The 125,034-nt window shown below is 41.9% G+C and overlaps 1 protein-coding gene and 1 long non-coding RNA gene across 2 annotated transcripts; both read left to right on the forward strand.

The window, feature by feature from the left end:
• Window positions 1–33,118: 33,118 nt before the first annotated feature.
• MRPL12 (mitochondrial ribosomal protein L12) lies at window positions 33,119–57,789 on the forward strand. Its single transcript, XM_069752528.1, has 5 exons — window positions 33,119–33,298; window positions 46,979–47,156; window positions 53,004–53,087; window positions 53,181–53,318; window positions 57,380–57,789. The coding sequence occupies exons 1-5, from the start codon at window positions 33,237–33,239 to the stop codon at window positions 57,494–57,496; spliced, it is 579 nt and encodes a 192-aa protein (XP_069608629.1). The 5' UTR covers window positions 33,119–33,236; the 3' UTR covers window positions 57,497–57,789.
• A 22,113-nt stretch (window positions 57,790–79,902) lies between these two features.
• On the forward strand, window positions 79,903–108,941 carry LOC138667638 (uncharacterized). The gene is made up of 2 exons (XR_011318871.1): window positions 79,903–79,972; window positions 107,883–108,941. It is a non-coding gene; the product is annotated as an uncharacterized lncRNA (long non-coding RNA).
• Window positions 108,942–125,034: the final 16,093 nt, after the last annotated feature.

A 125,034-nucleotide genomic window follows, 5' to 3' on the forward strand; every position in this document is an offset into this window, starting at 1 on the left:
TGGGGATTATGGGTGAAATATCACAAATACACATGCCCAGGAACATACTTCATCTACATCTCATAGGAATATGGGTATAACTATTGTTCTGTATGGGGATTATGGGTGAAATATCACACATACACATGCCCAGGAACATACTTCATCTACTTCTTATAGGAATATGAGTATAACTATTGTTCTGTATGGGGATTATGGGTGAAATATCACAAATACACATGCTCAGGAACATACTTCATCTACTTCTGATAGGAACATGGGTATAACTATTGTTCTGTATGGGGATTATGGGTGAAATATCACAAATACTCATGCCCAGGAACATACTTCATCTACTTCTGATAGGAATATGGGTATATCTATTGCTCTGTATGGGGATTATGGGTGAAATATCACAAATACACATGCTCAGGAACATACTGCATCTACTTCTGATAGGAATATGGGTATAATTATTGTTCTGTATGGGGATTATGGGTGAAATATCACAAATACACATGCCCAGGAACATACTTCATCTACATCTGATAGGAATATGAGTATAACTATTGTTCTGTATGGGGATTATGGGTGAAATATCACAAATACACATACTCAGGAACATACTTCATCTACTTCTGATAGGAATATGGGTATATCTATTGTTCTGTATGGGGATTATGGGTGAAATATCACAAATACACATGTCCAGGAACATACTTCATCTACTTCTGATAGGAATATGGGTATAACTATTGTTCTGTATGGGGATTATGGGTGAAATATCACAAATACACATGCTCAGGAACATACTGCATCTACTTCTGATAGGAATATGAGTATAACTATTGTTCTGTATGGGGATTATGGGTGAAATATCACAAATACACATGCCCAGGAACATACTTCATCTACTTCTGATAGGAATATGGGTATAACTATTGTTCTGTATGGGGATTATGGGTGAAATATCACAAATACACATGCCCAGGAACACACTTCATCTACTTCTGATAGGAATATGGGTATAACTATTGTTCTGTATGGGGATTATGGGTGAAATATCACAAATACACATGCTCAGGAACATACTGCATCTACTTCTGATAGGAATATGGGTATAATTATTGTTCTGTATGGGGATTATGGGTGAAATATCACAAATACACATGCCCAGGAACATATTTCATCTACTTCTGATAGGAATATGGGTATAATTATTGTTCTGTATGGGGATTATGGGTGAAATATCACAAATACACATGCCCAGGAACATACTTCATCTACATCTCATAGGAATATGGGTATAACTATTGTTCTGTATGGGGATTATGGGTGAAATATCACAAATACACATGCCCAGGAACATACTTCATCTACTTCTGATAGGAATATGAGTATAACTATTGTTCTGTATGGGGATTATGGGTGAAATATCACAAATACACATGCTCAGGAACATACTTCATCTACTTCTGATAGGAATATGGGTATATCTATTGTTCTGTATGGGGATTATGGGTGAAATATCACAAATACACATGCCCAGGAACATACTTCATCTACTTCTGATATGAATATGGGTATAATTATTGTTCTATATGGGGATTATGGGTGAAATATCACAAATACACATGCCCAGGAACATACTTCATCTACTTCTGATAGGAATATGAGTATAACTATTGTTCTGTATGGGGATTATGGGTGAAATATCACAAATACACATGCTCAGGAACATACTTCATCTACTTCTGATAGGAATATGGGTATATCTATTGATCTGTATGGGGATTATGGGTGAAATATCACAAATACACATGCCCAGGAACATACTTCATCTACTTCTGATAGGAATATGGGTATAACTATTGTTCTGTATGGGGATTATGGGTGAAATATCACAAATACACATGCCCAGGAACATACTTCATCTACTTCTGATAGGAATAAGGGTATAACTATTGTTCTGTATGGGGATTATGGGTGAAATATCACAAATACACATGCCCAGGAACATACTTCATCTACTTCTGATAGGAATATGGGTATATCTATTGATCTGTATGGGGATTATGGGTGAAATATCACAAATACACATGCCCAGGAACATATTTCATCTACTTCTGATAGGAATATGGGTATAATTATTGTTCTGTTTGGGGATTATGGGTGAAATATCACAAATACACATGCTCAGGAACATACTGCATCTACTTCTGATAGGAATATGGGTATAATTATTGTTCTGTATGGGGATTATGGGTGAAATATCACATATACACATGCCCAGGAACATACTTCATCTACATCTCATAGGAATATGGGTATAACTATTGTTCTGTATGGGGATTATGGGTGAAATATCACAAATACACATGCCCAGGAACATACTTCATCTACTTCTGATAGGAATATGAGTATAACTATTGTTCTGTATGGGGATTATGGGTGAAATATCACAAATACACATGCTCAGGAACATACTTCATCTACTTCTGATAGGAATATGGGTATATCTATTGTTCTGTATGGGGATTATGGGTGAAATATCACAAATACACATGCCCAGGAACATACTTCATCTACTTCTGATAGGAATATGGGTATAATTATTGTTCTGTATGGGGATTATGGGTGAAATATCACAAATACACATGCCCAGGAACATACTTCATCTACATCTGATAGGAATATGGGTATATCTATTGTTCTGTATGGGGATTATGGGTGAAATATCACAAATACACATGTCCAGGAACATACTTCATCTACTTTTGATAGGAATATGGGTATAACTATTGTTCTGTATGGGGATTATGGGTGAAATATCACAAATACACATGCCCAGGAACATACTTCATCTACTTCTGATAGGAATATGGGTATAACTATTGTTCTGTATGGGGATTATGGGTGAAATATCACAAATACACATGCCCAGGAACATACTTCATCTACTTCTGATAGGAATATGGGTATAACTATTGTTCTGTATGGGGATTATGGGTGAAATATCACAAATACACATGCCCAGGAACATACTTCATCTACTTCTGATAGGAATATGGGTATATCTATTGATCTGTATGGGGATTATGGGTGAAATATCACAAATACACATGCACAGGAACATATTTCATCTACTTCTGATAGGAATATGGGTATAATTATTGTTCTGTTTGGGGATTATGGGTGAAATATCACAAATACACATGCTCAGGAACATACTAACATACTGCATCTACTTCTGATAGGAATATGGGTATAATTATTGTTCTGTATGGGGATTATGGGTGAAATATCACAAATACACATGCCCAGGAACATTCTTCATCTACTTCTGATAGGAATATGGGTATATCTATTGTTCTCTATGGGGATTATGGGTGAAATATCACAAATACACATGCCCAGGAACATACTTCATCTACTTCTGATAGGAATATGGGTATAATTATTGTTCTGTATGGGGATTATGGGTGAAATATCACAAATACACATGCCCAGGAACATACTTCATCTACTTCTGATAGGAATATGAGTATAACTATTGTTCTGAATGGGGATTATGGGTGAAATATCACAAATACACATGCTCAGGAACATACTTCATCTACTTCTGATAGGAATATGGGTATATCTATTGTTCTGTATGGGGATTATGGGTGAAATATCACAAATACACATGCCCAGGAACATACTTCATCTACTTCTGATAGGAATGTGGGTATAATTATTGTTCTGTATGAAGATTATGGGTGAAATATCACAAATACACATGCCCAGGAACATACTTCATCTACATCTGATAGGAATATGGGTATATCTATTGTTCTGTATGGAGATTATGGGTGAAATATCACAAATACACATGTCCAGGAACATACTTCATCTACTTCTGATAGGAATATGGGTATAACTATTGTTCTGTATGGGGATTATGGGTGAAATATCACAAATACACATGCTCAGGAACATACTTCATCTACTTCTGATAGGAATATGGGTATATCTATTGTTCTGTATGGGGATTATGGGTGAAATATCACAAATACACATGCCCAGGAACATACTTCATCTACTTCTGATAGGAATATGGGTATATCTATTGTTCTCTATGGGGATTATGGGTGAAATATCACAAATACACATGCCCAGGAACATACTTCATCTACTTCTGATAGGAATATGGGTATAATTATTGTTCTGTATGGGGATTATGGGTGAAATATCACAAATACACATGCCCAGGAACATACTTCATCTACTTCTGATAGGAATATGGGTATAACTATTGTTCTGTATGGGGATTATGGGTGAAATATCACAAATACACATGCCCAGGAACATACTTCATCTACTTCTGATAGGAATATGGGTATAACTATTGTTCTGTATGGGGATTATGGGTGAAATATCACAAATACACATGCCCAGGAACATACTTCATCTACTTCTGATAGGAATATGGGTATATCTATTGATCTGTATGGGGATTATGGGTGAAATATCACAAATACACATGCCCAGGAACATACTTCATCTACTTCTGATAGGAATATGGGTATAATTATTGTTCTGTTTGGGGATTATGGGTGAAATATCACAAATACACATGCTCAGGAACATACTGCATCTACTTCTGATAGGAATATGGGTATAATTATTGTTCTGTATGGGGATTATGGGTGAAATATCACAAATACACATGCCCAGGAACATACTTCATCTACATCTCATAGGAATATGGGTATAACTATTGTTCTGTATGGGGATTATGGGTGAAATATCACACATACACATGCCCAGGAACATACTTCATCTACTTCTTATAGGAATATGAGTATAACTATTGTTCTGTATGGGGATTATGGGTGAAATATCACAAATACACATGCTCAGGAACATACTTCATCTACTTCTGATAGGAACATGGGTATAACTATTGTTCTGTATGGGGATTATGGGTGAAATATCACAAATACTCATGCCCAGGAACATACTTCATCTACTTCTGATAGGAATATGGGTATATCTATTGCTCTGTATGGGGATTATGGGTGAAATATCACAAATACACATGCTCAGGAACATACTGCATCTACTTCTGATAGGAATATGGGTATAATTATTGTTCTGTATGGGGATTATGGGTGAAATATCACAAATACACATGCCCAGGAACATACTTCATCTACATCTGATAGGAATATGAGTATAACTATTGTTCTGTATGGGGATTATGGGTGAAATATCACAAATACACATACTCAGGAACATACTTCATCTACTTCTGATAGGAATATGGGTATATCTATTGTTCTGTATGGGGATTATGGGTGAAATATCACAAATACACATGTCCAGGAACATACTTCATCTACTTCTGATAGGAATATGGGTATAACTATTGTTCTGTATGGGGATTATGGGTGAAATATCACAAATACACATGCTCAGGAACATACTGCATCTACTTCTGATAGGAATATGAGTATAACTATTGTTCTGTATGGGGATTATGGGTGAAATATCACAAATACACATGCCCAGGAACATACTTCATCTACTTCTGATAGGAATATGGGTATAACTATTGTTCTGTATGGGGATTATGGGTGAAATATCACAAATACACATGCCCAGGAACATACTTCATCTACTTCTGATAGGAATATGGGTATAACTATTGTTCTGTATGGGGATTATGGGTGAAATATCACAAATACACATGCTCAGGAACATACTGCATCTACTTCTGATAGGAATATGGGTATAATTATTGTTCTGTATGGGGATTATGGGTGAAATATCACAAATACACATGCCCAGGAACATATTTCATCTACTTCTGATAGGAATATGGGTATAATTATTGTTCTGTATGGGGATTATGGGTGAAATATCACAAATACACATGCCCAGGAACATACTTCATCTACATCTCATAGGAATATGGGTATAACTATTGTTCTGTATGGGGATTATGGGTGAAATATCACAAATACACATGCCCAGGAACATACTTCATCTACTTCTGATAGGAATATGAGTATAACTATTGTTCTGTATGGGGATTATGGGTGAAATATCACAAATACACATGCTCAGGAACATACTTCATCTACTTCTGATAGGAATATGGGTATATCTATTGTTCTGTATGGGGATTATGGGTGAAATATCACAAATACACATGCCCAGGAACATACTTCATCTACTTCTGATAGGAATATGGGTATAATTATTGTTCTATATGGGGATTATGGGTGAAATATCACAAATACACATGCCCAGGAACATACTTCATCTACTTCTGATAGGAATATGAGTATAACTATTGTTCTGTATGGGGATTATGGGTGAAATATCACAAATACACATGCTCAGGAACATACTTCATCTACTTCTGATAGGAATATGGGTATATCTATTGATCTGTATGGGGATTATGGGTGAAATATCACAAATACACATGCCCAGGAACATACTTCATCTACTTCTGATAGGAATATGGGTATAACTATTGTTCTGTATGGGGATTATGGGTGAAATATCACAAATACACATGCCCAGGAACATACTTCATCTACTTCTGATAGGAATATGGGTATAACTATTGTTCTGTATGGGGATTATGGGTGAAATATCACAAATACACATGCCCAGGAACATACTTCATCTACTTCTGATAGGAATATGGGTATATCTATTGATCTGTATGGGGATTATGGGTGAAATATCACAAATACACATGCCCAGGAACATATTTCATCTACTTCTGATAGGAATATGGGTATAATTATTGTTCTGTTTGGGGATTATGGGTGAAATATCACAAATACACATGCTCAGGAACATACTGCATCTACTTCTGATAGGAATATGGGTATAATTATTGTTCTGTATGGGGATTATGGGTGAAATATCACATATACACATGCCCAGGAACATACTTCATCTACATCTCATAGGAATATGGGTATAACTATTGTTCTGTATGGGGATTATGGGTGAAATATCACAAATACACATGCTCAGGAACATACTTCATCTACTTCTGATAGGAATATGGGTATATCTATTGTTCTGTATGGGGATTATGGGTGAAATATCACAAATACACATGCCCAGGAACATACTTCATCTACTTCTGATAGGAATATGGGTATAATTATTGTTCTGTATGGGGATTATGGGTGAAATATCACAAATACACATGCCCAGGAACATACTTCATCTACATCTGATAGGAATATGGGTATATCTATTGTTCTGTATGGGGATTATGGGTGAAATATCACAAATACACATGTCCAGGAACATACTTCATCTACTTTTGATAGGAATATGGGTATAACTATTGTTCTGTATGGGGATTATGGGTGAAATATCACAAATACACATGCCCAGGAACATACTTCATCTACTTCTGATAGGAATATGGGTATAACTATTGTTCTGTATGGGGATTATGGGTGAAATATCACAAATACACATGCCCAGGAACATACTTCATCTACTTCTGATAGGAATATGGGTATAACTATTGTTCTGTATGGGGATTATGGGTGAAATATCACAAATACACATGCCCAGGAACATACTTCATCTACTTCTGATAGGAATATGGGTATATCTATTGATCTGTATGGGGATTATGGGTGAAATATCACAAATACACATGCACAGGAACATATTTCATCTACTTCTGATAGGAATATGGGTATAATTATTGTTCTGTTTGGGGATTATGGGTGAAATATCACAAATACACATGCTCAGGAACATACTAACATACTGCATCTACTTCTGATAGGAATATGGGTATAATTATTGTTCTGTATGGGGATTATGGGTGAAATATCACAAATACACATGCCCAGGAACATTCTTCATCTACTTCTGATAGGAATATGGGTATATCTATTGTTCTCTATGGGAATTATGGGTGAAATATCACAAATACACATGCCCAGGAACATACTTCATCTACTTCTGATAGGAATATGGGTATAATTATTGTTCTGTATGGGGATTATGGGTGAAATATCACAAATACACATGCCCAGGAACATACTTCATCTACTTCTGATAGGAATATGAGTATAACTATTGTTCTGAATGGGGATTATGGGTGAAATATCACAAATACACATGCTCAGGAACATACTTCATCTACTTCTGATAGGAATATGGGTATATCTATTGTTCTGTATGGGGATTATGGGTGAAATATCACAAATACACATGCCCAGGAACATACTTCATCTACTTCTGATAGGAATGTGGGTATAATTATTGTTCTGTATGAAGATTATGGGTGAAATATCACAAATACACATGCCCAGGAACATACTTCATCTACATCTGATAGGAATATGGGTATATCTATTGTTCTGTATGGAGATTATGGGTGAAATATCACAAATACACATGTCCAGGAACATACTTCATCTACTTCTGATAGGAATATGGGTATAACTATTGTTCTGTATGGGGATTATGGGTGAAATATCACAAATACACATGCTCAGGAACATACTTCATCTACTTCTGATAGGAATATGGGTATATCTATTGTTCTGTATGGGGATTATGGGTGAAATATCACAAATACACATGCCCAGGAACATACTTCATCTACTTCTGATAGGAATATGGGTATATCTATTGTTCTCTATGGGGATTATGGGTGAAATATCACAAATACACATGCCCAGGAACATACTTCATCTACTTCTGATAGGAATATGGGTATAATTATTGTTCTGTATGGGGATTATGGGTGAAATATCACAAATACACATGCCCAGGAACATACTTCATCTACTTCTGATAGGAATATGGGTATAACTATTGTTCTGTATGGGGATTATGGGTGAAATATCACAAATACACATGCCCAGGAACATACTTCATCTACTTCTGATAGGAATATGGGTATAACTATTATTCTGTATGGGGATTATGGGTGAAATATCACAAATACACATGCCCAGGAACATACTTCATCTACTTCTGATAGGAATATGGGTATATCTATTGATCTGTATGGGGATTATGGGTGAAATATCACAAATACACATGCCCAGGAACATACTTCATCTACTTCTGATAGGAATATGGGTATAATTATTGTTCTGTTTGGGGATTATGGGTGAAATATCACAAATACACATGCTCAGGAACATACTGCATCTACTTCTGATAGGAATATGGGTATAATTATTGTTCTGTATGGGGATTATGGGTGACATATCACAAATACACATGCCCAGGAACATATTTCATCTACTTCTGATAGGAATATGGGTATAATTATTGTTCTGTATGGGGATTATGGGTGAAATATCACAAATACACATGCCCAGGAACATACTTCATCTACATCTCATAGGAATATGGGTATAACTATTGTTCTGTATGGGGATTATGGGTGAAATATCACAAATACACATGCCCAGGAACATACTTCATCTACTTCTGATAGGAATATGAGTATAACTATTGTTCTGTATGGGGATTATGGGTGAAATATCACAAATACACATGCTCAGGAACATACTTCATCTACTTCTGATAGGAATATGGGTATATCTATTGTTCTGTATGGGGATTATGGGTGAAATATCACAAATACACATGCCCAGGAACATACTTCATCTACTTCTGATAGGAATATGGGTATAATTATTGTTCTGTATGGGGATTATGGGTGAAATATCACAAATACACATGCCCAGGAACATACTTCATCTACATCTGATAGGAATATGGGTATATCTATTGTTCTGTATGGGGATTATGGGTGAAATATCACAAATACACATGTCCAGGAACATACTTCATCTACTTCTGATAGGAATATGGGTATAACTATTGTTCTGTATGGGGATTATGGGTGAAATATCACAAATACACATGCTCAGGAACATACTTCATCTACTTCTGATAGGAATATGGGTATAATTATTGTTCTGTATGGGGATTATGGGTGAAATATCACAAATACACATGCCCAGGAACATACTTCATCTACTTCTGATAGGAATATGAGTATAACTATTGTTCTGTATGGGGATTATGGGTGAAATATCACAAATACACATGCTCAGGAACATACTTCATCTACTTCTGATAGGAATATGGGTATATCTATTGTTCTGTATGGGGATTATGGGTGAAATATCACAAATACACATGCCCAGGAACATACTTCATCTACTTCTGATAGGAATATGGGTATAATTATTGTTCTGTATGGGGATTATGGGTGAAATATCACAAATACACATGTCCAGGAACATACTTCATCTACTTCTGATAGGAATATGGGTATATCTAATGTTCTGTATGGGGATTATGGGTGAAATATCACAAATACACATGCCCAGGAACATACTTCATCTACTTCTGATAGGAATATGGGTATAACTATTGTTCTGTATGGGGATTATGGGTGAAATATCACAAATACACATGCCCAGGAACATACTTCATCTACTTCTGATAGGAATATGGGTATAACTATTGTTCTGTATGGGGATTATGGGTGAAATATCACAAATACACATGCTCAGGAACATACTGCATCTACTTCTGATAGGAATATGGGTATAATTATTGTTCTGTATGGGGATTATGGGTGAAATATCACAAATACACATGCCCAGGAACATATTTCATCTACTTCTGATAGGAATATGGGTATAATTATTGTTCTGTATGGGGATTATGGGTGAAATATCACAAATACACATGCCCAGGAACATACTTCATCTACATCTCATAGGAATATGGGTATAACTATTGTTCTGTATGGGGATTATGGGTGAAATATCACAAATACACATGCCCAGGAACATACTTCATCTACTTCTGATAGGAATATGAGTATAACTATTGTTCTGTATGGGGATTATGGGTGAAATATCACAAATACACATGCTCAGGAACATACTTCATCTACTTCTGATAGGAATATGGGTATATCTATTGTTCTGTATGGGGATTATGGGTGAAATATCACAAATACACATGCCCAGGAACATACTTCATCTTCTTCTGATAGGAATGTGGGTATAATTATTGTTCTGTATGAAGATTATGGGTGAAATATCACAAATACACATGCCCAGGAACATACTTCATCTACATCTGATAGGAATATGGGTATATCTATTGTTCTGTATGGGGATTATGGGTGAAATATCACAAATACACATGTCCAGGAACATACTTCATCTACTTCTGATAGGAATATGGGTATAACTATTGTTCTGTATGGGGATTATGGGTGAAATATCACAAATACACATGCTCAGGAACATACTGCATCTACTTCTGATAGGAATATGAGTATAACTATTGTTCTGTATGGGGATTATGGGTGAAATATCACAAATACACATGCCCAGGAACATACTTCATCTACTTCTGATAGGAATATGGGTATAACTATTGTTCTGTATGGGGATTATGGGTGAAATATCACAAATACACATGCCCAGGAACATACTTCATCTACTTCTGATAGGAATATGGGTATAACTATTGTTCTGTATGGGGATTATGGGTGAAATATCACAAATACACATGCTCAGGAACATACTGCATCTACTTCTGATAGGAATATGGGTATAATTATTGTTCTGTATGGGGATTATGGGTGAAATATCACAAATACACATGCCCAGGAACATATTTCATCTACTTCTGATAGGAATATGGGTATATCTATTGTTCTGTATGGGTATTATGGGTGAAATATCACAAATACACATGCCCAGGAACATACTTCATCTACTTCTGATAGGAATATGAGTATAACTATTGTTCTCTATGGGGATTATGGGTAAAATATCACAAATACACATGCCCAGGAACATACTTCATCTACTTCTGATAGGAATATGGGTATATCTATTGTTCTGTATGGGGATTATGGGTGAAATATCACAAATACACATGTCCAGGAACATATTTCATCTACTTCTGATAGGAATATGAGTATAACTATTGTTCTGTATGGGGATTATGGGTGAAATATCACAAATACACATGCTCAGGAACATATCTCATCTACTTCTGATAGGAATATGGGTATATCTATTGTTCTGTATGGGGATTATGGGTGAAATATCACAAATACACATGCCCAGGAACATACTTCATCTACTTCTGATAGGAATATGGGTATATCTATTGATCTGTATGGGGATTATGGGTGAAATATCACAAATACACATGCCCAGGAACATACTTCATCTACTTCTGATAGGAATATGGGTATATCTATTGATCTGTATGGGGATTATGGGTGAAATATCACAAATACACATGCCCAGGAACATGCTTCATCTACTTCTGATAGGAATATGAGTATAATTATTGATCTGTATGGGGATTATGGGTGAAATATCACAAATACACATGCTCAGGAACATACTTCATCTACTTCTGATAGGAATATGGGTATATCTATTGATCTGTATGGGGATTATGGGTGAAATATCACAAATACACATGCCCAGGAACATACTTCATCTACTTCTGATAGGAATATGGGTATATCTATTGATCTGTATGGGGATTATGGGTGAAATATCACAAATACACATGCCCAGGAACATACTTCATCTACTTCTGATAGGAATATGGGTATATCTATTGATCTGTATGGGGATTATGGGTGAAATATCACAAATACACATGCCCAGGAACATACTTCATCTACTTCTGATAGGAATATGAGTATAATTATTGTTCTGTATGGGGATTATGGGTGAAATATCACAAATACACATGCCCAGGAACATACTTCATCTACTTCTGATAGGAATATGAGTATAATTATTGTTCTGTATGGGGATTATGGGTGAAATATCACAAATACACATGCCCAATAACATACTTCATCTACTTCTGATAGGAATATGGGTATATCTATTGATCTGTATGGGGATTATGGGTGAAATATCACAAATACACATGCCCAGGAACATATTTTATCATTATTTTAAAAACATATATATTTATCCCAAATAGTCATGCCCAGTACCACATTTGATGAATTTCCCATAATAATATGAATAGAATTATTCACCACCATGGTAATTCAATGTGAAATATTATATTTACAGAGGTCAAATAATTTTGCAGCTTTGTTTGAAAAAATATCTTTAAAAACTTGTGGGCACCTAAGCTCCATAATAAATGAATACCTATATGTACATTTATATTACAGCGTCAAATAGGCTAAGTAATTTCCTTTTACAGCTTGGTAATTCTGCATTCAATAGCGCTGTAATAAGTCAGTATAGGCTGTTTATTGTCTCTATATGACAGCTTTTCATTAATATAGCGATAACAGTTTGAACTATTATTTTGAAAATATCTGCATTGATTTCCTGGACATATGCAGTGTTTATACGCTCAAAGATGCTGAAACTGGCCTGGAAAGACGGGTTTAACAAAGTTTTTGCTTTTTTTTTTTTTCTTCAAGATTGTGAAAACTGTCTGAAGCATTGACTTGAAAATAGCTTTTGTGACTTTATTGATATATTTTGTGGTTGGACGTCAAGGTTGCTGAAATAAGTAAATAAAGGCTGATTTAAGAGACTTTTAACTGCTTATCTTCAGTACTGAAAAAAGGCTTAAAGCTGACCTGTCATCACATTCAATGACACCAAGCTGCAGCTATGGTGGCATAGCTGACAGGTCCAGCAGTGTGGACAGCCCCGTATCCGCCTCCCTGGTGCCTCCGCACTAAAATATTACACTTTATTCCTCTCGACGGGCACCACTGGAAGCATGAAGTGTCTGTATCGGTCCGATGGAGTGTGAACAAATCTGCCCTATCTACAATGCACTGTGTCATCAGTTGCTGGGCAGGAATTTTTTTACTGCCCAGCGACTGATGACGCGGCACAGCGCAGGGCTCAAGCACTGATTGGTTCACACTCCAAAACACCAACAGGACCACTTCTTGATTCCCGTTACGCGCGCCAAGGGGGCAATAAAGTTTAGTATTTCAATTAGGAGGCACCCAGGGAGGTGGACAAAGGTCTCTCCACACAGCTGGACCTGTCAGCTATGCCACCATAGCTGCGGCTTGGTGGCATTGAATGTGATGACAGGTCAGCTTTAAGCCTTTTTTTCAGTACTGAAGATAAGCAGTTAAAAGTCTCTTAAATCAGCCTTTATTTACTTATTTCAGCAACCTTGACGTCCAACCACAAAATATATCAATAAAGTCACAAAAGCCATTTTCAAGTCAATGCTTCAGACAGTTTTCACAATCTTGAAGAAAAAAAAAAAAAGCAAAAACTTTGTTAAACCCGTCTTTCCAGGCCTGTTTCAGCATCTTTGAGAGTATAAACACTGCATATGTCCAGGAAATCAATGCAGATATTTTCAAATTAATAGTTCAAACTGTTACCGCTATATTAATGAAAAGCCGTCGTATAGAGACAATAAACAGCCTATACTGACTTATTACAGCGCTATTGAATGCAGAATTACCAAGCTGTAAAAGGAAATTACTTAGCCTATTTGACGCTGTAATATAAATGTACATATAGGTATTCATTTATTATGGAGCTTAGGTGCCCACAAGTTTTTAAAGATATTTTTTCAAACAAAGCTGCAAAATTATTTGGCCTCTGTAAATATAATATTTCACATTGAATTACCATGGAGGTGAATAATTCTATTCATATTATTATGGGAAATTCATCAAATGTGGTACTGGGCATGACTATTTGGGATAAATATATATGTTCTTAAAATAATGATAAAATATGTTCGTAGGCATGTGTATTTGTGATATTTCACCCATAATCCTCATACAGATCAATAGATATACCCATATTCCTATCAGAAGTAGATGAAGTATGTTCCTGGGCATGTGTATTTGTGATATTTCACCCATAATCCCCATACAGATCAATAGATATACCCATATTCCTATCAGAAGTAGATGAAATATGTTCCTGGGCATGTGTATTTGTGATATTTCACCCATAATCCCCATACAGAACAATAGATATACCCATATTCCTATCAGAAGTAGATGAAGTATGTTCCTGGGCATGTGTATTTGTGATATTTCACCCATAATCCCCATACAGAACAATAGTTATACCCATATTCCTATGAGATGTAGATGAATTATGTTCCTGGGCATGTGTATTTGTGATATTTCACCCATAATCCCCATACAGAACAATAGATATACCCATATTCCTATCAGAAGTAGATGAAGTATGTTCCTGGGCATGTGTATTTGTGATATTTCACCCATAATCCCCATACAGAACAATAGATATACCCATATTCCTATCAGAAGTAGATGAAATATGTTCCTGGGCATGTGTATTTGTGATATTTCACCCATAATCCCCATACAGAACAATAGATATACCCATATTCCTATCAGAAGTAGATGAAGTATGTTCCTGAGCATGTGTATTTGTGATATTTCACCCATAATCCCCATACAGAACAATAGATATACCCATATTCCTATCAGAAGTAGATGAAGTATGTTCCTGGGCATGTGTATTTGTGATATTTCACCCATAATCCCCATACAGAACAATAGTTATACCCATATTCCTATGAGATGTAGATGAATTATGTTCCTGGGCATGTGTATTTGTGATATTTCACCCATAATCCCCATACAGAACAATAGATATACCCATATTCCTATCAGAAGTAGATGAAGTATGTTCCTGGGCATGTGTATTTGTGATATTTCACCCATAATCCCCATACAGAACAATAGTTATACCCATATTCCTATGAGATGTAGATGAAGTATGTTCCTGAGCATGTGTATTTGTGATATTTCACCCATAATCCCCATACAGATCAATAATTATACCCATATTCCTATCAGAAGTAGATGAAGTATGTTCCTGGGCATGTGTATTTGTGATATTTCACCCATAATCCCCATACAGATCAATAGATATACCCATATTCCTATCAGAAGTAGATGAAGTATGTTCCTGGGCATGTGTATTTGTGATATTTCACCCATAATCCCCATACAGAACAATAGTTATACTCATATTCCTATCAGAAGTAGATGAAGTATGTTCCTGGGCATGTGTATTTGTGATATTTCACCCATAATCCCCATACAGAACAATAATTATACCCATATTCCTATCAGAAGTAGATGAAGTATGTTCCTGGGCATGTGTATTTGTGATATTTCACCCATAATCCCCATACAGAACAATAGATATACCCATATTCCTATCAGAAGTAGATGAAGTATGTTCCTGGGCATGTGTATTTGTGATATTTCACCCATAATCCCCATAAAGAACAATAATTATACCCATATTCCTATCAGAAGTAGATAAAGTATGTTCCTGGGCATGTGTATTTGTGATATTTCACCCATAATCCCCATACAGAACAATAGATATACCCATATTCCTATCAGAAGTAGATGAAGTATGTTCCTGGGCATGTGTATTTGTGATATTTCACCCATAATCCCCATACAGAACAATAATTATACCCATATTCCTATCAGAAGTAGATGAAGTATGTTCCTGGGCATGTGTATTTGTGATATTTCACCCATAATCCCCATACAGAACAATAGATATACCCATATTCCTATCAGAAGTAGATGAAGTATGTTCCTGAGCATGTGTATTTGTGATATTTCACCCATAATCCCCATACAGAACAATAATTATACCCATATTCCTATCAGAAGTAGATGAAGTATGTTCCTGGGCATGTGTATTTGTGATATTTCACCCATAATCCCCATACAGAACAATAGTTATACCCATATTCCTATCAGAAGTAGATGAAATATGTTCCTGGGCATGTGTATTTGTGATATTTCACCCATAATCCCCATACAGAACAATAGATATACCCATATTCCTATCAGAAGTAGATGAAATATGTTCCTGGGCATGTGTATTTGTGATATTTCACCCATAATCCCCATACAGAACAATAGATATACCCATATTCCTATCAGAAGTAGATGAAGTATGTTCCTGAGCATGTGTATTTGTGATATTTCACCCATAATCCCCATACAGAACAATAGATATACCCATATTCCTATCAGAAGTAGATGAAGTATGTTCCTGGGCATGTGTATTTGTGATATTTCACCCATAATCCCCATACAGAACAATAGTTATACCCATATTCCTATGAGATGTAGATGAATTATGTTCCTGGGCATGTGTATTTGTGATATTTCACCCATAATCCCCATACAGAACAATAGATATACCCATATTCCTATCAGAAGTAGATGAAGTATGTTCCTGAGCATGTGTAGTTGTGATATTTCACCCATAATCCCCATACAGAACAATAGTTATACTCATATTCCTATCAGAAGTAGATGAAGTATGTTCCTGGGCATGTGTATTTGTGATATTTCACCCATAATCCCCATACAGAACAATAGATATACCCATATTCCTATCAGAAGTAGATGAAGTATGTTCCTGGGCATGTGTATTTGTGATATTTCACCCATAATCCCCATACAGAACAATAATTATACCCATATTCCTATCAGAAGTAGATGAAATATGTTCCTGGGCATGTGTATTTGTGATATTTCACCCATAATCCCCATACAGAACAATAATTATACCCATATTCCTATCAGAAGTAGATGAAGTATGTTCCTGGGCATGTGTATTTGTGATATTTCACCCATAATCCCCATACAGAACAATAGTTATACCCATATTCCTATCAGAAGTAGATAAAGTATGTTCCTGGGCATGTGTATTTGTGATATTTCACCCATAATCCCCATACAGAACAATAATTATACCCATATTCCTATCAGAAGTAGATGAAGTATGTTCCTGGGCATGTGTATTTGTGATATTTCACCCATAATCCCCATACAGAACAATAGATATACCCATATTCCTATCAGAAGTAGATAAAGTATGTTCCTGGGCATGTGTATTTGTGATATTTCACCCATAATCCCCATACAGAACAATAGATATACCCATATTCCTATCAGAAGTAGATGAAGTATGTTCCTGAGCATGTGTATTTGTGATATTTCATCCATAATCCCCATACAGATCAATAGATATACCCATACTCCTATCAGAAGTAGATGAAGTATGTTCCTGGGCATGTGTATTTGTGATATTTCACCCATAATCCCCATACAGATCAATAGATATACCCATATTCCTATCAGAAGTAGATGAAGTATGTTCCTGGGCATGTGTATTTGTGATATTTCACCCATAATCCCCATACAGAACAATAATTATACCCATATTCCTATCAGAAGTAGATGAAGTATGTTCCTGGGCATGTGTATTTGTGATATTTCACCCATAATCCCCATACAGAACAATAATTATACCCATATTCCTATCAGAAGTAGATGAAATATGTTCCTGGCCATGTGTATTTGTGATATTTCACCCATAATCCCCATACAGAACAATAGATATACCCATTTTCCTATCAGAAGTAGATGAAATATATTCCTGGGCATGTGTATTTGTGATATTTCACCCATAATCCCCATACAGAACAATAGATATACCCATATTCCTATCAGATGTAGATGAAATATGTTCCTGGGCATGTGTATTTGTGATATTTCACCCATAATCCCCATACAGAACAATATATAGACCCATATTCCTATCAGATGTAGATGAAATATGTTCCTGGGCATGTGTATTTGTGATATTTCACCCATAATCCCCATACAGAACAATAGATATACCCATATTCCTATCAGAAGTAGATGAAGTATGTTCCTGGGCATGTGTATTTGTGATATTTCACCCATAATCCCCATACAGATCAATAATTATACTCATATTCCTATCAGAAGTAGATGAAGTATGTTCCTGGGCATGTGTATTTGTGATATTTCACCCATAATCCCCATACAGATCAATAGATATACCCATATTCCTATCAGATGTAGATGAAGTATGTTCCTGAGCATGTGTATTTGTGATATTTCACCCATAATCCCCATACAGAACAATAGATATACCCATATTCCTATCAGAAGTAGATGAAATATATTCCTGGGCATGTGTATTTGTGATATTTCACCCATAATCCCCATACAGAACAATAGATATACCCATATTCCTATCAGATGTAGATGAAATATGTTCCTGGGCATGTGTATTTGTGATATTTCACCCATAATCCCCATACAGAACAATAGATATACCCATATTCCTATCAGAAGTAGATGAAGTATGTTCCTGGGCATGTGTATTTGTGATATTTCACCCATAATCCCCATACAGAACAATAGTTATACCCATATTCCTATCAGAAGTAGATGAAATATGTTCCTGGGCATGTGTATTTGTGATATTTCACCCATAATCCCCATACAGAACAATAGATATACCCATATTCCTATCAGAAGTAGATGAAATATGTTCCTGGGCATGTGTATTTGTGATATTTCACCCATAATCCCCATACAGAACAATAGATATACCCATATTCCTATCAGAAGTAGATGAAATATGTTCCTGGGCATGTGTATTTGTGATATTTCACCCATAATCCCCATACAGAACAATAATTATACCCATATTCCTATCAGAAGTAGATGAAGTATGTTCCTGGGCATGTGTATTTGTGATATTTCACCCATAATCCCCATAGAGAACAATAGTTATACCCATATTCCTATCAGAAGTAGATGAAGTATGTTCCTGAGCATGTGTATTTGTGATATTTCACCCATAATCCCCATACAGAACAATAGATATACCCATATTCCTATCAGATGTAGATGAAGTATGTTCCTGGGCATGTGTATTTGTGATATTTCACCCATAATCCCCATACAGAACAATAATTATACCCATATTCCTATCAGAAGTAGATGAAGTATGTTCCTGGGCATGTGTATTTGTGATATTTCACCCATAATCCCCATACAGAACAATAGATATACCCATATTCCTATCAGAAGTAGATGAAGTATGTTCCTGAGCATGTGTATTTGTGATATTTCACCCATAATCCCCATACAGAACAATAGATATACCCATATTCCTATCAGAAGTAGATGAAGTATGTTCCTGAGCATGTGTATTTGTGATATTTCACCCATAATCCCCATACAGAACAATAGATATACCCATATTCCTATCAGAAGTAGATGAAGTATGTTCCTGGGCATGTGTATTTGTGATATTTCACCCATAATCCCCATACAGAACAATAGATATACCCATATTCCTATCAGAAGTAGATGAAATATATTCCTGGGCATGTGTATTTGTGATATTTCACCCATAATCCCCATACAGAACAATAGATATACCCATATTCCTATCAGATGTAGATGAAATATGTTCCTGGGCATGTGTATTTGTGATATTTCACCCATAGTCCCCATACAGAACAATAGATATACCCATATTCCTATCAGAAGTAGATGAAGTATGTTCCTGGGCATGTGTATTTGTGATATTTCACCCATAATCCCCATACAGAACAATAGATATACCCATATTCCTATCAGATGTAGATGAAATATGTTCCTGGGCATGTGTATTTGTGATATTTCACCCATAATCCCCATACAGAACAATAATTATACCCATATTCCTATCAGAAGTAGATGAAGTATGTTCCTGGGCATGTGTATTTGTGATATTTCACCCATAATCCCCATACAGAACAATAGATATACCCATATTCCTATCAGAAGTAGATGAAGTATGTTCCTGAGCATGTGTATTTGTGATATTTCACCCATAATCCCCATACAGAACAATAATTATACCCATATTCCTATCAGAAGTAGATGAAGTATGTTCCTGGGCATGTGTATTTGTGATATTTCACCCATAATCCCCATACAGAACAATAGATATACCCATATTCCAAGCAGAAGTAGATGAAATATATTCCTGGGCATGTGTATTTGTGATATTTCACCCATAATCCCCATACAGAACAATAGATATACCCATATTCCTATCAGATGTAGATGAAATATGTTCCTGGGCATGTGTATTTGTGATATTTCACCCATAATCCCCATACAGAACAATAATTATACCCATATTCCTATCAGAAGTAGATGAAGTATGTTCCTGGGCATGTGTATTTGTGATATTTCACCCATAATCCCCATACAGAACAATAGATATACCCATATTCCTATCAGAAGTAGATGAAATATGTTCCTGGGCATGTGTATTTGTGATATTTCACCCATAATCCCCATACAGAACAATAATTATACCCATATTCCTATCAGAAGTAGATGAAATATGTTCCTGGACATGTGTATTTGTGATATTTCACCCATAATCCCCATAAAGAACAATAACTATACTCATATTCCTATCAGAAGTAGATGAAGTATGTTCCTGAGCATGTGTATTTGTGATATTTCACCCATAATCCCCATACAGAACAATAGATATACCCATATTCCTATCAGAAGTAGATGAAGTATGTTCCTAAGCATGTGTATTTGTGATATTTCACCCATAATCCCCATACAGAACAATAATTATACTCATATTCCTATCAGAAGTAGATGAAGTATGTTCCTGAGCATGTGTATTTGTGATATTTCACCCATAATCCCCATACAGAACAATAGATAGACCCATATTCCTATCAGAAGTAGATGAAGTATGTTCCTGGGCATGTGTATTTGTGATATTTCACCCATAATCCCCATACAGAACATTAGATATACCCATATTCCTATCAGAAGTAGATGAAGTATGTTCCTGAGCATGTGTATTTGTGATATTTCACCCATAATCCCCATACAGAACAATAGATATACCCATATTCCTATCAGAAGTAGATGAAGTATGTTCCTGGGCATGTGTATTTGTGATATTTCACCCATAATCCCCATACAGAACAATAGATATACCCATATTCCTATCAGAAGTAGATGAAGTATGTTCCTGAGCATGTGTATTTGTGATATTTCACCCATAATCCCCATACAGAACAATAATTATACTCATATTCCTATCAGAAGTAGATGAAGTATGTTCCTGAGCATGTGTATTTGTGATATTTCACCCATAATCCCCATACAGAACAATAGATATACCCATATTCCTATCAGAAGTAGATGAAGTATGTTCCTGGGCATGTGTATTTGTGATATTTCACCCATAATCCCCATACAGAACATTAGATATACCCATATTCCTATCAGAAGTAGATGAAGTATGTTCCTGAGCATGTGTATTTGTGATATTTCACCCATAATCCCCATACAGAACAATAGATATACCCATATTCCTATCAGAAGTAGATGAAGTATGTTCCTGGGCATGTGTATTTGTGATATTTCACCCATAATCCCCATACAGAACAATAGATATACCCATATTCCTATCAGAAGTAGATGAAGTATGTTCCTGAGCATGTGTATTTGTGATATTTCACCCATAATCCCCATAGAGAACAATAATTATACTCATATTCCTATCAGAAGTAGATGAAGTATGTTCCTGAGCATGTGTATTTGTGATATTTCACCCATAATCCCCATACAGAACAATAGATATACCCATATTCCTATCAGAAGTAGATGAAGTATGTTCCTGAGCATGTGTATTTGTGATATTTCACCCATAATCCCCATACAGAACAATAGATATACCCATATTCCTATCAGAAGTAGATGAAGTATGTTCCTGAGCATGTGTACTTGTGATATTTCACCCATAATCCCCATACAGAACAATAATTATACTCATATTCCTATCAGAAGTAGATGAAGTATGTTCCTGAGCATGTGTATTTGTGATATTTCACCCATAATCCCCATACAGAACAATAATTATACTCATATTCCTATCAGAAGTAGATGAAGTATGTTCCTGAGCATGTGTATTTGTGATATTTCACCCATAATCCCCATACAGAACAATAGATATACCCATATTCCTATCAGAAGTAGATGAAGTATGTTCCTGGGCATGTGTATTTGTGATATTTCACCCATAATCCCCATACAGAACAATAATTATACTCATATTCCTATCAGAAGTAGATGAAGTATGTTCCTGAGCATGTGTATTTGTGATATTTCACCCATAATCCCCATACAGAACAATAGATATACCCATATTCCTATCAGAAGTAGATGAAGTATGTTCCTGGGCATGTGTATTTGTGATATTTCACCCATAATCCCCATACAGAACATTAGATATACCCATATTCCTATCAGAAGTAGATGAAGTATGTTCCTGAGCATGTGTATTTGTGATATTTCACCCATAATCCCCATACAGAACAATAGATATACCCATATTCCTATCAGAAGTAGATGAAGTATGTTCCTGAGCATGTGTATTTGTGATATTTCACCCATAATCCCCATACAGAACAATAGATATACCCATATTCCTATCATAAGTAGATGAAGTATGTTCCTGAGCATGTGTATTTGTGATATTTCACCCATAATCCCCATACAGAACAATAATTATACTCATATTCCTATCAGAAGTAGATGAAGTATGTTCCTGAGCATGTGTATTTGTGATATTTCACCCATAATCCCCATACAGAACAATAATTATACTCATATTCCTATCAGAAGTAGATGAAGTATGTTCCTGAGCATGTGTATTTGTGATATTTCACCCATAATCCCCATACAGAACAATAGATATACCCATATTCCTATCAGAAGTAGATGAAGTATGTTCCTGGGCATGTGTATTTGTGATATTTCACCCATAATCCCCATACAGAACATTAGATATACCCATATTCCTATCAGAAGTAGATGAAGTATGTTCCTGAGCATGTGTATTTGTGATATTTCACCCATAATCCCCATACAGAACAATAATTATACTCATATTCCTATCAGAAGTAGATGAAGTATGTTCCTGAGCATGTGTATTTGTGATATTTCACCCATAATCCCCATACAGATCAATAGATATACCCATATTCCTATCAGAAGTAGATGAAGTATGTTCCTGGGCATGTGTATTTGTGATATTTCACCCATAATCCCCATACAGAACAATAGATATACCCATATTCCTATCAGAAGTAGATGAAGTATGTTCCTGGGCATGTGTATTTGTGATATTTCACCCATAATCCCCATATAGAACATTAGATATACCCATATTCCTATCAGAAGTACGATACGATACGATACGATACGATACACTTTATTGATCCCGTGGGAAATTATGGTATCACAGCAGCACAACTTAAATCATAAAAATCATAAAGGAATTCCATAGTTGACATGACAGTTTGTTGACAGAACATTATACATTAGAATAGGACATACACAACGAGTGAACTGAATGTAGAGAAATAAGTAGACATTCACCTTGGTGGTTTAACCCTAATGTTATTGTTGTACATTCCCATAGCAGTTGGCACAAACGATTTCCTATATTTTTCCTTCTTACACCTTAGAAGTATTAGCCGGTTACTGAAGGTGCTCTTCTGTCTCATGAATAGCTCATATAATGGATGTGCATTATTGTTCATAATTGCCATACACTTTTTCAGAGTTCTTCTCTCCACTACCTCCCCAAAAGAGTCCAGATTGCAGCCCACAGCAGAACTTGCCTTCTTAATAATCTTATTCAGCTTATTAGCATCAGAGGCCCGCACACTACTACCCCAGCACGTGATTGCAAAAAAGATGGCACTTGCCACCACAGATTGGTAGAACATTTCTAACATTTTGCTACACACATTAAAAGACCTCAGTTTCCTTAGGAAATACAGTCCGCTCATCCCCTTCTTGTAGACAAACTCTGAGTGGCATCTCCAGTCCAGTTTGCTATCCAAATGGACCCCCAAATATTTGTAACTCTCCACCTGCTCTACCTCCTGACCAGCAATAGTGATCGGTAAGCATTCCAACTTAATCCTGCTATAGTTGGCCACCAACTCCTTGGTTTTCTTAACATTTAGCTGCAGATAGTTACCATTGCACCAATCCACGAAATTCGACACCACCCTTCTATATTCCTCATCCCCCTGATCTCCCCTAATGCATCCCACAACCACAGAGTCATCCGAAAATTTTTGAAGATGGCAAAGTTCAGATTTATACTGAAAGTCTGAAGTATACAGTGTGAATAGAAAGGGCGCAAGCACCGTTCCCTGGGGGGCACCTACACTGCTCAATAATCTGCTTGACACCACTGCTCCCATCTGTACAAACTGTGGCCGATCTGATAGGTAGTCAGTTATCCAATTTCTCATCCCCTCCTCCACCTTCATATCAGTCATCTTTTTGTGTAGTAAAAGTGGCTGCAGGGAGTTAAATGCACTCGAGAAATCGAAGAACATCGCTCGCACCGTGGCTCCGTCATTCTCCAGAAATGAATGTACCCTATGTAACAGAGAAAGAATAGCATCATCCACCCCCAATCTATGTCGGTAAGCAAACTGAAGGGGATCGATAAAAGCATTGACCCTCGGTCTTAAGTGAGCAAGCACTAATCTTTCCAAGGCCTTCATAGCATGAGATGTTAAGGCTACAGGACGATAGTCATTTAGGGTTGCAGGAGAAGAAGTCTTGGGTACCGGCACCAGACAGGAAGTTTTCCATAACACCGGTACCCTCTGTGTTTGTATACTTCCATTAAATAGGCGTGTAAAGACAGTACACAGCTGGTCTGCACAAAATTTAAGGACACGTGAGCTGAGTCCATCAGGTCCTGCAGCTTTACCAATGTTAAGTGACTTAAACTGCCTCCTCACATCATTTTCGGATACTCTAAAATTGGTCTGCTCATCCTCCAATATCGATGTTGCAGAATTTGCACCCAGGTCCCCTCCACTATCAGTTGGCACATGTACACATGTACTGCTGAACCTGTTGAAATACTCATTCATCTCATTAGCCTTGTCCATTGTTCCTGGATCATTTTCAAGCCTCAGCTTAAGCCCAGTCAGTAATTTCATTCCTGCCCAAACCTCTCTGGTATTATTGTGGGACAGTTTCTTTTCAAGTTTAATTCTGAAGGCTTCCTGGGCCTCCTTTATTTTATGTTTCAATTCATGCTGTATCATTTTAATTTCCTCTTTGTCACCCAGTTTAAATGCCTTTTTTTTCCTGTTGAGCAAATGCTTCAATTCCTTTGTTATCCATGGCTTGTTGTTTGCAAAACACCTAATCTTTTTAGTCGGCACCAACATATCAGTGCAGAAGTTAATGTAGTCAGTCACTCTACCAACCACTTCATTAACATTTGTATACTCGTCCATTGTCCCAAGCAGCACATCCCAGTCTGTAAGATGAAAGCAATCCTGTAAAGCCTGTTCATTTGTTGGATTCCACATTCTAACTGATTTAATCTTAGGAGGCTGTGTACTAACAACAGGTTGGTAGACTGGTGACAATAGTACAAGATTGTGATCAGATTTCCCCAAGGGCGGCAGGGTAGTAGATGAAGTATGTTCCTGGGCATGTGTATTTGTGATATTTCACCCATAATCCCCATACAGAACAATAGATATACCCATATTCCTATCAGAAGTAGATGAAGTATGTTCCTGGGCATGTGTATTTGTGATATTTCACCCATAATCCCCATACAGAACAATAGATATACCCATATTCCTATCAGAAGTAGATGAAATATGTTCCTGGGCATGTGTATTTGTGATATTTCACCCATAATCCCCATACAGAACAATAATTATACCCATATTCCTATCAGAAGTAGATGAAATATGTTCCTGGGCATGTGTATTTGTGATATTTCACCCATAATCCCCATACAGAACAATAGATATACCCATATTCCTATCAGAAGTAGATGAAGTATGTTCCTGAGCATGTGTATTTGTGATATTTCACCCATAATCCCCATACAGATCAATAATTATACTCATATTCCTATCAGAAGTAGATGAAATATGTTCCTGGGCATGTGTATTTGTGATATTTCACCCATAATCCCCATATAGAACAATAGATATACCCATATTCCTATCAGAAGTAGATGCAGTATGTTCCTGGGCATGTGTATATGTGATATTTCACCCATAATCCCCATACAGAACATTAGATATACCCATATTCCTATCAGAAGTAGATGAAGTATGTTCCTGGGCATGTGTATTTGTGATATTTCACCCATAATCCCCATACAGAACAATAATTATACCCATATTCCTATCAGAAGTAGATGAAATATGTTCCTCGGCATGTGTATTTGTGATATTTCACCCATAATCCCCATACAGATCAATAATTATACTCATATTCCTATCAGAAGTAGATGAAATATGTTCCTGGGCATGTGTATTTGTGATATTTCACCCATAATCCCCATACAGAACAATAGATATACCCATATTCCTATCAGAAGTAGATGAAGTATGTTCCTGGGCATGTGTATATGTGATATTTCACCCATAATCCCCATACAGAACATTAGATATACCCATATTCCTATCAGAAGTAGATGAAGTATGTTCCTGGGCATGTGTATTTGTGATATTTCACCCATAATCCCCATACAGAACAATAATTATACCCATATTCCTATCAGAAGTAGATGAAGTATGTTCCTGGGCATGTGTATTTGTGATATTTCACCCATAATCCCCATACAGAACAATAGATATACCCATATTCCTATCAGAAGTAGATGAAGTATGTTCCTGGGCATGTGTATTTGTGATATTTCACCCATAATCCCCATACAGAACAATAATTATACCCATATTCCTATCAGAAGTAGATGAAGTATGTTCCTGGGCATGTGTATTTGTGATATTTCACCCATAATCCCCATACAGAACAATAATTATACCCATATTCCTATCAGAAGTAGATGAAGTATGTTCCTGGGCATGTGTATTTGTGATATTTCACCCATAATCCCCATACAGAACAATAATTATACCCATATTCCTATCAGAAGTAGATGAAATATGTTCCTGGGCATGTGTATATGTGATATTTCACCCATAATCCCCATACAGAACAATAGATATACCCATATTCCTATCAGAAGTAGATGAAATATGTTCCTGGGCATGTGTATTTGTGATATTTCACCCATAATCCCCATACAGAACAATAGATATACCCATATTCCTATCAGAAGTAGATGAAGTATGTTCCTGGGCATGTGTATATGTGATATTTCACCCATAATCCCCATACAGAACAATAGATATACCCATATTCCTATCAGAAGTAGATGAAGTATGTTCCTGGGCATGTGTATTTGTGATATTTCACCCATAATCCCCATACAGAACAATAATTATACCCATATTCCTATCAGAAGTAGATGAAGTATGTTCCTGGGCATGAGTATTTGTGATATTTCACCCATAATCCCCATACAGAACAATAGATATACCCATATTCCTATCAGAAGTAGATGAAGTATGTTCCTGGGCATGTGTATTTGTGATATTTCACCCATAATCCCCATACAGAACAATAGTTATACCCATATTCCTATCAGAAGTAGATGAAGTATGTTCCTGGACATGTGTATTTGTGATATTTCACCCATAATCCCCATACAGAACAATAGATATACCCATATTCCTATCAGAAGTAGATGAAGTATGTTCCTGGGCATGTGTATTTGTGATATTTCACCCATAATCCCCATACAGAACAATAATTATACCCATATTCCTATCAGAAGTAGATGAAGTATGTTCCTGAGCATGTGTATTTGTGATATTTCACCCATAATCCCCATACAGAACAATAATTATACCCATATTCCTATCAGAAGTAGATGAAGTATGTTCCTGGACATGTGTATTTGTGATATTTCACCCATAATCCCCATACAGAACATTAGATATACCCATAGTCCTATCAGAAGTAGATGAAGTATGTTCCTGGGCATGTGTATTTGTGATATTTCACCCATAATCCCCATACAGAACAATAATTATACCCATATTCCTATCAGAAGTAGATGAAGTATGTTCCTGAGCATGTGTATTTGTGATATTTCACCCATAATCCCCATACAGAACAATAGTTATACCCATATTCCTATCAGAAGTAGATGAAGTATGTTCCTGAGCATGTGTATTTGTGATATTTCACCCATAATCCCCATACAGAACAATAGATATACCCATATTCCTATCAGAAGTAGATGAAGTATGTTCCTGGGCATGTGTATTTGTGATATTTCACCCATAATCCCCATACAGAACAATAATTATACCCATATTCCTATCAGAAGTAGATGAAGTATGTTCCTGGACATGTGTATTTGTGATATTTCACCCATAATCCCCATACAGAACAATAGATATACCCATATTCCTATCAGAAGTAGATGAAGTATGTTCCTGGGCATGTGTATTTGTGCTATTTCACCCATAATCCCCATACAGAACAATAATTATACCCATATTCCTATCAGAAGTAGATGAAGTATGTTCCTGGGCATGTGTATTTGTGATATTTCACCCATAATCCCCATACAGAACAATAGATATACCCATATTCCTATCAGAAGTAGATGAAGTATGTTCCTGGGCATGTGTATTTGTGATATTTCACCCATAATCCCCATACAGAACAATAATTATACCCATATTCCTATCAGAAGTAGATGAAGTATGTTCCTGAGCATGTGTATTTGTGATATTTCACCCATAATCCCCATACAGAACAATAGTTATACCCATATTCCTATCAGAAGTAGATGAAATATGTTCCTGGGCATGTGTATTTGTGATATTTCACCCATAATCCCCATACAGAACAATAGTTATACCCATATTCCTATCAGAAGTAGATGAAGTATGTTCCTGGACATGTGTATTTGTGATATTTCACCCATAATCCCCATACAGAACATTAGATATACCCATAGTCCTATCAGAAGTAGATGAAGTATGTTCCTGGGCATGTGTATTTGTGATATTTCACCCATAATCCCCATACAGAACAATAATTATACCCATATTCCTATCAGAAGTAGATGAAGTATGTTCCTGAGCATGTGTATTTGTGATATTTCACCCATAATCCCCATACAGAACAATAGTTATACCCATATTCCTATCAGAAGTAGATGAAGTATGTTCCTGAGCATGTGTATTTGTGATATTTCACCCATAATCCCCATACAGAACAATAGATATACCCATATTCCTATCAGAAGTAGATGAAGTATGTTCCTGGGCATGTGTATTTGTGATATTTCACCCATAATCCCCATACAGAACAATAATTATACCCATATTCCTATCAGAAGTAGATGAAGTATGTTCCTGGACATGTGTATTTGTGATATTTCACCCATAATCCCCATACAGAACAATAGATATACCCATATTCCTATCAGAAGTAGATGAAGTATGTTCCTGGGCATGTGTATTTGTGCTATTTCACCCATAATCCCCATACAGAACAATAATTATACCCATATTCCTATCAGAAGTAGATGAAGTATGTTCCTGGGCATGTGTATTTGTGATATTTCACCCATAATCCCCATACAGAACAATAGATATACCCATATTCCTATCAGAAGTAGATGAAGTATGTTCCTGGGCATGTGTATTTGTGATATTTCACCCATAATCCCCATACAGAACAATAATTATACCCATATTCCTATCAGAAGTAGATGAAGTATGTTCCTGAGCATGTGTATTTGTGATATTTCACCCATAATCCCCATACAGAACAATAGTTATACCCATATTCCTATCAGAAGTAGATGAAGTATGTTCCTGGACATGTGTATTTGTGATATTTCACCCATAATCCCCATACAGAACAATAGTTATACCCATATTCCTATCAGAAGTAGATGAAGTATGTTCCTGGGCATGTGTATTTGTGATATTTCACCCATAATCCCCATACAGAACATTAGATATACCCATAGTCCTATCAGAAGTAGATGAAGTATGTTCCTGGGCATGTGTATTTGTGATATTTCACCCATAATCCCCATACAGAACAATAATTATACCCATATTCCTATCAGAAGTAGATGAAGTATGTTCCTGAGCATGTGTATTTGTGATATTTCACCCATAATCCCCATACAGAACAATAGTTATACCCATATTCCTATCAGAAGTAGATGAAATATGTTCCTGGGCATGTGTATTTGTGCTATTTCACCCATAATCCCCATACAGAACAATAATTATACCCATATTCCTATCAGAAGTAGATGAAGTATGTTCCTGGGCATGTGTATTTGTGATATTTCACCCATAATCCCCATACAGAACAATAGATATACCCATATTCCTATCAGAAGTAGATGAAGTATGTTCCTGGGCATGTGTATTTGTGATATTTCACCCATAATCCCCATACAGATCAATAATTATACCCATATTCCTATCAGAAGTAGATGAAGTATGTTCCTGGGCATGTGTATTTGTGATATTTCACCCATAATCCCCATACAGATCAATAATTATACTCATATTCCTATCAGAAGTAGATGAAGTATGTTCCTGGGCATGTGTATTTGTGATATTTCACCCATAATCCCCATACAGAACAATAGATATACCCATATTCCTATCAGAAGTAGATGAAGTATGTTCCTGGGCATGTGTATTTGTGATATTTCACCCATAATCCCCATACAGATCAATAATTATACCCATATTCCTATCAGAAGTAGATGAAGTATGTTCCTGGGCATGTGTATTTGTGATATTTCACCCATAATCCCCATACAGATCAATAATTATACTCATATTCCTATCAGAAGTAGATGAAGTATGTTCCTGGGCATGTGTATTTGTGATATTTCACCCATAATCCCCATACAGATCAATAGTTATACCCATATTCCTATTAGAAGTAGATGAAATATGTTCCTGGGCATGTGTATTTGTGATATTTCACCCATAATCCCCATACAGAACAATAGATATACCCATATTCCTATCAGAAGTAGATGGAGTATGTTCCTGGGCATGTGTATTTGTGATATTTCACCCATAATCCCCATACAGAACAATAGATATACCCATATTCCTATCAGAAGTAGATGAAGTATGTTCCTGGGCATGTGTATTTGTGATATTTCACCCATAATCCCCATACAGAACAATAGATATACCCATATTCCTATCAGAAGTAGATGGAGTATGTTCCTGGGCATGTGTATTTGTGATATTTCACCCATAATCCCCATACAGATCAATAATTATACCCATATTCCTATCAGAAGTAGATGAAGTATGTTCCTGGGCATGTGTATTTGTGATATTTCACCCATAATCCCCATACAGATCAATAATTATACTCATATTCCTATCAGAAGTAGATGAAGTATGTTCCTGGGCATGTGTATTTGTGATATTTCACCCATAATCCCCATACAGATCAATAATTATACCCATATTCCTATCAGAAGTAGATGAAATATGTTCCTGAGCATGTGTATTTGTGATATTTCACCCATAATCCCCATACAGATCAATAATTATACTCATATTCCTATCAGAAGTAGATGAAGTATGTTCCTGAGCATGTGTATTTGTGATATGTCACCCATAATCCCCATACAGATCAATAATTATACTCATATTCACTTCTTGCTATATTACAAGAAGTCATTTCCTGGGCTGCATTTGTAAAATGTGCTGCCATCTAGTGGTGGAGTCTAGTATTGCAGCCCATCATCCCATCCTCCCAATATGCAGTTTAGTCCATCCCAAAAAAGGGCGAATGTCACTGATCAGGACTCGCCCTATGATCTGCAGAGATGACTGGGAACTACTACTCCCAGCATGTCCTCCCCATTCTTCAGCTCATACTAGGTGCTGTAGATACGTTTCTCTGCCCTGTCGCCCTCTTGTTCCCAGATATCTTCGGCCCTCCTGTCACTATTTGGGGTAGGTACAACTCCTACCGTGCCCTGACAGCTGCAGACCCTTGAAGGCATGCTGAGAGTAGTAGTGTTTCGCCCTCTACCTATTCTCCGGAAGTTGGGAGATATGGAGAACACGAATCACTAGGTCACAGCGGTGATGGCTTCATCTCGCCCTGCCTTTGCTCTTCCACTAGAGCTCCGCTGCATGTGACGTCTATTGTTCGCGACGTTGGGAACAATAAAGTTTTCCTTGTCGGGCCGCCGGCGCCGTGCATTGTGGGTAGGTCACAGTGTGGAGGACTCCATGTGTTGCAGCCGGTGACAGCGGGAGCAGTGTGTGGAGCCGTGGTGTCCCGGTAGTGTGCCGCTCAGCCTGTAGCCATGTTTCCCGCCGCCCGCTGCTGCTGGAGACTGCGGAGCGCCGCGTCCTCCTCCCTGTGCAGGTAACGGTGGGATGAATGGCTGCATGGACCGGGGGCGTATACCGGGGGGAGTCCGGGGCTATAGGAGGACTGAAGTGTATGGGGAGAGTGAGCATGGTGTGCTGGTGGAGAACGGGTTACCGGAGGAGCCCGGGAGTAAAGGAAGGAGCACTAAGACATGGAGCTGTTTAAAAAAAAAAAAAAAAATCAGGGCTAATAAGCTTCTTTATTGTGAAATATATTCAAAACATACCAAGACATGACTATATTTCACTATGAAAATGCTTTTTAGCCCTGTCTTTAAAAAAAGCTCCATCTCTCTTAGTGTTCATTTCTGATACGCCTTTTTTGGGCCATGTGATATGGGATTGAGGATATTGGTGTAGTGATAAAATAAAACATCTACTATATAATTGTCTAAAGGTCACTTCCGTCTTTCTGTCCTTCTGTCTGTCACGGATATTCATTGGTCGCGGCCTCTGTCTGTCAAGGAAATCCAAGTCGCTGATTGGTCGCGGAAAAAAAGCCACGACCAATCAGCGACGGGCACTGTTCGGAAGAAAATGGCCGCTCCTTACTCCCTGCAGTCACTGCCCGCACCGTACTCCCCTCCCGGTCACCGCTCACACAGGGTTAATGCTGGCGGTAACCGACCGCGTTATGCCGCGGGTAACGCACTCAGTAACCGCTGCTATTAACCCTGTGTGTCCTCAACTGTTTACTATTGATGCTGCCTATGCAACATCAATAGTAAAAAATCTAATGTTAAAATTAATTTAAAAAAAAACAAAAAACCTGCTATACTCACCCTCCATAGTCCGCCGAGCCGCTCGCGCCTGCCGCCATCTTCTGTTCCCAGAGATGCATTGCGAAATTACCCGGAAGACTTAGCGGCCTCGCGAGACCGCTAAGTCATCTGGGTAATTTCGCAATGCATCCTGGGAACGGAAGATGGTGGCAGCCGCGCGCTCATGCTGTACAATATACTACGTAGCTGAGCAATATACTACGTGGCAGGGCAATATACTACGTGGGCATGCATATTCTAGAATACCCGATGCATCTAGTATATTATATTTCCTGAGCCTGATAGGTGGGGAATGAACATAATATACATGTAGATAATAGAGGAATGAACACATATCCCATATAAACAGGTGTATATTATATTCCCTGAGCCTGATAGGTGGGGAATGAACATGAAATATATGTAGATAATAGGAGAATGAACACATATCCCATATAAACAGGTGTATATTATATTCCCTGAGCCTGATAGGTAGGGAATGAACATGGAATATATGTAGATAATAGAGGAATGAACACATATCCCATATAAACAGGTGTATATTATATTCCCTGAGCCTGATAGGTGGGGAATGAACATGAAATATATGTAGAGAATAGAGGAATGAACACATATCCCATATAAACAGGTGTATATTATATTCCCTGAGCCTGATAGGTGGGGAATGAACATGGAATATATGTAGATAATAGAGGAATGAACACATATCCCATATAAACAGGTGTATATTATATTCCCTGAGCCTGATAGGTGGGGAATGAACATGAAATATATGTAGAGAATAGAGGAATGAACACATATCCCATATAAACAGGTGTATATTATATTCCCTGAGCCTGATAGGTGGGGAATGAACATGAAATATGTGTAGATAATAGAGGAATGAACACATATCCCATATAAACAGGTGTATATTATATTCCCTGAGCTTTATAGGTGGGGAATGAACATGAAATATATGTAGAGAATAGAGGAATGAACACATATCCCATATAAACAGGTGTATATTATATTCCCTGAGCTTTATAGGTGGGGAATGAACATGAAATATGTGTAGGTAATAGAGGAATGAACACATATCCCATATAAACAGGTGTATATTATATTCCCTGAGCCTGATAGGTGGGGAATGAACATGAAATATATGTAGAGAATAGAGGAATGAACACATATCCCATATAAACAGGTGTATATTATATTCCCTGAGCTTTATAGGTGGGGAATAAACATGAAATATATGTAGATAATAGGAGAATGAACACATATCCCATATAAACAGGTGTATAATATATTCCCTGAGCCTGATAGGTGGGGAATGAACATGGAATATATGTAGAGAATAGAGGAATGAACACATATCCCATATAAACAGGTGTATATTATATTCCCTGAGCTTTATAGGTGGGGAATGAACATGAAATATGTGTAGGTAATAGAGGAATGAACACATATCCCATATAAACAGGTGTATATTATATTCCCTGAGCCTGATAGGTGGGGAATGAACATGAAATATATGTAGAGAATAGAGGAATGGACACATATCCCATATAAACAGGTGTATATTATATTCCCCGTTCCTGATAGGTGGGGAATGAACATGAAATATGTGTAGGTAATAGCAGAATGAACACATATCCCATATAAACAGGTGTATATTATATTCCCTGAGCCTGATAGGTGGGGAATGAACATGAAATATATGTAGAGAATAGAGGAATGGACACATATCCCATATAAACAGGTGTATACTATATTCCCCGTTCCTGATAGGTGGGGAATGAACATGAAATATATGTAGATAATAGAGGAATGAACATATATCCCATATAAACAGGTGTATATTATATTCCCTGTGCCTGATAGGTGGGGAATGAACATGGAATATATGTAGATAATAGGGGAATGAACACATATCCCATATAAACAGGTGTATATTATATTCCCTGTGCCTGATAGGTGGGGAATGAACATGGAATATATGTAGATAATAGGGGAATGAACACATATCACATATAAACAGGTGTATATTATATTCCCTGAGCCTGATAGGTGGGGAATGAAGATGGAATATATGTAGATGATAGGAGAATGAACACATATCCCATATAAACAGGTGTATATTATATTCCCTGAGCCTGATAGGTGGGGAATGAACATGAAATATGTGTAGGTAATAGCAGAATGAACACATATCCCATATAAACAGGTGTATACTATATTCCCCGTTCCTGATAGGTGGGGAATGAACATGAAATATATGTAGAGAATAGAGGAATGAACACATATCCCATATAAACAGGTGTATATTATATTCCCTGTGCCTGATAGGTGGGGAATGAACATGAAATATATGTAGAGAATAGGAGAATGAACACATATCCCATATAAACAGGTGTATACTATATTCCCCGTTCCTGATAGGTGGGGAATGAACATGGAATATATGTAGAGAATAGAGGAATGAACACATATCCCATATAAACAGGTGTATACTATATTCCCCGTTCCTGATAGGTGGGGAATGAACATGAAATATGTGTAGGTAATAGCAGAATGAACACATATCCCATATAAACAGGTGTATATTATATTCCCCGTTCCTGATAGGTGGGGAATGAACATGAAATATATGTAGATAATAGAGGTATGAACACATATCCCATATAAACAGGTGTATATTATATTCCCTGAGCCTGATAGGTGGGGAATGAACATGGAATATATGTAGATAATAGGGGAATGAACACATATCACATATAAACAGGTGTATAATATATTCCCTGAGCCTGATAGGTGGGGAATGAACATGAAATATATGTAGAGAATAGGAGAATGAACACATATCCCATATAAACAGGTGTATACTATATTCCCCGTTCCTGATAGGTGGGGAATGAACATGGAATATATGTAGAGAATAGAGGAATGAACACATATCCCATATAAACAGGTGTATATTATATTCCCTGAGCCTGATAGGTGGGGAATGAACATAATATACATGTAGATAATAGGAGAATGAACACATATCCCATATAAACAGGTGTATATTATATTCCCTGAGCCTGATAGGTGGGGAATGAACATGAAATATATGTAGATAATAGGGGAATGAACACATATCCCATATAAACAGGTGTATACTATATTCCCCGTTCCTGATAGGTGGGGAATGAACATGGAATATATGTAGATAATAGGAGAATGAACACACATCCCATATAAACAGGTGTACACGTCCTTCTCCAAAAATTAGCATATAGTGTTAAATTTCATTATTTACCATAATGTAATGATTACAATTAAACTTTCATATATTATAGATTCATTATCCACCAACTGAAATTTGTCAGGTCTTTTATTGTTTTAATACTGATGATTTTGGCATACAACTCCTGATAACCCAAAAAACCTGTCTCAATAAATTAGCATATTTCACCCATCCAATCAAATAAAAGTGTTTTTTAATAACAAACAAAAGAACCATCAAATAATAATGTTCAGTTATGCACTCAATACTTGGTCGGGAATCCTTTGGCAGAAATGACTGCTTCAATGCGGCGTGGCATGGAGGCAATCAGCCTGTGACACTGCTGAGATGTTATGGAGGCCCAGGATGCTTCAATAGCGGCCTTAAGCTCATCCAGAGTGTTGGGTCTTGCGTCTCTCAACTTTCTCTTCACAATATCCCACAGATTCTCTATGGGGTTCAGGTCAGGAGAGTTGGCAGGCCAATTGAGCACAGTAATACCATGGTCAGTAAACCATTTACCAGTGGTTTTGGCACTGTGAGCAGGTGCCAGGTCGTGCTGAAAATTGAAATCTTCATCTCCATAAAGCATTTCAGCCGATGGAAGCATGAAGTGCTCCAAAATCTCCTGATAGCTAGCTGCATTGACCCTGCCCTTGATGAAACACAGTGGACCAACACCAGCAGCTGACATGGCACCCCACACCATCACTGACTGTGGGTACTTGACACTGGACTTCAGGCATTTTGGCATTTCCTTCTCCCCAGTCTTCCTCCAGACTCTGGCACCTTGATTTCCGAATGACATGCAAAATTTGCTTTCATCAGAAAAAAGTACTTGGGACCACTTAGCAACAGTCCAGTGCTGCTTCTCTGTAGCCCAGGTCAGGCGCCTCTGCCCCTGTTTATGGTTCAAAAGTGGCTTTACCTGGGGAATGCGGCACCTGTAGCCCATTTCCTGCACACGCCTGTGCACGGTGGCTCTGGATGTTTCCACTTCTCCACAATCTTCCTCAGGGTCCGGCCTCCTCTTCTCGTTGTACAGCGTTTTCTGCCACATTGTTTCCTTCCAACAGACTTGCCATTGAGGTGCCTTGATACAGCACTCTGGGAACAGCCTATTTGTTGAGAAATTTCTTTCTGGGTCTTACCCTCTTGCTTGAGGGTGTCAATGATGGCCTTCTTGACATCTGTCAGGTCGCTAGTCTTACCCATGATGGGGGTTTTGAGTAATGAACCAGGCAGGGAGTTTATAAAAGCCTTAGGTATCTTTTGCATGTGTTTAGAGTTAATTAGTTGATTCAGAAGATTAGGGTAATAGGTCGTTTAGAGAACCTTTTCTTGATATGCTAATTTATTGAGACAGGTTTTTTGGGTTATCAGGAGTTGTATGCCAAAATCATCAGTATTAAAACAATAAAATACCTGACAAATTTCAGTTGGTGGATAATGAATCTATAATATATGAAAGTTTAATTGTAATCATTACATTATGGTAAATAATGAAATTTAACACTATATGCTAATTTTTTGAGAAGGACCTGTATACTATATTCCCTGAGCCTGATATGTGGGGAATGAACATGAAATATATGTAGAGAATAGAGGAATGAACACATATCCCATATAAACAGGTGTATATGCTATTCCCTGAGCCTGATAGGTGAGGAATGAACATAATATATATGTAGATAATAGTGGAATGAACACAGTCATATCCCATATAAACAGGGGTATATTATATTCCCTGAGCTTTATAGGTGGGGAATGAACATGAAATATATGTAGAGAATAGGAGAATTAACACATATCCCATATAAACAGGTGTATACTATATTCCCCGTTCCTGATAGGTGGGGAATGAACATGGAATATATGTAGATAATAGGAGAATGAAGACATATTCCATATAAACAGGTGTATATTATATTCCCTGTGCTTTATAGATGGGGAATGAACATGACATATACTGTCTGTAGATAATAGGGCAGTGTTTCTCAACTCCAGTCCTCAAGAGCCACCAACAGGTCAAGTTTTCAGGATATCCTTAGTATTGCACAGGTGATAATTTCATCACCTGCTCAAGCGTTAATTCCATCACCTACGCAATACTAAAGAAAGCCTGAAAACATGACCTGTTGGTGAGTCTTGAGGACTGAAGTTGAGAAAGACTGTAATAGGGGAATGAACACATATCCCATATAAACAGGTGTATATTATATTCCCTGAGCCTGATAGGTGGGGAATGAACATGAAATATGTGTAGATAATAGAGGAATGAACACATATCCCATATAAACAGGTGTATATTATATTCCCTGAGCCTGATAGGTGGGGAATGAACATGAAATATATGTAGAGAATAGGAGAATGAACACATATCCCATATAAACAGGTGTATATTATATTCCCAGAGCCTGATATGTGGGGAATGAACATGGGATATATGTAGAGAATAGAGGAATGAACACATATCCCATATAAACAGGTGTATATTATATTCCCTGTGCCTGATAGGTGGGGAATGAACATGAAATATATGTAGAGAATAGGAGAATGAACACATATCCCATATAAACAGGTGTATACTATATTCCCCGTTCCTGATAGGTGGGGAATGAACATGGAATATATGTAGAGAATAGAGGAATGAACACATATCCCATATAAACAGGTGTATACTATATTCCCCGTTCCTGATAGGTGGGGAATGAACATGAAATATGTGTAGGTAATAGCAGAATGAACACATATCCCATATAAACAGGTGTATATTATATTCCCCGTTCCTGATAGGTGGGGAATGAACATGAAATATATGTAGATAATAGAGGTATGAACACATATCCCATATAAACAGGTGTATATTATATTCCCTGAGCCTGATAGGTGGGGAATGAACATGGAATATATGTAGATAATAGGGGAATGAACACATATCACATATAAACAGGTGTATAATATATTCCCTGAGCCTGATAGGTGGGGAATGAACATGAAATATATGTAGAGAATAGGAGAATGAACACATATCCCATATAAACAGGTGTATACTATATTCCCCGTTCCTGATAGGTGGGGAATGAACATGGAATATATGTAGAGAATAGAGGAATGAACACATATCCCATATAAACAGGTGTATATTATATTCCCTGAGCCTGATAGGTGGGGAATGAACATAATATACATGTAGATAATAGGAGAATGAACACATATCCCATATAAACAGGTGTATATTATATTCCCTGAGCCTGATAGGTGGGGAATGAACATGAAATATATGTAGATAATAGGGGAATGAACACATATCCCATATAAACAGGTGTATACTATATTCCCCGTTCCTGATAGGTGGGGAATGAACATGGAATATATGTAGATAATAGGAGAATGAACACACATCCCATATAAACAGGTGTACACGTCCTTCTCCAAAAATTAGCATATAGTGTTAAATTTCATTATTTACCATAATGTAATGATTACAATTAAACTTTCATATATTATAGATTCATTATCCACCAACTGAAATTTGTCAGGTCTTTTATTGTTTTAATACTGATGATTTTGGCATACAACTCCTGATAACCCAAAAAACCTGTCTCAATAAATTAGCATATTTCACCCATCCAATCAAATAAAAGTGTTTTTTAATAACAAACAAAAGAACCATCAAATAATAATGTTCAGTTATGCACTCAATACTTGGTCGGGAATCCTTTGGCAGAAATGACTGCTTCAATGCGGCGTGGCATGGAGGCAATCAGCCTGTGACACTGCTGAGATGTTATGGAGGCCCAGGATGCTTCAATATCGGCCTTAAGCTCATCCAGAGTGTTGGGTCTTGCGTCTCTCAACTTTCTCTTCACAATATCCCACAGATTCTCTATGGGGTTCAGGTCAGGAGAGTTGGCAGGCCAATTGAGCACAGTAATACCATGGTCAGTAAACCATTTACCAGTGGTTTTGGCACTGTGAGCAGGTGCCAGGTCGTGCTGAAAATTGAAATCTTCATCTCCATAAAGCATTTCAGCCGATGGAAGCATGAAGTGCTCCAAAATCTCCTGATAGCTAGCTGCATTGACCCTGCCCTTGATGAAACACAGTGGACCAACACCAGCAGCTGACATGGCACCCCACACCATCACTGACTGTGGGTACTTGACACTGGACTTCAGGCATTTTGGCATTTCCTTCTCCCCAGTCTTCCTCCAGACTCTGGCACCTTGATTTCCGAATGACATGCAAAATTTGCTTTCATCAGAAAAAAGTACTTGGGACCACTTAGCAACAGTCCAGTGCTGCTTCTCTGTAGCCCAGGTCAGGCGCCTCTGCCGCTGTTTATGGTTCAAAAGTGGCTTTACCTGGGGAATGCGGCACCTGTAGCCCATTTCCTGCACACGCCTGTGCACGGTGGCTCTGGATGTTTCCACACCAGACTCAGTCCACTGCTTCCTCAGGTTCCCCAAGGTCTGGAATCGGTCCTTCTCCACAATCTTCCTCAGGGTCCGGCCTCCTCTTCTCGTTGTACAGCGTTTTCTGCCACATTGTTTCCTTCCAACAGACTTGCCATTGAGGTGCCTTGATACAGCACTCTGGGAACAGCCTATTTGTTGAGAAATTTCTTTCTGGGTCTTACCCTCTTGCTTGAGGGTGTCAATGATGGCCTTCTTGACATCTGTCAGGTCGCTAGTCTTACCCATGATGGGGGTTTTGAGTAATGAACCAGGCAGGGAGTTTATAAAAGCCTTAGGTATCTTTTGCATGTGTTTAGAGTTAATTAGTTGATTCAGAAGATTAGGGTAATAGGTCGTTTAGAGAACCTTTTCTTGATATGCTAATTTATTGAGACAGGTTTTTTGGGTTATCAGGAGTTGTATGCCAAAATCATCAGTATTAAAACAATAAAAGACCTGACAAATTTCAGTTGGTGGATAATGAATCTATAATATATGAAAGTTTAATTGTAATCATTACATTATGGTAAATAATGAAATTTAACACTATATGCTAATTTTTTGAGAAGGACCTGTATACTATATTCCCTGAGCCTGATATGTGGGGAATGAACATGAAATATATGTAGAGAATAGAGGAATGAACACATATCCCATATAAACAGGTGTATATGCTATTCCCTGAGCCTGATAGGTGAGGAATGAACATAATATATATGTAGATAATAGTGGAATGAACACAGTCATATCCCATATAAACAGGTGTATATTATATTCCCTGAGCTTTATAGGTGGGGAATGAACATGAAATATATGTAGAGAATAGGAGAATTAACACATATCCCATATAAACAGGTGTATACTATATTCCCCGTTCCTGATAGGTGGGGAATGAACATGGAATATATGTAGATAATAGGAGAATGAAGACATATTCCATATAAACAGGTGTATATTATATTCCCTGTGCTTTATAGATGGGGAATGAACATGACATATACTGTCTGTAGATAATAGGGCAGTGTTTCTCAACTCCAGTCCTCAAGAGCCACCAACAGGTCAAGTTTTCAGGATATCCTTAGTATTGCACAGGTGATAATTTCATCACCTGCTCAAGCGTTAATTCCATCACCTACGCAATACTAAAGAAAGCCTGAAAACATGACCTGTTGGTGAGTCTTGAGGACTGAAGTTGAGAAAGACTGTAATAGGGGAATGAACACATATCCCATATAAACAGGTGTATATTATATTCCCTGAGCCTGATAGGTGGGGAATGAACATGAAATATGTGTAGATAATAGAGGAATGAACACATATCCCATATAAACAGGTGTATATTATATTCCCTGAGCCTGATAGGTGGGGAATGAACATGAAATATATGTAGAGAATAGGAGAATGAACACATATCCCATATAAACAGGTGTATATTATATTCCCAGAGCCTGATATGTGGGGAATGAACATGGGATATATGTAGAGAATAGAGGAATGAACACATATCCCATATAAACAGGTGTATACAGTGGGGCAAAAAAGTATTTAGTCAGTCAGCAATAGTGCAAGTTCCACCACTTAAAAAGATGAGAGGCGTCTGTAATTTACATCATAGGTAGACCTCAACTATGGGAGACAAACTGAGAAAAAAAATCCAGAAAATCACATTGTCTGTTTTTTTAACATTTTATTTGCATATTATGGTGGAAAATAAGTATTTGGTCAGAAACAATCAATCAAGATTTCTGGCTCTCAGAGACCTGTAACTTCTTCTTTAAGAGTCTCCTCTTTCCTCCACTCATTACCTGTAGTAATGGCACCTGTTTAAACTTGTTATCAGTATAAAAAGACACCTGTGCACACCCTCAAACAGTCTGACTCCAAACTCCACTATGGTGAAGACCAAAGAGCTGTCAAAGGACACCAGAAACAAAATTGTAGCCCTGCACCAGGCTGGGAAGACTGAATCTGCAATAGCCAACCAGCTTGGAGTGAAGAAATCAACAGTGGGAGCAATAATTAGAAAATGTAAGACATACAAGACCACTGATAATCTCCCTCGATCTGGGGCTACACGCAAAATCCCACCCCGTGGGGTCAGAATGATCACAAGAACGGTGAGCAAAAATCCCAGAACCATGCGGGGGGACCTAGTGAATGAACTGCAGAGAGCTGGGACCAATGTAACAATGCCTACCATAAGTAACACACTACGCCACCATGGACTCAGATCCTGCAGTGCCAGACGTGTCCCACTGCTTAAGCCAGTACATGTCCGGGCCCGTCTGAAGTTTGCTAGAGAGCATTTGAATGATCCAGAGGAGTTTTGGGAGAATGTCCTATGGTCTGATGAAACCAAACTGGAACTGTTTGGTAGAAACACAACTTGTCATGTTTGGAGGAAAAAGAATACTGAGTTGCATCCATCAAACACCATACCTACTGTAAAGCATGGTGGTGGAAACATCATGCTTTGGGGCTGTTTCTCTGCAAAGGGGCCAGGACGACTGATCCGGGTACATGAAAGAATGAATGGGGCCATGTATCGTGAGATTTTGAGGGCAAACCTCCTTCCATCAGCAAGGGCATTGAAGATGAAACGTGGCTGGGTCTTTCAATATGACAATGATCCAAAGCATACCGCCAGGGCAACGAAGGAGTGGCTTCGTAAGAAGCATTTCAAGGTCCTGGAGTGGCCTAGCCAGTCTCCAGATCTCAACCCTATAGAAAACCTTTGGAGGGAGTTGAAAGTCCGTGTTGCCAAGCGAAAAGCCAAAAACATCACTGCTCTAGAGGAGATCTGCATGGAGGAATGGACCAACATACCAACAACAGTGTGTGGCAACCTTGTGAAGACTTACAGAAAACGTTTGACCTCTGTCATTGCCAACAAAGGATATATTACAAAGTATTGAGATGAAATTTTGTTTCTGACCAAATACTTATTTTCCACCATAATATGCAAATAAATTGTTAAAAAAGCAGACAATGTGATTTTTCTGGATTTTTTTTTCTCAGTTTGTCTCCCATAGTTGAGGTCTACCTATGATGTAAATTACAGACGCCTCTCATCTTTTTAAGTGGTGGAACTTGCACTATTGCTGACTGACTAAATACTTTTTTGCCCCACTGTATTATATTCCCTGAGCCTGATAGGTGGGGAATGAAGATGAAATATATGTAGAGAATAGAGGAATGAACACATATCCCATATAAACAGGGGTATATTATATTCCCTGTGCCTGATAGGTGGGGAATGAACATGGAATATATGTAGAGAATAGAGGAATGAACACATATCCCATATAAACAGGGGTATATTATATTCCCTGAGCTTTATAGGTGGGGAATAAACATGAAATATATGTAGATACTAGGAGAATGAACACATATCCCATATAAACAGGTGTATATTATATTCCCTGAGCCTGATAGGTGGGGAATAAACATGAAATATATGTAGATAATAGGGGAATGAACACATATCCCATATAAACAGGTGTATATTATATTCCCTGTGCTTGATAGGTGGGGAATGAACATGGAATATATGTATATAATAGAGGAATGAACACATATCCCATATAAACAGGTGTATATTATATTCCCTGAGCTTTATAGGTGGAGAATGAACATGAAATATATGTAGATAATAGAGGAATGAACACATATCCCATATAAACAGGTGTATATTATATTCCCTGAGCCTGATAGGTGGGGAATGAACATGAAATATATGTAGAGAATAGGAGAATGAACACATATCCCATATAAACAGGTGTATATTATATTCCCTGTGCCTGATAGGTGGGGAATGAACATGGAATACATGTAAATAATAGAGGAATGAACACATATCCCATATAAACAGGTGTATACTATATTCCCTGTGCTTGGTAGGTGGGGAACAAACATAGAATATATGCAGATTATAAAGGACTGAGCACACATCCCATAAAACTGCTTTTTCTTGTTTAGATAGGGAATGGACACGGAAAAAGTACAATCTGTAGTAAAATAAGCACATATCCCATATAAACAGATGTATACTGAATTCTTGTGCTTGTTAGGGGGAATGAACATGGAACACGCGCAGCCCTAATACTACTAAATAGAACACATGCACAGTGCCACCAGATGCAGTGGTGCTGAATCGCCTCTTTTAAAAGATAAGGATTTTTTCTTACATTAGTTGTCGAAATGTTGCTCTACACAGGAGACAGGATAGATACAAAGGCAAACATTCAGCACCTGATGGGTTTCATGCACGTGTCTTATACATTGGGTACATGAGATGGGTAAAGCGCTGTCACACATGGAGTATAGCAGCATTTCCCACGCCCAGTGTCAGATTGGGGAGGAATTAGCTCTTTTTTAATTATCGTTTATAGCTGACATCTACCAAAATATTCAAAAAATTAAATCAATTATTGAAAAGTGTAAATGATATGGAATGTGTTCTTTCTTCCATACTTATTCCATATTCATGCCTCACATAACAAAAGTCCATATGCCGCACATCTGTTTAGATGGGGAGTGTGTTCTTTTTACTACAATCTGCATGTACTCCATGTCAAGGAAACCTATTAGATCTTTATTTTGGTACCTATAAGTTATGTTTATTCTTTTTATCAATTTATTTGAGTACATCCCCATTGCAGCAGCTCTTATCCTGTGCTGCGCTCTGTTACATACTAAATGACATAGTGAACTGTAACACAGGCATTGTAGTCACAGCATGTAATACCTGCTAATCATTTAGATAATGGTGTCTGATAAATGCCAACCTGTGGCTGCTCGGCTGAGAGGTTGGCTTCTTCAAGCCAATTCAGTGGAAGTGAGTTAAAGGGGTAGTCAGGTCTGTAGGATAAGTCGATCAATATCAGATAGGGGGGATGACACCCAACACTTTAATTGATCAGCTGTCATTAGTTTTGGCGGAGTTCAAATGTAAACATTGAATGGAACTGCTCAGCATAGCTCTGGTCAGTGCATAATGATCGCTGTCAAGTACTGTACCCCCATTCTATGAAATGGATATCAGCGGAGATGTGGGGGTTCTGGGTGTCGGACCCTGTGCTGCTCCCAGATGGGGTAGCAAAAACCTGGTGACAGATTCCTTAAGCAGTTCTAATATCTGAAATATCTGGTGCTGATAACTGGTTCTTGTTGTTGGATAGGCTACAGTTATCCACAAGGCGGTATCTACGGACGTCAAGCGCACTTCACAATGAGCCTTTACCCAGCCCGGCTTTGGACAATGCACCCAAAGTATACCCTCCAAAAATTCAACAGCTGGTAGACCAAATAGCGAGCCTCACTCTGCTGGAAGTTTGTGACCTCAATGAACTACTTAAGGTGGGTACAACATATTACCGTATGTATAGAGTTACATAATGCCAATGTATTCCATGACCCGTATAGAAGTGTTCATTGGCACATGATGGTAGGGAGTGGACCTTTCTACTTCTATGATAAGAACATACTTGGCCGTATATTAAAAGCCAAGATGCTTCAAATAGAAATTGAATCAGTTCTGCCTCTGGTTAAAGGGAATCTGTCGCCACATTTGACCATCTAAACTATTAATATGGGCATGCAAGTTATATATATGTCTTTTACTTATGAGTGGTTTCCACTCGTTTCCTTTGTTTTCACTTGGGGTATTTTAATATATTTTATTAGATATCTATATACAGACCTAATTTGCTTTTTATTACCCTATTTTAAGTGTTTACAATTTTTCTCGCATACAAGTTATAGACAGGTGAAAACAGTCCTCCCTATGTGTCTCATATCAGATGTGTTGTTGCTGAGAAATCATCTTTTATCACTTTTTATAAATGACCTCTTCCATGCTCTAGGGAGGGCACTGCCTGGAAGATAACTCTGCCCCCATAGATTTTTACATGGAGGAGGAGTTCCCAGTGTGAGACAAGTAACTAACACAGGACAGGAAAAGTGAAATTTTTTGCTTCTCTCTGAGCTCTACTGTATTGCAACACTATTGCACCCTGTCTGCCTGTGAGCTGGAAGCTGAAGCTGAGAGGAAGCTGCAGATGTGTCAGGTCAGGTATAACCACACACAACTCTGCAGTGAGATCAGGAGAGCAGAGAGCTGCCATTGCACATCACACTGGTAACCATTACATATCACACTGGTAGCATTGGTAACCATTACATAGCACACTGGTAGCATTGGTAACCATTACATAGCACACTGGTAACCATTACATATCACACTGGTAGCATTGGTAACCATTACATAGCACACTGGTAACCATTACATATCACACTGGTAGCATTGGTAACCATTACATAGCACACTGGTAGCATTGCTAACCATTACATAGCACACTGGTAACCATTACATAGCACACTGGTAGCATTGGTAACCATTACATAGCACACTGGTAACCATTACATTGCACACTGGTAATGCTGGTAACCATTACATATCACACTGGTAACCATTACATATCACACTGGTAATGCAGGTAACCATTACACATCATGCTGGCAACCATTACACATCATGCTGGCAACCAGTACACATCATGCTGGCAAGCAGATAACCAGTACACAATATGCTGGTAACACAGGTAACCATTACACATCACGCTGGTAACCATTACACATCACGCTGGTAACCATTACACATCATGCTGGTAACGCAGGTAGCCATTACACATCACGCTGGTAACGCAGTTGACCATTACACATCACGCTGGTAACGCAAGTGACCATTACAGATCACGCTGGTAAGGCAGGTAGCAATTACACATCATGCTGGTAACCATTACACATCACGCTGGTAACGCAGGTGACCATTACACATCACGCTGGTAACGCAGGTGACCATTACAGATCACGCTGGTAAGGCAGGTAGCAATTACACATCATGCTGGTAACCATTACACATTACGCTGGTAACGCAGGTGACCATTACACATCACGCTGGTAACGCAGGTGACCATTACAGATCACGCTGGTAAGGCAGGTAGCAATTACACATCATGCTGGTAACCATTACACATCACGCTGGTAACGCAGGTAGTCATTACACATCATGCTGGTAACGCAGGTGACCTTTACACATCACGCTGGTAACCATTACACATCACGCTGATAATGCAGGTAGCCATTACACATCATGCTGGTAACGCAGGTGACCATTACACATATGCTGGTAACCATTACACATCACGCTGGTAATGCAGGTGACCATTACAGATCATTCTGGTAATGCAGGTAACCTATATCACATTGGTAACCATTATACATCACGCTGGTAACGCAGGTAACTAGTACACATCATGCCGGTAACCTTTACACATCACGCTGGTAACACAGGTAACCATTACACATCACCCTGGAAATGCAGGTGACCATTACACATCACGCTGGTAAGGCAGGTAGCAATTACACATCATGCTGGTAACCATTACACATCACGCTGATAACGCAGCTGACCATTACACATCACGCTGGTAACGCAAGTGACCATTTCACATCATGCTGGTAACCATTACACATCACCCTGGAAATGCAGGTGACCATTACACATCACACTGGTAACGCAGGTAGCCATTACACATCATGCTGGTAACACAGGTAATCATTACCCATCATGCTGGTAACCATTACACATCACGCTGGTAACGCAGGTGACCATTACAGATCATTCTGGTAATGCAGGTGACCATTACACATCACACTGGTAACGCAGGTAACTAGTACACATCATGCCGGTAATGCAGGTGACCATTAGACATCACGCTGGTAACCATTACACATCACGCTGGTAATGCAGGTAACTAGTACACATCACACTGGTAATGCAGGTAACTTGTATATATCATGCCGGTAACCATTACACATCACGCAGGTAATTGAGGTAACTAGAACACATCACACTGGTAACGCAGGTAACTAGTACACATCATGCTGGTAACCATTACACATCACACTGGTAATGCAGGTGACCATTAGACATCACGCTGGTAACCATTATACATCACGCTGGTAACCATTATACATCACGCTGGTAATGCAGGTAACTAGTACACCTCACACTGGTAACGCAGGTAACTAGTACACATCATGCCAGTAACAATTACAGATGACGCTGGTAACCATTAAGCATCACGCTGGTAACACAGGTGACCATTACACATCATGCCAGTAAATCCACCTAAGGCTATGTGCACACGTTGCTGAATTGCCGCTGAAATTTCCGCGGCAATTCCGCAACTCCCTGCCGTGAGTATAACGAATACTGAATTGGCATGCGTATTCCCGCTAAACACTAGGGTTTTACAAGCATAATTAGCTTGCAGAATGCTAGCGTTTTCCAAGCGATCTGTAGCATCTCTTGGAAAACTGATTGCAGCATCAATAGTAAAAAGATAGAACGTTAAAAATAATAAAAAATCATGATATTCTCACCTTCCAGTGTCCTCAGCAGCCTTCCCGCTCCTCTTGATGCTCCCGTTCCCAGTGATGCCTTGCGCCAATGACCTGTGAATGACGTAGCATCACGCGAGACCGCTACACCATCACAGGTGATTGTCGCAAGGCATCACTGGGAACGGGAGCTGCCGGAAGCATTGCTAAGGTCTGGGCTGGATCCGGGGGCCGCCAGAAGGTGAGTATATAACTATTTTTTATTTTAATTCTTTTTTTTAACGGGGATATAGTACCCAGGGCCTGGAAGAGAGTCTCCTCTCCTCCACCCCCGGGTACCATCCGCACATGAACCGCTTACTTTGCGCATGGTGGGCATAGCCCCATTTGGAAAGTCAGTGGATCAATGCATTCCTATGTGTGTGGAATCACCGCGATTCCGCACAAAGAATGAGCATGATGCGTATTTTTTCGCGATGCGATTACGCCGCGGAAAAATAAGCAGCATTAGCACAGCATTGCAGAATCCCATGGAATTCAATGGGCTGTGTTGTGTATGTGTTTTCGCCGCGAAAAACCGCAGCAAAAACTCATACAAATCGCAACGTGTGCACATTGCCTGCAGAGCTTATTATACATTTAGGCTGAGTTATCTTCCAGGCAGCATCTCCCCAGAGCCTGGAAGAGGTCATTTATATAAAGTGATAACAGATGATTTCTCAGCAACAACACAGCTGACATGAGACACACAGGGAGGACTGTTTTCAGCATTCTATAACCTGTATGGCCATATTAATGATTAGATAGGTCACATGTGGTGACACATTCCCTTTAATCCCATAATCTCCCCACGTTCTCCATGTCCAGGAAGCTGAGATACATGGAGTTGTTAGATGAGCTCTGCAGCCTGAGCTGCTTGTCAATGTGCCACTTTGCTTTTACAGTGTTAACATCTATGTTAGTGGATCCATTGCAGATTGCCATATTTGCCCTGGAAGCATGCACCCACTAAATGGCTCTGATCTAGTAGAGATGGGCGGACACCTGGATGTTCGGGTCCGGCGGGTTCAGCCAGTTACAAAACGTTACCAGAACAGTACCCTGACCCCATGCACTTGAATGGGGGACCTGAACATCCAGTGTTTGCTGCTCTGTCATGTACATGACAGTGCAGCAAACACCGCTTTTGATCATCGCGAAATCATCCCATGCTGTCAAAAGACAGCGTGCTTGCTCAGCTGTGATCAGAGATATAAAGTTTACCTCCGGTCACTGGTGTCAGCTGATGGGGCAACTGCTCCCATCATCCAACACTTGCTGCCGCTAATAACAGTGAGAACAGGAGCAATGGATAGGAGTATTCATCAGCCGCTCCTGTGCTGTAAATAAATAATAATAAAAAAAAAAAAAAAAAAAAACAGCGTGGGTTCCTCTGTATTTTTATTGACCAGCCAGGCAAAGCTCACAGCTGGGGCTGTAACCCTCAGCTGACAGCTAATGAATGAGCTGCTCCAAGCGCAGCCTCAGTGACTGCCGGTGATGTCATCAAGGTTACCTTCGGTCACTGAGGCTGCGATCCAAACTGGGCTGAACTGCCGAGACATACCCGCATTCCTCGAGGGCTGCAAACAGGTCATGTTTTCAGGATTTCCTTGCATTGCACAGGTGATAACTTAATCACCTGCAGAGAATGATTCCAGCACCTTGTGCAATGCTAAGGAAGTCTTGAAAACACGCATGGTTTGAGGCCCTCGAGGAATGCAGTTTGACACCCCTGCGCTAGCACCATGAGAAAAAGCTCCATTGTTTTTGATACCTGGTATTTGGCTTTGACAAAACTTTATTGATACAATCATGTGTGAATTGCATGCGTTTCCAAGGCGGAAATCCGCTAAAAACGTACATGCGTTTTTTACCTGCAGATTTTCTGCATGTAATGAAAGTCTATGGGAAAAATCTGCATATAAAACTCAGCGTGCCTGCAAGAGACATTGATATGTTGTGGATGTGAAGCACGCACCGCAGGTCTGTTTATGCTGACAAACTTTCTACATTCTGTAATGAATGTGGACATGTATTTACGGAAAACATATCAAGGGAAAAAATCCCATCTCTACCTCCTCTACCCTGCCTAATATCTGAGTGTAAAGGTTCATGGAAGGAACACAACATTACATGCAACAGGAAATATTTGCAGGTTTTTGTGTGTCCAAATGTTGCGGATTCAGTACAGATTTCACAGTTTGCGGTGCAGAAGCCATATTTCTTACACACGGATTTTACTTGGGTCATGTTCACACGTACAGGATACTTTTAGGATTTAGATGCAGATTCTGAGGCTGAATCCTGGCAGAAATGCTCACATTCTGCAGGTAAAGCATGTGAATGAGATATTTTACGCTCTCATGGCCTTGGTACAAAAGAAAAGTGCAAAATAATGAATAACCTTGATAAATATAAAATCCAAGTGTTCATAACTTTCTGCGGATGGACACAAGTTTCATTCCATTATAGTAAGGACATATTTGCATACAATCTATGGCAGTCATCAGATTTCAGGTGCAGATTGTCAGTTAATCAGTGCTGTGGAAGCATGACTTTTCGTCCTAATTGTGTAGTACAGGACATAACCTGTAGAGGTCACTGTGACTCGTGACATCCAAGGCTTGTTTTCTTTTTTGAAAAGCTGTAGCTTATTGACTGATGCCCGTTAAAGCGCCAAGTTTCCTCTTCACCAGTGAGCCATATAGGATTGCTGGCTTGTTTACAGAGTTATGATTTTTTATTTTTGTCCTCTAGAAAACGCTGAAGATTCAGGATGTTGGTATGATGCCAATGGGGACAATGATGCCAGGTGCAGTTGGTGCATCAGCACCTGCACAGGTAATTATGCACTGAAGAATACATTTAAGATCTGGTAAGTAGTCTGATGATAAGGATATGAATATTTTGAATGTTGTCTTGGGGTTAATGCAGGCGACAGATGAAGAGGAAGCGCCAGTAAAGAAAGAGAAGACGCATTTTACTGTAAAATTAGTAGAGGTGAATGCTACAGATAAAGTCAAGCTCATCAAGGAAGTGAAGAACTGCGTGCAGGGCGTAAATCTGGTTCAGGTAAGAATTGGGCCATGGTTGGGGTCATTTGCTTGGCTTTTATGTTCCTTGTGTATTTTATGACAAGTTAAAATAGGCTGACTGCTTTAGGTAAAAACAAGTAAAAATTGTAGCGATCTTTACAAAAAGAGAACGAGGTCGTGGATATGTGGGTGCATAAGGATGAGTAGAGGGGGTCATGTTCTGAGGAATAAAGTACAATTGGGATAGGAGAGGGATCAGAGAATGTGACAGGCTGCCTAAACATGTATTTGTATGACGTACTGGATGGGAAGCTGTTAGCGGAACAGGACCTTTCTCGGGATAACTTTTTTGATATAGTCATGGGCAACTCTCATGCGCTTATGATGTGTTTCCACCGTGAAAACACACACTAAAAATGCATGTGCGTTTTTTACTAGTACTAGGTCTTAGGACAGGGCCATGTATATGGAGCAGGCTCAGGAGCTGAGCCTGCCTCCATACAGGCATCTGCCTAACTACAACTGCTGGAGCGCGGGCCAGTCGCTGTAGTTTAACTACTTAAATGCTTCTTCTGTAAATCTAAATGGCAGTGAAATGACACCAGTGTAGTAAACATTTCCACATGACACGATTGCGGAGGAATGTGTTGCAATGGCACCTGGGTGCCTACTGAAGGCGCAGCTGCCACCATTTTTGGTCCTCCTGTGAAGCCTTTGCTTGGTTGGAACGGTGTTAAATAATGCTTTTATGGTAAATTTCTTTTTGTTTTCCCACTAGCACAATCCTATTAAATAGAAATGCTGTAATTTTCACACTGGCCGCTCCAGCATTTTTAGACTTGGTCCTTTTCTTCCTCTTTCCCGACACAACGAGCAGCTTCATCTTTTCTACTACATCATCTAATGAGCCCTTGCAATATTCCTTGTGAGCTGGGCCCGATGTGAGACCACCTATTGTGATGGGTGGACCTGCTTTGCTAAGGATTCTTGATGGATACTGTCTGAAAGGCCAGGAGTTGGGCTAAGCTCCCACTATTAGTATTGGGTGCGTTTCTGATGTTACAGCTTTTCCCTGGCATTTCCGCACCTATGAGCTAAGTTAGGTTACTTTTTTCCATGCATTTGCATCTCGTTTTTATTCTGCTGAAGTTTTTCTCTGGCATCTTTTAAATAAAACTGCTTTGTGTTGGACACTTCCTGTTACTTAGCTTTGATAACTTTTTTGATAGTCGTGTATTATTTATTTTTAGTGCCACTGATTCTTTAGTGCTGTACATGTAAAAATTGGTTACATATAAACTATGAATATACAATACAATGAACAACATAACCATGATAAATTGGTACAGACAAGAGTGGGCCCTACTCTGGTGGGCGTACAGGTTTACCATCATTTCTAGTGTGGAAAAGTACTAAAAATGCATATTCAGATTTCCATCATCTGATTTAAGTCTATGGGTAAAATCCACAAATAAGACACAGATTTGCTGAAAATAAAATGCACTGTTATGGATTTCAAAAACACAGCGCAGGTCAGATTACGTTGTGTTTTTAACATGCACACTGGGGCTGTAGGATTTACATAGGCCTTCTTCACATTGTTGGAGCCGTAATATACTGTGTGTTTTGCACAATGAAAATGCAGTGTTAAAAACTCACCAAATACTCATCATGGGACTGCCGCCCCAGGGCCAGTGTGAAAATTGCAAAACTACCAATTTATTTTTTTAGTAAAGTTTTTGATAGGAAAAAAAATTAGACAAAATTATTAGGAAAATACACGTAACACAAAAACTTGATTTAAAAGGAACCTGTAACAAAGAAAATGCAGCTGGTGGTGCTGCAGGCCTGACGATATAGAGCAAATTGACAGCTGTCTTTGTAGAAGAGTACATGTATAGAGACCTGTCCATCACTGATGGGACAAAAAATCCGAGAATGAGCAGAGGATTAAAGGATGAAAACCCAGGTCATTCTGAATCTTTTCTCAGAATACTATGTCCACTTATTCTGCTCCCTCTTCTCATAACATCATGTCAGCAGATTGGTCTGCATTTACATTGTTCTCTCTAAGCAAGAATGAAACAATAGATCATTTTCTGATGATCGCTTCCCTTTAATACTGGGTGTTAGGAGCTTATTTGAATGATCGAGGTATCTATATCTTTAAAGGGTCAGTGGTGGTGCAACACCTTGCACCACCAGTGTCAGCGGTGACTAGATGTGATCAGATGCAAAGGTGCATAGAACAGCTGTCAACAATATAGTGGCCAAAGCTGGGTACTACACATCCACTTAAACCAGCTCATTAATTTCTTCTTGCTCTGTTAGCACACACACGGTGTTCACAACTGAACACTGAAGGGCATGCAATGAAAGATTACCTCCTGACACCAGTGCAAGAGTCAGGATTTACCTTGTGGGCGGAGTTTGTACGGCCCCCGAAGGATGGTATAAATATCCAAATGGCCCTTGGCAGAAAAAAAGATTCCCCACCCCTGACCTATAGTCATTGAATCACATCTGGCTGCCGCCAGCACCAGGGACAGCTGATTGGCAGGGGTTGCCAGGTGTCACACCCCCACCAACCTGGTATTGATCACCTGTCCTAAGAATAGACCGTCAATATAAAAGTACTGGACATCCCCTTTAAAGAAGACTTTTCACCAAATTTTTCATGTTGAACTGCACACATAATGTAATAGTGGCTGCAGAGCGAAATAAAACGTTTTTTGTTTTTTAATTTTGCCTCTCTGTTGCTGAGATAGTGACAATCAAGTATTTGACACCAAAGGTGGATTTAAAGGGGTTGTCCACTACTAGGACAACCCCTTCTCTTTCTGAAGGTTTGCTCCCGCTAAATTAAGAGCACTTATACTCGCCTCCGGTGTATGTGAGATTTATGGCATGTGAGCCCTGCCCCAATCAGCACTGGCGTTGGTGTCTTCACTTTCGGACATGTATGTAATCAAGAAGGAAGTGAGAGCTACAGCTCGCCGCTCACTTATACGTCCAAAGGTGGGGACAGCGACACCAGCTCTGATTGGGTGCGGGACTCTCTTAACAGGTACACGAGTGCTGACACTATTGTAACTGCGCTGGCACAGGAATTGTGTATGAGTTTTTCTTTTAACGGGGGCAAACATTCTGATCAAGAAGGGGTTGTCTTATTAGTGTTCTCAAATAGTTTTCACTGGAGGCATGTACTTCTTCCTGTATGATGCTGAACAATCATAAACAGGCAGCAATACTCAAAAGTAAGAGGAACGTGCCCCCATCACAGCTTAGAGGAGATTTCTCCATGTGTGAGACGGAGAATGACTGCCCTGATATCCTGGTCTAACCTCCTGTATGAGTCAGTGTGGAGAAAGGGACAGTGCAGCTCAGCTTAGCTGTGTCACATTACAAACCCCTCTTATAAGCTCTTCTGATAACGGAGTGTGCCAATAATCACACTTATTTCTGCTGTGCTTAAGCAAGCTGTAATCCCTTTTCAGTGAGAACAGAAGAGTAACTTGCCTGTTCCTGGACTACTCCTGAATTAAACTATGACCGCCTGCTCTGATCTCACTGCAGGGCCACTACAAGTTGAGCACAACAGACGCAAGTGAGATACTGAGCCTTTTGAGCTCTTATCTCTGGATAGACAGGGGCAGTACAGCGGAGCTGACGGTGCTTGGAGAGGAGGAGAACTGATAGAAGGATTTGTAATGTGACACAGCTAAACTCCGCTTACTATATATTTTTTTGGTTTTTTTTTCCATCTATTTTCAATGTGAGCATGGGACACAAGGCCATTTTAAAGGAATTCTTTCAAAAGCCAGCTTCTTCCAGGTGATCATAAGAAGTCCCTGGAGCGTGACAACCACCCACACCAGAATGGTGTCAGACTTGGCAGCACAACTCCCACAGATTACACATTAATGGCATGGCTGTAAAATCTAAGGTTAAATAATTCTGAAACCCCTCACCCTGCTCACCGGAGACATTGTTACGTATGAGCAGTAGAGTGTGACTTTTACGGTACAGGATCCCATGTTACACTGTATACACAGCTTGCACTGTCTAAGAAAAAAGTTTCTTGTTTCATCTAAACAGGCCAAGAAGATGGTGGAGTCTCTTCCGCAGGAAATCAAGGTGAACGTGGCTAAAGAGGAAGCGGAGAAGATGAAGTCTGCCCTGGAGGCTGCAGGGGGGAAGGTAGTGCTCGAGTGAAGCACTTGGACTCTTTAAGACATTTACTATCGGTCATTATCTCGGGTTTACGTCCTCACTCCTCGGCCTCCAAAGACCCTGATGTGGCTCACCAAGGACATAGGCAGAATGTGTGTTCTTGTGGCCAACACCTGAAATTATGGGAAAGCTGCTGTAAGGTCTTCCATCAAGGTTAATCATGGGAACAGCGTTACTGTATATGGTCAGGATGGGGTACATTTAGAGCATTTCATCAATAATCAATTGTTTAAAGCTTATCTAATCTTGTTTTATACATTAAACTCTTACCTTGAGGCCGCTCCCTTTTTCTTCTTATTGCATTGCTCCTTTTAGGTATCTGCTATATGTGTGTACATTGGACTAAGCACTTAAAGGCAAAATCCACTCTAAATACTGTAAGCCATGGCAAAAGCTACATTCAGAATGGTACTGGTTTCTGCCACCACTATAATTTCATTGCGCTTTCCCCCCTTTTTCATATGACATTTTACCATCATGAATGGTGTCATTCATAACTTACAAAAATAACACTCCTTTATGTATGAAAAATAGTCATGACTCTTTGCAAAAGGGAAAGAGATAAAGTGGCAGAAAGGGGATTAGAAAAATTCCAATTTCAGGAATAGGAGGGTGAATACTGCCAGTCATTGTTAGGCACCAGCCTTCCGCATTCCTGGTCACACAGCCTCTTACAGATTTATTCTAATTTCTTGCTGCAGAAATAGTTGCATGAAATCCCAGATTTTGTGAAAAGTTCTGCATATGCGTCTTAAAAAAAAAAAAAAAAGTAGCGCACGGCGGTGTCTACACATCTGCCATGATTACATCCTCCTATAAGCTGAGACGCTATTATCTGCCAGCTGTGCCGAATGACCCACTTGTTACTATCGCCTTTCCCATGCTGCATCACACGAAACTAGGTTACATAAACAATACAGGGAGCCAATTAAGTCTTGAGCCTAGCCTGTGAGTGAACTTCAGAAAATACTATATACTAATATTTTTTTTTTTCACTATATACTAATATATAAAAATTTTGTTTTTTACAAACTTCTAACCACTATAGTTTTTTTTTTTTTTTTATAGAAGTTTATCACTGTAATAATAATTTTTTTCTGAAAAATCGCATTGCCCGGTCATTTTTGCAGCACAATGAGCACAGTAATAACAAAACCCAAAAAAAACAAACATTTTTGTGCACAATTCCACCACACTTGGAATTTTGGAAATTATAAAATGAAGGGTGCCAGTGAAAACAACTCATCCCACAAAAAATAAGCCCTCATATATGGCTATATCAATGTAAATAAAAAAGATACGACCCTGGAAAGAAGGGGGGAAAAAAAGAAAGCACAAAAATGGAAAATCACTGTCGCGAAGGGGTTAAACTGGTTGTATTCAAGCCGGTATGATGGTTGTGGTGCTGCTGCTGGTGGTGTCTGATATTTATTAGGAAGATTAAGCATGCATGTTTTTTGCAGAAATGGGGAAATTTACAGCATTTTTTTTCTGGGATAAAAACAAATTCGGAAATGCTGTGGTTTTAATTCTGAAGTCTTACCCTAACTGCATTCATATCTTTCTACAGGAGGCTTGGAAAACCCTTCTGTCCAGTTCTTGCTTTTAGTGGTGATCCCTGATGTGGGACCACACCATAGCATAAGAGTGGTGATACAAATTACACTGTTCAAAAAATAAAATAAAGGGAACAGTTAAACAACACATTGTAACTCCAAGTCAATTACACTTCTGTGAAATCAACCTGTCCAGTTATGAAGCAACACCGATTGTGAATCAATTTCTCCTGCTGCTGTGCGAATGGAACAGAAAACGGCAGTGGCGTAACCACAAAGTGAGGGGCCCCGGTGCGAACTTTCAAATGCCCCCCCGCGCCAAAATATTTCCCACCAAATTCATATTTTCCCTATTCATTTCGTACACTATAGTTTTGTTGCAATGTTGTATAGTCTGACCTAATACTGTCCTGTAATCGCTGAGAAAAATGATTTTATAACTAACATGTCCCTATACTAATTAGAGCGATGTCTTCGGAAGTGCAGACTCTGGGCGTTCATGTCCTCCCTCTCTCTAATTCCAAGCGCACTCCTGGCGTTTGCAATCTGTGTGCTGTTTCTTCCTGGTATGACGCTGCAGTGCGTCATTTCCGGACCTGTGCAGTGTGGGGGTGTATTGGGTTTACTGGATGGCTCCGGAGCATACGCACTGCACATTCGGAGCACCCAATACTCCCCCACAGTGCACATGCTGGGCTCTGCTCACAGCCGTGCACCATTCTTCCCGACTCAGAAATTTACAGCCTGTACACACGTGGCTTCGCTCCGTGAACCCCGTACACACGCGGCTCTGCTCCTTACACCCGCGGATCTGCTCCGTACACCTCATACACACGTGGATCCGCTCCGTACACCTCACACACACAGCTCCGCTTCGTACACTCCATACACACGCGGCTCCGCTTCGTACACTCCATACACACGCGGCTCCGCTTTGTACACCTCGTAAACACGCAGCACCACTCCATATACCCCATACATTCACGACTCCGCTCACCTCTTTCACACTCAGCTCGGCTGTGTACACACCTGACTCCGCTCCGTACACCTCGTACACATTGCTCCACTACACACATACACGGCTCTGCTCTGTACACCTTGTACACACACAGCTCTGCTACATCCACACTGTAAACCCCACCTTACCCCACACATAAACTTCCCCTCATTCAGTACCATGACCATCAGCACAGCAGAGTCCTGCATAGACTGAGGCCACTGATCATGTGACCCCTGACTCCTCCCCTCCTGCGACCTCATCACAGGTCTTGTCCGCACAGAACAGGTATGTGTGTGTGTGTGTGGTGTGCAGCTCTGCGGGTGGAGGTAGGTGAATGACAGGTCTAAACAGCACCCTGGCCGCACATCAGCACTTTACAGCTACGACTGCACTTGACTCACCAGCTGCTGCCTTCGCGCCTCACCCGGACTCTGTGACAGCTGCTGCAGGCTCCTCAGCTTTGTTGTTTCCCCCTCCATCTCAGTCAGGCTTCAGTGACACGCCCAGCCCTTATGCTAGGTTAGATGTCCTTCACGGACACGCCCACTCGCCTTACACCGCTGGAAGTCTGGGGAAGCGTGGCCAGCAGGGTGCGTGACTTGTCTGCTGAGTTTCCCGGCTAGTGCTACTTGTTTGCTGGACTGAGCAGGCCCCTAAGCACTCCGGGCCCAGTTGCAGCTGCGACCGCAGTTGTTACGCCCCTGGGAGGTAGAGATTATAGGCAATTATCAAGACGACCTCTATAAAGGAGTGGTTCTGCAGGGGGTGACCGCAGACCAGTTTACTGTTCTCATCCTTTTTTACTATTTTTTTTTCCAGTCACACTTGCATTTTGTCATTGATCTCACTTCCTACATGTACAGTAAAATAAGGAGGTGTCTACAACCCACAGAAGTTGCTCAGGTAGTGCAGCTCATAAAGGATGGCACATCAATGCAAGCTGTGGCAAGAAGGGTAGCTGTGTCTGTCAGCACAGTGGCCAGAGCATGGAGTAGAGACCAGGAGACATGGAGCGGGCCATAGGAGGGCAACAACTCATCAGCAGGACCGCTAATTCCTTTGTGCAAGGAGCTAGAACCCTGCAAAAAGACCACCAACAGGACACAAACATCCAGGTGTCTGCTTAAACTGTCAGTAACAGATTTCATGAGGGCCCAACACCGTACAGGGTGATTGGCATTTGCCAGAGAAGACCACGATTGGCAGATTCGACATTGGTGCCCTGTGCTTTTAACGAATGAGAGCAGGTTCACATTGAGCACATGTGACAGAGTTTGGAGATGCCATGGAGAACATTCTGCTGCCTGCAACATACTCCAACATGACAGGTTTGGCAGTGGGTCAGTAATAGTGTGGGGAGGAATTTCTTTGGAGGGCCGCACAGTCCTCCATGTGCTCGCCAGAGGTACCCTGACTGCCGTTAGGTACTGCCATTAGACATGAAAATCATTCAGCTGAGGTGAGGAAAACTAAATCTCCGAGTACTAAAAAATATTCGGAGGACACCCGAGCATGCTCGGGAAATCTCGAGTAATGAGTATATTCGCTCATCACTAATGATAATGCTAGGCCTCATGTGGATGAAGTGTCAGCAGTTCCTGCATGATGAAAGCATTGATGCTTGTTCCACAGACCTGAAGCCAACCAAGCACATCTGAGACATATCTCATTCCATCCACCAACACCACATTGCACCACAGACTGTCCAAGAGTTGACTGATAATTTAATCCAGGTCTGGGAGGAGATCCCTCAGGAGAACATCTGCCACCTCACCAGCAGCAGGTCCAGGCGTTGTAGGGAGGAAATACAGGTATGTGGAGGCCACACAGTCTGAGCATCACTTCCTTATCTTGAGGCATTTCCACTGAAGTTGGATCAGCCTGTAATTAAAGTGGAAAATCCGAGTATTATTCCAAATCCAGACCTCTGTGGGATATTAATTTTCATTTACATGAATCATTTCTATGTTTTATTGTTCTCAACACGTTCCACTATGTAATGAATAAAGATTTGCAACTGGAATATTTAATTAAGAGATACCTAGGTTGTGGTATTTTATTGTTCCTTTTACTGTTTTGAGCTGTGTATAAGAATTGTGAAGAATAAATGATTGTGTATTTTTGGACCTGGACTGTCCAAAAATACATGTGATTAATTTGTGGCCACATCACTGGGGCTGACTCAATAAGCAGTACAATCTGTATTAACCCCTTTCTGCCATTAGACGTACTATTCCGTCCATGTGGGGTGGGCTTTACTTCCCACGGACGGAATAGTACGTCATAGGCGATCGGCCGCGCTCACGGGGGGAGCGCCGCCGATCGCGGCCGGGTGTCAGCTGCTTGTCGCAGCTGACATCCGGCACTATGTGCCAGGAGCGGTCACGGACCGCCCCCGGCACATTAACCCCCGGCACACCGCGATCAAACATGATCGCGATGTGCCGGCGGTGCAGGGAAGCATCGCGCAGGGAGGGGGCTCCCTGCGGGCTTCCCTGAGACCCCCGCAGCAACGTGATGTGATCGCGTTGCTCCGGGGGTCTCCTACCTCCCTCCCTGCAGAAAGTCCCGGATCCAAGATGGCCGCGGATCCGGGTCCTGCAGGGAGGGAGGTGGCTCAGAGCAGGCACTTGGTAACGCTGCACTGCTCTCAGACAGATCGGTGATCTGTCAGAGTGCTGTGCAAACTGGCAGATCACCGATCTGTGATGTCCCCCCCTGGGCCAAAGTAAAAAAGTTAAAAAAATTTTTTTACAAGTGTGTAAAAAAACCTAAATAATGAAAAAAAATAAAATAAATATTATTCCCATAAATACATTTCTTTATCTAAATAAAAAAAAACAATAAAAGTACACATATTTAGTATCGCCGCGTCCGTAACGACCCGACCTATAAAACTGTCCCACTAGTTAACCCCTTCAGTAAACACCGTAAGAAAAAAAAAAAAAGAGACAAAAAACAATGCTTTATTATCATACCGCCGAACAAAAAGTGGAATAACACGCGATCAAAAAGACAGATATAAATAACCATGGTACCGCTGAAAGCGTCATCTTGTCCCGCAAAAAACGAGCCGCCATACAGCAACATCAGCAAAAAAATAAAAAAGTTATAGTCCTCAGAATAAAGCGATGCAAAAATAATTATTTTTTCTATAAAATAGTTTTTATCGTATAAAAGCGCCAAAACATTAAAAAAAATGATATAAATGAGGTGTCGCTGTAATCGTACGGACCCGAAGAATAAAACTGCTTTATCAATTTTACCAAACGCGGAACTGTATAAACGCCTCCCCCAAAAGAAATTCATGAATAGCTGGTTTTTGGTAATTCTGCCTCACAAAAATCGGAATAAAAAGCGATCAAAAAATGTCACGTGCCCGAAAATGTTACCAATAAAAACGTCAACTCGTCCCGCAAAAAACAAGACCTCACATGATTCTGTGGACTCAAATATGGAAAAATTATAGCTCTCAAAATGTGGTAACGCAAAAAATATTTTTTGCAATATAAAGCGTCTTTCAGTGTGTGACGGCTGCTAATCATAAAAATCTGCTAAAAAACCCGCTATAAAAGTAAATCAAACCCCCCTTAGTTAGGGAAAAATAAAAAAAATTAAAAAAATGTATTTATTTCCATTTTCCCATTAGGGTTAGGGCTAGGGTTAAGGCTACAGTTAGGGTTAAGGTTACAGTTAGGGTTGGGGCTAAAGTTAGGGCTAGGGTTTAGATTACATTTACAGTTGGGAATAGGGTTGGGATTAGGGTTAGGGGTGTGTCTGGGTTAGAGGTGTGGTTAGGGTTACCGTTGGAATTAGGGTTAGGGGTGTGTTTGTATTAGGGTTTCAGTTATAATTTGGGGGTTTCCACTGTTTAGACACATCAGGGGCTCTCCAAACGGGACATGGCGTCCGATCTCAATTCCAGCCAATTCTGCGTTGAAAAAGTAAAACAGTGCTCCTTCCCTTCCGAGCTCTCCCGTGTGTCCAAACAGGAGTTTACCCCAACATATGGGGTATCAGCGTACTCAGGACAAATAGGACAACAACTTTTGGGGTCCAATTTCTCCTGTTACCCTTGGGAAAATACAAAACTGGGGGCTAAAAAATAATTTTTGTGGGAAAAAAAAGATTTTTTATTTTCACGGCTCTGCATTATAAGCTGTAGTGAAACACTTGGGGGCTCAAAGTTCTCACAACACATCTAGATAAGTTCGCGGGGGGGTCTAGTTTCCAATATGGGGTCACTTGTGGGGGGTTTCTACTGTTTAGGTACATTAGGGGCTCTGCAAACGCAATGTGACGCCTGCAGACCATTCCATCTAAGTCTGCATTCCAAATGGCGCTCCTTCCCTTCCGAGCCCTCCCATGCACCCAAACGGTGGATCCCCCCCCACATATGGGGCATCAGCGCACTCAGGACAAATTGGACAACAACTTTTGGGGTCCAATTTCTCCTGTTACCCTCGAGAAAATACAAAACTGGGGGCTAAAAAATAATTTTGGGGGGAATTTTTTTTTTTTATTTTCACGGCTCTGCGTTAGAAACTGTAGTGAAACACTTGGGGGCTCAAAGTTCTCACAACACATCTAGATAAGTTCCTTGGGGGGGTTCTAGTTTCCAATATGGGGTCACTTGTGGGGGGTTTCTACTGTTTAGGTACATTAGGGGCTCTGCAAACGCAATGTGACGCCTGCAGACCATTCCATCTAAGTCTGTATTCCAAATGGCGCTCCTTCCCTTCCGAGCCCTCCCATGCGCCCAAACGGTGGTTCCCCCCCACATATGGGGTATCAGCGCAGTCAGGACAAATTGCACAACAACTTTTGGGGTCCAATTTCTCCTGTTACCCTTGGGAAAATACAAAACTGGGGACTAAAAAATAATTTTTGTGGGAAAAAATTTTTGTTTTATTTTTACGGCTCTGCATTATAAACTTCTGTGAAGCTCTTGGTGGGTCAAAGTGCTCACCACACATCTAGATAAGTTCCTTAGGGGGTCTACTTTCCAAAATGGTGTCAATTGTGGGGGGTTTCAATGTTTAGGCACATCAGTGGCTCTCCAAACGCAACATGGCGTCTCATCTCAATTCCTGTGAATTTTGCATTGAAAAGTCAAACGGCGCTCCTTCCCTTCCGAGCTCTCCCATGCGCCCAAACAGTGGTTTAACCCCACATATGGGGTATCAGCGTACTCAGGACAAATTGTACAACAACTTTTTCATTCCAATTTCTTCTCTTACCATTGGGAAAATAAAAAATTGGGGGCGAAAAGATAATTTTTGTGAAAAAAAATGATTTTTTATTTTTACGGTTCTGCATTATAAACTTCTGTGAAGCACTTGGTGGGTCAAAGTGCTCACCACACCTCTAGATAAGTTCCTTAGGGGGTCTACTTTCCAAAATGGTGTCACTTGTGGGGGGTTTCAATGTTTAGGCACATCAGTGGCTCTCCAAACGCAACATGGCGTCCCATCTCAATTCCTGTCAATTTTGCATTAAAAAGTCAAATGGCGCTCCTTCGCTTCCAAGATCTGTCATGCGCCCAAACAGTGGTTTACCTCCACTTATGGGGTATTGGCGTACTCAGGACAAATTGTACAACAAGGTTTGGGGTCCATTTTCTCCTGTAACCCTTGGTAAAATAAAACAAATTGGAGCTGAAGTAAATTTTTTGTGAAAAAAAGTTAAATGTTAATTTTTATTTAAACATTCCAAAAATTCCTGTGAAACACCTGAAGGGTTAATAAACTTCTTGAATGTGGTTTTGAGAACCTTGAGGGGTGCAGTTTTTAGAATGGTGTCACACTTGGGTATTTTCTATCATATAGACCCCTCAAAATTACTTCAAATGAGATGTGGTCCCTAAAAAAAAATGGTGTTGTAAAAATGAGAAATTGCTGGTCAACTTTTAACCCTTATAACTCCCTAACAAAAAAAAATTTTGGTTCCAAAATTGTGCTGATGTAAAGTAGACATGTGGGAAATGTTACTTATTAAGTATTTTGTGTGACATATCTCTGTGATTTAATTGCATAAAAATTCAAAGTTGGAAAATTGCGAAATTTTCAAAATTTTCGCCATATTTCCGTTTTTTTCACAAATAAACGCAGGTAATATCAAATAAATTTTACCACTATCATGAAGTACAATATGTCACGAGAAAACAATGTCAGAATCACCGGGATCCGTTGAAGCGTTCCAGAGTTATAACCTCATAAAGGGACAGTGATCAGAATTGTAAAAATTGGCCCGGTCCATAACATGCAAACCACCCTTGGGGGTAAAGGGGTTAATGCTTACATCTGCATTTCTGCCTATAATATGGGAAAATATGTAGATAGATTCAGGACATTAATAGAGCTCTGGGGGACCTTTTGCGGCAATTTGGAATATTAGGGGGATATTATAGTGTATGGTGGGGGGCTTTTTGCAGAGAGGCAGTGTGAGGGAGATACACAGTTTGGGGGACATTATGGAGAAGGGCTGTATGTTGGGGATATTATGGAGAGGAGCAGTGCGGAGATGTTGTAGAGAGGGGCTGTGAGTTGAGGGACATAATGGAGAAGGGTAGTATGGGGGATACTATGGAGAAAGGCAGTGTGAGGGGCAATTATTTATTCAGGGATGCAGCATTGGAGATATTTTTATTTATGGGGCAGTATAATGATACTTTATTTTTAAGAGCACCATGTCGGAAAGTGCTGCTGAAGGCAAAAAAGGGGGAAGTCTGCAAAGAAATTATCTGGATATGAAATCTCATCAACGCATCTATACTACATGGAGACAAAAGGGATAGGAACGACTTGATTCAGAGAAGATGTCACCTATGAGGTCTTTGATGACATAATGAGAATTGTAGGTTTAAAGTAATACAATTATACAGTTGTGTGAAAGTGTTCGCCCCTTCCTGATTTCCTATTCTTTTGCATGTTTGTCACTAAATATTTCAGATCACCAAACAAATTTAAATATTAGACAAAGAAAACACAAGTAAATACAATAATAAAGACCTTTATTTAAAAACTGTATTTTAAGGGGGGAAAAGTAATCCAAACCTGTGTGAAAAAGTGATTGGCCCTAAATCTAATAACTCGTTGGGCCACCCTTAGCAGCAACAACTGGAATCAAGCACGTTTAATCGCCAAATTGGATCAAAAACTGACTTGTAAACATGCCTATAGACTGTACTGGGTACATATTCTGCATGTGAAAATCGTACGTTAAACATGGACATCTGAATGAGACTTAATCTGTGACCCCCTGGCTTACAGGTGATAGAATCGTTAAACTAGTCTTACCTGTATGCCCATATCTTCCATCTTGTTGTTGAGAAATAGTCTTTTATTTCTTTCTGCTAATGATTTCTTCCAGGCTCTGGGGCATGCGGTGCCTAGAAGAAAACTGCCTCCGGTCTTCAGGTCTTCATTTGCGTACCACCCCCCACCCATTAGCCTAGGGGCAGTGGAAGAAGTCATTAGCATTATGAAATAAAAGACGATTTCTCAACAAGAAGACGGAAGATATGGACATACAGGTAGGACTAATTTTACCAATCTATCACCTCTATGCCCATACTAATAGGTAATATACGATGTGTCCCAGGGGGTGACAGATTCCTTTTAACCATCTAAGTAACTTTGATTTTTGCTGTGGTATTCCTGCATATAGCAGAAGCAATCAGATCATCGCAGGTTCAAGTCCCCTAAAGGAATGATGAAAATCATTGAAAAGGTATAAAAAAAAAGTTTTAACACGTACAATAAAAAAATAAAAGTTTGAATCGCCTCCCTTTTCCCCCATTTACTTAATTATTTTAAAAAAATACACGTCCAGAAAAGTTCAGTCTATCAAAATATAGAAATATATAACTCAATCGGTAAACAGAACAAAATTTAAAATGACAAGATTGTGTTTTTTTTGGACCACAAAAATGCTGTAAGCTGCAATGAAAATGTAATGTCTATAACAAAATAATATCAATAAAACACCATTTCACCCGGCAAAAAATAAGCCCTCAGACCGGTCTATCGAAAAGAAAAATGAAAACGTTACATTAGATGCACTAAAAAAAAAGTTTTCTACAAATTTCTGATTTTTTTCCCCACTAAAAAAAAATAAAAAACTGGACAAATTTGGTATCACTGTAATCATACTGATGAGGAGAACCACATTGCCAGATCATTTTTACCACACAATATATGCCGTAAAAACTATTCCCAAAAATCAATGTCAGAATTCCAAAAAAATTTTTGTAATTTCACCGCACTTTGAATTTTTTCCCATTCTCCAGTCCACAGTGTGGTAAAGTGAGTGGTATTGTTCAAAAATACAACTCGTCCCGCAAAAAACAATCATGTCTATATGGACAGAAAAATCAAAAAAGTTATGGCTATTGGAAGAAGGTGAGGGGCAAAAAATGGAAACGCAAAAACAGAAATTGTCCGTGTAGGGAAGGGGCTTATGTTCTGGCTGATTGGTGTAAGTTGTCATCAAGCACCAAGCTGCCTAAAGAGAAAACAAACATCCACAATTACGTGGTAATGGTGACTTGTAAATGTATTGATCTAAGGGTACCGTCACACAGTGCAATTTTGATCGCTACGACGGCACGATTCGTGACGTTCGAGCGATATAGTTACGATATCGCAGTGTCTGACACGCTCCTGCGATCAGGGACCCCGCTGAGAATCGTACGTCGTAGCAGATCGTTTGAAACTTTCTTTCGTCGTCTAGTGTCCCGCTGTGGCGGCATGATCGCATGGTGTAACATATATCGTATACAATGTGCGCATAGTAACCAACGGCTTCTACATCGCACATACGTCATGAAATTATCGCTCCAGCGTCGTAGATTGCAAAGTGTGACAGCAGTCTACGACGCTGGAGCGATATTGTTACGATGCTGGAGCGTCACGGATCGTACCGTTGTAGCGATGAAAATTGCACTGTGTGACGGTACCCTAACTTCATGGTTGTAAAGCAGGAAAACTTGTAGATAAGAGGTCAGAACCCTCTGGAGATATATCATTTACTATTTCCTTAGAAACAAGTTTTTCTGGTAGGAAAAAAAATATGTGAAGGGGAAAAGTTTAACCAGCTCGCCATATCCTGTATTCTGTAATCCAGCGTGCACGGAATAACGTTTCTGACCAAAATGTGAAGTATGAAGAGCAAACAGGAAAAATTCCAGCCTCTGACAACAATTCGTAAAAATGTAAAAACACTTTTATTAGAAACAATAAAAATTCCCAAAAACTCAAAGCATATTGCGGGGAGCAGGAAACAACATGATGACGCGTTTCAAACGCTAACAGCGTGCTTCCTCAAGGCCTGATGGGAATTTTTTTTTCCATCAATCCAAAATCCGCAATGAATAAAGTTAATTGGACAAAAAAATGACATGATGTAAAAACTGCGTGAATGAAGAAAATGAAAAAAAAAACACAAGAAAAACAGAATAAAATTGAGCAATCAAAAATCAATACAGACAAAACACGTACATGAATAAATGCAAAATAGTCTAATAATGTTCATTAATTCTAATTTTCATGCTACGACTAGTACAACCAACAATTTAAATGACATGATGTACATTAAATAAAGTAGATAATATTTTTAGTATTACAATTGAAAAAATGGTTTTATCACATGGGTTTGTGTATTATCAACACTGCAGCTTCTGCGAACTCTAGTAAATTCGCCAACATACATTGACTTTATAATATGTTTGGGGTGACCGCTGGCTGCATGGAGAATTGTATTCCCGGCTTTGGGTTTCCTATAAATTGCAGAGGAGATGTTAGAGTCCAGTAAGCCAGTAAATAGCAGATTTCAGATTTTTACGAATTATTGCCAGAAGCTGGAATTTTTCCTGTTTTCTCTTTAGGAAAAAAATATACCTTTTAAAGACAAGAACACCAAAGATTGCGAGATACAACTGGAGCGCCCGCCAGGGCCTAGGGAATACTCGGGAACCTGGCTGGTACTTAAAGGGATGTGTCACAGTGGCAGTGAAACAGTCAGTGGCCCTGGGCGTCCAATAAAAGGGTTTGAAGTGAATGGGAATAAAGTTTATAAAGTTTGTTCATGACGCCACCCGTGGTTTTCAGCAATAAAGGTGTTAGCCGATGCTGCTTCAGAGCCCACTGGAGCTGATGGTGATGCAGCAGAGTTGGTACAGCTCTCCACAGGTAGAACTAGACCCCAGGGCAGCTGTAGTGTTAAGGGTGATGATGGTGCTTGTGGTAGTTGTAGTAGTTATGGTTCAGGGTGGATGGCGCAGTAAATAAATGTGAGGACACAGCGTGGTGCAGTTTCCAATGCTTTACTCGCAGTTCTTAATTGCCCCAGCGTGGGTGCTGTGTCCTTCAGGTCTGTGGTCCAGCCAGCTCTCCAGCAATTCGGGTGCACATTCCAGAACCCTCTTTCTTATGTTCCTTTCTCTGGCCGTCTCACTACTCTGGCTTCCATCCTTCTGCCTTGCAGTGTGGATGTGGCTATGTCACATACAGATACCACAGCCTCCGGTTAGATAGCTGAGTCCTTAGTTTCTCTACTAGTTAGAGGGTCGGTCCCTCACTGCGACCTGGTTCCTCCACCGACCACGCCAGTGGATACAGGCCCCACGGATGGATCTCTCACTATTCGTGCCCCTGGAACCCCTTCTTTCAGTTCTTTCTGTCGACTCACTTTTCCTTCAGTTCTTTCTGTTTTATCTCGTTCTTCAGTTCCCTCACTTTCTAGGAACTTCTTTCTGTCTGCCAGGAGCTGCAGTCCCCCATGTCTGCTCAGCTTCACTCCTCTTACCAACTCCGCCTAAGCTGATGTTCCTTGACAAGCTCTCCTCACAATCTCTTTCTAGCCCCTTCTGACAGGGAGCTCCTTCTTAGCACATCTTTCTGCTTCACTCTGTCCTCTCACAATCTGACTAACTTTCCACCTAATTAGCTCCTCCTCTACCTACCCTACCCAACACCCATTCTTATCCAGCTGGGCCCTGACTGAATTGTCTGTGTTGGATGTAGGTGTAGGGTTCTGTGCCGTGCCCCCTCCTTACCAAAGTATCACACCTCTGAGTGAGGTGCAATACTCTGTGGCGACTGGACCCTCTGGGCGCCACACAACAAAACAACAAGTCCACAGGTGCTAGAAGACCTAGAGCACGTATTCAATACCCTCTGAGCACGGCAGGCTAAGGGGAGTCATAACACAATGTATAAACAACTCATAGGATCATTGAATGTTAGAGTTGGAAGAGACTTCCCAGGTCATCGCGTCCAACCTCCTGCTCAATGCAGGATTCACTAAACCATCTTAGACAGATGTCTGTCCAGTCTCTGTTTGAAGACTTCCATTGAAGGAGAACTCACCACCAACCTTGAAGGTTTAGAAAGTAATTCATGCCTTAGGCCTCAGACACGTCACTCCATAGCAATATGAATCCGATTTCATAAAAGGATCTTTCTTTTGGATTCTACATGAATCCAGAATCTGCTTTAAAGAGGACATGTCACCAAGAGCCCATAGGGTCTACTCCACGTCAAATAGTTGGTATTTATAAGTAAAACCACTCACCTTATGTGGTTGTGTGACCCACAACACTTATAGAGCCTGAATACCACATGCAGCAGCTTCCAATAAACAGTAAATTAAATGCAGGATAGGAAGTAGTTTCTGCGCTCTCAGGAATACGACACAACTATTCGTAATAGAATTGTAGGTTTGTAGTCAACTCGGATTAGAGTCCACTGACTCCTTCTTCAGGACAACCATACATAAACAATTACAGGCATACAAGGCAAGGCACTAGATTCCTGGCGGCGTGTCTCTAGGCTGCTCTGCATAATTACCCCATGAGCCTCACCCCCTTAGTAAAGACCATCAAAATTATCACTGAGTAAAAAGCCCATGTCTCTGGTACCATATGGTAGATTGAAAATGGATTTGAAAGGTGGTCCCATAGTCCTTATGTGAATAACAATCCCATCTCTCCATTCACTATCTATGGTAACAGTGGTCACGGTCACTCATGTTCACTACATCTCTCACAAATCCACAGAAATGAATGTTGTGGTGGTTACGCATGCAAACTACAGCTTCATCCACACAACCTTTGACATTTCCATTCTTATGATCGGTGGGGGTCTCAGTGAACACACCTTCATCAATTACAGATTTATCACGTATCCTGCATTTAGGTGGTATAAGGGTATGTTCCCACAGTTGGTAAACGCTGCGGGTTGGACGCTGCATACATCCGCCTCGGCCAGATGTTACAGCATAGTGGCCTACTATGCATGCACAGATGCCCGTGGTTTCCTTGTGGAGACGGACATGCAGTGCGTCTTTCCAGACCGCAGCATGTCTATTTATCTTGCGGATAAATTTCACCAGTCCAATGTATTGGACGTGGTGATTCCGCAGGGTTCAATGAACACATGAGGAATCGCCTGCATTCAAAAGCCGGCAGCGCTTTGGACGCAGTGGACATATGCTGCATCCAAAGCGCTGCCTAATACTGAATGTGTGGACATACCCTAAATGCTGTCAGAGAAATTACCTGGTCACCTGGTTTTTGCTGCCTGATCTATAGCATTATTATAGCCACATATGTTTTACTCCGAAATCTTGCTGTGTTTCTGAGAATACGTACAGTCATGGCCGAAAGAGTTGGCACCCTTGAAATTGTTCCAGTGAGTAAAGTATTTGTCCCAGAAAATTATTGCACTTACACATGTTGTGTTATACACATGTTTATTTCCTTTGTGTGTATTGGAACAACACAAAAAAAACTGAAAAATGGCAAATTGGACATAATTCAACATAAAACACCAAAATGGGCAGGACAAAATTGTTGGCACCCTCAAATTAATATTTAGTTGTACACCCTTTGTAATAAATAACAGCAATCAATCACTTCCTATAACCATCAACAAGCTTCTTACTCCTCTCAAATGGAATTTTGGACCAATTCTCTTGCAAACTGCTCCAGGTCTCGCATATTTGAAGGATGCCTTCTCCCAACAGCAATTTTAACATCTCTCCACAGGTGGTCAATGAGATTTAGATCTGGACTCAATGCTGGTAACTTCATATTTGACTGTAGGTACTGTGTTCTTTTCTTTGTAGGCCTCATTCCATTTCCAGTAAACAGTAGAATGATGTTCTTTACCAAAAAGCTCTATCCTGGTCTCATCTGTACATAAGACCCTGTGTCAGAAGGATTTTAGCTTACTTACCTTTTGGCAAACTGCAGTCTAGATTTTTTATGTCTCTGTGTCAGCAGTGGGGTCCTGCTGGGTCTCCTGCCATAGCGTTTAATTTCATTCAAATGTTGACGGATAGTTCGCAGTGACACTGGTGTTCCCCGAGCCTGCAGGACAGCTTGAATTTCTTAGGAACATGATTGGGGCTCCTTATCCACTATCTGGCCTATCCTGTTTTGCAACCTTTCATCATTTTTTCTCAGCCATCCAGGGATATCCGCTATATCGCCATGGGTTGTAAACTTCTTGGTTATGTTGTGGACAAAGGAACATCAAGAACTCTGGAGATGGACTTGTAACCTTGAGATTGTTCATATTTTCAACATTTTTGGTTCTCAATTCCTCAGACAGTTCTCTTCTCCTCTTTCTGTTCTCCATGCTCAGTGTGGAACATACAGACACACAATGTAAAGATTGAGTCAACTTTTCTCCTTTTTATCTGGGTTCAGGTGTGATTTTCATATTGTCCACACTGGTTACTTGCCACAGTTGAGTTTGAATGGGCATCACATTCTTGAAACAAAGTTGTTTACCCACAATATTTTTGTTTTGTGTGAAATTATGTCTGATTTGCCTTTACCCCTCTGTTTTTTTTGTGTTGTTTCAATACACACAAGGAAAATAAACATATGTAAACAAAACATGTGTAATTGCAATAATTTTCTTGGGAGAAATACTTCTGGAACAATTTCAAGGGTGCAAACACTTTCGACCATGATTGCACTTTGAAAAATCGGACGCTGACTATGCGTCTCCCCTAGACAGACAAGTTTCTCCTTTGTGTGTGTACAGGAAGAGACTTGCCAGACTAGGGAAACAGCTGCTGAGGCACCACCTTGGACTAGTCATGAAAGACACATATTCACCGGTCAGCATTTCAATATGCGTTTTCTCTGAAATGGTACAACATTAAAGCAGTCAGTGTCTGATTCTCTCTGCCCATGGTTTGCTGCAGTATGACTCTCCTATCAGGTTCCCTTTAAGGCTTTCAAAAGACAAACTTCTACATGTTGGGTGTCTTTTTCCCGCAAATTCGGTTTTTAGTCAACATGCTTTCTATTCCCCTATTCGCAGAAAATCAATAGAACGTTTATTCATACATTATAATATTTTTAGCGATCGCTGATGAAGATTTTGGGATCTGTTCCCAAAATTCGTGTCCAAAAAAGGTTTGTGTGAACATACTCCTGACATATGCCTGGGGACTGTTTGCCAAACTCGGAGAACCATCTGGCCTACGCCAGATTGATTGCCCGTTCCGTTTCTTGGAAATAAATAGACCGAATACCCCTAGACTATTACCACTAATCCGGTTGGCGACATTGGCTTGGAGGCAAGTAAAAAAGGTAATCCACTTTGATGGTATTATAGCGGAAATGCCCTTATGGAATAATGAATACTTCCCGGGGCTACTGAACCACCCATCTGCTCAATTTTGGATTTCACATGGTGTTTTGTTGGTTAATAATTTTTATGAACAAGGAACCTTAATGCCTTTTTGAACAATTGCAACTTACCATATTTTTCGTTTTGTAAGATGCTCCTGTTTATAAGACGCACCCCAAATTTTGAGGAGAAAAATAGGAAAAAAACTTTTAAATAAATTGGTGCTTCTTATAATCCACCGGGGGTTGTGGCTGCAGTGGATCAGGGTCCCAGGGTCGCTGCTGGAGACTGGAGTGAAGCTTTGCCGCAGACTGAGATGAGGGGGTGTGCAGGTGTCCTGTGCTGCAGGGGGGCTTCGGTGCTGCAGGGGTGTCTCTGGTGCTGCAAGGGTGCCTCTGGTGCTGCAAGGGTGTCTCCGATGCTGTGGGGGTATCTCTGGTGCTGCGGAGGGGCTCTACCGACATTTTGTGAAAGGCCAGAGCCCCCCCCCAGCAGTTCGTCCATGCTTTCTTGTGCGGTGGACTTCGGGAAAATGGCCGCCGGGAGGCGGCTCATGCGCAGATGGAGATCTTAGGACCAAGATCTCGAGAGATGAGATCTCAGCGCTGAAATCTCATCTCTCGAGATTCCGTCAGCCATTTTCCCGAAGTCCGTCGCACAGGAAAGCCTAGACCAACTGCCAGGGGGCTCTGGCCTTTCACAAAATGTCGCCAGAGCGCCGGAGACTCCAGCGTCACCCTGGGCGGCAGCGGACAACAGTGGCAGCAGCGGCAGACAACTGCGGCAGCGGTGGCAGACACCCCCTCATCCCAGCCTGTAACTGTAAGCGGTATATCCGCTTTGTAAGACGCACCCCCACTTCCCTCCCAAATTTGGGGGAAATAAAGTGCGTCTTACAAAGCGAAAAATATGGTAGATATGATATCCCAAGGCCTCAGTTCTTTTACTATTTGCAACTCAGATCAGCGATTCAATCACACATGCGCAGCATAAATAGGACGCAAATAATATCATCCTTCCCACTGATAGGGATCCTTAAATCACAGGGACCCTGTGGTCTTATCTCCGCACAATATACATATACTAGCTATTGAACCCGTTCTACGCCCGGGTGGCGAGCATTTATATTGGTATATGGTCTCCATCCTGGTATGTGCTGCTCCATCCTGCGCCCCCATCCTGTCATGTGCTGCTCCCATCCTGCGCCCCCGTTCTGTCATGTGCTGCTCCCATCCTGCGCCTCCATTCTGTCATTTGCTGCTCCCATCCTGTCATTTGCTGCTCCCATCCTGCGCCCGTTCTGTCATTTGCTGCTCCCATCCTGCGCCCGTTCTGTCATTTGCTGCTCCCATCCTGCGTCCCCGTTCTGTCATTTGCTGCTGCCATCCTGCGCCCGTTCTGTCATGTGCTGCTGCCATCCTGCGCCCGTTCTGTCATGTGCTGCTGCCATCCTGCGCCCGTTCTGTCATGTGCTGCTGCCATCCTGCGCCCGTTCTGTCATGTGCTGCTGCCATCCTGCGCCCGTTCTGTCATGTGCTGCTGCCATCCTGCGCCCGTTCTGTCATGTGCTGCTGCCATCCTGCGCCCGTTCTGTCATGTGCTGCTGCCATCCTGCGCCCGTTCTGTCATGTGCTGCTGCCATCCTGCGCCCGTTCTTTCATGTGCTGCTGCCATCCTGCGCCCGTTCTGTCATGTGCTGCGGCCATCCTGCGCCCGTTCTGTCATGTGCTGCTGCCATCCTGCGCCCGTTCTGTCATGTGCTGCTGCCATCCTGCGCCCGTTCTGTCATGTGCTGCGGCCATCCTGCGCCCGTTCTGTCATGTGCTGCTGCCATCCTGCGCCCCTGTTCTGTCATGTGCTGCTGCCATCCTGCGCCCGTTCTGTCATGTGCTGCTGCCATCCTGCGCCCGTTCTGTCATGTGCTGCTGCCATCCTGCGCCCGTTCTGTCATGTGCTGCTGCCATCCTGCGCCCGTTCTGTCATGTGCTGCTGCCATCCTGCGCCCGTTCTGTCATGTGCTGCTGCCATCCTGCGCCCGTTCTGTCATGTGCTGCGGCCATCCTGCGCCCGTTCTGTCGTGCTGCGGCCATCCTGCGCCCGTTCTGTCATGTGCTGCGGCCATCCTGCGCCCGTTCTGTCATGTGCTGCGGCCATCCTGCGCCCGTTCTGTCATGTGCTGCTGCCATCCTGCGCCACCATTGTATTATATGCCCCCCGCTCCAGTGTGTATGCCCCCGAATGCTGCTGCCATATAAAAAAAAAAAAAATACCATACTCCCCTATCGTCCGGCTCCACTGCAGGTATGTCTTCAAGAAAATGGCGCCGGAAAGCGGGGACTGCGCAGGCGCCGATTCCGGCAGCAGGAATCGGCGCCTGCGCAGTCCGCGCTTTCCGGCGCCATTTTCTTGAATACACACCTGCAGTGGAGCCGGAGTGTGTCTTCAAGAAAATGGCGCCGGAAAGCGCGGACTGCGCAGGCGCCGATTCCGGCAGCAGGAATCGGCGCCTGTGCAGTCCGCGCCCTCCGGAGCCGGGAGCAGAGGAGCCGGGAGACGGAGCCGCAAGCAGCGCTGGAACCGGGAAAGGTGAGTATACTTACCCTCCCTCCTGGCGGTCCCTGACTCTCCGGTGGAGATCGCGGTATGCGTTCAGTGCTTACGCATACCGCGATCTCCCAGGAGCGTCGCTCTGTGAGGCCCAGACTGCGCCGGCGCTTGCGCTTGCGCAGTCTATAGAGGCTTCGGACAGAGTGACGCTCCCAGCGTTATATTATAGATGTTATCCGTGGGGGCTGACCCTGCTCTATTGCCAGTTAGAGAAAAGTGGAAACTCCTGATACCTGATCTTCAGAATGAGGATTGGGAGATGGCTCTTGAGTCCCCAACTAAGGTATCCCCTTCGGCTAACAATAAAATGATACAAATGTATATAATACACCAATCATATTTAACCCTGCTACAATTATTCAAAATTGGGTGGTCTCAGTCTTCAGAATGCCTCAGATGCCATACAGGAGAGGCGGACTTTATACACATGATATGGGGATGTCCATTTATTCTCTCTTTTTGGAACAAGGTAACTTCATTGTTGACCTCTCTTGTTCATATTCCCGTTCCTTTGAAAACATTAGTGCGTTTATTTGGGGTACTAGAGGAAGAGATGTGGGGACACCATATTCAAATCTTGTTGAGAGAGACACTTTTCCTGGCAAGGAAATTAATAGCCTTATGCTGGATGGGCAATACGCATCCATCTCTCAGGGCCTGGATTGAGCTGGTAAATTCAATCATACCAACTGAACGAACCTTATACCAGAATAGGGGCTGTTTAGAGAAATGTAATAAAATGTGGGATGTATGGAACTCGTCGTACCTTACTATGTCCTCACGTGGTTGATGGCCTAGCTCCAATATGATAGAGCTCACGGCAAAATGTGCACTGTTCACGCTGCACTTCAATAATACTTTATTAATGAGTTGGGGATTGTCTTGGTAGTAAAATAGTTTTTTTAGTTTTAGGGTTTTAAGCACTTTAGACATTCTGTAATATTTTAAGTTTATATGAACCGGTCTATGCATTGAGATTTATATTATTGAAAACTCATTATATACTTTTCCTCATTCTTTATGATTATGATGAGTGTATTTGGGTTGACCTGGATATATGCAAACCATGTATGTCTATTTGGTCTTTTTTTTTTATTATTGTTGTTGTTTAATAAGCGAATTTAAAAAAAAAAACATACGTCATGTTCCTCCTGTACAGAACAATTTGCACTCACAATTTCTAAATGACGGAACAAGTGGGAGAAGACAATGTTGCATACTTCAGTACTTGGATGGCATTTCAGCTGGGCCCACTACCACTCAACACCTCGTGTCTTTGGCAGTGCTGACTCTAGTGTAGATCTGTGGCATAACAACGGTTTTTATTTGCAGGTCTGAGACCCTCCAGTTACATTTACATACCATCCATGTGGGGGTAATAATGAGCAGTTGGCACTGTATATAAGGATACCATCCATGTGGGGTAATAATGAGCGGTTGGCACTGTATATAAGGATACCATCCATGTGGGGTAATAATGAGCGGTTGGCACTGTATATGAGGATACCATCCATGTGGGGTAATAATGAGCGGTTGGCACTGTATATAATGATACCATCCATGTGGGGTAATAATGAGCAGTTGGCATTGTATATAAGGATACCATCCATGTGGGGTAATAATGAGCAGTTGGCACTGTATATAAGGATACCATCCATGTGGGGTAATAATGAGCGGTTGGCACTGTATATAAGGATACCATCCATGTGGGGTAATAATGAGCGGTTGGCACTGTATATGATACCATCCATGTGGGGTAATAATGAGCGGTTGGCACTGTATATGAGGATACCATCCATGTGGGGTAATAATGAGCGGTTGGCACTGTATATAAGGATACCATCCATGTGGGGTAATAATGAGCAGTTGGCACTGTATATAAGGATACCATCCATGTGGGGTAATAATGAGCGGTTGGCACTGTATATAAGGATACCATCCATGTGGGGTAATAATGAGCAGTTGGCACTGTATATAAGGATACCATCCATGTGGGGTAATAATGAGCGGTTGGCACTGTATATAAGGATACCATCCATGTGGGGTAATAATGAGCAGTTGGCACTGTATATAAGGATACCATCCATGTGGAGTAATAATGAGCGGTTGGCACTGTATATAAGGATACCATCCATGTGGGGTAATAATGAGCGGTTGGCACTGTATATAAGGATACCATCCATGTGGGGTAATAATGAGCGGTTGGCACTGTATATAAGGATACCATCCATGTGGGGTAATAATGAGCAGTTGGCACTGTATATGAGGACATAGATACCTATACTGGATTAAAGGGGTTGTGTAGCTCCGCTCACTTCTGCATTAGGCGATGAGGAGTTATGATGTTGCATCTACATATAGCTGTTTTGACAAAAAGAGCCGGTATAGAGCCGGTGATCACTTGTTCACTGGATGAGGAGGAGGAAGCACGGTCAGTGCTTCTGCTTCCTAATCTATATACACAAGTCTATATATACAAGATAAGCGCTGTTTTAGAGCAGGGCATACAGAGATCTAGAAGGTAAACATGCTAATAAACCATGTTTATCTTCTCTCTGAGAAATCAGGCTGTATCTGACAGCCAGTTCTCCACCACTACAGCTTCATGATCGTCTGCAAGGTGGTTACAACGCTGTTTCACAAGGTAAGTGCAGATATACAGTAAGTGTGGACTATCCGGAAATATAAAATCTATGGACAGCCTAGAAGTAGTTAAGGAACTACTATATAGTAGACAAACAGTTAAACCCTCACTGATGTAATATTGATGGCATTTCCCAAGAATAAGCCTTCAATTGTTAAGGGTTTGTTTAGCCCTTTAAATGTGTAGCGCAATTTACGTTGTGAGTATGGACTGTATGACAATGTTGTTGGTGTATTTTTGGAGGGCATTGTGTGGAACAGCAGGTACGTATTAATGGGGTAGTCCATTACCTATGTCCTTTTTTTTTAAAATGTGTTTTTTACTATACTTCCTGTGATGTTTCATTTGAAGGGAGTCTTAATCAGAACATTAGGAGGTTGGGACTGCACTCATTCCCTGCAAGTGTCTACTGCCCATCTTGGAAGCAGATATTGCAGTTTTCGAGGCTGTGGAGTGGCGCTGGTGTCACTCACTAAGGTCTGTGTCCCCTGATGTCTTCTTTAACGTTTAGAAGCAGCGTGTGGGCGCTGCATTTACCCCTCCCAAAGCTTCTATCACCATGGATCTAGGGTATCTTCAGGGGGAGGCAATGAAAGAAATTGTAGTTAGTAACTGCAGCGCTGCCCTTGTGATGTCCTGTTCCAGGAGGGGCAATAGATACTCGAGAAAAGTGAGTGCAGCCCCAGCTACCTGTGACATCCTGTTTGAGACTCCTCTCAAACAAAAGATCACAAGGAAGTGAAGTAAAAAGAAACAGATTTAGGAATGAGCAGGATAGGGAGAATAGTAAGGTATTGTATAATAAAGTTCAATACAAAAATGGTTAGGGTGTAAAGATAGATATTTAGAAAGGACATTTTAGGTTCCAGACCACCTGTTTAAGAACATCACTGCATTTTCCTTGCAGTATCAAACTGTGGATATATTGTGTCAGTAATAATAAGAGTCATGTGGTCTCAGACACAGAAGTTTTGTTCTGATGTGAGAAATACTCTTCTGTATCTTTTATATTACAATGGACTTGCAATAAAGATTATCGCATCTTAAACCACCGTTTACTGTACTTCACACTATCATTGAACCTTATAACGTAATGTAAAGGGATTGTCTAGCCACGATATATCGAAGACATAACCACAGGATAGGTCATCAATATCACATCAATGGGGTCCGGTAGCCAGCAGGGAATCTTTGGCTGCAGTGGTGACACACTGGCCAAAAAATTAAGAGTTGATTCAGTCTTTTTTCTCCATGTTTTCATTGCTTAAAAGGATTGTACCAAAGATTGGAGGTGATCACCTATCCATGGAGCCGTCCGATCCTTCCAAATTTGCCACATCTACATTAAGGGGAAATGGACCTTGACATAGAGCAGCTGTCATATTTCCATGTACAGTAGCAATAGGGTTGGCCCCTAGAGTGAACTCCATCTGTGGGCCCTGAGCCCCCCAGTCCAACACTGTACTACAGTATATCACATTAATGAGTTCACAGTCACACAACTATGCAGGTATAAGAACTTCCTATATCACTTCAATCAGAATTTACAGACTGACTACCACTCCTATTTTCAATGTGCTTCAAAGCTAAAGCAGGATTACAACGCAATCCAATTCGGGCATTTTTGTGACCCTCTATGGAATGCACTTTGAACGCCGACCTTCCATTTCTACACTGTTAAGCACAGAATGACACTGCCTGGCCGACCCCCATCTTTTATACTGGCTGCAGTAATCCCCCTTATTGGCTGCGCTAAACTCTATGATATGATAGCTACAGAGCACAATGGGTAATGCCCGGCCACGTCTGACATGATTAGTCTGCTCTGTGACTTTTCAGTAGACAAGACTAGTTTGGCACTGCCTGCGGCAAGCTGGCCTCCGTATCGCTCCAGATGATTGACCAGTGTCTTCTATGTCTGCACATTATGACAGACCTGTCAATCACCTGGAACAGCATGGGGTTCTTGAAGAGGACTCAGTCAGCACTGAATGACGATTCAAAGCAAGTACAGGTGGTCGGTGCACCATTGGCATGGCCAAATATTTAAGAGCGCCTTCCCACCTGCTTGTTTCCCCTCCATCTCCACCCCTCTCTTCTTTGATTGACAGCTCTTGCTTCATAGAGTCTGAGAAGGGAGAAATTAGCTGGAAAACAAGCAGGTGGGAAGGTGTACTTAAATATTTGGCCACACCAAGGGTATGTGAGCAGGTTGCAGGATGCAGGAATGGAACGGAGGCAGAGCAAGGGTTAACAAGTTTAATAACAGGGGAATACTCCACGCAGAGAGGCAATGGGTTGAACAGGGGAATAAACGGTTCAGTTTGCAAAGGATATGCAGAGTTCAAAAAGAAAGGATCAGTTAACGGCGGATCTTGTGAAACACTTATATCAGAAGTTCCTCAAACTGACTCCTGCTGGGAAGTCAATGGCACCGGCAACGGCTGGCGCGGTATCTTTTCCTATGGGTTCCTGTAGGCATCAATGCCCTGTCTTCTGGCGGCAGTGGTCAGTCTCCGGTACCTTCCTCTGAACCTAGTCCATATACTGCAGTGGCTGACAAGGGTATGGGCCACAGTCCTATATGAGCCCAAAATGGCTCTGCAAATATACAGTGCTGAAGTCAGGGTCTGCTGTGAGCGAGAAAGTATGAGCTGATAATGTGAGTTATGTCTATCCAGCACTCAGTTCTCTCTTTGTGGCACGTGCGCTGCACTCATGGTCATGAAGCACACGGCACCTCGATCTCTGTCAGCTACTGGGCGCGCTGCACTCTTCTCTCTATGCTGCGCGCTGCCTGCTTCTGCCAAGACTGAAGCGTCGACAACCACTGGCGTGCTGCTTTTCTGGCAGGGTACTGCACCTGATCGCTCTCTGGCATGCTCACAGTACTCTCTGGCTCGGAACATTTACCATCTCGCTTCGTGGTGACCAACGGGCACCCTGCACGTCTCTCCTCACAGTCTTCTCTAAGTGGCAGCATGGATAATAAAGCATGGGCCTGCACTGCACGGATGTTCTGGGGTCGCAGAACTCACTGGTCCCTGCTGCGCACTCTCTGTTTCCGTAAAGCATTTCTCTGAGCCGCTGCTGAGCACACGGCTCACCTCAGTGCAGCGGTCCCTCTGTCTGGACTGCTGCAGAATGCCCGCCTTCTGTCCTGGCAGCGGTCCCTCTGTACACGGTGGGGCCCTGTTGCAGCGCCAGTGCTCAGTGGGGAGGGAAAGCGGAGCGCGCTGCTCGCTTGACTGCGTGCTGCCCTCCGTTCACGCCAAAGTGCTCTGCTGCACGCGCTTTCTCCTTTTATATCCCCGCCCCCCAAGGACAGGAGGAATGTCCCACTCTCTTGCTTTCCCCCCGGGAACAGGAGATGCAACCTCGACAGTTCCAGACCCAGCAAGCAGGTAGCCGTGGTGCAGTCGTCCCCCTTACAGGTCCACCGAGCACCAGTATTTAGTTTGAATAGTCATTATGTGCTGGCAGAGTCCTTTAACCTATGTTTTCTCAGAGTGTTAGAGAGAAAAGCATACCTAGGTGCACTTAAAGGTGCTTCTCACAAAATTAGAATATCATCAAAAAGTTAATTTATTTCAGTTCTTCAATACAAAAAGTGAAACTCCTATATTATATAGAGTTATTACAAACAGATTGATCTATTTCAAGTGTTTATTTTTGTTAATGTTGATGATTATGGCTTACAGCCAATGAAAACCCAAAAGTCATTATCTTAGTAAATTAAAATAATTAACAAAAACACCTGTAAAGGCTTCCTAAGGCCGGGTTCACACTGCGTTAGCAGCAGCCCATTCAGCACGTACACTAACGGGCTGCTGTTAGCGCAAGTGCCGTTGTTTAATAGCGCTAGCGCAGATAGAGCATCTGCTAGCTCTATCTGCGCTAGCAGTGACGGACCCGGAAACGCTGCAGCCCGCGTCTCTGGGTCCGTCACTCAATGACGGCACATCCCTAGCGCACGCCCATTGTGGGCGTGTGCTAGCGATGCGTCCGACATTGCAGTCAATGGCGGCCTTAATGGACTACGTTACACCGCATTTATGCCGCAGTGTAATGTAGTCCGTCTAACGGACTGCCAGGACGCAATGTGAACCCGGCATAAGCGTTTAAAAACATCCCTTTGTCTGTTTCAGTAGGCTCCACAATCATGGGGAAGACTGCTGACTTGACAGATGTTCAGAAGGCAGTCATTAACACACGCCACAAGGAGGGGAAGCCACAAAAGATCATTGCTAAAGAAGCTGGCTGTTCACAGAGTGCTGTATCCAAGCATATTAATGGAAAATTTAATGGAAGGAAAAAGGGTGGTAGAAAAAGGTGTGCAAGCGACAGGGATAACCGCAGCCTTGAAACAATTGTTAAGGAAAAGTCATTCAAAAATTTGGGGGAGATTCACAAGGAGTGGACTGCTGCTGGAGTCATTGCTTCAAGAGTCACCACACACAGATATATCCAGGACATGGGCAACACGTGTCACATTTCTTGTGTCAAACCACTCATGACCAATAGACAATGCCAGAAGCGTCTTACCTGGGCCAAGGAAAAAAAGAACTGGACGGTTGCTCAGTGGTCCAAGGTGTTGTTTTTGGAAATCAAAGTCCAAAAGTCTGGAGGAAGAGTGGAGAGGCAAACAATCCAAGCTGCTTGATGTCTAGTGTGAGTGATGGTTTGGGGGGCCATGTCATTTGCTGGTGTAGGTCCACTGTGTTTTATGAAGACCAAAGTCAGACCAGCAGTCTACCAGGAAATTTTAGAGCACTTCATGCTTCCTTCTGCCAACAAGCTTTTTGGAGATGGAAATTTCATTCCCCAGCAGGATTTGGCACCTGTCCACACTGCCAAAAGTACCAATACCTGGTTTAAAAACAACAGTATCATTATGCTTGATGGGCCAGCAAACTCGCCTGACCTTAACCCCGTAAAGAATCTATGGAGTATTGTCAAGAGGAAGATGAGAGACACCAGACCCAACAATGCAGACGAGCTGAAGGCTGCTATCAAAGCAACCTGGGCATCCATAACACCTCAGCAGTGCCACAGACTGATTGCGTAAATGCCATGTCGCATTGATACAGTAATTGATGCAAAAGGAGCCCTGAACAAGTATTGAGTGAATTTACTGAACATACATTTCAGTAGGCCAACATTTCGGATTTTCAAATCATTTTTCAAGCTGGTGTTATAAAGTATTCTAATTTACTGAGATAATGACTTTTGGGTTTTCATTGGCTGTAAGCCATAATCATTAACATTAACAGAAATAAACGCTTGAAATAGATCGTTTGCTCGTAATGACTCTATATAATACATGAGTTTCACTTTTTGTATTGAAGTACTGAAATAAATTAACATTTTGATGATATTCTAATTTTTGAGAAGTACCTGTATGTGGCCAGGCTCCAAGTCATGCTGCTTGTGGTTTGGGCAGCATGAAGTGACTGACAGGTGTGCCGTAAATGTCTGTCTTTACGACATTAGTTACTCTCACTAGTAAGTTCCCTTGGTGAAATGTCACACAATGTGGTTTCCATTTAACAGTCTTATTAGTTGTAGTGTTCACTCGATGTGGTCTGTACGTCCAGTCATTCCGGATAACTAGTCTCTTGTTTACATGGGGGTGCTGGATTTTTATGGGGAGAATGGACGGGCCAAATTCTAATTTATTGTATAGTGATAATGAGCTCAGTAAATGTAACATCCATGGCTTCTAACGACTGCAATTTAGAAATCAAGCAGATGATAATATCATTTATGGAGGACAGGATTTTCCGCTTGTCATCACGGTACAGTACAACATTTCTTGAGTCTTGAAAGGCTTGAAAGGGAATAACAGAATTATTAATGTCACCTAAACAACTGTTCTACTGATGAAACCTATACCCACTGACAAACACTAATTAGGTGAACTGGATTACAAAAATAACATCCAAGGGAGTGAGGGGTGGAGAACGCACATGACACGTACCATCTTGGGAGAACCTGTGACCACCTTGGGCCAAACATTCTATACACATTTACAGCAGGCTCGAGGTGGAAGCTACGACATTGAGTAGATTCCTAATTACCAGGTTGTGACCCGTTCCCTTTCAGGCTGGTAAATATAAAAAAAAGAAAAAACCCAAACATAAAATGTAGCAATTATATTCAACATGAAGAAGACATTCTGATAAAAGAAGCAGAGACTTGTAGGATAAATTACGGCGAACCTGTCACATTGTACATGCAGTCTGACCTGGGAACAGCACGAAACGGAGAAGCTGAGCAGAAGGATATATAGGCAAGTGGGAAAGGATTCAGTATAACAGTAGGGTCACACGATCGTATAAAATATCGCTCACACTTGCATCCAGAAAATTGAGACAATTTTTTTTTTCTCGCTTGTCCTCCGTGTACAATCAGTTGTTTTTACAGCAGCTATTAATCATTTGCAGAAACATTTACCATTTCCTATGTTACGGAATTGTACTGTATCTGTAAATATCGGATGTTATACTATGACAGCCATATGGCATCCGATTTTTTTTTTCCGCACCCATAGACTTGACAGGGCGAGTCTCACCCGGTTTATAGAAGAAACCAGTGCATGTTGCTATATTTTCACATACAGAAATATCACTCATCTCCACTGCCCCATTGAACAACATTGGTCCGAGTGCTTTCCGTTTTTTTTCATGAACGCTATCGAAAATATGGTAGTTTGAACTAACGCTAACGTCCTCTTTATTCATTGAAACTCTGGTATTTGTATACATACAAGTCCAGTGGGCGGTCCTACTAGTGATTGACAGCTATCTCTGCAAGCACCGTCATACAGGGAAGACTGTCAATCACTAGTAGGACCACCCACTGGACTTGTATGTATACAAACACCAAGGATTTCACTGAATAAAATGAAAGTTCTACTGAAACAATTCCCACAAAAGTGTACTGTAAGGAAATGTTTCTCTGGCTCATATAAGGTGTACATATATTGCTGCTATCAATGCAATTGGGCTGCTTGACTGGCACCGTTACAGGACGCTGTGCTTGGATCTATGCAGGACTATTTTACGGTATTTCTTCAAGTGCCGTTAGGAGGATAGTGCTTTAGTATAGGAATTGTGGCTCACATTGTTAGCGGGAATCTGTCAGCAGGTTTTTGCTACCTCATCTGAGAGCAGCCTGGAGTAGGCAAAGAGGAGGTGAATCCAGCAATGTATCACTTAGATTACAGGGTGCAGCCATTCTGACACAATTAGAGGTTTTAGATTTAGCAATACAGCATAGCTGAGGAAGCTAATCCCGCCCACCCCATAGCTAACCCCGCCCACACCAGTCTTTGCATATACAATGTCTATAGACAGTGAGGTGCTTATCATTTGAGGGGGCGTGTCTGACCAGGGCTCATGTGAGCAGCTAATCACAGCAATGATAAACTAAAACAATAATTGTAGGCAAACAAAACCACAGAGCTTGATAAGAGAGGCATCACTGATCTGTGTTTTAATTCCTACCACATGCTGTCTTCAGATTACATAGCAAAATCCTGCTGACAGATTCCCTCTAAGGGGCTATTATAAAAACATGAAAGCTAGCCTTGTTATGGTGAATTGTGGTTACTTATGGTACAGTACCCATGTTAGCTATGGCATAAGGCACATTTCTGTTTCTGTTATGGGGAAATCACAGGGACACAATAGTCAGCTCCAGTATGGTTGCCTCTGTTAAAGGCAACCTGTCAGCTTGGAAATGCAGCAGATCTCATAGAGCTTGAGGATCTGAACAAATTGGTGAATGATGTATTATTTTGGGTGAAAACATTTAGTAAACCTTGTATTTTCTTCAATAACTGCTCGTTTTGTGCTTGCAGGTCCAGTGGGCGGTCCTAGTCAGTGACTGATAGCTATTTCCATATGCAGATTTACACCGCGAAAGCTGTCAGTCACTGGTTAGCATCATCCATTGGACTGCTATACATACAAACATCGGGGATTTAATTGCATAAAATACAAGGCTTTTCCCACAGAACTGTATATCAATGAGTGCAGCTCCTCCTGCTCTGTATCATGCCACTGGGGGACTGCACTGTATTTCCAAGCTGACAGCTTCCCTTTAATTGTATACAATGGCTGTCCTTCATAGACATCTTATGGCGAAAATAGTGTGGATGTGGCATGTACCTGTCCCACTGTAAAATCTTCACAAGTATCGCAGGCAGCTGGAAAACATAAAACCTGCTGTAGTAAAAAATATCCAAATCTATAGACTGAAAATACCGCGTGTGGATATAGTATAGCCTACAGCTCAGGACTGGATGTTCTGTAAACTCCAGGTCACATACAGTACGAACCAAGTAAACAAGTGCAGGGAACATATAGGACAGAGGTAGGCAGCTGTCCAACAAGTTCTGGCTTATGTGGCAGCCAGCGTGCATGATGTGCTGGTACTTGTAGTTCTACCACCACTTTAGTAGTTAACCTGAGAAAATCACACATCTGAAGCTGCCTGCAGAGATTGGCTAGTATTCTGGTGCTGTGACTGTAAGTGGATGGTCACACTGTGCTCTCCAGTGCTGCCAGCAGAGGCAGCATTACCTCAGCAGCACCTGAGGACATTGAACATGGCCACACCCAGCATTTCGGACACATCTAGTGCAGCGCTTACAAGCTCTAAAATTAGATTGCAAAATTGCTTGTTTTTTTAAATTGCTGTAAAAAATTCATGCTTATTTTATGGAGTGCTTTTCAAAGCAGATTCCGGGCAGGATCCACCTGTGGACATAGCCTAAGGGGAAATAGCGATCACAAAATGATAAGTTTTCATGTATCCTTTAAAAAGATGTGTAATAGAGGGGTTACAAGGACACTAAACTTCAGGAGGGCAAATTTCCAACGGATGAGAGAAGATCTTGGTGCAATTAACTGGGACGATATCCTGAGACACAAAAATATACAAAGAAAATGGGAGACATTTATTAGCATCCTGGATAGGACCTGTGCACAGTATATACCGTATGGGAATAAACATACTAGAAATCGGAGGAAACCAATATGGCTAAATAGAGCTGTAAGGGGCGCAATAAGTGACAAAAAGAAAGCATTTAGAGAATTAAAGGAAGTAGGTAGTGAGGAGGCATTAAATAAATTCAAAAAATTAAATAAATTCTGTCACCAGCAAAGCGCCCCCACGCCATCACACCTCCTCCTCCATGCTTCACGGTGGGAACCAGGCATGCAGAGTCCATCCGTTCACCTTTTCTGCATCGCACAAAGACACAGTGGTTGGAACCAAATATCTCAAATTTGGACTCATCAGACCAAAGCACAGATTTCTACTGGTCTAATGCCCATTCCTTGTGTTCTTTAGCCCAAAAAAGTCTCTTCTGCTTGTTACCTGTCTTTAGCAGTGGTTTCCTAGCAGCTATTTTACCATGAAGGCCTGCTGCACAAAGTCTCCTTTTAAAGGGCCACTGTCACCCCCCTCCAGCCGTTATAAACTAAAAGAGCCACCTTGTGCAGCAGTAATGCTGCATTCTAACAAGGTGGCTCTTTTAGTTTTTGGTTCATGTATTTCTTAAAGTAATGATGGCCACACGTTTTTCTTTACTTAGCTGCTTTTTTCTTGCCATAATACAAATTCTAACAGTCTATTCAGTAGGACTATCAGCTGTGTATCCACCAGACCTCTGCTCAACACAACTGATGGTCCCAACTCCATTTATAAAGCAATAAATCCCACTTATTAAACCTGACAGGGCACACCTGTGAAGTGAAAACCATTCCAGGTGACTACCTCTTGAAGCTCATCAAGAGAATGCCAAGAGTGTGCATAGCAGTCATCAAAGCAAAAGGTGGCTACTTTGAAGAACCTAGAATATAAGACATATTTTCAGTTGTTTCACACTTTTTTGTTAAGTATATAATCCCACATGTGTTAATTCATAGTTTTGATGCCGTCAGTGTGAATGTACAATTTTCACAGTAATGAAAATACAGAAAAATCTTTAAATGAGGTGTGTCTAAACTTTTGGTCTGTACTGTACATTATATATATATATATATATATATATATAAATAGGGGGTGCGTCTTATAGTTGGAATACAGGCTTACCGGTAGTGGTGTGGCGGCGGCAGAGGTGCGGCGGCGGCAGAGGTGCGGGGATCAGGAGGCGGTATGGCGTGAGCGGGGTCCCTTCCACAGGTGAGGTGATGCAGCAGCCCGCATTAAGCAGCAGGGCCGGGTGAATCATGGCGTTATCGGTGGTGGTGGTGGCCATCTTCCTGAGGCCGCGTGTGCACAGATGGAGTGCTCTGCTTCCCGGGGCTTCAGGAAAATGGCCGCGGGAGGCCGCGCGTGCGCAGATGGAGATCGCGGCAGCCATTTTCCTGAAGCCGAGTTCGCCTGCTGAGATCTCCATCTGCGCACACTCAGCCTCCCACGGCCATTTTCCTGAAGCCCGGGAAGCAGAGCACTCCATCTGCGCACGCACGGCTTCAGGAAGATCGCCGCCGCCACCGATAAACCGGTAATTAACCCGGCTCTGCTGCTCACATTGGAATGGATACCGGGCCGCTGCGTCACCTCTCCTGTGGAAGGGACCCTGCTCATGACATACCGCTCATTATCTCCGCACCTATGCCGTCGCCACACCACTGCTGCAACCCCTCCATGGACACCAGGCCGTGGCGTCGCTCACCTAAGCAGGAGGGGACCCTGCTCAGGTGCATGCCGTACCGCATCACCCCACCTCTGCCGACACCATGCCTCCTGTGACCCTGCTCTGCCACTGCCTGCCCTCAGGTAAGATACTGTAAATTCGGACAATAAGACGGACCCCATCTTATAAAAAATCTTTTTTTCTGCAATTTTCACCCCAAATTTGGGGTGCGTCTTATAGTCCGAAAAATACGGTATATTATGTGTGTATTTCTATTCTATCTATTCTATTCTTTCTAACCTATTCTATACTGTACGCGGCATCTGCTGGCTTTTAATCTATCTAATATATATATATGTTTTGAAGATTATTTGGTTTTAAAATGATGTGTACAGTTGTGTATTACTGCTGTATGTAAAACATCATGTTAAAATCGCATTGCATACGGTTTGCATACGCATGTCATATGGATGTTCCGAGGAAAAGTCGCACGGAAATCGCATTACACTCGCGTGACACTCCCATGACACTCGCACAGCACTCGTCTGTTTTTTCAGTTCGGAAATGTGACCTTTTTTTCTCGCAAATGGGTATGAGCCCTAAAGGAGAAGAGCTGTGCTGCAAAAAAATGCTGTGTATAAAGGAGGAGTGTGAGGTGCAAGAAGAGGCTATGTAAAAAGAAGGAGCATTAAGTGCAGGAGGAATAAGGCCCCTTAACTGCCGCCGTTAAAAGTCATATCGGAAGTCATTAAGGGGTTAATATTGTGTTTAATAAAAAAAATTTGCTTCAACAAAATGGCGCCAGTTGTGATCCATGTACCAGTGCCAGAGCATTGCTATGTTCAACAGCGACAATTTCTTTTTCTTCTGCATGTTCCCATACTGGTCCTCGGAACACAGTGGGCTGTGCATGTGCAGATTGAGAGCATTGCTTGCCGATAGATGCCATTGCGTAAGCGCCAGTACCGTTTTGTTGAAGCAAAATTTTTCTCTTTTGAAAACCACAATATTAAATGAGCGGGCACAGTATTTAAAGGTTCAGTGACCTGTCATATACGCCCAGAATGATCATGACGAGGCCAGAGCACCAAAAAAGATCCGCATACCAGCACACCCCGGAGCACCAACATCTCATTAACTTAAAACTTCAAACACAGATTAAAAAAAGAACACACAAGACTGATTTCTACAACTAGGTATTATTTTAATCGGTGTAACAGCGCCAACCCAACAATGCCTGTAGTTTTGTTAGCAAAGTCCTGATATCAATACTTGGGTAATCATTTAGTTAATTTGTGTTGCAAATCTGTAGTGTTGAATATATGATGTGAAATGTTTTTATGTACAATATAATCATTATAATCTGTTATAACTAACCACAGTTAGTTACTATGCCCGGGCAACGCAGGGCTCTTCACCTAGTGCTCTATATGGTTGAAACTACAGAGAAAAGATGTTGGTAAAAGAGCTGCCACGAAAAAACTACAAAGCCGATTCAGGAAAAATACCACGAAAAGCGGCTTCACCTACGAAAACCGTGGTGGGTCCGCTGGTGGTGTTAAACATGAAGCAAAGCCTTTTCAGGAAAATGACCAAGTGACGCGGATTTGCCTAGGAAAGCTTCAGGATGTCCGCCAGCATCTTAAAGATGTCTTGTGTACCGTACATACCCTAAAGTTATTTACAAATCTCTGAAATTTCATTCATTCGGCCCCCGGCTGCTTGCATAACATACAGTGGGGCAAAAAAGTATTTAGTCAGTCAGCAATAGTGCAAGTTCCACCACTTAAAAAGATGAGAGGCGTCTGTAATTTACATCATAGGTAGACCTCAACTATGGGAGACAAACTGAGAAAAAAAAATCCAGAAAATCACATGTTTTGTTTTTTTAACAATTTATTTGCATATTATGGTGGAAAATAAGTATTTGGTCAGAAACAAACAATCAAGATTTCTGGCTCTCACAGACCTGTAACTTCTTCTTTAAGAGTCTCCTCTTTCCTCCACTCATTACCTGTAGTAATGGCACCTGTTTAAACTTGTTATCAGTATAAAAAGACACCTGTGCACACCCTCAAACAGTCTGACTCCAAACTCCACTATGGTGAAGACCAAAAAGCTGTCAAAGGACACCAGAAACAAGATTGTAGCCCTGCACCAGGCTGGGAAGACTGAATCTGCAATAGCCAACCAGCTTGGAGTGAAGAAATCAACAGTGGGAGCAATAATTAGAAAATGGAAGACATACAAGACCACTGATAATCTCCCTCGATCTGGGGCTCCACGCAAAATCCCACCCCGTGGGGTCAGAATGATCACAAGAACGGTGAGCAAAAATCCCAGAACCACGCGGGGGGACCTAGTGAATGAACTGCAGAGAGCTGGGACCAATGTAACAAGGCCTACCATAAGTAACACACTACGCCACCATGGACTCAGATCCTGCAGTGCCAGACGTGTCCCACTGCTTAAGCCAGTACATGTCCGGGCCCGTCTGAAGTTTGCTAGAGAGCATTTGGATGATCCAGAGGAGTTTTGGGAGAATGTCCTATGGTCTGATGAAACCAAACTGGAACTGTTTGGTAGAAACACAACTTGTCGTGTTTGGAGGAAAAAGAATACTGAGTTGCATCCATCAAACACCATACCTACTGTAAAGCATGGTGGTGGAAACATCATGCTTTGGGGCTGTTTCTCTGCAAAGGGGCCAGGACGACTGATCCGGGTACATGAAAGAATGAATGGGGCCATGTATCGTGAGATTTTGAGTGCAAATCTCCTTCCATCAGCAAGGGCATTGAAGATGAAACGTGGCTGGGTCTTTCAACATGACAATGATCCAAAGCACACCGCCAGGGCAACGAAGGAGTGGCTTCGTAAGAAGCATTTCAAGGTCCTGGAGTGGCCTAGCCAGTCTCCAGATCTCAACCCTATAGAAAACCTTTGGAGGGAGTTGAAAGTCCGTGTTGCCAAGCGAAAAGCCAAAAACATCACTGCTCTAGAGGAGATCTGCATGGAGGAATGGGCCAACATACCAACAACAGTGTGTGGCAACCTTGTGAAGACTTACAGAAAACGTTTGACCTCTGTCATTGCCAACAAAGGATATATTACAAAGTATTGAGATGAAATTTTGTTTCTGACCAAATACTTATTTTCCACCATAATATGCAAATAAAATGTTAAAAAAACAGACAATGTGATTTTCTGGATTTTTTTCTCTCAGTTTGTCTCCCATAGTTGAGGTCTACCTATGATGTAAATTACAGACTCCTCTCATCTTTTTAAGTGGTGGAACTTGCACTATTGCTGACTGACTAAATACTTTTTTGCCCCACTGTATGGCCATAGGAGCTCTTCAAGAAAGTATGCAGAATTTCAATTCTATTGGTTAGGTCTTATTCACACATTCATGTTTAACGTTAAAGTTGTCTCTGTATTTTTCACCGAAAGAACATGTACTTATTATAGTCTCTGGTTCTTTTCACCTTCACACAAAAAGCCAACATGTCCGTTTTTTATCTGATTTGCAGACCAAAATTTGCCCATTGAATTCCCTGAAAGAAAAATAGACAGCACTCAGATGCTATCTGGATATTATCCAGGTGCTATCTTTTACTATTTAAGTGCAAGTGCACGTGTTAAGTATTTGGTGCAGAAGTATCTGAACCGTTCCTGCATCTCTTGACAGGAAAAACTTTGTGTAGGCTGGTTTCACACTTGCGTTTCAAAACGCATGCGTTTAAAAAAAAAAAACGCATGGTGAAAAAACGCATGTAAACGCGTGCAAACGCTGCGTTTTTTTACGCATGCGTTTTTGCATGTGGTGAAAAAAATGCGGCATTTTGACGCGTTTACATGCGTTTTTTCATGCGTTTGCGTTTTTTAAACGCATGCAGATAAATGTGTGACAGCTGCCAATCATCAAAATAAAGTAAAAAACCCACTATAAACAGAAAGAGCTAGGGTTAGGGGTAGGGTTAGGGATAGGGATCCTAACCCTAAAGGGATCCTAACCCTACCCCTAACCCTAAAGGGATCCTAACCCTACCACTAACCCTAACCCTAACCCTACCACTAACCCTAACCCTACCCCTAACCCTAACCCTACCCCTAACCCTACCCCTAACCCTAACCCTACCATTAAAGGGATTAGGGTTAGGCGTAGGGTTAGGGGTAGGGTTAGGGGTAGGTTTAGGTTAGGGTTAGGGGTAGGATCCCTTTATTAATTTTATGGTGTGGGGTGGTTTATCAGTGTGTTTTTATGTTTTTGTTAAAAAAAACGCATGCATTTTTAACGCATGCAAACGCATGCACAAAAAAACGCATGCGTTCCCATTGACTCCAATGTGTTTTTTGACCCAAAAAAAACCGCATGAAAACGCATGCGTTTTTTTGTGTCCAAAAAAGCCTCTCAAAAATACTACAAGTTGCATTTTTGAAAATGAACGCATTCAGTAAAAAAACGCATGCGATTGGAAACGCGACCAAACGCGTACACAAAAAAACGCATGCGTTTTCAATGTTAAATATAGGGAAAAAAACGCATGCGTTTTTTGTGCAAAAAACGCTGCAGACAAAAACGCAAGTGTGAAACCACCCTAAGGCTATGTTCATGCATACTTTTTTGCTGCTTTTTTTCTGCTGCTTTTTTCTGCAGCCAAAACCTGATCTGTTGGTAGGAAAAAGGTTGCAGACAAAACTCAGGTTTTGCTGCTTTACTGGCTTTTTCAGGATCCCGAAATTCAGCTTGCCTTCCACCTTGCAAGCATAAACAATGCAAGGTGTTAGGCCACTAAGGTTGTACGAGTTCATGAAAAAAAGTGGGGGACATTGAGTTGGTCATGCATAGTTTACTTTCACAAAGTGGTAAGGCATGGAGTTGGCTGGGCACTGTTTATGTGAAGAATATTAGAGATATAATTTCAGGTCAATCATTTGTATCCTATTTGGCATGGGATTATAAAACCCCCTTCCATTGTGCAGCTGTAACAGGACACCAGGCTCAGTGGGTGGGCCCAGCCTTTTCCTCTGCAGAGAAGAAATTTACACCTCCACTAGCTAGCTAGTATCAAGCTCCTACAGGAAGACCCCCTGCTGATACCATACAGAGAAAATGGTCCTAGCCACACACAGGTTACTTTTTTTAGATCTCTGGAATGGACTTAACACCTTCCAGAGAATTCTGTAGAAAGGCTAGTAGGAGCTAGGTAGCAATGCCGTGTTTGGTCTCAAAGCGTAACAGGGGCCCGGCCGGATCAGATGGCACCAAAACCGCCTCTGTAGGACTGTCTATTATGGAGTTATGACCCATCTAAGATTTTGGAGTTTTTAGCTGCAAGAGGCAAATGGAGGGGATTTTGGTTCAGCCCATAGAGCAGGAGGGGAGTGACCCAAAGGGGAGAAAGCCTAATGTAAGGCCATGTGTCCTCTTGCTCAGTTATGCTTGCAGTTTACTTTGAAAGAGGGGGCCATGTCCAGCTGACAGCCCATTCCCCCTGCAGACCAGCACACACATAGTCAAACATCAAACCACTAATTGACATGATCCATCTGCTTATATCTTTTGTTCTACCAATATTTGTATATCTGACCATTGTATATGTATAACCATTATGTATATAGTGTATTGTCTAGTGTTCCCTTAAGGTGATTAAATATATAATTTAACTTTGGACTGCTCTTTTATCTCTATCCACACGTCCGTTTCTCGTCTTAACTTTCCATGCTACCGGGGCTGGTTTCTAACCCGATGTAATCATGTTAACTGTTCTAACTTATAACAAAAAAGTGTGAAACCGCTGAAAATATGTCTTATATTCTAGGTTCTTCAAAGTAGCCACCTTTTGCTTTGATGACTGCTTTGCACACTCTTGGCAGTCTCTTAATGAGCTTCAAGAGGTAGTCACCGGAAATCTTGAAGGAGTTCCCAGAGATGCTTAGCACTTGTTGGCCCTTTTGCCTTCACTCCGCGGTCCAGCTCGCCCCAAACCATCTCGATTAGGTTCAGGTCTGGTGAATGTGGAGGCCATGTCATCTGGCATAGCACCCCATCATTCTCCTTCTTGGTCAAATAGCCCTTACACAGCCTGGAGGTGTGTTTGGGGTCATTGTCCTGTTGAAAAATAAATGATGGTCCAACTAAACGCAAACCGGATGGAATAGCATGATGCTGTGGTAGCCATGCTGGTTCAGTATGCCTTCAATTTTGAATAAATCCCCAACAGTGTCACCAGCAAAGCACACCTACACCATCACACCTCCTCCTCCATGCTCCCCGTTGGGAACCAGGCATGTAGAATCCATCCGTTCACCTTTTCTGCGTCGCACAAAGACACGGTGGTTGGAACCAAAGATCTCAAATTTGGACTCATCAGACCAAAGCACAGATTTCCACTGGTCTAATGTCCATTCCTTGTGTTCTTTAGCCCAAATACGTCTCTTCTGCTTGTTGCCTGTCCTTAGCAGTGGTTTCCTAGGAGCTATTTTACCATGACGGCCTGCTGCACAAAGTCTCCTCTTAACAGTTGTTGTAGAGATGTGTCTGCTGCTAGAACTCTTTGTGGCATTGACCTGGTCTCTAATCTGAGCTGCTGTTATCCTGCGATTTCTGAGCCTGGTGACTCGGATAAACTTATGCTCGGAAGCAGAGGTGACTCTTGTTCTTCCGTTCCTGGGGCGGTCCTCATGTGAGCTAGTTTCTTTGTGGCGCTTGATGGTTTTTGCAACTGCACTTGGGGACACTTTCAAAGTTTTCCCAATTTTTCAGACTGAAAAAATATACAAAAAATATATACAAATAAACATAATACCCCCATGCACTGTGGTGACTGATATGCGTCTTAAGGGTTGTTACAGTGCATGGGGGTATTATGTTTATTTGTATATATTTTTTATGTATTTTTGGTCGTTATTAATATGTGTGCTAAGTGAGATATTGTAAACTATATATTTATTTATCTAAACATGGTTTAGATAAACCACGCAGCCACACCTCCCCTGCTTTTATCAGGGTTAGGGTGTGTACTTGAAATGCTGTCCCCAGCCAATTGCTGAGGGGCAGCTCCTATATAAAGTTCCCCTGCACTATGGGCGGGGCCAGAGCTACTCACAAAGCTCATGAACTTTGCTATGTGTGTTTGTGTTCCTGCACCTCTCCTGTCTATGTTTTGGTACAAAAGTCCTTGCCTTGATTCCTGTTTTGTCCTGTTCTGGCGCCTGTCCTGGAGGCGGTATATCCAGGCCCGAATCCTTGATCCTGTACCTGTCCTGTACCTGAACCTGTCTGAACTGTGTCTGCTGTGATTATGTTCCTGGAATCCCTCTGCATCTGGAGCCTCACACCCCGTGACTTTGAGTCTCTTGAAACCGGTGTTTCTGCTGAGCATCTACTACTCTGTGCTCTGACTACCATGTGGTGTTAACATCCAGTACGGCGGTGCTTGCACCATCACGCTGGAGTTCCTTCCTAGGTCCGATGCCCAGAGCCTGACGACCGCAGTCTGGAACCTGATGACCGCTGCCTGGGGCTTGGAGCCTGATGACTGGTATTGCCTGTAGGTCGTGTCGGATGTCCGGAACCGAACGACTCCTGTCTGATGTCTGCCGGTGACCCTGGGTCCAGATGTCCTGATGTCCTGTCTGTACCCTGATGTCCGGCCTGTGTCCTGATGACCTCATGGACCCTGATTTCCTGATGTTCTCGTGTGTCCTGATGTCTTACCTGCATCCTGATGACCTTGTGTTCCCTGATGTCCTGATGTCCTTCCTGTGTTTGATATCCTGGTGTAACTGATGACCTGGGCTGCCACGCCAGTGTCCCAGCTGATGACCTGGGCTGCCACGTCAGTGTCCCAGATGTCTATCCAATGTCCTGATTTTCTTCCTGTGTTCGATGTCCTGATGTAACCTGATTTCCTGGGCTGCCACGCCGGTGTCCCAGCTGATGACCTGGGCTGCCACGCCAGTGTCCCAAATGTCTATCCAGTATTTCTGTGTCCTGATGCCCTGTATATGTCCTGATGTCCTGTCTGTATCCTGATGTCCTCGTGTACCCTGATGTCCTGCTTGGGTCCTGATGTCCCACCTATGTGTGCCTCGGTGATCCGTTGGTGCCTTGGGGTCCACTGGGTGGTACCCTTCTGGAGGTGTGGAATCGGGAGCCTGACATCGTCATGTTTTGGTTTATGTACTGTGTGACTTTACTTTAGTAAACTTTACTTTATCTATACCTGAAGTTGTGCAGTGTAATATAGTCCTACGTGTCTCTTTCCTTGTCCACATGCTCAGCTGCCACAGAACCCCAGTCTCTACCCTCCCCTAGTTCGGGTAGGCCCGGGTCCCCCTCTGCAGTTTAAAGGGTCCGTATTTCGTCCCCGGGGGACACATGCCCCAAGCCTTCTGAGGTTGGTCGACCTGGAGTGTCTATGGGCTGGGCCGCATCTGCGGCTGCAGCTGATCGTGACAAGATCATTAACCAGGTCCTCCTGTGTAGTTCTGGGACGATTCCTAACCTTTCTCAGAATCATCCTAACCCCACAAAGTGAGATCTTGCATGGGACCCCAGACCAAGGAAGATTGACAGTCATCTTGTGTTTTTTCCATTTTCTAATAACTATGCCGAAAGTTGTTGCCTTCTCATCAAGCTGCTTGCCTATTGTCCTGTAGTCCATACCAGCCTTGTGCAGGTCTACAATTTTTTCCCTGGTGTCCTTACTCAGCTGTTTGGTCTTGGCAATGGTGGAGAGTTTGGAGTGTGATTGATTAAGTGGTGGACAAGTGCCTTAGGCCGGGATCACACATTCGCGAGATACAGCTGAGTCTCGCAGGTGAAATACCTCCTCTGGCGCTGGCACTTGGGAGCGGAACGTGCAGCTCCATGTGTTGCTGTGCAGCTGCACACTCTGCTCCGGAGTGCCGGCGCCAGAGGAGGGATTTCACCTGCGAGACTCGGCCGTATCTCGCGTATGTGTAATCCCAGTCTTATACAGATAATGCGTTAGAACAAGTGTAATTAATACAGGTAATAAGTGCAGAGTAGGAGGACTTCTTAAAAAAACTAACAGGTCTATGAGAGCCCGAATTCTTGCTGGTTAGTAGGTGATCAAATACTTATTTCATGCAAAAAAAATGCAAATTAATTATGTAAAAATCATACAATGTGATTCTCTGGAATTTTTAGATTCTGTCTCTCACAGTTGAAGTGTACCTACAGTACAATAAAAATTACAGACCTCTCCATTCTTTCTAGGTGGGAAAACTTGCAAAATCAGCAGTGTGTAAAATATTTATTTTCCCCACTGTAGGTGGGAAGTTGTTTAAAAAAAGCATCAAGCCAGTGGAGTGGTGCATGAGAGAACTGCCAGGATTACCCTTTAACCCCTTTCTGCCATTAGACGTACTATTGCGTCCATGTGGGGTGGGCTTTACTTCCCAAGGACGCAATAGTACGTCATATGCGATCGGCAGCGCTCACGGGGGGAGCGCCGCCGATCGCGGCCGGGTGTCAGCTGTTTATCGCAGCTGACATCCGGCACTATGTGCCAGGAGCGGTCACGGACCGCCCCCGGCACATTAACCCCCGGCACACCGCGATCAAAGATGATCGCGATGTGCCGGCGGTACAGGGAAGCACCGCGCAGGGAGGGGGCTCCCTGCGGGCTTCCCTGAGCCCCCCGCAGCAACGCGATGTGATCGCGTTGCTGCGAGGGTCTCACCTCCCTCCCTGCTCCCTCCAGCCCCGGATCCAAGATGGCCGCGGATCCGGGTCCTGCAGGGAGGGAGGTGGCTTCACAGAGCCTGCTCAGAGCAGGCACTGTGAAGCAGCCTGCACTCCTATCAGATCAGTGATCTGACAGAGTGCTGTGCAAACTGTCAGATCACTGATCTGTGATGTCCCCCCCTGGGACAAAGTAAAAAAGTTAAAAAAAAAATTTCAAATGTGTAAAAAAAAATAAAAAAAAATATTCCAAAATAATGAAAAAAAAAATAAAAATATTATTCCCATAAATACATTTCTTTATCTAAATAAAAAAAAAAACAATAAAAGTACACATATTTAGTATCGCCGCGTCCGTAACGGCCCGACCTATAAAACTGGCCCACTAGTTAACCCCTTCAGTAAACACCGTAAGAAAAAAAAAAAAAAAACGAGGCAAAAAACAACGCTTTATTATCATACCGCCGAACAAAAAGTGGAATAACACGCGATCAAAAAGACAGATATAACTAACCATGGTACCGCTGAAAACGTCATCTTGTCCCGCAAAAAACAAGCCGCCATACAGCATCATCAGCAAAAAAATAAAAAAGTTATAGTCCTGAGAATAAAGCGATGCAAAAATAATTATTTTTTCTATAAAATAGTTTTTATCGTATAAAAGCGCCAAAACATAAAAAAATGATATAAATGAGGTGTCGCTGTAATCGTACTGACCCGAAGAATAAAACTGCTTCATCAATTTTACCAAACGCGGAACGGTATAAACGCCTCCCCCAAAAGAAATTCATGAATAGCTGGTTTTTGGTCATTCTGCCTCACAAAAATCGGAATAAAAAGCGATCAAAAAATGTCACGTGCCCGAAAATGTTACCAATAAAAACATCAACTCGTCCCGCAAAAAACAAGACCTCACCTGACTCTGTGGACCAGAATATAGAAAAATTATAGCTCTCAAAATGTGGTAACGCAAAAAATATTTTTTGCAATAAAAAGCGTCTTTCAGTGTGTGACGGCTGCCAATCATAAAAATCCGCTAAAAAACCCGCTATAAAAGTAAATCAAACCCCCCTTCATCACCCCCTTAGTTAGGGAAAAATTAAAAAAATGTATTTATTTCCATTTTCCCATTAGGGCTAGGGCTAGGGTTAGGGCTAGGGTTAGGGCTAGGGTTAGGGCTAGGGTTAGGGCTAGGGTTAGGGCTAGGGTTAGGGCTAGGGTTAGGGCTAGGGTTAGGGCTAGGGTTAGGGTTAGGGCTAGGGTTAGGGCTAGGGTTAGGGCTAGGGTTGGGATTAGGGTTAGGGCTAGGGTTAGGGCTAGGGCTACAGTTTGGGTTGGGGCTAAAGTTACAGTTAGGGTTTAGATTACATTTATGGTTGGGAATAGGGTTGGGATTAGGGTTAGGGGTGTGTCAGGGTTAGAGGTGTGGTTAGGGTTACTGTTGGGATTAGGGTTAGGGATGTGTTTGGATTAGGGTTTCAGTTATAATTGGGGGGTTTCCACTGTTTAGGCACATCAGGGGCTCTCCAAACGCGACATGGCGTCCGATCTCAATTCCAGCCAATTCTGCGTTGAAAAAGTAAAACAGTGCTTCTTCCCTTCCGAGCTCTCCCGTGTGCCCAAACAGGGGTTTACCCCAACATATGGGGTATCAGCGTACTCAGGACAAATAGGACAACAACTTTTGGGGTCCAATTTCTCCTGCTACCCTTGGGAAAATACAAAACTCGGGGCTAAAACATATTTTTTGTGGGAAAAAAAAAGATTTTTTATTTTCACGGCTCTGCGTTATAAACTGTAGTGAAACACTTGGGGGTTCAAAGTTCTCACAACACATCTAGATTAGTTCCCTGGGGGGTCTAGTTTCCAATATGGGGTCACTTGTGGGGGGTTTCTACTGTTTAGGTACATTAGGGGTTCTGCAAACGCAATGTGACGTCTGCAGACCATTCCATCTAAGTCTGCATTCCAAATGGCGCTCCTTCCCTTCCGAGCTCTGCCATGCGCTCAAACGTTGGTTTCCCCCAACATACGGGTATCAGCGTACTCAGGACAAATTGGACAACAACTTTTGGGGTCGAATTTCTCCTCTTACCCTCGGGAAAATACAAAACTAGGGGCTAAAAAATAATTTTTGTGGGAAAAAATTTTTGTTTTATTTTTACGGCTCTCCATTATAAACTTCTGTGAAGCCCTTGGTGGGTCAAAGCGCTCAGCACACATCTAGATAAGTTCCTAAGGGGGTCTACTTTCCAAAATGGTGTCACTTGTGGGGGGTTTCTACTGTTTAGGTACATTAGGGGCTCTGCAAACGCAATGTGACACCTGCAGACCATTCCATCTAAGTCTGCATTCAAATGGCACTCCTTCCCTTCTGAGCCCTCCCATGTGCCCAAACAGTGGTTCCCCCCACATATGGTGTATCATCGCACTCAGGACAAATTGGGCAACAAATTTTGGGGTCCAATTTCTCCTGTTACCCTCAGGAAAATACAAAACTGGGGGCTAAAAAAATAATTTTTGTGGGAAAAAAATTTTGTTTTATTTTTACGGCTCTGCATTATAAACTTCTGTGAAGCACTTGGTGGGTCAAAGTGCTCACCACACCTCTAGATAAGTTCCTTAGGGGGTCTACTTTCCAAAATGGTGTCATTTGTGGGGGGTTTCAATGTTTAGGCACATCAGTGGCTCTTCAAACGCAACATGGCGTCCCATCTCAATTCCTGTCAATTTTGCTTTGAAAAGTCAAACGGCGCTCCTTCCCTTCCGAGCTCTCCCATCCACCCAAACAGTGGTTTACCCCCACATATGGGGTATCCGCGTACTCAGGACAAATTGTACAACAACTTTTGGGGTCCAATTTCTTCTCTTACCCTTGGGAAAATAAAAAATTGGGGGCAAAAAGATAATTTTTGTGAAAAAATATGATTTTTTATTTTTACGGTTCTACATTATAAACTTCTGTGAAGCACTTGGTGGGTCAAAGTGCTTACCACACCTCTAGATAAGTTCCTTAGGGGGTCTACTTTCCAAAATGGTGTCACTTGTGGGGGGTTTCAATGTTTAGGCACATCAGTGGCTCTTCAAACGCAACATGACGTCCCATCTCAATTCCTGTCAATTTTGCATTGAAAAGTCAAACGGCGCTCCTTCCCTTCCGAGCTCTCCCATCCGCCCAAACAGTGGTTTACCCCCACATATGGGCTATCAGCGTACTCAGGACAAATTGTACAACAACTTTTGGGGTCCAATTTCTTCTCTTACCCTTGGGAAAATAAAAAATTGGGGGCGAAAAGATAATTTTTGTGAAAAAATATGATTTTTTATTTTTACGGTTCTACATTATAAACTTCTGTGAAGCACTTGTTGGGTCAAAGTGCTCACCACACCTCTAGATATGTTCCTTAGGGGGTCTACTTTCCAAAATGGTGTCACTTGTGGGGGGTTTCAATGTTTAGCCACATCAGGGGCTCTCCAAACGAAACATGGCGTCCCATCTCAATTCCAGTCAATTTTGCATTGAAAAGTCAAATGGCACTCCTTCGCTTCCGAGCTCTGCCATGCGCCCAAACAGTGGTTTACCCCCACATGTGGGGTATTGGCATACTCAGGACAAATTGTACAACAATGTTTGGGGTCCATTTTCTCCTGTTACCCTTGGTAAAATAAAACAAATTGGAGCTGAATTAAATTTTTTGTGAAAAAAAGTTAAATGTTCATTTTTATTTAAACATTCAAAAAATTCCTGTGAAGCACCAGAAGGGTTAATAAACTTCTTGAATATGGTTTTGAGCACCTTGAGGGGTGTAGTTTTTAGAATGGTGTCACACTTGGGTATTTTCTATCATATAGACCCCTCAAAATGACTTCAAATGAGATGTGGTCCCTAAAATAAAATGGTGTTGTAGAAATGAGAAATTGCTGGTCAACTTTTAACCCTTATAACTCCCTAACAAAAAAAAATTTTGGTTCCAAAATTGTGCTGATGTAAAGTAGACATGTGGGAAATGTTACTTATTAAGTATTTTGTGTGACATATCTCTGTGATTTAATTGCATAAAAATTCAAAGTTGGAAAATTGCGAAATTTTCATAATTTTCGCCAAATTTCCGTTTTTTTCACAAATAAACGCAAGTACTATCAAATAATTTTTACCATTGTCATGAAGTACAATATGTCACGAGAAAACAATGTCAGAATCACCAGGATCCATTGAAGCGTTCCAGAGTTATAACCTCATAAAGGGACAGTGGTCAGAATTGTAAAAATTGGCCCGGTCATTAACGTGCAAACCACCCTTGGGGGTAAAGGGGTTAATATGTAGGTGCACACAGGACAGATCTGTTAGGCTACTTTCACACTGGCGCCGGTATGGGGCCGTTGAAATGCGTCGGCCCGACGTACCAACGTACGTTGTCCAAATTCGGCACAACGTGGGCAGCGGATGCAGTTTTTCAACGTATCCGCTGCCCATTCTAAGTGCCGCGGAGGAGGGGGCGGACAAAAAAAAACGTTACATTGAACTTTTTTTGTGCCGACGGTCCGCCAAAACACAACGCATCCAGTGCACGATGGACGCGATGTATGACCATACGTCGCGATCCGTTGGCAATACAAGTCTATGGGGAAAAAAATCGCATTCTGCAGGCACATTTACAGGATCTGTTTTTTCCCCAAAATGACGCATTGCGACGGATCTACCACGATGCAAGTGTGAAAGAAGGCCTCTTTCACACTTGCATCATGTGAGATCCGTCGCAATGCATCATTTGGGGAAAAAGACGCATCCTGAAAATGTGCCCGCAGGATGCATTTTTCCCCATAGACTTGTATTGCCGACGGATCGCGACGTATGGTCATACGTCGCGTCCATCGTGCACTGGATGCGTCGTGTTTTGGCGGACCGTCAGCACGAAAAAACATTCAATGTAACGTTTTTTCGTGCGGCGTGTCTGCCATTTCCTACCACACATGCGTGGCCGGAACTCCGCCCCTCCTCTCCGGAACTTAGACTGGGCAGTGGATGCATTGAAAAACTGCATCCGCTGCCCACGTTGTGCCGGATTTGCACAACGTACGTCGGTACGTCGGGCCGATGCTTTGCGACGGCCCCGTACCGACGCTAGTGTGAAAGAAGCCTTAGGCTTCTTTCACACTTCCATCAGCATGCGGCCGTCATAATGCATATCAACGCGACGTATCGACGGATGAGTCAAAAATAGTGAAAAACGGATGCAACGCATACAGTTTTTCGATGGATCCGCTAGACGGTTCCATCGAAAAACTGGATCAGTTGCATCTGTCTTGTCCGTTTTTACCATCCGTTTCATCCTTTTTTTGACAGATCCGTTTTCCATGCCAACAAATGGGAGTCTCCCAAATGTGATTGGCTACTGGAAAATAAGGGAAACCTATATATTGAGTGTTTTAACACCCGATCTTTGACAGGGTTTAGAGCAAGTTGCAGAAATGGAAGGAATTCTAGCAAAGATTGTTACCATCTATTCGGATTTTGCTTTTGAGGTCAATAGGTTGGCAGTGATAGTTCGTGAAAAAGAGGCAGCAAGAGAGCGCATCCTTTGTCAGCGACGTCGCCTTTGGATACATCCCATCAACACACAGCGATTGACCCATGGTGTCTATTCAACACTGTACATGGAATTGAGGCAGAACCCAGACAAGTTCTTCAACTATGTGCGCATGAGACCCAGTGGCGTATCTAGGGGGGGCAGCCGGGGCATGTGCCCCGGGCGCAGCCGGCAGGGGGGCGCAGTCGGGCCGCCTAATTCGGCGGTCCGCAGTGTCTCCCCCGGCGGCTGCATTCTGCTGCCCGCTGTCTGGGAGTCAGCTGTTCTCTGTGCCGACTGTCAAGCTGACAGCCGGCACAGAGAAGCTGCAGAGCGCCGGCTCCCAACGTGTGCAGAGGTGGAGGGGAGCCCCTGCAGAGTGGCTGCGGCGGGCAGGGAGAAATCCCTGCAGCTCCGCTGTCCAGCGATCGGTCTTCCTGCTTCCTCTCACACAGACGCGCCGCTGGATGACGTCATCATTCAGCGGCCGGCCGTGTCAGAGGAAGGCGATGAGATGCTGCGGCAGAGCGCGGGGAGAGGTGAGAGGGGTGTGTGAATGTGTGTATGTGAATGTATGTGTGTATGTGAATGTGTGTGTATGTGAATGTGTGTATGTGTGTGTCAATGTGTGTGTATGTGTGTGTGTGTGTGAATGTGTATGTGTGTGTATGTGAATGTGTGTGTATGTGAATGTGTGTGTGTGTATGTGAACATGTGTGTGTATGTGAATATGTGTGTGTGTGTGTGTATGTGAATATGTGTATGTGTGTGGGTGTGTGTGTGTATCACGCTGCAGGGGAATGTGCAGAGAAGTGAATGGTGTGTGTGTGTGGGGGGGAGGATAGGGCAATGATGGGGCTGACGGGGAGAGAGCAATTATGGGGATGGGGGAGGAGGAGAGGGCAATGATGTGGCTGATGGGGAGAGAGCAATGATGGGGATGGTGGAGGAGGAGAGGGCAATGATGGGGCTGACGGGGAGAGAGCAATGATGGGGATGGTGGAGAGGGCAGTGATGGGGCTGACGGGGAGAGGGCAATGATGGAGATGGTGGGGGAGAAGACGACAATGATGGGGCTGACGGGGGCATATGTCCTTGGTGGGGGGGGGGGGGCGCCGAAATGAATTCTTGCCCCAGGTGCCAGAAACCCTAGATACACCTCTGATGAGACCTGAACACTTTAACATTTCGGTGGAACGTGTTGGGGACTTAATCCGGAGAAAGGCCACATATTTGCGTTTTTCCATCTCACCAGCGGAGCATCTGATGGTGACACTTCGGTAAGCCTTTTTTTGTATTTATTTTGTGCCTTGTAAACCTATAGAAAACCACATCTTAAGGACCATGCTGCGGAAAATACTGCACTGAAACACTGCGTTGCATTTTCTGCAGCATGTCAATTCTTTGTGCCCATTCCACAACGTTTAAAGAGGGACACTGTCACCTGAATTTGGAGGGAACAATCTTCAGCCATGGAGGCGGGGGTTTTGGGTTTTTGATTCACCCTTTCCTTACCCGCTGGCTGCATGCTGGCTGCAATATTGGATTGAAGTTCATTCTCTGTCCTCCGTAGTACGTGCCTGCACAAGGCAATCTTGCCTTGCGCAGGCGTGTACTACGGAGGACAGAGAATGAACTTCAATCCAATATTGCAGCCAGCATGCAGCCAGCGGGTAAGGAAAGGGTGAATCAAAAACCCCGCCTCCATGGCTGAAGATTGTTCCCTCCAAATTCAGGTGACAGTGTCCCTTTAACACCTGCTCCATAATAGGAATCTGCAGGTGTAAAAACGCCGGTTTATATCTGCCAAAAACCCACAGAAAAAACACATCGGCAGTGCGTTCAACCTGCTTTTTTTTTTTAAAAAAAAGAAGGTTTTGGAAAATATAATATTTTTCTATGTGGGAAAATAGCCTTAAACTGTAATGTTGTTGCTTGTAGTTTGTAATAATAATATTTGTTTTTTTCCCACAGATTCCTTGCAACTGGAGAATCCCTTACCTCCCTTCATTACCAATTTCGGCTGGGGTTCTCAACAATCTGAGGGATCGTGAAACAGATCTGCCAGGTAATGTGGGATTGTTTGCAGGATGAGTACATCCCAAATCCAACAAAGGACATGTGGCTGGAGAGTGCCGAAAATTTTGAAAAAATTTGTCATTTTCCAAATTGCTTGGGTGTCGTGGATTGCAAGCATATAACGATTGCTAAACCTGCAGGATCAGGCTCGGAATACTTCAATTATAAAAAATACTTTTCTATTGTTCTGATGACCATAGCGGATGCCCATTGTAAATCATTGCGGTGGATATTGGTGCCTATGGCTGCTCAAACTATCGCAAGTGTTTAAAACGTCTGCTATGGGCCGTTGTTTATATGGAGACACGTATCAGTTTCCACCTCCAAGACCACTCCCGGGAACATCTGGCCCACCAATGCCATTCGTGTGTGTTGGTGATGAGGCATTCCAGCTTTCACCACATCTGCTAAAACCATATTCCAGTAGTGGATTAACCCGAAGTAAAAGAGTATTTAATTATCGGTTAACTCGAGCCAGACGAGTGGTAGAGTGTGCCTTCGGGATTTTAACGGAAAAATGGAGAGTGCTGTTAACCGCAATCAAACTGCAAACTGAGACTGTGGATGAGGTGGTCAAGGCTTGTGTGGTGCTGCACAATTTCGTCATTTCCAAGGAACCGGTTGCCATGGAGGAAGAGGAGTCTGAAACCACCTTGCGTGACTCTCAAAGTATATCTGTTCGTAGCGCAGTTGCAGTTTCAAGAATGAGGGACAAATTTGCCGATTATTTTATGTCGCCTGAAGGCAGAGTTCAATGGCAGGATGACATTGTTTGATGTGTTTTTTTAAGTACAGTATGTTTGTATTACCAAAATTATTGCCAAAGTCACTCTTCTGATTGTACCTGCTGAAGTTACACTTCTGATTATACCATGGTTTTTCTTGACACCAAGTTTGACATCTTTCCCTAAAGTTTGGTATGTTTTGTAATAAACCAAACATGTTATACCTTTATATGTTATATTTTTTTTTGTTTTTTTTTTTTACATATTTAAATGAAGACACTTGACAATAAAATTGTTTTTAAACCAAAACAAATTTTTATTAAACACATTGTTATTAAAAACATAAATAAATTTCAACGAAAATTTTCTTTTACTTAGAAACTTCATAAATCTGTAAAATGTGGGATGGAGATACTATCGGAGGGGCTGGAAGGGTGGACCACGTCAATAGTGGGGGAAAGCCTACTGGGTTGGGGTTGATCTGAAGTGGAAGGGGGGGGAGAAAACATGAGGTTGAGCAGGGAGGACAGGTTGGGCAGGGGGTTGGGTTGGTGTAGGTGGAAAATTGTAAGGTACAGGAAGCTGGGATGGGGAAGGAATATTTAATGGGGAAGGAAACAGTGGGGAAATTGGGACTGGTTTTGTCATTGGGACGGATTTTGGAATTGGGACTGGGTTTGGAATTGGGATGAATTTTGGAATTGGGACTGGGTTTGGAATTGGGACGGATTTTGGAAACGGCAAGGATTTTGGTACTGGAAAGGATTGGTAGGAGAGACAGTGGTTGTGGGGGGAGGTGTGGGAGAAACTAATGGGGGTGCTTGATTGGATTGGGAGGTGGCCTGCGCTAGAGCAGCAAGGCACCCTTGCATTACATGCATCTGCTGGTCAGGAGTTAGATTTTTCATGCTCGCGAGTACTTCCTGAAAAAAAACATTATTTGGCGACTGACTTGCATCTGAATGCAGCCTATCCAGACGACTGCTGAGTTCAACGATGCTTTTATTCACCATGTTGAACCCAGCAGTCACTTGCTCGGCCAAAAGCTTGATTGCGCTCTGGAAGGCTGCATTCAGGTGCAAAAACTCGGGAGCATAACTCCTGTCCTGACCCCTCTGGCTCTGCCACCCAGAACCTAAAGGTGTTCTAGAGGAGGCAGCACCAGAGGGGTGGGGTAAAGGGAAAGCTAACCTGTCACCAGCAGCTTCTGCAAGTCTGCAATGATGCTCCAGCGCTGGTGGATGTGGATGGGGCCGAGGGACCAGAAGTGAGGGAAGGGTCAGATGAAGGGTCAGAGGTGTGGGGTCTACCGACGTGGCCCACGGTGGCGGGCTCCTGTGGATCGCTCCAGAGGGGTCCAAGGTAGCAGCAGGCTCCTGAGTGCTACAGATGGTGCTGTGAAAGAAAATAAAAAATAATAATATATTGATAGGTAAAAGCCCTGGCTGAAACAACAAAAAAAAGGTTACACAGGTAAACATGGTGAATTATTAAATGGGCTGTGGAATATTTACCTTCTGCTCAACATCGTCAACCGGAGGAACGACAGGGCCCTGCCGTACTTCTATTGGCTCCTGCATCCTCCCGATCCACTCGGGGCCTGCATCTCCTTGTTGAACTCCTTCTTGAAGCGATCTCTGAGTGACCGCCACCACTTCATAACCCGTTCACCTGTAAAGAGAAGAATAAAAAAAATGGGTTATTGCAACACATTCCGGCCTGCTACCGAAATTAGTGAAATGTGACTACTTACATGCTCGAGTCTGCTGCCTAGGTTCAAGGTCCTTCCAGTTGCCAACAACGATGAAGCATAATTGCTCCCACAGCCGACGGGTAACAAAATGATCAGCATGGCTGCGGTCAGCCATGTTCCACAGTGGCTCCCGCTCGCGGACCTCTTCGATGAGGCAGTCAACATCCAGTCCGCCTTCAGCGCCATCAGAGTCAGGAGCACACTGTGAAGACTGTTAAAAAAGAAGAAAAAAAAAAAAACATTAGTAAACTGAGATACAAAACTACCAATGCAACCCCCCCCCCCAAAAAAAACAAAAAAACAAAGGTACTTACTGGAGGCTGACCGCTGCGGCGATCACAACACCGATTCTGGGAGCTGCTGGGAGGACCTTCATGGCGTTGGCCAGAATGTGCACCAGACTATAAGAAAAGTGAAATAAATTATGTTGGATGTAGGCATATGTTTTATGTGTACTGTGATGTATGATGATCTGTTTTGTCTGTTGGGTGCACTGTGATGTCTGAAGAAACTGTTTCTGCACAACTTACACTCTGTGCGCCCGCTCCTGGCATTTCTCCACCCAACCCGTCTCCTTCTGAGAGGCCCTCTGCTGCTTCAGCTTCCCGTTAAAATATAAGTAATGCATATATAGTGTTAAACCAAAAATTTAAGAAGAAAAAAAAATATATATATATTGTTAAACATACCTCAATATGCCTACGCTGCGAAGGGGGGCTCCCAGAAGAAGACATTTTGTTTCCCTGTTATCTGCAAGTATAAAGACACTTGTTAGCTACTATACAATTTGTATTCAAAGCTTTGTGGTCTTTAATACTTACATCACGACAAAGTATCGCTGGGTCAACACAAACTTCGGCCTGGAAGGGCCCGGCTGAAAACTGTTCGGCCTGGTACTGCAATTATAAAACAATAGTGAAAATGTATGTTTAGGCAGCTGAATTTGAACATAAAAAGTTGCTCCACAGCAAGTATAATTTGGAAAATCACCCTTAAAATAATCCCCATAGGACCCACAAACCCCCCAAAATAGTTAATTTAATAGATTTAGAAACCACCCTGATCAAATGTTATATCTGAGCAATGTCCAAGCAGGCCAAAAAACACCGTACTGTAAAACCCCCCAAAAATTTACCCAAGGCACACAAGTCTGAGCTGGATATCCTACTTCAATAATATGCGCTATGCGCAAGCTGTAAAACTATTCCCCCCACAAAAAAAAGTAAAATACATTTTTTTTAAAAATACCCTCCTTCAAAGTTTTAATGCCTAAACACTAGTTGAAAATGTATTGACCACATATGTGACTTGAAAAGATCCCTTTACAAATGTAAAAAAAGAAAAAAAAATAGCTCTTTTCATACACCTTTTATTTTACAAAAATAAACCCTCAACCAACTCTGTATTGCATGTTGTGTGTACAGTTTTACATACACCACACCACGACGGATCCTGCGTCCATAGGCTTCCATTCTAGCCAACGACTTATGCCGCAGGATGTGTCGTGGCAAGTTTTTCCAACGCAGACAAAAAAACGTTTCATTGTACGTTTTCTCCAGACAACGTGTCGCCAAATTCCGCAGGATCCAGTGCACGACGGACGAAACGTGTGGCCATACGTCGCGATAGGTCACTAATACAAGTCTATGGGAAAAAAACGCATCCTGCGAGCAAATTTGCACGATGCGTTTTTTTTTCACAAAACGACGCATTATGACGGGTAATGCACGACGGAAGTGTGAAAGAGGTCTAACACACACTTCTACAGGTGCTTTGCAAAAAATTAGAATATCATCAAAAAGTTAATTTATTTCAGTTCTTCAATACAAAAAAGTGAAACTCGTATATTATATAGAGCATTACAAACAGAGTAATCTATTTCAAGTGTTTATTTCTGTTAATGTTGATGATTATGGCTTACAGCCAATGAAACCCCAAAAGTCTATTATCTCAATAAATTAGAATACTTTATAACACCAGCTTGAAAAAGGATTTTAAAATCCGAAATGTTGGCCTACTGAAATGTATGTTCAGTAATTGCACTCAATACTTGGTCGGGTTCCTTTTGCATCAATTACTGCATCAGTGCGGCGTGGCATAGAGGCGATTAGCCTGTGGCAGTGCTGAGGTGCTATGGAAGCCCAGGTTGCTTTGATAGCAGCCTTCAGCTTGTCTGCATTGTTGGGTCTGGTGCCTCATCTTCCTCTTAACAATACCCCATAGATTCTTTGTGGGGTTAAGGTGAGGTGAGTTTGCTGGCCAATCCAGCACAGTGATACTGCTGTTTTTAAACCAGGTATTTGTACTTTTGGCAGTGTGGACAGGTGCCAAGTCCTGCTGGAGAATGAAATTTCCATCTCCAAAAAGCTTGTCAGCAGAAGGAAGCATGAAGTGCTCTAAAATTTCCAGGTAGACGGCTGCGCTGACTTTGGTCTTGATAAAACACAGTGGACCTTCACCAGCAAATCACATGGCTCCCTAAACCATCACTGACTGTGGAAACTTCACACTTGATCTCCAGCATCTTGAATTGTGTGCCTCTCCACTCTTTCTCCAGACTCTGGGACCTTGATTTCCAAATGAAATGCAAAATTTACTTTCATCTGAAAACAACACATTGGGCCACTGAGCAACTGTCCAGTTCTTTTTCTCTTAGCCCAGGTAACACACTTCTGGCATCGTCTATTGGTCATTAGTGGCATGACACAAGGAATGCGACACTTGTTGCCCATGTCCTGGATACGTCTGTGTGTGGTGGCTCTTGAAGCAGTGACTCCAGCAGCAGTGCACTCCTTGTGAATCTCTCCCAAATTTACGAATGACCTTTTCTTAACAATCCTTTCAAGGCTGCGGTTATCCAGGTAGCTTGTGCTCCTTTTTCTACCACACTTTTTCCTTCCAGTCAACTTTCCATTAATATGCTTGGATACAGCACTCTGAACAGACAGATTCTTTATCAATGACCTTTTGTGGCTTACCCTCTTTGTGGAGTGTGTCAATGACTTCTGGACATCTGTCAAGTCAGCAGTCTTCCCCATGATTGTGGAGCCTACTGAAACAGACTAAGGGACCTGTTTAAATGCTTAGGAAGCCTTTGCAGACGTTTTTTGTACATTATTCTAATTTACTGAGATTATGACTTCTGGGTTTTCATTGGCTGTAAGCCATAATCATCAACATTAACAGAAATAAACAGCACGGTGGCTCAGTGGATAGCACTGCAGCCTTGCAGCGCTGGGGTCCTGGGTTCAAATCCCACAAAAGACAACATCTGCAAGGAGTTTGTATGTTCTCCCTGTGTTTGTGTGGGTTTCCTCCAGTTTCCTCTCACACTCCAAAGACATACTGATAGGGAATTTAGATTGTGAACCCCAATGGGGACAGTGGTGATAATGTCTGTAAAGCGCTGTGGAATTAATGGTGCTATATAAGTGAGAAAAAATAAACACTTGAAATACATTGCTCTATTTGTAATGACTCTATATAATATATGAGTTTCACTTTTTGTATTGAAGAACTGAAATAAATTAACATTTTGATGATATTCTAATTTTGTGAGAAGCACCTGTATGTCTGTCTTTCTCTACTTAGCAAAATTTACTCACAAATGTATTTTGATATTTATGCCCCACACCGAGGATGCCCAGAAATGCCCCCAAAATGCAAATCTCAGTGAAATCAAAATAATTACCAAGTGTGTCCTTTTTATTTGGCAGGGCCTACCAGAATCCATGCACATGTCACAAAAACAGCTCTGTTCACACAATGGTAAGGATTCTCAGTCACGCATTTGGGTTTCACATATTGCAGAGGACATGTCCACAGGAGGATACTAAGTGTGAACTCAGGAGAATACCTGCTCACAGGAGGATACTAAGTGTGCACTCAGGAGAATACCTTACCACAGGAGGATACTAAGTGTGAACACAGGAGAATACCTTCCCACTGGAGGATACTAAGTGTGAACACAGGAGAAAACCTTCCCACAGGAGGATACTAAGTGTGCACTCAGGAGAATACCTGCCCACAAGAGGATACTAAGTGTGAACTCAGGAGAATACCTGCCCACAGGAGGATACTAAGTGTGCACTCAGGAGAATACCTTCCCACAGGAGGATACTAAGTGTGAACACAGGAGAATACCTTCCCACAGGAGGATACTAAGTGTGCACTCAGGAGAATACCTGCCCACAGGAGGATACTAAGTGTGAACACAGGAGAAAACCTTCCCACAGGAGGATACTAAGTGTGCACTCAGGAGAATACCTGCCCACAAGAGGATACTAAGTGTGCACTCAGGAGAATACCTTCCCACAGGAGGATACTAAGTGTGAACACAGGAGAATACCTTCCCACAGGAGGATACTAAGTGTGCACTCAGGAGAATACCTTCCCACAGGAGGATACTAAGTGTGCACTCAGGAGAATACCTGCCCACAGGAGGATACTAAGTGTGAACACAGGAGATTACCTTCCCACAGGAGGATACTAAGTGTACACTCAGGAGAATACCTTCCCACAGGAGGATACTAAGTGTGCACTCAGGAGAATACCTGCCCACAGGAGGATACTAAGTGTGAACACAGGAGAATACCTTCCCACAGGAGGATACTAAGTGTGCACTCAGGAGAATACCTGCCCACAGGAGGATACTAAGTGTGCACTCAGGAGAATACCTTCCCACAGGAGGATACTAAGTGTGAACACAGGAGAATACCTTCCCACAGGAGGATACTAAGTGTGCACTCAGGAGAATACCTGCCCACAAGAGGATACTAAGTGTGAATACAGGAGAATACCTGCCCACAGGAGGATACTAAGTGTGCACTCAGGAGAATACCTGCCCACAGGAGGATACTAAGTGTGAACACAGGAGAATACCTTCCCACAGGAGGATACTAAGTGTGCACTCAGGAGAATACCTGCCCACAAGAGGATACTAAGTGTGAACACAGGAGAATACCTTCCCACAGGAGGATACTAAGTGTGCACTCAGGAGAATACCTGCCCACAGGAGGATACTAAGTGTGCACTCAGGAGAATACCTTCCCACAGGAGGATACTAAGTGTGCACTCAGGAGAATACCTTCCCACAGGAGGATACTAAGTGTGCACTCAGGAGAATACCTTCCCACAGGAGGATACTAAGTGTGCACTCAGGAGAATACCTTCCCACAGGAGGATACTCAGTATGCACTCAGTGTGCACTCAGGAGAATACCTGCCCACAGGAAGATACTAAGTTTGAACACAGGAAAATACCTGGCCACAGGAGGATACTAAGTGTAAACACAGGAGATTACCTGCCCATGGGGGGATACTAAGTGTGCACTCAGTATCCTCTTGTGGACAGGTATTCTCCCGAGTGCACACTTAGTATCCCCCCATGGGCAGGTAATCTCCTGTGTGTACACTTAGTATCCCCTTGTGGGCAGGTATTCTCCTCTATGAACACTTAGTATCCTCCTGTGGCCAGGTATTTTCCTGTGTTCAAACTTAGTATCTTCCTGTGGGCAGATATTCTCCTGTGTTCACACTTAGTATCCTCCTGTGGGCAGGTATTCTCCTGTGTGTGCACACTTAGTATCCTCTTGTGGACAGGTAGTCTCCTAAGTGTGCACATACAGGAGAATACCTGCCCATGGGGGGATACTAAGTGTACACACAGGAGAATACCTGTCCACAGGAGGATACTAAGTGTGCACTCAGGAGAATACCTTCCCACAGGAGGATACTAAGTGTGCACTCAGGAGAATACCTGCCCACAGGAGGATACTAAGTGTGAACACAGGAGATTACCTTCCCACAGGAGGATACTAAGTGTGCACTCAGGAGAATACCTTCCCACAGGAGGATACTAAGTGTGCACTCAGGAGAAAACCTTCCCACAGGAGGATACTAAGTGTGCACTCAGGAGAATACCTGCCCACAAGAGGATACTAAGTGTGCACTCAGGAGAATACCTTCCCACAGGAGGATACTAAGTGTGAACACAGGAGAATACCTTCCCACTGGAGGATACTAAGTGTGAACACAGGAGAAAACCTTCCCACAGGAGGATACTAAGTGTGCACTCAGGAGAATACCTGCCCACAAGAGGATACTAAGTGTGAACTCAGGAGAATACCTGCCCACAGGAGGATACTAAGTGTGCACTCAGGAGAATACCTTCCCACAGGAGGATACTAAGTGTGCACTCAGGAGAAAACCTTCCCACAGGAGGATACTAAGTGTGCACTCAGGAGAATACCTGCCCACAAGAGGATACTAAGTGTGCACTCAGGAGAATACCTTCCCACAGGAGGATACTAAGTGTGAACACAGGAGAATACCTTCCCACTGGAGGATACTAAGTGTGAACACAGGAGAAAACCTTCCCACAGGAGGATACTAAGTGTGCACTCAGGAGAATACCTGCCCACAAGAGGATACTAAGTGTGAACTCAGGAGAATACCTGCCCACAGGAGGATACTAAGTGTGCACTCAGGAGAATACCTTCCCACAGGAGGATACTAAGTGTGAACACAGGAGAATACCTTCCCACAGGAGGATACTAAGTGTGAACACAGGAGAATACCTTCCCACAGGAGGATACTAAGTGTGCACTCAGGAGAATACCTTCCCACAGGAGGATACTAAGTGTGCACTCAGGAGAATACCTGCCCACAGGAGGATACTAAGTGTGAACACAGGAGATTACCTTCCCACAGGAGGATACTAAGTGTGCACTCAGGAGAATACCTTCCCACAGGAGGATACTAAGTGTGCACTCAGGAGAATACCTGCCCACAGGAGGATACTAAGTGTGAACACAGGAGAATACCTTCCCACAGGAGGATACTAAGTGTGCACTCAGGAGAATACCTGCCCACAGGAGGATACTAAGTGTGCACTCAGGAGAATACCTTCCCACAGGAGGATACTAAGTGTGAACACAGGAGAATACCTTCCCACAGGAGGATACTAAGTGTGCACTCAGGAGAATACCTGCCCACAAGAGGATACTAAGTGTGAATACAGGAGAATACCTTCCCACAGGAGGATACTAAGTGTGTACTCCGGAGAATACCTGCCCACAAGAGGATACTAAGTGTGCACTCAGGAGAATACCTTCCCACAGGAGGATACTAAGTGTGCACTCAGGAGAATACCTTCCCACAGGAGGATACTAAGTGTGCACTCAGGAGAATACCTTCCCACAGGAGGATACTAAGTGTGCACTCAGGAGAATACCTTCCCACAGGAGGATACTAAGTGTGAACACAGGAGAATACCTGCCCACAGGAGGATACTAAGTGTGCACTCAGGAGAATACCTTCCCACAGGAGGATACTAAGTGTGCACTCAGGAGAATACCTTCCCACAGGAGGATACTAAGTGTGCACTCAGGAGAATACCTTCCCACAGGAGGATACTAAGTGTGCACTCAGAATACCTTCCCACAGGAGGATACTAAGTGTGCACTCAGTGTGCACTCAGGAGAATACCTGCCCACAGGAAGATACTAAGTTTGAACACAGGAAAATACCTGGCCACAGGAGGATACTAAGTGTAAACACAGGAGATTACCTGCCCATTGGGGGATACTAAGTGTGCACTCAGTATCCTCTTGTGGACAGGTATTCTCCCGAGTGCACACTTAGTATCCCCCCATGGGCAGGTAATCTCCTGTGTGTACACTTAGTATCCCCTTGTGGGCAGGTATTCTCCTCTATGAACACTTAGTATCCTCCTGTGGCCAGGCATTTTCCTGTGTTCAAACTTAGTATCTTCCTGTGGGCAGATATTCTCCTGTGTTCACACTTAGTATCCTCTTGTGGACAGGTATTCTCCTAAGTGTGCACACACAGGAGAATACCTGCCCATGGGGGGATACCAAGTGTACACACAGGAGAATACCTGTCCACAGGAGGATACTAAGTGTGAACACAGGAGAATACCTGCCGCCAGGAGGATTCTAACTGTTCACAGAGAATACCTGCCCACATGGGGATACTAAGTGTTCACAGAGGAGAATACCTGCCCACATGGGGATACTAAGTGTCCACTCAGCAGAATACCTGTCCACAGAAGGATAATTGTTCACAGAGGAGAATACCTGCCCACATGGGGATACTTAGTGTGCACACAGGAGATTACCTGGTCACAGGGGGATACTAAGTGTGAACACAGGAGAATACCTGCTGACAGGAGGATACTAAGTGTGCACTCAGAAGATTCCAACAGAGTCTGGACAGACATCTGTCTGGGATGATTTAGTGAATCTTGCTTTGAGCAGGGGGTTGGACCAGGTGACCCAGGAGGTCCCTTCCAACTCTAAGGCTTCTTTCACACTTCCGTCTTCCAAATCTGCACAGGATCCATCAAGACGTTGAAATGACGGATCCTGTGCAGATTGTGGAAAACGTGCGCACTGGGCCCGTCTTTCTGACGGACTCGTCGAGGCTATGTGCACCTGTTGTGTATTCGTCTTCGCAGCGGTTTTCCGCATATACAACACAAACCAGGTTAAAAAAAAAAATTGCAGTATTCTCACCTACAGGCTTTCCCGCGCAGCGATGCTCCCGGCAGCTAGCGTTCCTAGTAATACATTGCGAAATCTCGCAAGAAGTCACGGTCTCGCGCAATGTATTACTAGGAAGTAACGCTAGCTGCCGGGAGCATCGGTGACGCTGCGCGGGAACGCCAGTATGTGAGAATATTGCGATTTTTTTTTTTAATTATTTTTAACTCTTGTTACTATTGATGCTGCATAGGCAGCATCAATAGTAAACAGAGAAAGAGCGAGCGAGAATTTCCCTGACGGGAAATTCTTCCACACATGCTCTATTTGAAAAAGTGGGACCCGTCGCTGGATTCCTGCTTTTCACAGGCAGCGACGCATCCTGCACCCATAGGCTTCCATTGTAGCCAGTGACGGGCAGCGCAGGATGCGTCGCTGACCGATTTTCCGACATGCAGAAAAAACGTTCCTCTGAATGTTTCCTCTGCCCGACGGACCGTTTTTTTATGCAGGATCCAGTGAAAGACGGATGAAATGGATGGCCATCCATCACAATCCGTTGCTAATAATAATCTTTATTTATATAGCGCCAACATATTCCGCAGCGCTTTACAGTTTCAAACACAACAGTCATAAGTAACAACGTTAACAATACAATTATTAAAGCGAAATAAGACGACCCTGCTCCTGAGAGCTTACAATCTACAATGAGGTGGGGGAGACACAAAGTACAGGTGTGTATTTACAATGATGGTCCAGCCATCTTCAGGGGGTGGGGGATAGATGGAGATAGTGAATGTGCTACACACACACGCAAACATAAAATGACTTTGATTAGTGAATATGATAGGCCGCTCTGAACAAATGTGTTTTGAGCGAGCGCCTAAAACTATGCAAATTGTGGATGGTCCTAATATCTTGGGGTAGAGCATTCCAGAGGATTGGCGCAGCACGGGAGAAGTCTTGGAGTTGGGAGGTACGGATTAGTGCAGAGGTTAGTTGAAAGTCATTTGCAGAGCGCAGCGGTCGGTTAGGCCGATAGACAGAAATAAGGGAGGAAATGTTAGACTGGTTTCACATTTGCGTTTTTTGCCGCTGCGTTTTAGCGCAAAATACACATGCGTTTTTTTCCCTATACTTAACATTAAAAACGCATGCGTTTTTTGCATGCGTTTTGCCGCCGCATGCGTCGTTTCTATGCATGCGTTGTGTTGCAGAAATGCAACATGTAGTAATTTCTAGCGGCGTTTTTTTGCCGCAAAAAAACGCATGCACTTTTTGCGGCAAAAAAACGTATTGCTCTTTATGTAAACGCATGCGTTTTTAAGCACATGCGTTTTCATGCGTTTTAATAGAAAAACACAAGAATACACACTGATATGCCAACCCCCAACCCTAACCCTAACCCTAACCATAAGGGATCCTAACCCTAACCCTAAGGGATCCTAACCCTAACCCCAGGGTTAGGGTTAGGATCCCTTAGGGTTAGGATCCGTTAGGGTTAGGATCCGTTAGGGTTAGGATCCGTTAGGGTTAGGATCCGTTAGGGTTAGGATCCCTTAGGGTCAGGATCCCTTAGGGTTACGATCCCTTAGGGTTAGGGTTAGGATCCATAGGGTTACTAGGGATCCTAACCCTAGCTATTTCTGTTTATAGTGGGTTTTCTTGTTGATTTTGATGATTGGCAGCTGTCACACACTTCTCATCATGCGTTTAAAAAACGCAAACGCAGGAAAAAACGCATGTAAACGTGTCAAAACGCAGCGTTTGTATTAAAACATGCAAAAACGCATGCGTCTAAAAAATGCAGCGTTTAAACGCGTTTTTTCACCAAATGCGTTTGCGTTTAAAATGCTGCATTTTTAAACGCAAATGTGAAACCAGCCTAAGGGCGTGCCGCACTGTGGAGAGCTTTGTGGGTGAGAACAAGTTCTTTGAATTGTATCCTGTAATGAATGGGCAGCCAGTGTAACGACTGGCGAAGAGCGTACGCGTCCGAGTAATGATTAGCCAGATGGACAACCCTGGCTGCTGCATTAAGGATAGACTGGAGAGGGGAAAGTCGAATAAAGGGGAGGCCAATTAATAGAGCGTTACAGTAGTCCAGGCGGGAGTGGATCAGGGCAACAGTGAGGGTTTTTGTTGTTTCCATGGTGAGAAAAGGGCGGATTCTAGAGATGTTCTTTAGTTGTAAGCGGCACGACCGGGCAAGAGATTGTATATGGGATGTGAAGGAGAGATCGGAGTCAAACATAACAGACAGCGCGCCTGCTGCCGAGGTGTTATTATGGTGCCACCCACGGAGAGGGAAATGTCAGATTTAGGGAGGTTAGTAGATGGCGGAAGCAGAAGAAGTTCAGTTTTGGAGAGGTTGAGTTTCACATAGAGAGCGGACATGATGTTGGAGACTGCAGACAGACAGTCAGTGCAGACAGACAGTCAGTGGCATTCTGTAGTGCAGCGAGGGTAAGGTCAGGGGATGACGTGTATAGTTGTGTGTCATCAGCATAAAGATGGTACCGAAAGCCAAATCTACTGATGGTCTGTCCAATTGGGGCTGTGTAGAGAGAGAAGAGAAGGGGGCCAAGGACTGAGTCCTGAGGTACACCGACAGCGAAAGGAAGAGAACCAGGAGAGAGCAGTGTCCTTAATGCCTAGTGACTGGAGCCTAGAGAGTAGGAGAGGGTGGTCAACAGTGTCGAAAGCTGCAGAAAGGTCGAGAAGAATGAGCAGAGAGTGGTCACCGTTACGTTTTGCTGTCAGAAGGTCATTGGTCACTTTGCAGTTTCTGTCGAATATAGGGGGCGGAAACCGGACTGTGAAGCGTCTAGGAGGGAGTGAGTGGAGAGGTAACGGTTAAGGCAGGAGTAGATCACGCGCTTCAAGAGTTTAGAGATGAAGGAGAGATTGGAGACTGGTCTGTAGTTATTTGGGCAGGATGGGTGGAGAGCCGGATTCTTTAGTAATGGAGTAATGATAGAGTGTTTGAAGGAGGAGGGGAAAATGCCAGAGGAGAGGGAGAGATTAAAGATTGTAGTTAGGTGAGTAGTGACGACTGGAGAGAGACTGGAGGAGGTGTGAGGGAATGTGGTAAGTGGTGCATGTAGTCGGATGAGAAGAGGAGAGGAGCCTGGAGACTTCTTCTGTGATGGGATCGAATGTGGAGAGTGAGCCAGGGGAGATGCAGGGACAGATGGGAGTCACTGAACTTGGTGATTGGGAGTGCATTTCTTGACAGATATTGTCTATTTTCTCTATAAAGTGGGAGGCCAGGTCATCAGCACAAATGTCTGATAGGGGCTTGTGCTTTTGGCCTGAAGAGGGAGCGAAAGGTGTCAAAAAGTTTCTTGGGGTTGTTGGATAGTGAGGAGATCAGGGTGGTGTAGTAGGTCTGTTTGGCGAGGTTAAGGGCAGAGTTATAGGTCCTTAACATAAATTTGAAGTGTATGAAGTCTTCTGGTGTGCGCGTTTTCCTCCATAAGCGTTCAGCACACCTAGAGCATCGCTGGAGAAATTGGGTTTTGCTATGTGAGCCAGGGCTGTTTTACTCTGTGCCAGGGCTGTTTTACTCTGTGCTTGGAGGTTCTGAGGGTGAGGGGAGCTACTTGGTCCAGGGTGTTTCTGAGAGTGTCATTGAAGTGATGTACAGCGAGATCAGGACAGGAAAAAGAGGAGATTGGGGACAATGATGAGCGTAGGGCGTCTGAAAGTGTATGAGGGTTAATGGCATGTAGATTTCTGAATGTATGGTAGGTAGGAGTGTGCTGGGGTGGGCGAAGATTTGAGAGTGTAAAGGAGAGAATGTTGTGGTCAGAAAGGGGAAGCGGTGAGTTATCTAGGTAGGAGATTGAGCAGAGCCGGGCGAAGACCAGGTCCAGGGTGTTACCGTCTTTGTGTGTTTCAGAGGTTGAGAAATGTGAGAGGCCTAGAGAAGTGGTTAGTGATAGAAGCTGGGATGCAGATGTGGAAGTGGGGCTGTTAGTGGGGATGTTGAAGTCTCCCAGGATAAGGGTTGGTAGTTCTGAGGACATGAAGGGCAGCAGCCAGGCAGAGAAATGGTCCAGGAAGTGGGTGGGTGGCTAATACAAGTCTATGAGAAAATGCAGGATCCTGCAATTTTTTTTGCAGGATACTGCATTCTCAAAAAACGATGGATTGTGACGGGAGCTGAAAGACGGAAGTGTGAAAGAGGCCTAACATTCCATGATTCTATGATTACCTGACCACAGGAGGATACTAAGTGTTCACAGAGGAGAATACCTGCCCACAAGGGGATTGTCACGCCGTTAACGGCGATAAAAGGGGCAGGACGGCGTACTGGGACCCGCACCTGTCCCTGCCACTATAAAGGGGCCCTAGCTTTCTCTTATCTCAGGGGTACCTATAATGGTTAGGAGGCCTGAGCTGCCAGCGTATCCCTGTCTCCTGTGCAGGCCCTATCAGTGGCCCCCTTTCCCCCCCAAGGGAGATGGACTGCACCAGTGTATAATACGACAATTAAACAGGGTATACAGACAAGGTAACTAAAAGTCTCAAACTCACCAAATGCTCACACAACCACAGAGGAAACACAGAGAAGGGAAGAGAAGGAAAAAATAGGAAGGAAAACAGGTTTAACATGCAACCAAAACAGCAGACACCAATCTCTGTAAATAAACCTCCAAGCTCCTAATACCACGCTCCTTCTCACTCCAAGCCAGGCAGCAGAACTGATCACTGACAACAGTTGTAGACAAAGCTGAGTCTATATAGGAGCGGAGATTACCAAAATCAAATCAGCTGAGAGACATAGCTCTCAGTAACTTCAGTAACAAGGTTTAACTCCTGCCCTGCTGGCACAAGACAGCCAGGTCAGAATTCAGAAGAGCTTCTGTTCATCGTGTATGAACAAGGCCCAGAGCGCTGCGGTTCTCTGAAACCTGTCGCGGTAGCCCCGTGACAGTATCCCCCCTTCTACGAGGGACCTCTGGAACCTCAGGACCAGGTTTCTCAGGATGAGCTGAATGAAATGCCCGGACTAACCTAACCGCATGGACATCGGTTGCAGGTACCCACATCCTCTCCTCAGGACCGTCCCCTTTCCAATGTATCAGATACTGTAGAGACCGGCGAACAAATCGAGAATCCATGACCCTGGCCATCTGGAACTCGAGATTTCCATCAACAAGGACTGGAGAGGGAGGTAAAGGTCATGGATTAGGTGATGCCAGAAACCTCTTGAGTAAGGAGCAATGAAAAACATTATGAATCCTAAACGACTGAGGTAAAGCCAGCCGAAATGCAACAGGATTGACGACGGCCACAATCCTATGAGGGCCAATAAACCTAGGGCCCAATTTCCACGAGGGAACTATCAGTTTATTCTTCGAGGACAACCAAACCCAATCACCCACACATAGGTCCGGACCTTTCATACGTCTCTGATCAGCCACATTCTTATATCTGGAACTCATCCTCTTTAATTTATCCAGAACCCCTTGCCATACGGACGTGATGGATGAAGAAAACCTCTCCTCTTCAGGCACCCCGAGGAATCCTTCCTATTAAATGAACTGAATTGAGGATGAAAACCATATGCCCCGAAAAACAGGGACATACCAGTGGACTCATGAGTACGGTTGTTTATTGCAAACTCTGCCAACGGTAAGTGCTTAACCCAGTCCTCCTGATTTTCTGAAATGAAACACCTGAGATAAGTTTCAAGATTTTGATTTACACGTTCTGTTTGACCATTAGATTGAGGATGAAAAGCTGAAGAAAATGACAAATGAATCCCCAGCCGGCTGCAAAAAGCCCTCCAAAACTTAGAAATAAACTGCACCCCACGGTCTGACACAATATCTGAAGGAACACCATCAGGGCCGGACTGGGACTAAAATTCAGCCCTGGCATTTGAAGTTACACAGGCCCACTTTTCGCTTGGTGACTGTATAATATCTTTGTACACTTGTAGGTTAGAAGAAGTGAGGGGAGTGTAACACAACTATATAACATAATTACAGCTGTATCCAGCATTACAGCTCAGCCCCCATAGAATGTAATACAGCACAGCCCCCATAGAATATA

Source organism: Ranitomeya imitator, chromosome 2 (assembly GCF_032444005.1).
Source record: "Ranitomeya imitator isolate aRanImi1 chromosome 2, aRanImi1.pri, whole genome shotgun sequence".
In the NCBI taxonomy this organism is placed as follows: domain Eukaryota; kingdom Metazoa; phylum Chordata; class Amphibia; order Anura; family Dendrobatidae; genus Ranitomeya; species Ranitomeya imitator.

What these genes read in the sequence shown, in the direction of transcription:
- MRPL12 (XM_069752528.1), top strand. Translation starts at nt 33,237, where the DNA reads ATGTTTCCCGCCGCCCGCTGCTGCTGGAGACTGCGGAGCGCCGCGTCC. An exon ending in ACCTCAATGAACTACTTAAG is followed by an intron (nt 47,157 to 53,003) that starts GTGGGTACAACA and finishes TTTGTCCTCTAG; the next exon opens with AAAACGCTGAAGATTCAGGA. An exon ending in AGGGCGTAAATCTGGTTCAG is followed by an intron (nt 53,319 to 57,379) that starts GTAAGAATTGGG and finishes TCATCTAAACAG; the next exon opens with GCCAAGAAGATGGTGGAGTC.